Consider the following 144,179-nt stretch of genomic DNA (forward strand, 5'->3'; position numbering starts at 1 on the left):
AGTTCGCCACAGGATGTTTTTGTGCTGGTCGAGGGCAGTCAGGTCTGGAGTGAACCAAGGGCTATATCTGTTCTTGGTTCTGCATTTTTTGAACGGAGCATGCTTGTCTAATATGGTGAGGAAGTAACATTTAAAGAATGACCAGGCATCCTCAACTGACGGGATGAGGTCAATATCCTTCCAGGGTACCCGGGCCAGGTCGATTAGAAAGGCCTGCTCGCAGAAGTGTTTTAGGGAGCGTTTGACAGTGATGAGGGGTGGTCGTTTGACCGCGGACCCGTGGCGGATACAGGCAATGAGGCAGTGATCGCTGAGATCTTGATTGAAGACAGCAGAGGTGTATTTGGAGGGCAGGTTGGTCAGGATAATGTCTATTAGGGTGCCCATGTTTACGGATTTAGGGTTGTACCTGGTGGGTTCCTTGATGATTTGTGTGAGATTGAGGGCATCAAGCTTGGATTGTAGGACTGCCGGGGTGTTAAGCATATCCCAGTTTAGGTCACCTAACAGAACAAACTCTGAAGCTAGATGGGGAGCGATCAATTCACAGATGGTGTCCAGGGCACAGCTGGGAGCTGAGGGGGGTCGGTAGCAGGCGGCAACAGTGAGAGACTTATTTCTGGAGAGATTAATTTTTAAAATTAGAAGTTCGAACTGTTTGGGCATAGACCTGGAAAGTATGACAGAACTTTGCAGGCTATCTCTGCAGTAGATTGCAACTCCTCCCCCTTTGGCAGTTCTATCTTGACGGAAAGTGTTATAGTTGGGTATGGAAATCTCAGAATTTTTGGTGGCCTTCCTAAGCCAGGATTCGGACACGGCAAGGACATCAGGATTGGCAGAGTGTGCTAAAGCGGTGAGTAAGGCAAACTTAGGGAGGAGGCTTCTGATGTTGACATGCATGAGGCCAAGGCTTTTTCGATCGCAGAAGTCAACAAATGAGGGTGACTGGGGACATGCAGGGCCTGGGTTTACCTCCACATCACCCGAGGAACAGAGGAGTAGTAGGATGAGGGTGCGGCTAAAGGCTATCAAAACTGGTCGCCTAGAGCGTTGGGGACAAAGAATAAAAGGAGCAGATTTATGGGCGTGGTAGAATAGATTCTGGGCATAATGTGCAGACAGGGGTATGGAGGGGCGCGGGTACAGCGGAGGCAAGCCCAGGCACTGGGTGATGATAAGAGAGGTTGTATCTCTGGACATGCTGGTCTCAATGGGTGAGGTCACCGCATGTGTGGGGGGTGGGACAAAGGGGGTATCAGAGGTACGGAGAGTGGAGCTACAGGGTCCATTGCAAACCAAAACAATGATAATGAAAACTAGCCTGAACAACAGTATGCAAGGCATATTGATATTTGAGAGAGACATACAATAAGGCAAAGTGATTGCAGGTCTTGATTGGGAGAGCTAGCTAAAACAACAGGTAAGATAACAGCAGCAATAACAGGGTGTTAGTCTAACACAGCAACAACAGGTAAAAAATGGCGACGACTAGGCAGAGAGGGTCGGATTAACTACACACAGATCCTGAGTTAAAGCACAGAGCCGACAGGTAAAACACAAATAAACAGAATGGAGTACCGTGAATTAATGGACAGTCAAGCATGCATCAGCTATGTAGCCAAGTGATCATAGTGTCCAGGGGGCAGCCGTAGATGGAGCAGAGGAGGCCTCCACTAAGCTAGCACGCGGCGTATAAAGTTAGTAGCCCGGGGGGTGGTCTGCTCAGACGGAGGGGGTCTGCTCAGACGTGGTTGTGTCGACAGAGAATCCAAGCCAGATGGCGATGGCGAAAGAGAGGTTGTGAATTGTAGAATTGTGTTTGCTAACTGGTGCTAGCTTCGTGGCAGTGGCAGTGGTGCTAGCTCTTCAGCTAGCCGGCAGATGGGCCTAGCTCGAGGCTAGCTCAAGGCTAACTGGTGCTTGCTTCGGGACAGAGGTGTTAGCCAGTAGTAGCCACTCGGTTGCAGCTAGCTAGCTGTGATGATACGGTGTAATTGTCCAGAGCTTGCGTCAGGAATCCGGTGATGTGGTAGAGAAAAAGCAGTCCTATATGCTCTGGGTTGATATCGCGCTTGCAGCTAGCCGGCAGATGGGCCTAGCTCGAGGCTAGCTCAAGGCTAACTGGTGCTTGCTTCGGGACAGTGGTGTTAGCCAGTAGTAGCCACTCGGTTGCAGCTAGCTAGCTGTGATGATACGGTGTAATTGTCCAGAGCTTGCGTCAGGAATCCGGTGATGTGGTAGAGAGAAAGCAGTCCTATATGCTCTGGGTTGATATCGCGCTTGCAGCTAGCCGGCAGATGGGCCTAGCTCGAGGCTAGCTCAAGGCTAACTGGTGCTTGCTTCGGGACAGTGGTGTTAGCCAGTAGTAGCCACTCGGTTGCAGCTAGCTAGCTGTGATGATACGGTGTAATTGTCCAGAGCTTGCGTCAGGAATCCGGTGATGTGGTAGAGAGAAAGCAGTCCTATATGCTCTGGGTTGATATCGCGCTTGCAGCTAGCCGGCAGATGGGCCTAGCTCGAGGCTAGCTCAAGGCTAACTGGTGCTTGCTTCGGGACAGTGGTGTTAGCCAGTAGTAGCCACTCGGTTGCAGCTAGCTAGCTGTGATGATACGGTGTAATTGTCCAGAGCTTGCGTCAGGAATCCGGTGATGTGGTAGAGAAAAAGCAGTCCTATATGCTCTGGGTTGATATCGCGCTTGCAGACTGGCAGGTATTGGCCCGGTATTGAAGCTGGCTGTGTCCGAGTTGAGGGTGAAGACCGCAGCAGTGGCTAACTGACTACTAGCTAGTAGCTAGTTATCTGGCTAGCTTCTGCTTGGGGTTACGGTTCTAAAGTATAAAAAAATAGCAGGTCCGTACCACATTGGGTGAGGCGGAATGTAGGAATGTATATTCAGTTCCTAGATGGAAAGTGAAATTAAAATATATACGAAATGTATACGAAAAATACGAAGACTATTTACTATTTACTATTTACACGCTACAGGACAATACAAACACACGTCCGACTTCTACGCCATCTTGGATTATTACGATTATTAGTATGTCAAGAACAGCAACGAAGCTGAGTTTTTCCACAGTCAACAGTTTCCCATGTGTATCAAGGATGGTCCACCACCCAAAGGACATCAGGCCAACCTGACAACTGTGGGAAGAATTGGAGTCAACATTGGCCAGCATCCCTGTGGAACGCTTTCGACACCTTGTAGTCCACAAATTGACGCTGTTCTGAGGGCAAAATGAGGTGGCAACTCAATATTAGGAAGGTGTTCCTAATGTTTTGAGAAGTTTTTGGATTGCGTAAACCTCAACAGTAATTGTGTGATGTCGGGGATACAGGTCTGTGTTCCAAACAAAACAAATACAATTGTGCTTGCTCTAGTTCTTCAACGGCACAGCTGGAGACTTTTCTTTGGATCATAAAAGTACATTTAAATTACTTAGGAACTGTGCACATTTTGGAGAGTTGTGCGGCCACGTGGAGTTAGGACTAGTCCTCTCACTACCCCACATTTTCCAGGAATATTCTTATCACGTTACCGAATGTATACAGAGTATTTTCAGATATTGTTCTCAACAAATGCGTTGAAAAGTACAGGAAATGTAAAATGCACATAAAATCAACAGTAATATTTGGATTAAATCTGGTGTCAGATGAACTGTTGTGTCCTGACCTTTGGTCTAATAACTTTCCCATTATCTCCAAATTGTTCCCTTTCAGTTGCTACCACGGTTATGCATATGCTTTTCACATACTTCTGTAAGAAACATTTCAATTTAGCCCTATAAGGCCGATTCCTACGAGTGTAAAGTGTTTTAAAGGTGTCTTGCTCAAGTGTATCTTATTGCAGTTGTTAGTAAAGGGTATTTGATTCTACAACCATCTTGCAGGTGTAGGCCTGTACATTTTTAGGTAGGCCTATAGATTTTCTCAAGGAGATTATAATAACTGATCCCACAACAGTTAGACAACTACAGTATAGCTCATCTTGATGCAACAAAAACCTTGAGGATTATTTGTGACCCAATGAGTGGAAGAATGTTGTCCACTTAAATGACCTATTAGTCCCACATACAGTATTAAATAAATATAGGCACTCAAGTTCATATCAATAATTCTGACAGTTAGGCTTTTTGCCAACAATACAGGAAAACAAGGTTGACATTAGCTACAAACCATTATTTATTGAGCAGATTTGACAGAATGTAAGCACACATTTACAATGTTAATAGCACAATGGCTTTTTGAGTCAAAAATACACATGCGATACAAAAACAATTAAAGCACTTAAAAAGCTTTGGTAATTTATCAAATATAATATATTCACGTAAAAATAAAAAATAAATCCTGAACATTATCAATTTATTAACACGAAAGTCAAACTGTCGTCATTGTTGAGGCTTTAGTTCTGTAAATGAAACAAAAATAATTGCACTCAGCAGTAGGTACTTGGTTATCTATTATTGGTAGTTATGCAATACAATGATATAATTTTGAAATGGAGGGAGAAGTATTGGATGGAACAAATATTAACAATACAGTTCACAATACCGATTCTTACACAATCTATATTGTTGATTCATAAGACCATCTTTATTTACATTTTGCTATCTTACCTTAACATCTCACCCAAGCATGGATATGAGCATAACACCTCCCATGAACTGGGTAAACAGGAGGATGGGGGTGAGGAACGACCACACAGGCCACAGTGCTATATTTAAACTGGGGAGAAGAAATAAAAAAATGTGCTTGATCAAAATCATTCTGATCACCTTTAGAGATATTGTAAAATAGGCTAACAACTTACTAACCAAAAGCATTATGTAGCCAGCTAGCTATGCCATTTGTGTCCATTCACATACAGTGGCTTGCGAAATTATTCACCCCCCTTGGCATTTTTCCTATTTTACCTGTAATTAAAATAGATTTTGGGGGGGGATTGTTTCATTTTGATTTACACAACATGCCTACCTACCACTTTTGAAGAAGTATTTTTTTTGCATAACTATTCAACCCCTCCCCCCACCCCCAAAAGGCAATACTTTGTAAAGCCACCTTTTGTAGCAATTACAGCTCCACGTCTCTTGGGGTATGTCTCTAAAAGCTTGGCACATCTAGCATTGGGATTTTTGCCCAATCTTCAAGGCAAAACTGCTCCAGCTCCTTCCAGTTGGATGGGTTCCGATGGTGTACAGCAATCTTTAAGTCATACCACAGATTCTTAATTGCATTGAGGTCTGGGCTTTGACTAGGCCATTCCAAGACATTTAAATATTTCCACTTAAACCACTCGAGGGTTGCTTTAGCAGTATGCTTAGGGTCATTGTTCTGCTGGAAGGTGAACCTCCGTTCCAGTTTCAAATCACTGGAAGACAAACAGGTTTCCCTCAAGAATTTCCCAGTATTTAGCTCCATCCACCATTCCTTCAATTCTGACCAGTTTCCCAATCCCTGCCGATGAAAAACATCCCCACAGCATGATGCTGCCACCACCATGCTTCATTGTGGGGATGGTGTTCTTGGGGTGATGAGAGGTGTTGGGTTTGTGCCAGACATAGTGTTTTCCTTGATGTCCAAAAAGCTAAATTTTAGTCTCATATGACCAGACTACCTTCTTCCATATGTTTGGGGAGTCTCCCACATGCCTTTTGACAAACACCAAACGTGTTTGCTTATTTTCTTCTTTAAGCAATGTTTTTTTTCTGGCCACTCTTCCGTAAAGTCCAGCTCTGTGGAGTGTACGGCTTAAAGTGGTCCTATGGACAGATACTCCAATCTCCGCTGTGGAGCTTTGCAGCTCCTTCAGGGTTATCTTTGGTCTCTTTGACGCCTCTCTGATGAATGCCCTCCTTGCCTGGTCCGTGAGTTTTGGTGGGCAGCCCTCTCTTGGCAGGTTTGTTGTGGTGCCATATTCTTTCCATTTTTTTAATAATGGAGTTAATGGTGCTCCGTGGGATGTTCAAAGTTTCTGATATTTTTTTATAACCCAACCCTGATCTGTACTTCTCCACAACTTTGTCCCTGACCTGTTTGGGGAGCTCATTGGTCTTCATGGTGCCGCTTGCTTGGGTGGTGCCCTTTGTTTAGTGGTGTTGCAGACTCAGGGGCCTTTCAGAACAGCTGTATATATACTGATATCATGTGACACTTAGATTGCACACAGGAGGCCTAATTATGTGACTTTGGTTGCACCAGATCTTATTTAGGGGCTTCATAGCAAAAGGGGGTGAATACATAGGCACACACCACTTTTAAGTTTTTTATTTTTTGAAACAAGTTATTTTTTCCCTTTCACTTCACCAATTTGGACTATTTTGTGTATGTCCATTACATGAAATCCAAATAAAAATCAACTTAAATTACAGGTTGTAATGCAACAAAACAGGAAAAACGCCAAGGGGACTTTTGCAAGACACTGTAGATCAATAACAGGGTATGCTTTAATGAATATTCAGGTACTTTTTGCGAAGATTTCAGGAAGGCTGCCGTGCTACAGCAAACAAAGAAAACTAAGGAGGGGTGCTTGACAGCAATGACAAAAATCCAACAAAAAGGGTTTACCCAAGGAAAAACTTCCAAAAGGACTAATTCGAGGCAGAGACGAGTTGGAGAACTCAACAAAAAAGACAGATTAATTTCTTATTTTCTCACTTGAATCCACTGTTGAGGATGAACAATGGATTAAAGTAAGCAAATAAGAAATTAATCTGTCTTTTTTGTAAACCCCGGTTACTTTTTACAAAGTTAAGTGATGGGTTTCCTACAGCCTTCGTAGCTAAAGTAATGTTATTTCTCTGCAAAACCCAGCCACAAGAGAGTAACAATTATACAAATGTATGTTTGACACTTAATATTCTATGCTTGAACTAATGACATTTGTAACATAAAGCACCATGCACTTCTACAAGAGGCGTAAGTTAATGTCGGCAACAGGAAGAAAAAAAACATACTTTTTGTTAACACATCCCATGTCAGTTTTGAGGATGTACAATGTAGTTGAAAGAGTATTACCTGCATGATGCTGCAATGAAGGCTGCTGTGGTAATAGGAGCAATAGCAGGGTACTCCTGGTCGTAGTCCTTTATGCCCTTGAACCACTCCAGGTATACGATGCAAAATGTGGCCAAAGATAGGCATATTCCCAGCAGTATCACACCGAGATTGAACCACCAGCTGGAAAACAAAACCCCAAAGCAGCAAATACATGATAGGAACTTCGGTAAATGCAGTCATCATAATTGCGTTTTGCAAACATTGAGTATTCAGATAATCCTGCATGAATAAAATGTGCCTAACCAAAAAAGAACAAATAAGCACAATATTTGGGACTTTTCCAATTCCATTGACCAATTCTCAAGTCTGGATCCAGGCTAACAACCCATTTGATGAGCCTACTAATCATAGATGGCCTACAGCAAAGACCTATACACACAATTCCTCATCTTTTCAAACTAGCTGGATTGGTTTGCGGACAAAATATTTTTTCCTCAATACAACACCTTTTGATATCCTCATTCTCCATGAGGACCCGGAAGAAGTCGAAATAATACGTCAACCCAACAGATGACACAATCCAGAAGATGGAATGGCGGTTGATCCGAGAGAGTGGTTTGGCATCTTTCTCTTCTTGACCTGCAGGTTTGAGACAAAATGCCATGGTCACTGGTAATGAAGTAGGCCTAGATCATCACTTATTCATTTGATTTCTCAAAAGAAACCGCAAAGGCCTACAGTGATCATGTGTAATTGCGCTCACAGTTTAGTGTTTCGAGATTTGTTGAAGGGTGCTACACAATCTAGCTAGGCCTATGCATGATGATAGTAGGCTGTAGCCTAGGCTATTCAGCATCATTGAGTTTAATGCTGAATATTGTCAGTTTGCCAAGGGGTTACAAAAACAGATTGAATTTACAACAAAATATGAGAACAGAAGGTGCCCAATCCGCACCTTTTAAAGGTTCAAGACATTTCAAGATGAAACAGATAGCACGAGAGGCAGTAGGCGATAAGATCATTTTTTGGAAAGCCTATTAATCCCTATAATTTAGCAGTTGATTAAAAGTATCAGAGACAGGAGTTGGCTGGTGAAGTGGACAAGCTGCGAGGTCTGTCCTCAGGTATGAACCCAGCGCACTGGCGTTGGAACAAAAATCTCCTCTAGTTGAAAATCCGGGCCCACCAAGATGCTGCTGTCTCATACTAGACAGTTCAAATAGTAACTTCAAAGGTAATTTAATAGTATTAAAAATAAGGGAATATTTCACATGAATAATGTCAGTATGGCACAAAATATCGCCAGCGTAAAAGAATACCATATACTGGACCATCCAGCCAGCCAATGTTGGGTCTGCTGTTTCTTTTGATGCATATCAGCTTACGCAAGCACCGGGCTGAGTCTTGAGTACAGTCCAGAAGTATAGTCTGAAACTATCATGTTGCTGCAGTGCTGACACAGCATTTACACAGTCAAAACAATCAAGAATCACTGGCATGTTGCCCAGTTTGGTTCTGAAGATAAGACAATTGTTCTCTCTGTTGTCAAATCTGCCTACTGGACCTCCTGTGTGATGGCACAATGTTGGCTATATTTAAGTGATAATACCTAAAGCCGTGGTTTGGAGGATATATTGGGCCGTGTTAGGTTCGAGACTAGGGTTGCAAAATTCTGGGAACTTTCAATAAATTCCCTGGTTTCCAGAAATCCTGGGATCCTCCAACTAGGATTTTGGGAAACCAGGGAATTTATTGAAAGTTCCCGGAATTTTGCAAGCCTATTCGAGACAAATACAACGGTTAGAATCATTAAAAACATTATTTTTATGAATGAATTCATACGATTTCATCCTTCCACGAAGATATACAGTGGGGAGAACAAGTATTTGATACACTGCCGATTTTGCAGGTTTTCCTAATTACAAAGCATGTAGAGGTCTGTAATTTCTATCATGGGTACACTTCAACTATGAGAGACGGAATCTAAAACAAAAATCCAGAAAATCACATTGTATGATTTTTAAGTAATTAATTTGCATTTTATTGCATGACATAAGTATTTGATACATCAGAAAAGCAGATCTTAATATTTGGTACAGAAACCTTTGTTTGCAATTACAGAGATCATACGTTTCCTGTAGTTCTTGACCAGGTTTGCACACACTGCAGCAGGGATTTTGGCCCACTCCTCCATACAGATCTTCTCCAGATCCTTCAGGTTTCGGGGCTGTCGCTGGGCAATACGGACTTTCAGCTCCCTCCAAAGATTTTCTATTGGGTTCAGGTCTGGAGACTGGCTAGGCCACTCCAGGACCTTGAGATGCTTCTTACGGCGCCACTCCTTAGTTGCCCTGGCTGTGTGTTTCGGGTCGTTGTCATGCTGGAAGACCCAGCCACGACCCATCTTCAATGCTCTTACTGAGGGAAGGAGGTTGTTGGCCAAGATCTCGCGATACATGGCCCCATCCATCCTCCCCTCAATACGGTGCAGTCATCCTGTACCCTTTGCAGAAAAGCATCCCCAAAGAATGATGTTTCCACCTCCATGCTTCACGGTTGGGATGGTGTTCTTGGGGTTGTACTCATCCTTCTTCTTCCTCCAAACACGGCGAGTGGAGTTTAGACCAAAAAGCTCTATTTTTGTCTCATCAGACCACATGACCTTCTCCCATTCCTCCTCTGGATCATCCAGATGGTCATTGGCAAACTTCAGACGGGCCTGGACATGCGCTGGCTTGAGCATGTGGACCTTGCGTGCGCTGCAGGATTTTAATCCATGACGGTGTAGTGTGTTACTAATGGTTTTCTTTGAGACTGTGGTCCCAGCTCTCTCCAGGTCATTGACCAGGTCCTGCCGTGTAGTTCTGGGCTGATAACTCACCTTCCTCATGATCATTGATGCCCCACGAGGTGAGATCTTGCATGGAGCCCCAGACCGAGGGTGATTGACCGTCATCTTGAACTTCTTCCATTTTCTAATAATTGCGCCAACAGTTGTTGCCTTCTCACCAAGCTGCTTGCCTATTGTCCTGTAGCCCATCCCAGCCTGTTGCATGTCTACAATTTTATCCCTGATGTCCTTATACAGCTCTCTGGTCTTGGCCATTGTGGAGAGGTTGGAGTCTGTTTGATTGAGTGTGTGGACAGGTGTCTTTTATACAGGTAACGAGTTCAAACAGGTGCAGTTAATACAGGTAATGAGTGGAGAACAGGAGGGCTTCTTAAAGAAAAACTAACAGGTCTGTGAGAGCCGGAATTCTTACTGGTTGGTAGGTGATCAAATACTTATGTCATGCAATAAAATGCAAATTAATTACTTAAAAATCATACAATGTGATTTTCTGGATTTTTGTTTTAGATTCCGTCTCTCACAGTTGAAGTGTACCTATGATAAAAATTACAGACCTCTACATGCTTTGTAAGTAGGAAAACCTGCAAAATCGGCAGTGTATCAAATACTTGTTCTCCCCACTGTAGTCCCGAGGTTGCTACCCAAGCCGTCTGGTCGTTCGTTCGATTAGCATTGTTTCCAGCCAAGGTTTACAGGTTGTTCATTTGATTGGCAGGTTACTATGGAAAACAAAAATGGTTGCTATGGAGCAGGGGTTGGAACCAAAATTATTTTCCAATCGTTTCGAACCACTATCCGACCAGCATAATGAAGGTCTGAACTGGTTCGAACCAGAAAAGTACCAGTTTATATCGTTCCTTTCCATTCCTTTTTTAAACTTGTGAAATCGACAGTTTTTACATTTAACTCATTAATTTACTCCACCAATCAACCAATGCAGATAGAGCCGCTTTCTATGGACCAGGCAAACTAGATGTTTACATGCTTGATGAACAGACAAGTGTAGTGTGTGAGATGCAACTGTTATTTTGCAGGGTGGGGAGAGAGCAAGATAGGGGGTGGACATGGAGGAGGCTTGACATCATAATATGAGGTGCATTATGTGTTTACGATATTAGTAGGCCTATCATTACTTCAACGAATGACATAATTATATGCCAACTAGATTCCTAGCTAGCTACGGACAAGCGGTAAATATGGAAGAACTTTGAACATCCGAGAGTTGTCTCAACGCCAAGGCTAGCTCAACACCCCTGGACCAGAGCTAGCTAACAAGCTTGTGGGTGCAGCAGCACCAGAATTTAAAACACATCTTACCTTTTGGTTGTTAATAAATCCAATGTGAAACGTCATAACTTTAGCATCCTTAACTAGCATCGAAACTAGCTGGCAGGCAAAACAATAGAAGGATACGTTTCTGAGTGACAGAGTGAGTGTCACGCCCTGACCTTAGTTATCTTAATTATTTGGTTAGGTCAGGGTATGACGAGGGTGGTATGGGTGTTTTTGTCTTGTCTAGGGGTTTTTGTATATCTATGGGGTTTTGGTATTGTCTAGGTAAATGTAGGTCTATGGTGGCCTGAATTGGTTCCCAATCAGAGACAACTGTTTATCGTTGTCTCTGATTGGGGATCCTATTTAGGTTGCCATTTTCCATTTTGGTTTTGTGGGTTATTGTCTATGTGTAGTTGCATGTCAGCACTCGTGTTTATAGCGTCACGTTCGTTTTGTTAGTTTGTTTAGTGTTCTTCATTTAAATAAAGAAGAATGTATTCATCTCACGCTGCGCCTTGGTCTCCTCGTTATGACGAACGTGACAGTGAGTGCTTTGCATAGGCACTTTGATGGCATTTTTTTGTAGGGACTCAAAAAAATGCTAGGAATGTAAAATAACGTTATTAACCTATTATCATGCTTTTAAAAGAATGGTTCTGTTCCGGAACACTAGAGATCACTTTCGTTCCCAGTTCAGTTCCTCAAATTGTTATTTTCCGGTTTTCTGTTCTGTTCCCGTAGCTGGTTCCAACTCCCACTACGGAGGCTCTTCCCCCTTTGCTAGCTAGCCAACTACACAGCTAACAATCACTTCAAATTGAAGCTGGAAAGAACGCAACTACTGCATTTAGTTTAGTTTGACCTGTTTTTCTATTGCCATTTTTTAAATATATCCATACAAATTTCTGAATAACACAATTTCACAATGTTTTCTGAAAGATTTTTTTTTTTTTATCAATCACTTCTATAGTATAGTTCAAATTAAGTCATTTGGTGTGATGAACAAATAACAAAGGAAGAAATGCAGAGAACAGGGTAAAGCAATTTTACCAGTTGTATTTAGATTGTCATTTTGGAGACACCTATTGGATAAATGTGTCAACTGCTCTCAAAAAGGTTGGTCTAGTTTTTAGGCTTTGTGAGCGGGTTTTGAGTGGTCATTGGCCTGCAAATTTTAGGAATGTATGCAGGGTTGCCATGTTTGTGGTTTTCCTGAAATTGGGCTACTTTGAAAACGATTTAGCGGGTGGAAATGTATTGGTCGCAGGTGGCGTGTTTTTGGGCCACTTCTAAATTGGCCGGAGGCCACCATGGCATTTCTCTTAAAAAAGAAAAAAAAAATATATTTCACTGTTCTCTGCTGCTGCTATGAGTGAGTGAGAGAATTGTGGGGAGGGCCGGAGAGGTGTGTGAGCATTGAGAGCACTGGTTGAGAGAGTGCTGCAGCGGATGCAGCACACCCACACGTTTTACCAGTTGTAGGTAGGCTATTTAGATTGGTAATTATGGAGACATCCCTTTTCTATAAAACATATTAACGCACTAGAACTGCTATAATGGCGACAAAGCATGGAAAACGACTTTAGGTGCACTAGAGCTCTTTAGATAAATTCTCTCAAGAGGTGGTTTAAAGTAAATTGCATTCTGATGTCGACTTTTCTTACAGATAACAGTATCAAGCGAAGGGTTTTACTCGTGCTCAGTTCTAGGGTCTGGAGTGCTGCGTGAGTGGAAATTTTAAATGGAAGTTACGGAACTGCCTAGCATGCTTCTGTTATGGGGGAAAAGTCCACAATGAAAATTACATTAAATGTGGAGAATGATAGGGTACATTTGCATCTGTTTACCATCAAGTAGGCTATTAATTTATATACCATTGTAGTATACTGTAGCCTACCATTTGGTACAATAAATATATTGAAATGACGATATCACTGGAGCCTTTGCGAATCAATTTGTGCCACCTGTGTAGCCTACCTGGAGCTGGCAAATGGATTTTATTAAATAGCCTATTACTCAGTTTGTTGTTGTAGGCTTGTGTTATTATGCAATTATTAATGGCCATGTTTAATTCATTAAATTGAAAGTGATCAATTGTGATCATGTTCACAGCTCTATCGCAAAAGTATCATTGAGGATATTTCCCTGAAATTAGATGTTGGCCTACCAGGGGCTATAGGTTACCTGCATCTAGCTCAGCAAACCATGGCAAAGTTTAATTGCAATTATAAACACAGATTTTAGTAAGTAGCATATGCCTATTGCAATAAGTCAATCTCGCAAATAGGCCATTTATAACAGTAGTCTTAACATCTGGCCATTTATAACGGGTTGTAGTCTTAACATCTGGCGCATAACAGCAGCCCATGTACCACGGGAATGACTTATTTTTTTACTGTTTTAATTACGTTGTGAAGCAGTTTATAATTGCAATAAGGCAACTCGGGGGTTTGTGGTAACGTTATATGGTCATTATACTACGGCTAAGGCTTATGTCCTAAGAACAGCCATTGGCCGTGGTATTTTGGCCATATTACACACCTATAGGTGTAATAGCAATTGGAAATAGGGAAGTTGAATATGATAGGCAACGACACAGTCCAAGTAAGTTATTTACGACTCATTCATTGATTTGTTACTTCTTGAAACTGTCGTCTGTGCTAGCTGCTAACGTTAGCTACGAGGGTATTTTAATGGCTAACAGTTAACTTTACTTACTCTTTTCGTTGCCGTCACCTGCTGAAACCCCTTGCATAAGAAGTTCAGCATCTTTCTTGAATCTATTTCGCAGATTTACGAAATCACTACCAGCAAGCATATTTGATATCAGGCTGTTTATCTTGTCTGACTGGCTAGCTTTGGCTAACGCTTCCTGCTCACAGGTTTGCTGGTGACGTTTATTTAATGCGACAGTCGTAGCAGGGGGAATTCAAAGAATATAGGCGCGTTCCTTTTCCCAGGTTTTCCTGAAGCATGCAACATTTTACAATGCCTGGAAAGGTGTTTTAAGCAGTGGTGTAAAGTACTTATGTAAAAATAATTGAAAGTACTATTTACTACTATTTTTGGCTATCTGTACTTTACTATTTATATTTACTTTTACTTCACTACCTTCCTAAAGAGAATGATGTACTTTTTACCCCATACATTTTCCATGACACCAAGAGAACATCCATGGTCATCCCCACTGCCTCTGATCTGGCAGACTCACCAAACACATGCTTTGTTTGTAAAGGATGTCTGAGTGTTGGAGCATGCACCTGGTTATCCGTAAATTAAAAAAAAAAAAAAAAAAAAAATGGTGCCGTCTGGTTTGCTTAATATAAGGAATTTAAAATGATTTATAGTTTTACTTTTGATACTTAAGTATATTTTAGCAATTACATTTACTTTTGATACTTACGTATATGTAAAACCAAATACTTTTAGACTTATACTCAAGTAGGATTTTACTGGGTGACTTTTACTTGTCATTTTCTATTAAAGTATCATTACTTTAACTCAAGTTTTGGTACTTTTTCCACCACTGGTTTTAAGTATCAATCAACCACATCATAGTTATAGAAAGCAATAGTAACGGTGTCTTTTTGTAGGCACTGACAAAGGCTAACTGCCATGGATCCTTGGCCAAAGTCTAGGGGGAAATTAATGTTTCTTGGGGATTAACACCGAAATGAGGTCTGTGGTCAACACAGAGAGAGCTTATACATTTTGTTCTATATCTCATCAGCTAACGTTACTCTTTGTGACGTTTATGTAATCAAAACAAGTAAAACGTTAACAATGTGCTAACATCTAAAAAATAAAACTACACCTCAGGTCTCATGCCATTGATGTATAGCGGACATGCTGGACATCTGGACATCGTTCGTATAAAAAATAAATGAGCACCTTCCCGCTGAAGAGATATGGTTGCAGCCTGAAGCAAAACAATATAACATCCTTGCGTTTTCTTTAGAGCTGGTAAGCAGAAAGCTAACTAAGATAACTAGCTTTTTGGCGGACTGTAGCGCAGACTAGTTTGGCATGATGTGAAATGTTGTAGTTACATTTCTCTTTTTTAGTTTTGTTTATTAATTCGACCATTTAAAAAAACAAGCACACATAAAACTTTAAAAAGCCATACATGCACATGAATAAAATCATCGAGGATAACACAAAGTCTGGGACTTATTTCCATTGTGGTCCTCTTTTGACAATATGGCTAGACAAGCTCGAACACAGTATGGCAGTGAAATATAAAACAAAAACAGAGAAGAACATCTACAGTTGAAGTCAGAAGTTTACATACAGCTTAGCCAAATACATTTAAACTCAGTTTTTCACAATTCCTGACATTTAATCCTAGTAAAAATGCCCTGTTTTAGGTCAGTTAGGATCACCGGCCATTGAAAGAAGTGGACCAAGGTGAAGCATGGTGAGTGTACATTTCTCTTTTTATTTAAAATGTCGCCAACAAAACAACAAACGAAAAACAATCGTGAAGCTTACAGGGCAAGAGTGCCACAAACAAAGTTAACTACCCACACTGAAAGGAGAGAAAAAGGGCTACCTAAGTATGGTTCCCAATCAGAGACAACGATAGACAGCTGTCCCTGATTGAGAACCATACCTGGCCAAAACATAGAAATAAAGAAACATAGAAAATAAAACATAGAATGCCCACCCCAAATCCCACCATGACCAAACCAAATAGAGACATAAAAAGGCTCTCTAAGGTCAGGGCGTGACAGTGATGACACTGATGAAGTCAGTCAAGTAAAGTAGACATGAATCACTGGAGTATGTTTTTCTAAAACCCGACTGAAAATCATACATTAGACCCTGTTTGCTAACATATTCATAAATTTGCTCATGTACAACTCTCCCCAGGATCTTTGATGTTATACAGAGGATAGATACAGGCCTATAATTACCAGGGTCAGACTTTATCCCCTTCTTATACAGAGGTATAACTTTAGCTTATTTCATGTCCCTGGGAAATGTTCAAGAGAGAGATTAACGATATGCGTAATACAAGGGGCAATTTGCTCAGCAGAATCTATAAGAAACCTTGCAGAAATATTATCCAGGCCTGTGGCCTTTAAGCTCTGCCATCATACTGACTATTTTGGCTGTTTCTACCTTTGCAAAAGAAAAAGAGTTTGGCTGAACCCCTAACTTTACATAATACTTCTTGACTTGGTTGCTTCCATACAGACCAGAACTGGTGGGCAGCTTGCTAACCAGCTTGCTGGCAACAGAAGTAAAAAAAGAGCAACCAAGCAACCTCTGCTTTTTCATATACCATCTCCCCCTTGATGTTCAGTCCAATACTGTTTAGATTGTTTTTGGTAGTACTACTACAGCCTAGTTCCTTAAATGATTTCCAAAGCTTTTTAGGGTCATTTTTGTTCTCAGCAAAGTAACACCTCTTAGCTTCATCCATCCTGCTCTGTGCTTCATTTCTGTGATGTTTATATAGGACAAAATCATGCTGCTCTTGAGAGTTCTTCAATTTTTAAAGGCCTTATTCCTTGCTTGGATAGATTCTAAAATGTCATGATTAAACCAAGGGCTAGATCTCTGCTTTACCCTGAACCGTCTAACAGCAGCCATCACATTCACCACATCAAGGAATCTACATTTAAATACTTCCCAGGCACTGTCTACCCCTACACTATCTAGCACAGGTGACCAGTCAATTTTACCCACTTTCTCCCTAAACTTTTCAACACAGTATTTTTTGAGTCCTCTGATTCTAACGGAATCGTAACAGGCTAGAATAATTTACACAGCAGGTTAGGAGATTGAAAGTAGCGGGTTAGGAAAAGGGTTATCTAAAATGATTATTATTTTTTCTTTTACTTTTTACTTAAAAAATGCACAAATCACAGACCAACATGGTTCATCAAAAAATATATATATATCTTTATGTTTGCTTGCTGAGAGGGTACCTAAAGATCCAGTCTCAAATCCAAATTGGAATGATGTAAAAAAAAAATAAGCTTGGTATATTAAGGGCTAGTTTCCAAGCCAAAGCTGAAGCCTCGTCCTGGACTAAAAAGCTTTCAATGGAGATTCTACATTGAGCATGCTTTTTAGCCCAGCACTAACTTTAGGCTTAATCTGAATGGGTATGCCTATAGCCTACATTTCACAATATGACATTGAAAAGTATGTTAAGAAAAGTATTTAAAAGTCAGACTGCAGAAATGGCTACCTAAGGTGATGAATCCAAGTGTGGATAAAAACCTGCTCATCGCACACTTAATTGGGAAATACAGTACTATATTCTCAGTGGCAGGTATGGAAGCTTATCTGTTACATATTTTGGGGCGGCAGGTAGCCTAGTGGTTAGTGTTGGGCCAGTAACCGAAAGGTTGCTAGATTGAATCCCAGAGCTGACAAGGTAAAAATCTGTCATTCTGCCCCTGAACAAGACAGTTAAACCACTGTTCCTAGGCTGTTATTGTGAATAAGAATTTGTTCTTAACTGACTTGCCTAGTTTTAAAAAAGTATACTTTTACATACAGGCTACTTGGCCTGAATTCTACACTGCACAACAACTTAAGTCTTGTCCAATTCCCAGATGGGATTTGTATCTGTGAGTGCAGGGGAATCAATTATGCTTTTTGATGCCTTATCAAAAAATTGTTGAAACTTGCCTCAACTGATGTTGACATAAATTATATTTGACTATTTATAATGGCTTTCAGTTAAGTGCGTTTTTTCGTTTTGTTTACATTACTCCAATTTGGCATGTTTCCTTGACTGCAGTCAAATGCGAATGTTGACAGCAGCTAAAATATGGCAATTATGGCAAGATATTTTGTAACACTCATTTAGGTAAGCCCCTATTCTCTGGCTTGTTGTCTTTCTGTTTCTCCATGTCAGTTATGCAACTCATTTGTTACGCAGGCATTGCTTTTGTTTGCTTAGCCTTTCAAAATAACTTTACATTTGTCTCTCTTAGTAACATAGTGTGCTACTGGGTAAGTCCATCACTCATCGGCTTATGGGTAGTGACACACCCGAGTTGTTTTCAGGTTGTTTCCCCATAATGACACTACCACAGCGTAGCTTGTTAAACATGCACAGTAGATGCCAGCTGCCGTTCGAGGAAGTATGAGATTCAAGTGAACATCTGAAATTCATCCGAGCACCTCACACTGGTTTTGTACCTCCAGTGAAATCTATTCATGAATATTGTATGAATATGTTTGTATATTTAAAAAGGTTGAAGGTGCTGCCTCTGGTGGCCAGTTCACTAAATTGGATAGATAACCTGTGTCGCAATATCACATGCAAACCTATTTGTATGCCCTAACCCATCTGGACAAGAGGAATACCTATGTAAGAATGCTGTTCATCGATTACAGCTCAGCATTTAACGCCATAGTACCCTCCAAACTTGTCATTAAGCTCGAGACCCTGGGTCTCGACCCCGCTCTGAGCAACTGGGTCCTGGACTTCCTGACGGGCCTCCCCCAGGTGGTGAGGGTAGGTAACAACATCTCCACCCTGCTGATCCTCAACACTGGGGCCCCACAAGGGTGCGTTCTCAGCCCTCTCCTGTACTCCCTGTTCACCCACGCCTCCAACTCAATCATCAAGTTTGCAGACGACACTACAGTGGTAGGCTTGATTACCAACAACGACGAGACGGCCTTCAGGGAGGAGGTGAGGGCCCTCGGAGTGTGGTGTCAGGAAAATAACCTCACACTCAATGTCAACAAAACAAAGGAGATGATCATGGACTTCAGGAAACAGCAGAGGGAGCAGCCCCCTATCGACAATGACGGGACAGTAGTGGAGAGGGTGGAAAGTTTTACGTTTCTTGGCGTACACATCACGGACAAACTGAAATGGTCCACCCACACAGACAGCGTGGTGAAGAAGGCGCAGCAGCGCCTCTTCAACCTCAGGAGGCTGAAGAAATTTGGCTTGTCACCAAAAACACTCAAACTTTTACAGATGCACAATCGAGAGCATCATGTCGGGCTGTATCACCGCCTGGTACGGCAACTGCTCTGCCCATAACCGTAAGGCTCTCCAGAGGGTAGTGAGGTCTGCACAACGCATCACCGGGGGCAAACTACCTGCCCTCCAGGACACCTACACCACCCGATGTCACAGGAAGGCCAAAAAGATCATCAAGGACAACAACCACCCGAGCCACTGCCTGTTCACCCCGCTATGATCCAGAAGGCAAGGTCAGTACAGGTGCATCAAAGCGGGGACCGAGAGACTGAAAAACAGCTTCTATCTCAAGGCCATCAGACTGATAAACAGCCATCACTAACATTAAGTGGCTGCTGCCAACATACTGACTCAAATTTGTCCATTATTAAAGTGGCTAGAGTTATGTAATACATTTATCACTAGCCACTTTAAACAATGCCACTTTATATAATGTTTACATACCCTACATTACTCATGTAATAATGATACATATATCATATGTATATACTGTACTCTATACCATCTACTGCATCTTGCCTATGCCATTCGGCCATCACTCATTCATATATTTTTATGTACATATTATTCATTCCTTTACACTTGTGTGTAGAAGGTAGTTGTGAAATTGTTAGGTTAGATTACTTGTTAGATATTACTGCAAGGTCGGAACTAGAAGCACAAGCATTTCGCTACACTCGCATTAACATCTGCTAACCATGTATATGTGACAAATACAATTTGATTTGTAATCATGTTTCAGTACTATTACTTGGATCAATACTGACAGCTTGAGCAAGCAGTATTATTGAAATGTCCAAAGTCAATATCATGCAAGGTCTTATGGGTCGCTCCACAAATAGTGCCTTTTATGTCCTTTAGACAAATAAGTGTGTAAATTTGTCTTAAATTGTTTTAATTTAACAATTGGATAACCCATCTATGCTCTAACTAAACCATTTGTTTTATCTGAAGATCCCTGTTTTGGCATGTCTGGTCATATATAACTTCTAGGAATAATTTAACCCACTTAACACCAAGGTTCTCCCCAGTGTTCACCATCAGGGAAAACCCTAGTTATTTTGTTGCTTTGGGAATGTAATTTCTGAAGATTTTTACTTATTTAATGTGATTATTGATTCATTTACATCTGTCCCTCAGGTTTAATGTCAACCCTCTAACATGAACTGAAGTAAAACTATTCCTTAAATCGAAAAAAACAAAAAAAACATATTGAACATCTACTAGTCAAATTACAGTATAAAAAGCAGGTGAGCTGGTTCTACTCAATTGTCTGGTGGAAAACTGAGCTTAACACGTCAACTCTGTTACCCATATAGATGGCTAGAAATGTTTTAACAATTTTAAACCTCTTGAGATGGGAAACATATTTATTATGAAGTTAAACATGTGCTCTTTATGACCATGTTAAAATTTGGTGAAATAAAGAATATTCGTGTAATGACATTTATGCTTTGGAGCATTCTGTAGGGTCTGCACTGAATTTTTTTTTTTTTTTTTTAAAGTGAGCTTGAACTCTAATACAGGCCAGAAAACACAATTTTAATACTTGCAAACTTGAGTAACAGCTTTGCTAATACCCAAAGTATGCAATATATAATTACAGGTAAGCACAGCGATGAATGAGGATCAGTGTTAAACTCGGAAGGATTAGCAGGAGCTTCATAAAGCTGAGGATATTTCCTCCAGCATCTCCTAGTGACTGTGGCCGTGGGTGTTTGTGTGCAGTGAGTGTATGTGTGTGTATGCAGGTAACAGGCTGCTCATTTGAGTGGTGGAAATCAGACAGCATTAAAACTTCACCTGAGGCTGACACCAGTGTCTTGATTCTATGGCGCTTCTGTGTACCCGGCCAAATGAACCCCGTTCTGGGTGCCGAGGAATGTGCATTAGCCCCGTCCCGTGTGAGAGTCAAATTCACCTCAGGTGCACCCCTCCCCTTCCACATCCAATCCCAGAGATAAGGTACCGTTTCACAGCCGTACTGTGGGTTGGAATGTGAAAGAGCCTGTATCCTCCACAACCACTATTAACCCTAAGGCACATGAAAATAATTTTTGTAAATTCTTATTGCTCAATTAATAGGATGCAAACAATTAAACAAACAAAGCATGCAACAAGACAGTGTTTATCTTGCTGAACTAAAGCCTAAGTATTAGCCTGGGGTGAGTCCAGGTGGGCCTCCGCACTAAAGTAAACAGGAAAATAGGAGGGGTGTTCGACAACAATGACAAAAATCCATCGAATGGGCTTACCAAAAAAAACTTCCAAAAGGAATAATTAAACTAATTAATCTCTGCCTTTTTTGTTAAGTGCTCCAACTTCTTTGTCTTGAATAAGTCCTTTTGGAAGTTTCTTGGTAAGCCCTTATCACACAAGTGCTTCTAAACCACCTCCATTTGTCAGTCTTGCTTTTACAGAAGACTCATTAGGTCTGTTCACACCAATCATTAAACAAGTGTCTCTATACAAATTAACAAATTTGGCACATGTTGCAAACAGAGCGACTGCCTTTAAAAAGCAACAAATCCCCTTGAAAACAGCCTATTTGGCATTGATATGAGTCAGAAACAGTTATTATAGTATCAAAATTGACTACAGTGTAAGTAATCATATATTAAATGGTCAGTCATGTCCAAAAAAGTTTGGAACATCTGTACGTCAAAATGGGTGAATGAAGGTTGGGTGCTGATTTGACAAAGTCCATTTTCCCACTAACATGGTACAACCAGCTGCGGTGATTACGCTTTATCCAATAGCATAGACAGTGAGGCAGACCTGCCCAGCAGCTGACTTTCTTTACATAAGACATGTCGCATATTTTCTAACTATAGAAATACTGCACCAAACACCTTAGTTAAATGTAAAATTACTCAACTAAAACATCCTCGGCAAAAGCGTCAACATTTATTACAGAGTTCTTGAGTTATAGATTCTTTCTGGGGATTTTGAGGACATGAAATAGGCTAGTGTCTCATGGGGAACAAACATCATTAACCAAACGTGGAATCTTTCAGGAAACACACCTCCAAGACTGAAATTTTTCTAATGAGCAACAGAAAAACACATGCAAATTGGCATGTTCAGTGGCTCTTTACACTAAAGCCTGCATTGTTTCTAGTCTTAAAGACACAAGACAACATTGGTGTCCAATTAAAAGTCAGTAAAGGGTCATGACTTGGTGTTAAAGATGATTTAATCTTTCAGGTGACGTCTTTTAAAAAAATGACACGCATACCACGGAGAGTTGTTAAAACAGCCATGCTGGAATTCACGAGAGTGTGATGAGAGATTTACATCTACTTTACAAGTCTAACTTTGTCTTTTAATTCTCTAAACTTGGGGTTGCCTTTAATCTTCTTGTTGAAGAGTGCGAGCAGCTCCTCTTCTGATTTGAAATTTCCCTCTCCGCTGAATGAGTAGTAAGCTGACAAAACCTGGAAGGAAAAATGTATTGTGCCATTAGTGAAAACAGTGACAATTACAATCATGACCATGTCATATCACTATTCTAACCCTACGGGCATAATGTAAAATGGTTAAACATGCTGTTCCAGTAGTATGTATGAACTATATTTGATCAAATGTGCAAATAAAAGTGAGATGCCAGAAAAACTGATCTCTAACTATCTTGTGTGACGCACAATATTCCTAGATGTCTGATGAACATACCTTCTTCCTGAGTTTTTTAACCGCAAGTCCTTCTTCAGGAGATTGTTTTAAGACTGCCTTTATCGTTCCTTTCCAATTGAACTTTCCTGGAAGTCAAACAAGAGCATTAGTTGATCATGGCTAATCAAATTGTATTGGACACATGCGCCAACTAGAACAAGTGTCGACTTCACAGTGACATGCTGTTTTACGAGCCCATTCCCAACAGTGCAGTGTTAAAAAGTAAGACAAATATTTGCTAAATAAAAAAGGAAATAGTAGCACAAAAACAATAAAGACGCTATATACAAAGTGTACCATTACAGAGTCAATGTGTATGGGTACAAGGTAGTTGAGGTACAGTATTTACAGTGCATTCAGAAAGTATTCAGACCCCTTCTCTTTTTCCACATTTTGTTACGTTATAGCCTTATTCTAAAATTGATTAAAATTGTACTTTTTCCCTCATCAATCTACACACAATACCCAATAATGACAAAGTAAAAACAGTTTTTTAGAAGTTTTTGCAGAAAAAAAATGAAATCTCACATTACGTAAGTATTCAGACCCTTTACTCAGTACTTTGTTAAAGCACTTTTGGCAGCGAATACAGCCACACGTCTTCTTGGGTATGACGCTACAAGTTTGGCACACCTGTATTTGGGGAGTTTCTCCCATTCTTCTCTGCACATCCTATGAAGCTCTGTTAGGTTAGAGCGTCGCAGCACAGCTATTTCCAGGTCTCTCCAGAGATGTTTGATCAACTTCAAGTCTGGGCTCTGGCTGGGTCACTCAAGGACAATCAGAGACTTGTCCCGAAGCCACTCCTGTGTTGTCTTGACTGTGTGCTGAGGTTCGTTGTCCTGTTGGAAGGTGAACCTTCACCCCAGTCTGAGGTCCTGAGCTCTCTGGAGCATGTTTTTATCAAGGATCTCTGTACTTTGCTACGTTCATCTTTCCCTCGATCCTGACTAGTCTCCCAGTTGCTGCCGCTGAAAAACATCCCCACAGCATGATGCTGCCACCACCATGCTTCACCGTAGGGATGGTGCCAGGTTTCTTCCAGATGTGACGCTTGGCATTCAAGCCAAAGAGTTCAATCTTGGTATCATCTGACCAGAGAATCTTGTTTCTCATGGCCTGAGTAGGTGCCTTTTGGCAAACTCCAAGCTGGCTGTCATGTGCCTTTTACTGAGGATTGGCTTCCGTTTGGCCACTCTACCATAAAGGCCCGATTGGTGGAGTGCTGTAGAGATGGTTGTCTTTCTGGAAGGTTCTCCCATCTCAACAGAGGAACTCTGTCAGAGTGACCATGGGGTTCTTTGTCACCTCCCTGACCAAGGCCCCCCCCCCCCGATTGCTGAATTTGGCTGGGTGGCCAGCTCTAGGAAGAGTCTTGGTGGTTCCAAACTTCTTCCGTTTAGGAATGATGGAGGCTACCGTGTTCTTTGGGACCTTCAATGATGCCGACATTTTTTGGTACCCTTCCCCAGATCTGTGCCTCGACACAATCCTGTCTCGAAGCTCTAAAGACAATTCCTTCAACCTCATGGCTTGGTTTTTGCTCTGACATGCACTGTTAACTGTGGGACCTTATCTAGACATGTGTGTGCCTTTCCAAATCATGTCCAATCAATTGAATTCACCACAGGTGGACTCCAATCAAGTTGTAGAAATCAATGGAAACAGGATGCACCGGAGCTCAATTTCTTGTCTCATAGCGAAGGGTCTGAATATTTAAGTAAATACGGTATCCATTCCCCCCCCCCCACGCATTTGCAAAAAAAAAAATACACCTGTTCTCGCTTTGCCATTGGGTATTGTGTGTAGATTGATGAGGGATTTTTATTTTTGAATACTTTCCGAATGCACTGTACATGTGTGTAGGGGTAAAAGTGACTAGGATATATAATAAACAGAGTAGCAGCAGCGTATGTGAAGTGTGAAAGTGTATGTGTGCGTGTGGCGTCAATATGAGCGTGTCTTTTGTGTGTGTAAGCGTATGTAGTGTGTGTGTATGCATGTGTGTTGGAATGTCAATGAGTGTGTGTGTGTGTGTGTGTGTGTGTGTGTGTAGAGTCTAGTAAGTGTGCTTAGTGAGTGTGCATAGAGCCAGTGCAATGGAGTCAGTGCAAAGCAATTAAGAAATAAATAATAGGGGGGGGGGTTTCAATGTAAATTGTAGCCATTTGATGAACTGTTTAGCGGTCTTATTGCTTTGGAAGCTGTTCAGGTGCCTTTTGGTCACAGACTTGGCGCTCCGGTAGCGCTTGCTGTGCGGTAGTAGAGAGAACAGGCTATGACTTGGGTGGCTGGAGTCCGACTACATGCATGACAATTTAAAATTGAAGGTGCTTTTGTTGGATATCAAATAATCACTGTTTCCAACTATTCTTGAAAGAACATTCATGTAGGCCTACTCTGCAGCAAAGGGACGTGTCAACACTGTCCCCTGGTGGCTTCATTTTGAAAATGTAAAAAACTGAGGTAATGAACTAAGTCCAATGTACGTCCCAAATTCTCCACTTCTCTCGAAGTGTGCACCCTTCTCGGCATGGATTTAACAAAGTTGAAAACTCCCTCCAGCCAATGGTTTTCAATCCACGAAAGGGGCATGTGTGGTGTGCAAGTGCACACATCGGGGGGAAAAGTGTGGTGAATTGGGATGAATTGGGTCTTTTCACACTATGAAAACTGTGCAGGACAATGAGCACATTCTCAGAAGAACTGGTACCTTTGGAACCTGTTTGTCCTGCAGCACCCTCTGCCTCCTCCTCAGCCGCCTCTGTGTTTTGGTCATCTGGAAGGTAGAATAAAAAGAAACTGAATCAAAGACTAATGTGCATTTTCCAACCGCAAGTGTGAAGAAGAGAAGCAACGCAGTGTCACACTCACTTGAGAAAAGAACCCCTTGAAAATGTGTTAAATACCTCCGGAACTGTCCTTTTTACTTGTCTTCCGTTTCTTGGTGGTCACCTCTCCTCCAGCATCTTCCTCAGAACTCCTCTTCCTTTTTTTGTCCTTTCGTTTGCCTGCACTGGCTTCCTCCTCCTCCTCCTCGGTGTTACCGTTCTCCGGGGCTTTCTTTTCTTTCTTCCCGCTCTTCTTTTGTCTTGCCTCTTTGCGCTCACGCTTGTTCAACTTCTTCTTCTCTGGTGGTGGCTCCTCCGATGTGCCATTCTGATGGCCCCCATTAGTCTCGGTTTTGCTTTCAGCAACAGACTGCTTGGGTTCCTCTGTCTGAGTCGGGGCTTCGGGAGCCAGCTAAAATCAAAAGTTTATTCATATAACATTGTTTTGAATTATGAAAATTATATCAATTGCTTTAGTAAACGTCACCTGATTTGTAAAAATACACATTGATTCTGTTTTATATATCATATACACTGAGTATACAAAACATTAGGAACACCATAATATTGAGTTACACCCCCTTTTGCACTCAGATCAGCCTCAATTTGTCAGGGCATGGACTGTACAAGGTGTCGAAAGCGTTCTACAAGGATGCTGGCCCATGTTGACTCCAATGCTCCCCAAAGTTGTGTCAAGTTTGCTGGATGTTCTTTGGGTGGTGGACCACTCTTGATACACACAGGAAACTGTTGAGTGTGAAAAACCCACCAGCGTTGCAGTTCTTAACACATAAACCGGTGTTCCTGGCACCTACTACCATACTCCGTTCAAAGGCACTTAAATCCTTTGTCTTGCTCATTCACCCTCTGAATAGCGCACATACAGTCTGTGTCTCAAAGCTTAACTTTTTGGGGATAGGGGGCAGCATTTTCACTTTTGGATGAATAGCGTGCCCAGAGTGAACTGCCTCCTACTCTGTCCCAGATTATAATATATGCATATTATTGTTACTATTGGATAGAAAACACTCTGAAGTTTCTAAAAAAAAATTTGAATGATGTCTGTGAGTATAACAGAACTCCTATGGCAGGCAAAAACCTGAGAAAAAATCCAAACAGGAAGTGAGAATTTTGAAGCTGGCCGATTTTCAACTCATCGCCTATTCAAATCCCAGTAAGATATGGATCTGTTTGCACTTCCTACGCCTTCCACTAGATGCCAACAGTCTGTAGAACGTTGAATGAAGCTTATACTGTGATGTTGAGCCGGATGGGAGCTGTTTCAGTCAGTGGTCTGGCAGAGAGCCAAGTCCTGGTCACGCGCATTTCACATGGTAGCGACTTGCGTTCCATTACTTCTACAGACACAAAGGAATTCTCCGGTTGGAATGTTATTGAATATTTAGGATAACAACATCCAAAAGATTGATTCTCTACTTAGTTTGACAAGTTTATTCGACCTGTAATATAACTTTTTGAAGTTTTCGTCCGACGTTATGCGGGACCTGCACTAGCGTTTGGATATGTTTACTAAACGCGCTAACAAAAGTAGCTACTTGGACATAAATAACGGACATTATCGAACAAAACAACAATTTATTGTGGAACTAGGATTCCTGGGGGTGCATTCTGATGAAGATCATCAAAGGTAAGGAAATATTTATATTGTATTTTCTGATTTATGTTGACTCCAACATGGCAGATACATTTATTTATTTTCTGAGCGCCGTCTAAGATTATTGCATGGTTTGCTTTTTCCGTAATTTTTTTAAAAACTTTTTTTTTAATCTGATACAGCGGTTGCATTAAGAACAAGTATATCTTTAATTCTATGTAAAACATGTATCTTTCATCAAAGTTTATGATGAGTATTTATGTTATTTGATGTGGCTCTCTGCAATTTCTCCGGATATTTTGGAGGCATTTCTGAACATGGCGCCAATGTAAACTAAGATTTGTGGATATAAATATGCACATTATCGAACAAAACATACATGTATTGTGTAACATGATGATGAAGATCATCAAAGGTTAGTGATTAATTTTATCTCTATTTCTGCTTTTTGTGACTCCAATCTTTGGCTGGGAAAATGACTGTGTTTTTCTGTGGCTATGTACTGACCTAACAATCGTTTGGTGTGCTTTCGCGGGATAAATCCTTTTTGAAATCAGACATGTTGGCTGGATTCACAACAAGTGTAGCTTTAATTTGGTGTCTTTCATGTGTGATTTCATGAAAGTTTGATTTTTATAGTAATTTATTTGAATTTGGCGCTCTTTATTTTCACTGGCATTTGGCCAAGTGGGACGCTAGCGTCCCGCCTATCCCAGAGAAGTTAAAAATCCTTCTTTAACCTTTTGTCAATAGGGGGGTGCTATTTTCACTTTGTAAAAAATCGTGCCCAAATTAAACTGCCTCGTACTCTATTATTGCTCGTACAATATGCATATTATTATTACTATTGGATAGAAACGACTCTAGTTTCTAAAACCGTTTGAATTATATCTGTGAGTAAAACAGAACTCATTTTGCAGCAAACTTCCTGACAGGAAGTGAAAAATCTGAAATCGAGGCTCTGTTCCAGGGCCTTCCTATTAATTTGCCTGAAATCTATGGATCTACATGCACTGCATACGCCTTCCACTAGATGTCAACAGGCAGTGAGAGGTGGAATGGGGTGTCTAGCTTGATCTGAGGCCGAACAAGAGCTTTTGGAATGACGTGTCTGGAATTTATTGTCTTCGAAGGCGCGAGAAGGAACACCAGATTGTCTTCTGAAAAGCTTCCGGTATACACGTTAGATATCTCCGGCTCTGATTTTATTTGATATATGTGATAAAAACATCATAAAGTAGTTTTTTTAAACCGAGTTATATCAGTTTATTGAACGTTTATTGCGATTTTCGGAATTTTCTTTTCTTTGCGTCATGTGAAGTTGGGCACGTTTGCGCCACATGGCTAGCTATGTTTGCTAATTCGACAGGAGAAGAGGACATTCTAAAACCAAACAACGATTATTCTGGACAAAGGACTCCTTGTACAACATTCTGATGGAAGCTCAGCAAAAGTAGGAAACATTTATGATGTTATTTCGTATTTCTGTTGAAAATGTTTAGTCATATTTTCCGCCCTTATTTTGGGCGCTGTCTCGCTATAACGTAAGCTGTATGTCGTAATAAAGTTATTTTTAAAGATCTAACACAGCGGTTGCATTAAGAACTAGTGTATCTTTAATTTGCTGTACAACATGTATTTTTTAGTAAAGTTTATGATGAGTTATTTGATTAGATTAGGTGACTGTCCAAGATTTCTCCGGACAATTTTGTGCATTTTGACTACGTATTCACATTGTAAAACCACGAATTGTACCGCTAAATATGCACATTTTCGAACAAAACATATATGTATTGTGTAACATGATGTTATAGGACTGTCATCTGATGAAGTTTGTCAAGGTTAGTGAATAATTTTATATCTTTTGCTGTTTTTTTGCGATCGCTACCTTTGCGGTGAATGAATGCGGTTGTGTGGTTGGCTATTGTAGTAAGCTAATATAATGCTATATTGTGTTTCCGCTGTAAAACACTTAAAAAATCTGAAATATTGTCTGGATTCACAAGATGTTTGTCTTTCATTTGCTGTACACCATGTATTTTTCATAAATGTTTTATGATGAGTATTTAGGTATTTCACGGTCCTCTGTAATTATTCTAGCTGCTTTGGTGATATTTGTGATTGTAGCTGCAATGTAAAACTATGATTTATACCTCAAATATGCAAATTTTTCGAACAAAACAGATTTATTGTATAACATGTTATAAGACTGTCATCTGATGAAGTTGTTTCTTGGTTAGTGACTAATTCTCTCTCTATTTGGTCGGTTTTGTGATAGCTACCTATGCGGTAAAAAAAATGGTGAAAATATGCGGTTGAGTCTTTTGCTATTGTGGTTAGCTAATAGAAATACATATTGTGTTTTCGCTGTAAAACATTTTAAAAATCGGAAATGATGGCTGGATTCACAAGATGTGTATCTTTCATTTGGTGTCTTGGACTTGTGATTTCATGATATTTATATGCTAGTATTTACTTGTGGCGCTATGCTAGGCTATGCTAGTCAGCTTTTTTACTGATGAGGATGCTCCCGGATCCGGGATGGTGACTCGTGAGAAGTTAATGTGTCTCCTCCCCTTTATCTACACTGATTGAAGTGGATTTAACAAGTGACATCAATAAGTGATCATAGCTTTTACCTGGATTCACCTGGTCAGTCTGACATGGAAAGAGCAACTGTCCCTAATGTTTTGTACACTCAGTGTACAGTACTAACGTGACATCTGTCCAGTGGTGTCAAGTGTCAAAATTTAGATAAAAATAGGGATGCACGATATATCGGTAAGCATATTGGAATTGGACAATATTAGCTAAAAATGCCAACATCGGCCCGATGTCTAGTTTAACGTCGATGTGCAAAACCGACATCAAAGCTGATTAACCTCGCCCATGTCTGCTGTGTGGATCTATTTTTTTGAAGTTTCAAAGGAAGATAACGAAATGTCCATATGCAACGTCTGTGCTGCTATTATTTCCAGAGGGGAGAAAGTGAAATCTGTCAATACCAGAAACCTAATAACTCATTCGAAAGTGCATCCTCCCAGACGTTCAGCGGCTACTTAGAACAAAAGCAAAAAAGAAAAAAACACACACACGTCCAACAACTAAACAAGTTCAAGTTGAGCAGTCATTTGAAAGAGTAAGAATTTCAGCGAGACAATTCAAAGGCGAAATCCATTAACCTTTTCTCAATACAGGGGGTGCTGTTTCCACTTTGGAAAATATCGTCTCCAAATTAAACTGCCTCATACTCAATTCTTGCTCGTACAATATGCATATTATTATTACTATTGGATAGAAAACAATCTCTAGTTTCTAAAACCGTTTGAATTATGTCTGTGGGTGAACCAGAACTCTTTCTACAGCGAAAATCATGACAGGACATGCGAAGCTCTGAAAAATAGTCTCTGATCTCGGATCAGTTTTAAGCTCTGTGTGTGCCCTATGGATCGAAATGAACTGCACCCGCCTTCCCCTGGATGTCAGTAACCAATGAGAAGTGGAATGGCGTCTCTACGTGTTTCTCAGAGTTTATAAAAGGCAATGGAGTGAGATGTCCCTTCTTTTCGACGCTCGCCAGGACGCAAGGGAGGACATCAGAATGGCATGCTCAAAAGCTCTCGTTATTGACCAAAGATCTATCCGTCTGTGATTTAATTCGATATAGGTGTTAGAAACATCATAACGAAGTTATTTGAAACCGATTTATATCAGTTTATGCGAGTATATTGCTATTTTTCGGAATTTCCTTAGTATTGCGTTTGAGGATTTGGACATGTGTGTGCCGTGTAGCTATCGTTAGCTGCTAGTTCCGAAGTTGAAGAGGTCGTTTTACAACAAAGCAACGATTCTTTTGGACAAAGGACACATTGCCCAAGATACTGATGGAAGCTCGTCCAAAAGTAAGAGTTATTTATGATTTTATTCCGTATTTATGTGGAAAAATGTAAACGCAGTTGTCGGCCATTTTTTGCGGCACTAGTCTGGCTGTAACTCACAATGTATGTCTAGTAACGTTAATTTTAAAAATCTAAATCAGCGGTTGCATTAATAACCAATGCATCTTTCATTAGCTGTCCAACCTGTATTTTTTTTGTCAATCTAATCGATAAATAATCGTAAACATAGGTGCCTTTCCAAGATGGCGCCGGCCAGATTGCATGCCATGTTTTGACAGATTACATTGCATAACCACGATTTGTGATGCTAAATATGCACATTTTCGAACAAACTCTATATGCATTGTGTAATATGATGTTACAGGACTGTCATCTGAAGAATTCTGAGAAGGTTAGTGAAAAAATTAATATATTTTGGTGGCGATAACGTTATCGCCCCTTTTGCATTGATTCAATGCTGGGGTGATGTTAGCTCATGTGGTATGCTAATATAACGATATATTGTGTTTTCGCTGTAAAACACTTAGAAAATCTGAAATATTGTCTGGATTCACAAGATCTGTGTCTTTCGATTGCTGTATGCTGTGTATTTTTCAGAAATGTTTTAGGATGAGTATTTTGGTAATTGACGTCGGTCTCTGTAATTATTCCGGCTGCTTCCAACGCTATTTCAGATTGCAGCTGCAATGTAGAACTGTGATTTATACCTGAAATATGCACATTTTTCAAAAAAAACATATGCTATACCATAAATATGTTATCAGACTGTCATCTTATGAAGTTGTTTCTTGGTTAGTGGCTATATATATATCTTTATTTAGTCGAATTAGTGATAGCTACTGATGCAGGAAAAAAATGGTGGAGAAAAAAAGTTGTGTCTTTTGCTATCGTGGTTAGCTAATAGATTTACATATTGTGTCTTCCCTGTAAAACATTTTAAAAATCAGAAATGATGGCTGGATTCACAAGATCTGTGTCTTTCAATTGCTGTAGGCTGTGTATTTTTCAGAAATGTTTTAGGATGAGTATTTTGGTAATTGACGTCGGTCTCTGTAATTATTCCGGCTGCTTCCAACGCTATTTCAGATTGCAGCTGCAATGTAGAACTGTGATTTATACCTGAAATATGCAAATTTTTCAAAATAAATATGCTATACCATAAATATGTTATCAGACTGTCATCTTATGAAGTTGTTTCTTGGTTAGTGGCTATATATATCTTTATTTAGTCGAATTAGTGATAGCTACTGATGGAGTAAAAAAATAGTGGAGTAAAAAAAGTGGTGTCTTTTGCTAACGTGGTTAGCTAATAGATTTACATATTGTGTCTTCCCTGTAAAACATTTTAAAAATCAGAAATGATGGCTGGATTCACAAGATCTGTATCTTTCATCTGGTGTCTTGGACTTGTGATTTAATGATATTTAGATGCTTGTATTTACTTGTGACGCTATGCTAGGCTATGCTAGTCAGCTTTTTTACTGTGGGGGGTGCTCCCGGATCCGGGATGAGTACTAAGTAGAAGTTAACGCCAAGATAACGGAATTCATTGCCCTTGACAATCAACCACTATCTGTCGTGGATGATGTTGGCTTTCGCCGACCGGTTGAGCACCTTGAGCCCCGGTACACACATCTAAGTAGGTGCTATTTTTCAGATGTTGCCCTACCAGAGTTACACAGTATTGTTGAAACGCACATCCATGAGCTACTTGCTATGGGCGTCACTGCTATTAGCTTCACGACTGACATTTGGACCAGCGATGTCAGCCCCATGAGCATGCTAAGTCTGACAGCACAGTGGGCCGATGAGAATTTCGTACTGAGGAAAGCCGTATTGCATTCTCAAAAATGTGCTTGTTCTCATACCGCTGCTGCCATGAGAACATGTTTGAACCTTGGAAACATGAACACACTCCTAGCGCCACTGACTCGAGAAATAAGTTCATCAACTGCATCTGCAGCAGACGTGATACCCTCTGACATGGCATTAAAAAGCCCGCTCAACAAAACTGCAGACACAGAACGTGTGGTTAAAACCTGCAAAAGTCCTCTACTAGAGGCTGTGAACAAGCGATTCTGTGGCATTCTCTCTGAGGTCTCTTTACTGTGTCGCCACCATTCTCGATGCTAGGTACAAGGACCGCTACTTCGATGCAGACAAGAAACAGGGTTTACGTGAAATGTTACAGACAGTTGGAGAAGATGGAAACGGACAGAGTGACAGTGCACACCGAGGAAGAGGACCCACGACAGAAGAGGCCATGGACAGACAGAGCTGAAACGTGACCCTAATTATGTTAACACTCTTCCTTTAAGAGATACTCACGCTGCTGGTTGCTGCTGAAAAGATGTCCCACACCTGGTCATGCAGCGTGGAATTGTGGATCTTCAGACTGTTCTTCATCCAGTTCTGATGGAGTGAGCACCACGTGACAGCATTATTACAACAGAGTGATTTAACATTTCAGCAAGCCAAGCATAAAATAGCAGTAAACGGACACTGCGGGCCAGCACAAAGTCACGCACCACTGACAATAACGAACCATCATATCCTTAGCAACGATAGAAATAACCAACCTGGAACTTCGACTTCTTTCGTGGGACGTTATCATACGAACTGACTTGATTTAGAACATCTTTCAGCTTGGCACTGATTCCTGGTTTGTTCATGGCTTCTTGGATCCTCTATGGAAAAATCTCATCCATTAATCATCTACCCACAAAGTGCTGATAAACAAAAGAGGGAAATCAGATGAATGATCTATTTCTCACTTGAATCCATTGTTGCTGTTTGACATCCCCTTTTTTGGACTTAGCCTCATAGCCCTTGCCTCCATACTTTTGATCCTCACTGATGCATTTGATGTGGTCCTTGTAGTCATTTCCCCTGTTGGGGGAAGACATAGAATAGCTATGTACCCATCATAATCATTTACCTGTTCAACATGTGATGTTGGCTTGAACCAGTATATGTGTTTGAGACAAAGCACAGATTCAAACTCCCATTCACCAGCTCTGCAAGCGTTATATCAAAACACGTTTGTTGATCGCAAAATATGGAGTTTCGCTAAGCAGCCATCTTCATTTACTCCCGTTACGGCCGGTATCTATTCCAATACCTAATCAGTTTAGTCCTAGTTATACGGTGCCTACAGAAAGTATTCATACCCCTTGACTTATTCCACATTTATTTTGTTGTGTTATAGCCTGAATTAAAAATGGATTCAATAGATTTTTTCCATCACCCAACGACACACAATACCCCATAATGACAAAGTGAACCCGAGTTAATGCATGTTAGAATCACCTTTGGAAGCAATTACAGCTGTGAGTCTTTCTGGGTAAGTCTCAGAGCTTTGCACACCTGGATTGTACAATACTTGCCCATTATTCTTTTGAAAATTCTTCTGTCATATTTGTTGATCATTGATAGAAAACCATTCAACTCTTGCCATACATTTTCAAGCACATTTAGGTCAAAACTTTCACTCAAGTGTAGATTTGGTCTTCTGTTTTAGGTTATTTTCCTGCTGAATTAAATCTCCCAGTATCTGGTGTAGAGGTCGACCGATTAATCGGAATGGCCGATTAATTAGGTCCGATTTCAAGTTTTCATAACAATCGGTAATCTGCATTTTTGGACACTGATTATGGTGTACTCCACGAGGAGACTGCGTGGCAAGTTGACTACCTGTTATGCGAGTGCAGCAAGGAGCCACGGTAAGGTGCTAGCTAGCATTAAACGTATCTTATAAAAAACAATCAATCTTAACACAATCACTAGTTAACTACACATGGTTGAAGATATTACTAGTTTATCTAGCTTGTCCTGCGTTGCATATAATCAATGCGGTGCCTGAAATTGTGTCACTTCTCTTGCGTTCAGTGTAAGCAGAGTCAGGGTATATGCAGCAGTTTGGGCCACCTGGCTCGTTGCGAACTGTGTTAAGACCATTTCTTCCTAACAAAGACCGTAATTCATTTGCCAGAACTTTACATAATTATAACATAACATTGAAGGTTGTGCAATGTAACAGCAATATTTAGACTTGGGGTTGCCACCCGTTCCATAAAATACGGAACGGTTCCGTATTTCACTGAAATAATAAACTTTTTGTTTTTGAAATTATAGTTTCCGGATTTGACCATATTAATGACCTAAGGCTCGTATTTCTGTGTGATTATATATTATAATTAAGTCTATGATTTGATATTTGATAGAGCAGTCTGACTGAGCGGTGGTAGGCAGCAGCAGGCTCGTAAGCATTCATTCAAACCGAACTTTCCTCCGTTCGCCAGCAGTTTTACGCAATGCTTGAAGCACAGCGCTGTTTATGCAAGCCTATCAAGCCTAGCAAGCCTATCAACTCCCGAGATTAGGCTGGAAATACTATAGTGCCTATAAGAACATCCAATAGTCAAAGGTATTCGAAATACAAATGGCATAGAGAGAAATAGTCCTATAATAACTACAACCTAAAACTTCTTAACTGGGAATATTGAAGACTCATGTTAAATGGAACCACTAGCTTTCATGTTCTGAGCAAGGAACTTAAATGTTATCTTTTCACATGGCACATATTGCACTTTTACTTTCATCTCCAACACTGTGTTTTTGCATTATTTAAACCAAATGGAACATGTTTCATTATTTATTTGAGACTAAATAGATTTTATGGATTATATTAAGTTAAAATAAAAGTGTTCATTGTTCATTCAGTATTGTTGTAATTGTCATTATTACAAATATATATTTTAAAAAAAATTGTCCGATCAATCAGCATCTGCTTTTTTTGGTCCTCCAATAATCGGTATTGAAAAATCATAATCGGTCAACCTCTAACATATACACATATATACATATTTTTAAAAACACATATTTAACCCATTTTTTGGGTAGCATAACACTACCTTCATACTTTCATTTTTTTTAACCAGTACCGGTTACCTTCAGACTAGTCCCGTGACACACCATCGTGTTTGTGACAGTCTCCCATTTCCTTAGAGTGGACATAATAGTGTCCTGACCAAAACCAGACAGAGCACACATTACACCAGTTATAAGGTCTCTTCACTGGCTGCCTGTGAGTTTGAATTAATTGTAAGATTCTTCTATTAGTTTTTAAATCAAGTGACTATTGTGCAACCCAATACATGTCAGATATGCTTTTAAGTTATGCATCCAGTAGATCCCTCTGGCACTGGCCTTTTAACTATCCCAAAGCCTAGGACCAAAATGCATGACAAGGCAGCCTTTAGTTATTATGCCCTCAGCCTCTCGAATAACCTGCAAGAGAATCTAAGGGGGGACAACACTGGAAATATTTAAAAGAGATCTTAAAACTAATCTTTTTTAGCTTTGCTTTTCCACAGGTCACGTTTATTTTATCTTAAGTTTGTTGTGGAGTTAATATTAGAGCTTTGTTTCTCCTTCATTTCCCCCCCTGTGAAGCACATTGCGTTGCATTCCATGTCTGAAATGTGCTGTATAAATAAAGCTTGATTTGATACCTTGTGTATATTGCCAGTGATCGTTACTCATTGTGTATTTATTATTACATGTTATTAACTTTCTATTATTTCGTATACTTTCTTTCTCTGCATAGTTTGGAAGGGCCCGTAAGTAAGCATTTCACTGTTAGTCTACATCTGTGTTTTACGACGTATTTGATGAATGCAATTAGACTTTTATGTACTTCCAAATAAGGTCTAAATAAAAATGTACAAGCAATCGAAAAAGTGTCTCTTCGGCAGCCCCAATGCATACATTTCTATTTAGACCTTTTTTGAAAGTACATATCAGCCGTAACGGGAGTAAATTAAGATAGTTACTCAGCGAAACTCCATATGTAGTGATCAATGAACGTATTTTAACGTTATAACGCTATAGCACAGCTGGGGAATGAGAGCTTTGAGCGCTTGAATATGAGCCTTATGGGCGTTAGAGGTGTCTAACGCACAGACAGATACTGGTTCAATGTTGGCTATGCAAAGCAAGCAACCAAACTGCGATGTACCCAACATAACAAGAGAAAAAAACATTCACAAGCACTTACCAAAAGTCTTTTCCGCAGTCAATGCATGACAAAATTTCACATCCACGGCACATGTTCACATGTTTTTCGACTTGGGCTTTCTTTAGTGATTCACCACACGCATTGCACGTGAAGAAGACCATGTTGGACTAACGTTAGCTGACTACGTACTAGCTAACGTTAGCTGATACTACCGTTATTTTATGGCTCAATGAATACTACCAACTACCACAAGTCAATGAACTCAACAAAACAAATTCCTTTAGGACAACGTTGCCTTGCTTGCTATATACTATACCAAATTACGTTTAGATCGATACAGAGTGAGACACATGGCATGGGCCAACAATTCCTGAACTAACTTACCGGGCGGTAGCTAGCTTACGTTAGCCGGCTAGCTTACTCTAGTCATGCAAGGAACAAGCTTGTTACTTAGTAAGTTACAACGGTATTTGAAACAAACATTGTGTCATATGAATGATATGAAGCTACTACATAGGTCATTAGCTGTAGTAGCAATACAAAGACGTTGGGAAAAAAACACATGTAGGTTCGTCAGTGCAAAGTTTAAAAACACGCGACTTCTTTCAAGACAGGAAGTGTTACATTATTTCCCTTCCGGAAAGGCGGCAGATGGTTTTGAGGAGTTCCAGTTGATGACATGAATCTTAAATATTTTCTTATGGCCCTGGGCCCAGATTCACAAAACCTTCTTAATTAATCCTCCTGTTGTGTTCGTTTCATGTTAATTAATTCTGTGTTCCCGGTCCAAAATCCCCGCCCCATTATAGCTGATTATAAATCCATAATAATACATATATTATTACCTAATGTTGTGTTCGATCTTTTTTATCAACTTAAGTTCTTGTGAACATTACACGTTTTGAAATTCTATTTGCTATTTATGGCCTGCAGGCCTCATTGACCTGAGCTCATACAACTCGTTTTTGAGTAAAAAAAGCATAATGTATGGATTATTTTGACTATAAAAATACTCAGATGAAACATATTGTGCTATTTATCATAGACTACTTTGTGTCAAAGTTTAATAAGGACATTTGTTTTGAAACCATTTCAAATGTTTAAATAGTGGCACAAAATAACATCTGTTGTGTTCACGGTCAAAACTGACCGGTATGATTTTATTAGTAAAGAAAGGACATAGGCCCAAAACTACACATGAAAATTTTACCATATTACAAAATTAATGTCTGAACACATTAAAGAACAACAGTAACAATAACAGTATTACTAACAATAACAAAAACATTAAAATGTTCACAATCTGTCAATCAATGGTGGTTACATTTTGTGTGTTCTCATGCAAATGTTGGACAATACATGGTGGTTGTTGCATGTGCCTTCCAAATATATGCACTGTATATATGGCACATAATGCTCGTTTTGACATCTCTTTTGCACCTCTCCTTTTGTCTCTTCTGTCTCTGGCGGCCGTAGATCTTGCTTCTGGCCCTTGTATATCTCTCACCAATCCAGCCGAGGATGGTGTTCAAGGAAGATGTTGGCGCCTTTGAATGAGGGGTGCCACCATGGCTTTCTCCAACTCTTCAAGGAATAGTCTCCTCTTGAAGAATTTCCCCTGCTTCCAGCCTGGATTCACTTCCATCCACACCACAAACGTGTTGTAGGCCGACACATCTAGGATGTTGAAGAACACCACCATGGGCCAATGTGCCGTCATCCCCTTACAAGAGTATGTGCCAGTAACCTGCAAAAGTGGAAAAATCTGTAAATAAAATAATGAGTACATGCAATTGATACTTCATGTCTTGCATGATGACGTGAAAAATTGCATCAAGCGTTGTTTTAATTTATCACATCTAAAACATATTTACATATTCAAATGAATAGAATTGACTCCATATTGTTCACAAATTCAATGAGCATTTCACCAAACAACAACATCTCTTATTTTTATGGTGCAGATAAAACAATCTGGTAATAGGAAAAAAAGTACATGAGACTTGAAACATGAAAAGTAACATACCTTATCAAGGTTGTCAACTCCCCCTTTGTTCCTGTTCTAATCCAGGACAGCGTTGGACTTCTTGTCCTCCCTGGTACTCACAGCGACATCCCTGTGCAGAGTTGTCATCAGGAGCACATTCTTATTTTTCTTCGGGCAGTAGGACATGAGTGTGTGTATCGGTGAAGGTAAGTTTAGAGGGAAAACGATCCCTGTCCTTGGTAGTGAATAAGGCAGGAGGCAACTCAGGCTTGTTCCTCCTGACCGACCCCACCATGGTAATTATTTTTGGAGCAGCTCCAGACCATGAGCATATGACGTGAAGAAATTGTCACATGTTATGTTGTGCCCCTGGAGACCTGCAGTCATTTCCAGGACCACCCGCTTCCCCTGGTTCCTTTCGGGAACACCGTCAGCAGGTATCCCGGTGTGAACCTGTATGTTCCAGGCATAACTTGTCCTGGCGTCACATGCTGCCCATATCTTTATTCCATATTTTGACGGTTTGCTTGGCATGTACTGTTTGAATGGGCAGCGTCCCCTAAAAGCGACCAGACACTCATCCACTGTGATGTCTGGACTTGGGTTATAGATGAGTGGCAGGCACTCCATCCACTTGTGCTAAATCTCTCTGATCGCTGCCAGCTTGTCTTGTTGACGAAGCCTGGTCTTGTATCACGGTTGTCGAAGCAAATCACCCGTGACAACACGTGAAATGTCTGGAGTGACATAGTGGCACGAAAAATTGCCCGACCAGACTCTGCATCCCATAAACTGGTGGTAGATTAGTTTCTGGATCTGTACCAACCAGCCAAAATCAAGAGACCCACGTATGCTTGGACGTCTACCTCCTTCCAGTTGTCTTTGTAAACGCGTCTCCCCTCCAAGTTTGTCATGTTTATCACTATAGTTTCGATTGACTCTGTCAGGAATAGCCCGAAGCAGGATTTTATGTCATCAACCTGGGATATGGCGTATCTCGATGGCCCTGGGGTTATTCTGATAACATTTTCAGCCGACAGCCAACCTCTCAAGTGGGGATGAAGACCAGGACAAATTCCCATTCTTTAAAAGGAATGTAACAGCAACCTCAGCAGAGCCCTGTTCCTCATCACTGGATTGTTCCACATCGGTAGTCTCTTGGTCTTACATTTACATTTACATTTAAGTCATTTAGCAGACGCTCTTATCCAGAGCGACTTACAAATTGGTGCATTCACCTTATGATATCCAGTGGAACAACCACTTTACAATAGTGCATCTAACTCTTTTAAGGGGGGGGGGGTTAGAAGGATTACTTTATCCTATCCTAGGTATTCCTTAAAGAGGTGGGGTTTCAGGTGTCTCCGGAAGGTGGTGATTGACTCCGCTGACCTGGCGTCGTGAGGGAGTTTGTTCCACCATTGGGGTGCCAGAGCAGCGAACAGTTTTGACTGGGCTGAGCGGGAACTGTACTTCCTCAGAGGTAGGGAGGCGAGCAGGCCAGAGGTGGATGAACGCAGTGCCCTTGTTTGGGTGTAGGGCCTGATCAGAGCCTGAAGGTACGGAGGTGCCGTTCCCCTCACAGCTCCGTAGGCAAGCACCATGGTCTTGTAGCGGATGCGAGCTTCAACTGGAAGCCAGTGGAGAGAGCGGAGGAGCGGGGTGACGTGAGAGAACTTGGGAAAGTTGAACACCAGACGGGCTGCGGCGTTCTGGATGAGTTGTAGGGGTTTAATGGCACAGGCAGGGAGCCCAGCCAACAGCGAGTTGCAGTAATCCAGACGGGAGATGACAAGTGCCTGGATTAGGACCTGCGCCGCTTCCTGCGTGAGGCAGGGTCGTACTCTGCGAATGTTGTAGAGCATGAACCTACAGGAACGGGTCACCGTCTTGATCATATTCTGTATTGTCTTCAACTTCTGACACTTCCTCCTCTAATGCATCTTCACTGTCAGTTTCCTGGCTTATCTCCTCCTCTCCAGTGTCATGATCAAAGATATGACCAAGAGCCTCACATACCGTATATCGTTTGGTCATTGGGCTGCCACAGAATGAATTGTGAGCAAGACATCAAAAAAGCTTTATATACCAGAGCTGCGAGAAAAGTTCCATATATTATTGAAACAATATAGCGATTGTTTGTGAGAATGCCAACAGGTGTGGTTCTCGTGCGGGAAATATTATTTTGGGGAAAGGTCCCCTTGGGGGTTGCCATGGAAGCCAAGAAGGGGAGTGAGGTGTGTGTGTGTGTGTGCTCAAACACACATGCATGTGGGGGTCTGGGAGAGGAAGTGTGTTCATCTGATGAATGGGCATGTGCCTGAATTCAATTTTATACACTAATTGTAGTCTCACCAATTCCTTTCTAATGACCGGTCATTTTTGACCGGGAACACCACAGGTGTACAAAAGTTAAATAAAACACGCAAAATGTAATGAAAATCATCTAAATGTATTTGTGTGTTCAGATGCCCTGTGTGGACAACGTCATGGAACCTTATGACAATCAGATTAAATCAACTACATTCTTGGAAGAGTTCTAGTGTTGGATAGCCATAGTCAGCTAGTTAACATAGAATCCCTCTCTGTTTGAGCCCGGTGTTTGAGTAAGCTAAACTAGCTAGCTGCATTCTCTAGCTAAGTGAAAGTTAAAAAATAAAACCAAATATCTCTCTCCCTCGCTTCTTCTTAATTTTGGGAAGAAATGAATCTGTTCAAAATTGTTCAACTATTGTCTTTCTCTCTCTTTGAGTCAACTACTCATCACATTTTATGCACTGCAGTGGTATCTAGCTGTAGCTTATGCATTCAGTACTAGATTCCTTCTCTGATATTTTGATTGGGTGGACAACATGTTAGTTCATGCTGCAAGAGCTCTGATAGGTTGGAGGACGTCCTACAGAAGTTGTCGTAATTATTGTGTAAGTCTATGGAAGGGAGTGAGAGCCATGAGCCTCCTAGGTTTTTTATTAAAGTCAATGTACCCATAGTAGGACGGAAACTAGCTGTTCTCCGGCTACACCATGGTGCTAACCTACAGAATGCTGCTGAGGCTACTGTAGACCTTCATTGCCAAACAGTGTGTTTTAATAAATTATTTGGCGACATGTTAATATATTTATTATAGTTCAATCTAAAAAGGAAAACTTTTTTTGTTTCACTATTTTTATGAAATTCACTGAGGATGGTCCTCCTCTGAAGAGCCTCCACTGCCCTGTGCCCATCTCAGTGCAACATGATCAATCCAAGTGTCACGACTTCCGCCGAAGTCGGTCCCTCTCCTTGTTAGGCTGCGTTCGGCGGTCGACGTCACCGGCCTTCTAGCCATCGCCGATCCACTTTTAATTTTCCATTTGTTTTGTCTTTGTTTTTTCACACCTGGTTTCAATTCCCTAATTACATGTTCATTATTTAACCCTCTGTTTCCCCATGTTTTTTGTGCGTGTTTGTTTATTGTAAGTTCAGTCCGATGTTTGTGGGCTTGGTGTTACTTCATGTATTTTGTCATTTTGAGTAAAGTTCATTGTGTTACTCATCTCTGCTGTCCTGCGCCTGACTCCTCTGCACCAGCTACACCCAGACCTTTACACCAAGGCTTCAACTGGATGCCTAAAATGTGAGAAATGCTGGAGTTCCAAAAAAAGCCATGTGATGTGCACTTGTGTCAATTTTGAAATGCAATAAATGGAAGATGGCAAAGGAGATAGTGATGTGAGTGAGAACATATGAAAATAAAGTGTGGGGTGCCCTCTTGTCTCCTTTTTGTCATTGCTGATGAAAATGTATGTCAATAATGATAGGAATGTACTGTAATTTAAAAATAATAAATATGTACATTTTGGTAGATTTTTGTTTTGTACTGTTGAAAAACAGATGTGGGCAGTAGTACCCAAAATATGTATTTGTTTATTTCAGTTTTAGTATTTTTGCCCCCAAACACCGGTACAGTTATTTTCAAGACCTGGGGAATCACAATCTGGTGTTTAATATATATATATATTTTAATGGTTTGCTGTGCTTTTCACAATAAAAACCAAATAATTTCTACTTGCCTCAAAACGCTTGATTCTCCTAAACAGGAAGAGCACTCTAGAAACCAAAATTTTAAGGTAGTCAAAATCCCTCCAAAAATGCCTTACACTTTAGAATCACCTAGAGCTATATTATTCATCTTTAAGCTTCACAACTGCGGGAGGGTGAACTCACAATTTTAATTAGATTTTCTTTATTGTAGGTTCAAAAGAAGCACGCTTTCCTCTTACATGGTAGGATGTTACGCACGCCTCTGAGAAGAGGGAACGCAACTCCCTGCTACAGCTCAACTCTCTGTGAAGTGCAAGAGGTATGGACTGTAGGTGCGAGAAAGGACGACAAAGGCAGAATTTACCGTTTACTAGGATTTATTTCCTACACGGTAATATGGGGAAAAGGGGCTGGACGGAACCAAAGCAAAGAAAGTAAATATCAAAGCTTCCCCCTCTCCTATCTAACCTGCCTACCCACTTAACTTACCTAACTTAGCACCACCTGGTGCCCTAACCAAAATACAGGGGGTGGTCCGCCCAGGTCTTACCTAGTGTGCCTAGACAGTAAATATACTACGGGTATATGTATGCCCGCGGGCCTCTTGCCTAAGCACTCCCTAGGTGCCTTCCCCTTCCCCCCTGGGAACAAATGAAACAGAACAAACAATCCACAACAAAACTGAGAAAACTAACTCATGTCACTAAAGAACAACAAACACAGAACATAGCAAAACTGCTACCAACAACAACTAACATAGTACATACTCACGACCAATATGCTTTAACCCTCAGCAATGCTCTATATAACATTCAATGTCAACCTACAATGATCTCTCTCTAATCTTTTCTCCAAAACATTCAATCTCCCTCTAATCTTTCCTCTCTCTCTGCCTATCTCTCTTTCAATCAAACTCTCTGCATTCCTCAGCCTTCAATGATCTCTCCCTGCCTATCCTCTCTCTAATAATTTCTCTTCCTCTTAAACAGAACACTGGCTTTTATATCTTCAGGTGGCTATTAGCTGATTAGAGTCAGCTGCTTCTTGACGAGGGGGCGGGGTCAGCTCTCCAATCATCCATTGAATCGACCAATCAGCTGGTTGGGGAGGCTTCCAGGAAGCCATCTCCTGAAACACACACACTCAAATACAAAAGCTACAACACAGAAACTGGGGAACGTAACATAGGACTATTGCTTGTAACTGTTTTTTGTTGTTGACACTGTAGCATTTGATTTAAACATGTCAATTATGGATTCCAATAGTATACTCTTATAAAAATGGGTTCCAACAGGGTTCTTTGGCTATCATCAAAGGAGAACGCTTTTTGGAAACAGGTAGGCCTATAACTTTTTCTGGTTCCAGTAAGAACCCTTTTGGGTTGCATGTAGAACCCTCTGTGGAATGGAACCCAAAAGGGTTCTACCAGGATCCAAAAAGGGTTCTTCAAAGGGTTATCCTATGGGGACAGCAAAATAATCCTTTTATGTTCTAGTTAACACCTTTTTTTTCTAAGAGTGCAGGCCTATATTGCAGTGGTGGTTCCGTAGCTTTCTGTTAAAAAAAAAAAAAGTTAAATCATGGTGTGTTCAGATAATCAGAAATACTATGAAACATGTCCACTTTTAGCACATTTACAAGCAGCCTGCTTGCATGCGTGATCACTCAACATGGACAGAACCATCAAAAAATACATGCTCACGTGCAAAAAATAAAATAAGACATTTTACAAAAATCTTAAATGTTATGAAATAACATGTAGCAGCTTGAATGATTTAACATAAATTACAGTAAATCAACGCTGTAGATTATAAAAGACGGGAATTAAGTGAACATTTACTGGTGGTGATAGAGATACGGTGTGTGTGTGTGTGTGTGTGTGTGTATAACAGGGAATTTATCAACATTAACAAGCAAAGGGTAGCCTAAACAATTCACACAATGACACAATTGTAACGTCTGTCTTCGGGTGAAAGAGAGGAGGACCAAAATGCAGCGTGATGATAATCCATATTTTAATTAGGATATTTAAACGACGAACAAAAACAACAAACTGACAGAAGGAACCGAAAACGCTACAGTCGTGAACATGGGAACACAGAACAGATGAACACCCGAACAGGAACAATCACCCACAAACAAACAGTGAAAACAGGCTACCTTAATATGGTTCCCAATCAGAGACAATGACAAACACCTGCCTCTGATTGAGAACCATATTAGGCCAAACAACAAACCCAACATAGAAACACAAAACATAGAATGCCCACCCAGCTCACGTCCTGACCAACTAAACAAAGACTAAACAAAGGAAATAAGGTCAGGAACGTGACAACAATAAATGCTCACAATTTGTAAAGAGACAGAAACATGCCTTTAGTGCATCTTCGCCACATTCCCTTCTTGTCTAGACATTTGTTTTAATACTCAGTACACGTAGCCTAATCCTTACAAGGAATAGGCCTAGGTGTAACCTTCACATGGTCAGGTATAAAGCAGTAGTCATTTATGGAAAACCAACGAAAAATCAAAAGGGCCGATGTGGCACATCGAAAAACAATTATTATTTTTACCGATGCCTGTCTATTCATAAAAAGCAGAAGATAGTAAATATCATTAATAACAATGGTTAGCTTATGCAAAATAATAGGACAACATTAACCATATAAATTGATAGCCTAAGGAGTGCATGGTGACAGTGATTGTGTCTGTTAAACAGGTACATTTACGGTAAACTGGGAGCTCTGAGGGAAAAAACAAGGTCAAATCATGACATCAGGGATTTTCAGGTCAGAAAGTCGGAGAAAGATACCCGAGTTTCCGAATTGGAATTCCGAGTTGGATGATCATTCAAAACTATTTTTCCCAGTCGGAGCTCGTTTTTTTTTCTCCAGATTTTCCACAGTTGTCTTGAACGCACTGAAGTCGTCAGAGATTGCTGATTTCCGAGTTCCCTGTTGTTTTGAACTGTGCACTAGAGACCTATGCTATCTCTTATTTCTGAATAGGGCTCCAACAAAGAAGCCCTCGTATCCATATTGATTTGAGAAATAAGCATATCTACACAGTAATGGTGGTTGGCTGCAAATCAACTAGCCTAATAATTTTTTTATAAAGGTGATAAGAATTTGTCATTATAGTTAAAACTTGGTAGAGCTCCACCTGTCTAAATTGCCAATGTGTCGACATTGTAAAATAAACATTTTACCTTTGTCCTCGTCTTTGTTCCAAAAATTCTAATTCAAAAATCGTCATCACACTACCCTATTCCATCTGGACAAGAGGAATACCTATTAAAGAATGCTGTTCATTGACTATAGCTCAGCATTCAACACCATAGTACCCTCCAAGCTCATTATTAAGCTTGAGGCCCTGAGTCTCAACCCCGCCCTGTGCAATTGGGTCCTGGACTTCCTGACGGGCCACCCCCAGGTAATGAAGGTAGGAAACAACATCTCTACTTCGCTGAACCTCAACACAGGGGCCCCACAAGGGTGCGTGCTCAGCCCCCTCCTGTACTCCCTGTTTACCCATGACTGCGTGGCCATGCACACCTCCAACTCAATCATCAAGTTTGCAGACGACACAACAGTAGTAGGCTTGATTACCAACAATGACGAGACAGCCTACAGGAAGGAGGTGTGGGCTCTCGGAGTGTAGTGTCAGGAAAATAACCTCTCACTCAACATCAACAAAACAAATGATTGTGGTGTCGTGACTATCATTAATGCGATGACATGCTATTTATCGAATAATTAGTAACCTGGGGCACCACGGGAAAAGTTTAATGAGTAACCATTTTCCGAATTAACTCAAGAATATCAGAATCTCAATATCATAGCAGTCAACCATTCTCATATCAGTCTCATTCTGAACATTGCATAATCATTTAAATCTGCATGAACCCTAGTCTACATGATGACTCAGTGATACACAAATTGGCTAAATTATTTATTTACTAACTAAATTATCACACAGAATTACATAAACACACACACACGATAGATTATACTAACGATTACTAACATAATGCAATGAAAAGTTCCTAGTGGACTAAGCCGATATGACGTCTTGTTACACAATGAAAGGGGTGGGGAACGAAAGAGCGGGAGAAGGAGAGACAAAGGAATTCAACTATTGTACATACAGTTGAATAATACGCTCATCGTAAATATGGATATTTAGCACCCCAACAACCGCTCATTCGGATTGAGAAATGCAATGTACATATTTATGCTTATGTCTGTAGTGAATACTCGAGAAAAAGGTGTAGAGTCAAAACAAACAATACCTCAAAGGCACAAACACAATTAACTGAACTAAATAAGGAGCTGATACATGTGAGTAACTAACACAGGTGAAATCAATGATCAAAAAATTAAAGAGAGGGCTACGTTCAAGAACACAATGAAACAGAATAGAGTTGACTAAGACAATACAGAACCTTACAGTATCCCCCCCCAAGGGAGGCTCCTGATGACCCAACGGCACCGGAGGGAGGAGCAGACGTGGCCGCCTACCTCGGGGGCGAGATCCGGCAGGCTGTTTTGACAAGGTTGTGGACTGACCCAATGTTCTGCGTCGAGGCTGATGTCCAGTGGGTCTGTTCGGGGGTCGATCCCGAGGATGGGGATGGCCTGAATGGCATAGGAAGGCTCCCCTCCGACGTCCAATGGTGGGGCGCACTGTGGGTTGGACTGGAGGATGAAGAGGACTGTAGGTGACTGGTTTTAACACAGACACATTGAAGGATGAGGAGATTTTTGCTGGGGAGGCGGTAGAGAGCCACACACACTGTCCGGGGTGAAAGAGTGGCGTAGGTCAGTGGTGTCTGTTGTCAAAGCTTTTCTGGGTATTAGAGGCTTCCTGCAGATGCCGGTGAGCGGTCTCCCATACCCGCTCACTGCACCGAAACCAGTCGTCAACAGCTGGAACAGTACCAGGCTCTGCCTCCCAGGGAAACATGGGGGGTTGGTAACCAAGTACACACTGAAATGGAGTAAGGCGGAGGGATGAACGCATGAGTGAGATCTGAGCGTATTCAGCCCAGGCCATATACCGACTCCAGTCGTGTAGCGAGGCAGAACATTGTTGGCGGAGGTACTTTCCTATTTTTTGGTTCAGATGTTCCGTCTGCCCGTTGGTCTGGGGATGGTACCCGGAGGAGAGGCTGAGGGCGACCCCCAGTCAGTCACAGAAGGCTCGCCACACCCGGGACACAAACTGGGGCCCGACGTCAGAGACAATGTCCTCCGGAATACCATACAGACGGAACACCTGCTGGAACATACACTCAGCCAATTCCATGGTGTTAGGTAAATGAGGAAGAGGAACCAGACGACACATTTTAGAAAAACGGTCTACTATGACAAGGATGGTGGTGTTACCAGAGGATTCAGGAAGGTCTGTGATGAAGTCAACAGCTATGTGGGACCAGGGTCTGTGAGGGATTGGCAAAGGTTGAAGCTTACTGGAAGGGTGATGACGAGGGCTTTTGGTTTGGGCGCAGACTGGACAGGAGAGTACGTAATCCCTTACGTCGGATGCCAGTGAGGACCATCAGAATTTCCGGGCTAGAAGTTCGGTGGTTCATGTAATGCCCGGATGTCCTGACCCCAAGGACATGTGACACCATTGCATCAGTTGGGGTCTAACAGCTGCTGGTACGTAACTCCTCCCAGCTGGTGTCTCTGGAGGTCTGAGGTTAAGGCTTCTTGTATGGCAGAGTGAACCTCCCACTGTACCGGTCCCATAAAGCAAGAGGAAGGAAGAATGGGTGTAGGATCTGAGTTACTGGTCGGAAGGTCAAACTTGCGAGAGAGGGCATCAGCTTTTACGTTATTCTTTCCAGGGATGTAAGCAAAATGAAAATGGAAGCGTGTGAAGAAGCGCCCAGCGGACTTGTCTGGAGTTTAACCCCTTGGCCCCTCTGATATATTCCAGATTACAACGATCTGTTAGGACGAGAAAGGGATGTTGTGCGCCCTCCAACCAGTGGCGCCACTCCTCGAGGGCCAGCTTGATGGCGAGGAGTTCTGTTCCCCACATCATAATTCCTCTCAGCGGAGGATAACTTCCTGGAGAAGAAGGCACATGGATGTGATTTTGGAGGTGTTCCCACCCGCTGAGAGAGTATGGCTCCTACTCCTACTTCGGAGGCATCCACCTCCAGGGTGAAAGGAAGGGTCGGATCAGGTTGGCGAAGGACAGGAGCTGAGATGAAGAGACGTTTCAAGTTGTTGAAAGCAATCAGGGCGGTATCAGTCCATTGAAGGCTTTGGGTCTTTTGGCTGGTAGTGGCAGTGAGGGGGGCGGCAGTAGAACTGAAGTTCCGAATGAACCGGCGATATTAGTTGGAGAACCCAATGAAATGTTGGAGAACCTTAACGGTGGTGGGTTTGGGCCAGTTACTGACAGCGGTGACTTTGTTCTCATCCATGCTGACCCCTCCAGGTGTCAGTACGAAGCTGAGGAAGTTAACCGAGATTACATGGAAGGCGCTCTTTTCAGTCTTCACATAAAGGTTATGGTCAAGAAGCCGTTGAAGAACCTTTTTCACATGCTGTATGTGTTCTTTCAGGGAGTGGGAGTAAATCAGGATGTCATCAATGTAGATGGTGAGAAAGCGGTTGATCATAACCTGGAAAACCTCGTTCATAAAGGATTGGAAGACGGCGGGGGCATTAGTAAGGCCGTAGGGTATGACCAAGTATTCGTAGTGCCCTCGTGCGGGGATATAGGCCATCTTCCATTCGTCGCCTTCACTTTTACGGACAAGGTTATATGCACTTCGCAGGTCGAGTTTTGTACAGATGTTGGCGCGGCCCACTTGTTCAAGTGTCGCTGGAATCAGAGGAAGAGGGAAACGGTTCTTGACCATGACGTCATTCAGGGAACGGTAATCAACACATGGACAGAGACCACCGTCCTTTTTTCCAACGAAGAAGAAGCTGGACGCAGCCGGGGAAGAAGGACGAATGAAACCGTTTGAGTGTTTCATCAATGTAGTTCTCAATTGCCTCATTTTCCGGGATAGATAAAGGGTAAACATGGCCCTTCGGTGGGGACACTCCAGGAAGTAAGTCAATAGCACAGTCCCCTGGGCGATGTGGTGGCAGAGTGGAGGCCTTGATTTTGCTGAAGACATTGCTGTACTGGGCGTATTCAGATAGTATGGTGGGTGGCACTGCAGAGGCAGAGTCCTCAATGGTGGTGGCTCTGCAGGGTAGGCTGAGACAACTGATGAAGCAGGTAGAAGACCAGGACAGTAGTTCACCTTGTCGCCACGAGATGGCAGGGTCGTGACGACAAAGCCAGGGGTGTCCGAGGTTGAGTGGCTGTTTGGGGGATGAGAGTTCCATGAGTTGAATGGTTTTGGTGTGGAAGACTCCAATCTGGAGGGTGGCGCTCTGTGTCAGGTGCATAATGAAGCCCGTGCCCAATGGCTGCCCGTCCAGGGTGTTAATCCTTAAGGGAGGGGTGACAGGTGTTAGATCAATGTCAAGCTCTTGTACTAGCTGGTGATCGATAAAATTACCTGCAGCTCCCAAATCTATCAAGCCCTCTATGTACTTTACGTTCACGGTTATCAATACTGGGATGGAGAATTGCTTCTGGGAGATATTCAGAAATAAGGACATGCCTACCTGCATGGCAGCGGGGGGACCCTTCTCATCTCTCAGTGGGCGGCGAACATGGCAATGGCTGAGTAGATAATCTTACCTTCTAAAGTGTAGGCAGAGCCCTTCTTGGATCCGCCTTTGACGTTCGATACATGAGAGAGCAGCATGGCCCTGGTCGGGGACCCAGGACTGGTCTTCAGGCCCTGGTCGGGGACCCAGGACTGGTCTTCAGGCCCATGGGCTCTGGAAGACTCGGACGGGATGACGGAACTGCATGGGCTCTGAAAGACTCGGACGGGATGACGGAATCATGGAAAGAGAAGGTTTCAGGTTCCTGGGTGGCAGAGTTCTTCGGAGGTCGGCGATGAGGTGGTCGATGGAGATGGACATACATACTCGGCAGCTGAATTGTGTCCTTGTTGAAGTTCTATGAAGTCTCCTATAGGACCACCGGAAGGAGAGTGATCGAATACCTCTATGAAGACGATGTGGAAATGGGTCTCGGATCCGAGTTCTGTGCTGTTGGCAGTCCATATGGTGGAGGCCCAATCCAGGGCTTTGCCTGTGAGTAGAGACACAACAAAATCCACCCTGCTCTTGTCGGTGGCGAAGTTAGTGGGGATGTGCTCAATGTATTTGCTGCATTGCATCAGAAATCTGTGACATTTCCCAGGTGAACCGTCAAATTTTCCAGGCATGGGTATGAACGAAGGAGGGCTATGAGTTATGATACCTGGCATCGGAGGAGTAGGGATAGGCTTGCAGAGAAGATGGCAGATTTCCTCCATACGCTCCTCTTGCTGGGTTAGGCGCCGCTGTGGCTCTGCTGATTCCATTCCGTTTTTAGGTGAGGTATTCTGTAATGAATACTCGGGGAGAAAAGGTGTAGATTCAAAATGAACAATACCTCACAAAGGCACAAACAGAATGAACTGAACTAAATAAGGAGCTGATGAAACCAGGTAAGTAACTAACACAGGTTAAATCAATGAACAAATAATGAAAGACGGGGCTATGTTCAAAAACACAAAGAAACAGAACACAAGGTTGACTAAGAAAATAAATACAGAACCTTACAATGTCTTTGTCGTCTCTATTGAAATCGCCCGATCCATCTGTGAGGAATAGGTCGACAGAAAGTCTCTGGTTGTCCGCCAGAGGTCACCATGTCCTTAGTAGTTGTAGTAGTAGCTTTCTTTGTTCTGGAAGTGTTTGTTGGACTGGATACGTTTGATAAGATCTTCCTCGCATCTTTTGTAAAAGTTCTAGACTACTTTACATGCATGTCTTAGTCTTCTTCACTCGTCGAGTTTCAGAGGGTCTTGTAGTTTTAGACCATTTGTCACTTATCCAGCTCGCGCTGCACGTATACTGGTCTAGTAGTTTTACGCCAGTAGCAACCAGGTAATGTACTGGTTTGTATTTAAATTGCAACCATTTCAACGTGCATTCACCGCTCCACATTTTCTGGTCTCAATGGTTGATTATTCAGGGTACAGCTAAGACCACTTTCCACACCGGCAGCAACCCGGCATGTTTTGGTCTAATGTAAATTTCGTTAGCAGTCCTTTTATAACACTCTGGCAAAAGTGGCATTCCATCCCTTTGGCATAATGTCTGTGCTCACGTGGGCGTGGTTACTGACTGGGTAAAACTTTACATGAAAAACAATTCTCTCATTTAGAAGGCTAACATCACATTTCATCTTCTCACAAATAGTTTCATATTTAATCATATACGTTTTCCAACATTTAGATGTGACTCTGACATAAACATTGTGAAAGCTCTTAAAGTTACAATGTTTCCATTATACTGTCTTTAATGACATCACAAAATCACCGACCATTTCCCACATTCTTTATGTTTAGAAATATTGTTTCATTATCCACTTTTGGATGTTGAAGTTCTTTAGCCAAGAGTCTCTCTATACCACAAACATTCCATTCTTGGATACTGAGAGGCAGAACATTTGAAACCCTTTACGAAAGGTCGTTAATTTAAAAAAACTGACCCAGCAGTGGAGAAGGTGGAAAGTTTTAAGTTCCTTGGCGTACATATCACTGACAAACTGAAATGGTCGACCCAAACAGACAGTGTGGTGAAGAAGGCGCAACAGTGCCTCTTCAACCTCAGGAAGCTGAAGAAATTTGGTTTGTCACCGGAGGCAATCTACCCACCCTCCAGGACACCTACAGCACCCGATGTCACAGGAAGCCCAAAAAGATCATCAAGGACAGCAACCACTCAAGCCACTGCCTGTTCACACCGCTACCATCCAGAAGGCGAGTTCAGTACAGGTGCATCAAAGCTGGGACCGAGAGACTGAAAAACAGCTTCTATTTCAAGGCCATCGGTTAAACAGCTGTCACTAGCACAGTGAGGCTGACGCCTACATACAGACTTGAAATTACTGCCCACTTAATAAATGGAACACTAGTCACTTTAATAATGGCACTTTAATAATGTTTACATATCTTGCATTACTCATCTCATACTATGTGTATATACTGTATTCGATACTATCTATTGCATCTAGCCTATGCCGCTCTGACATTACTCATCCATATATTTGTATATGCTTATTCCATTCCTCACTTAGCTTTGTGTGTATTAGGTACTTGTTGTGGAATTGTTAGATATTACATGTCCTTTCCTAGGCCACGTACGTTTACAACTGATAACTCGACGTCTAGGATGTATCACTTCTTTAGTGAATAATCAGCTCGCGCTGTATTCTGGCTGGTCTAGTCAAAATTCCACATTCCAGCGTGGTGATCGTAACCTCCATGTTGAAATTCACCCTTTTAAACGTTAGCACAGCAGTCCTAACATTTCTGGAACTAAATCTTAATTTGTTAGGTTGTAGTTGAAATTAGCCCTTTTACAGGTATGGACACCAGTCCTCATGTCATCGGGAACTAAGGTTGACTTCCGTCAATGGGCTTTTGTACTGTGGAAGAGAAGGGCGTGTTTCATAGTTCTCAACCAATGTCTGTTCACTTGGGCGTGGCCACTAAGTGAGCGTCGTTTACTTATGAAAACAATTCTCTCATTTAGAAGCTAAAATTACATTTAATATTTTCACAAATAGTTTCATATTTAAACATTTAAATTGCACAACAATTCCATGTGAATCTGATAACTGGAATGTGTAGACTTTCCAAGATACAATTTACGTCGTCCTATCATCAGATATAATGTCCCAGACAACAACTGATCTGACATCATATTCTTTAAGTACCAACGGACACTTTCAACTGGTTGAGAACGAAATATTGTTCCATTCCACAACCTTTTGATGGGACCATACTTTCTCTGTGGTAACACAGCACTTTCCAAGAGTCCATTCTGTAGAGTGGAGAGAAAAAGGGGAAAGGTATTTATGGGAGGGTCATAAACCTCACCCAACAGGGCAACATTGTGACAACTGAGTGTACAAAACATTAGGAACACCTGCTATTTCCATGACATAGACTGACCAGGTGAATCCAGGTGAAAGCTATGATCCTTTATTGATGTCACCTATTAAATCCACTTTAATCAGTGTAGATGAAGGCGAGGAAACAGGTTAACCTTTTACTGCGTTGGGCAAAATCAGGGTCACACAGAGTGTTTCTTGGTAGTCTTAAACAAATCTACTTTGAAACAAAAGTATACACCTCACACACATGGTTATGGGCTTAAAAAAAGACACCTGTACCTATAAGGTTCTGCTTTTCTTTTCTTAGTCAACCTTGTGTGCCTTTTCTTTGTGTTCTTGAACACAGCCCTGTTTCTTTGTGTCCTGGAACGTAGCCCTGTCTTTCATTTTTGTTCATTGATTTCACCTGTGTTCGTTTCTCACCTGGTCTCATCAGCTCCCTATTTAGTTCAGTTCTTTCTGTTTGTATGGTTGTGAGGTATTGTTTGTTTTTGACTATTGCCTGCGACCACGATTCTTGCCTTCTGTGAAGGCTTAATAAACATCTGCTGCGCTCTGCATGTGAATCTACACCTTTTTCTCTCAGAGTATTCATTACAGTACCATGTCAGATATAGAGTTGAAATGTATACAATTTTGAATTTGCATCCCAATATTACACTTTATATACATCACAGAAGACAGAAATATAACAAAACCTTTTGACATAGAAACACTGGCTATGAGGCTGTTTAAAAAAAATCATGTTTATTAATTATGAAATTAACATTCCACGCATGAAGCCACGAGGTCAGGGTTTCTTGGAAAATATATGCAACTATACGTAAATATCGGTACATTTCATTGCCATTATGCCTAAAAAAAAATGCAATATAGACAAAAACAAATAATGAAATACCCATAAATATATTTTGTTTATTTTTCCCCCTTAAAAACACTCTTTACATATCTGTCTAGGTTGGAACTGTTGCGGTTAAAATAAATAAATAATACAATAAATAATTTCATTCTGAACTGGAATAAACGGATTGATCACATCACAGATGTATAACAGAACACACACACACACACACACACAGGCATTTTGATCGTGCAACCCTATGTATCAGGCCTACTGTACATCTTACTGTATAAATTCTTGTTGATAGAAAGTCTAGGTTGGAACTGTTGCTGTTAAAATACATGTTTTTTTATTCTGAACTGGAATAAACTAATTGATCACATCACACATGTAGACCAGAAAACACACACATACACACAGTCCTAATGAGAGGTGTGTGTGTGGCTGGTTGAAGTTTTCAACAAGCATGTCTATTCTGGGCTCAGTTTTTGACAGTGCAAAACAGGTCATGCTCAGCATTGATACTGTTTCTGTACTTGAGAACCCTGACTTGCATAGGTATGTGGTGCCAAACTGGATCAGAACATCTACTGCTTTCTCAGTCAGGCAGGAGACCGCTTCCTGCTACAGATGAGCAACCCAGAACTGTGTGAGTGTTTGCCTCAAAAAGCATCTAGCTTCAATCCGTTTATTCCAGTTCAGAATACAAATTATTACTTGCAAACAGCAACAGTTCCAACCTAGACTTGATTTCAACAATAATTTATGCAGTAAAATGTACAGTAGGCCTGATAATTTTTCATCTTCATCTGTACTGTTTCTTAGGGTTGCACTATCAGGAGCTAGTTAGCTTGCTTTGGCTAACGTTAGCTATTAACTGTGTAACGTTACAAGGCAAGGGGATTGTTTGAAAGAGAAACTCACATCTACTACTATGAGAGATAGTACTCCCTTATTTCTGCTTATCATCACTTGTTATAAAATGACAACAATACCTTGTTAGTTGACTTACTTTTCCACTTTCGAAGCACTGTTTCCTGAAGCATTCTGCCCTGTTCTGAAATAACTCCCTGGGTTTACCGTCATGTACAGTAGTGCCTGGATGTTTGGTCAGGACGTGTCGTTTTATTAATTTGTTCGTTTTGAGAGACTCATTACTAAGCACTTCCCCACACAAAACACATTGTGGGCGCTCCTCATTATTTTTCAAAGTTTGTATGAAAGACACAAACATTCATCACTGTATTTGCGTTTCATGCCGATTGAGCTCAGTCAGGACTCTTGGCTAGCATGAGTCCATTTCATGACAGTGGTGAGGAATAACAAGTCAGTGGCTTGAACGACAGCACTGCCGCGTGTGAGTCGCGGAGTGATCTTCAAGAAAACTGCAGAAAAAATATCCAGTAAACCGCGAAGCACACGGGCATCTCCCACTACCTCTCCCACTCGCGCAGCTGCAGAGACCGCTGCTAAGCAGAGAGCACACTGAGCCGAGAGCCAGTTGCACTTGGCCAAATCAATTCCAGTAATTAATGAAATAATTATACATTTACTTCGCGACCCACCATTAACAGGTCCGCGACCTTTGGGTCGTGACCCATACTTTAAGAAACGCTGCACTGGGTCATTTGACTGCAGGACATAGCTACAGAAGGATTTTTAAGCCTTGAGACAATTGAGACATGGATTGTGTATGTGTGCCATTCAGAGGGTGAATCGGCAAGGCAAAATATTTAAGTGCCTATTAATGGGGTATGGTATTAGGTGCACCGATTTGAGTGTGTCAAGAACTGCAATGCTACTGGGTTTTTCACGCTCAGCAGTTTCCCATGTGTATCAAGAATGGTCCACCACCCAAGTCCTCATTGAATGCATGCTGTGTCCTTCCTTGCTCAGGGTTCAGCAACCTGATGGAGTACAAGAAGACACACCACAGACAGAGTTCACCTGTGACCAGTGTGCCAACTCCTTCAACATGTATAGGAAACTGCTGCAAGAACATACACTCAGAGGAGAAACCGTACACCTGCCAGATCTGTGGTGCGTATCGACCTGTACCTGTGATTATGGTGTTCCTATTAGAACAGCCTCTGAGGGGACGGACTCTGAGGCTGTCCAAATATGGAAACCTTATTTTATCAATGCAGACATGAAGAACACAGGAACAGTTTGGGACTATTAGAAAACTGTAAATGTCACTGAATGTATTTTTCCACATCCAGGCAACAGTCTTTTTTGTTGTTGTAAAAGGGCAGTTATTGGAACACAATCATTTTTGTACAATGTCAATGGTTGATTGTCTTTACATGTGTATCTCATATCAATCCGTACCATTAGGAAAGACCTTTGAAGGGTCGGGCGACTGCGTCACCACGTGAGAACGCACACCGGCGAGAGACCCTACCTCTGTAACACATGCGGCAAGAGCTTCACCTGCTCAGCTGTCCTGAGGAGACACTGTAGCATGAATTGCAAGCCAACGCCCAACAACGCCAGCCCTGAAATAGAGGACTCAGAGCAGCCTAGCAGTAGCAGCACTGACGGAAGTGGAGGAGGTCCATTCCAAAAGCCTGTCAGCCACAAAATACCCTTTGTACCTAGGCAACCACCACCACCCTTCACTACCATGATGGGGCCTTTGGCGCCACCAGCACATGAAGAAGCTCTCGGCCCCAGACAGTTACAGTGGGGCCCTCCCAGGGGCCATCCTCACCAGTGGTGCCCCTTACAGGGCAAGCGAGGGGCCCTTCTTTTCCAGTGTAACAATATGGGGTCTGTCCATGAAAACACTGCAGAATGACAATGACATGGAGCAGTGAAAGTTGGAGCAAGTATTGTGTATCTAACGTGGCTTCATTTCTTTGTTTCCTCTCCTTCATCTGCACTGAGTTTGAAGACACTGTTGTAGGGAAAGCCGCATGAGGATACCTATTGGTATTCATCTTTCATCTGTTCAGTTATTTCACATCATTGTAGATGAAGGGAAGGGGATGAGAAAAGGAGGCCACTTTAGTCTATTCAGAACTGGCAATAGAATTCCCTTATGAAGGAAGACTGCTCAGCACTATGATATTATCTAACTTGAATCTATTCAGAACTGGTTATAGAATTCCCTTATGAAGGAAGACTGCTCAGCACTATGATATTATCTAACTTGAATCTATTCAGAACTGGCTATAGAATTACCTTATGAAGGAAGACTGTTCAGCACTATGATATTATCTAACTTAAAGAAATTTCAAAATCACTCTCAGTTATTTCTTACCTTTATTTAACTAGGCAAGTCAGTTAAGAACAAATTCTTATTTTCAATGATGATCTAGGAACAGTGGTAACTGCCTTGTTCAGGAGCAGAATGACAGATTTTTACCTTGTCAGCTCGGGGATTTGATCTTGCAACCTTTTTGGTTACAAGTCCAACACTCTAACCACTAGGCTACCTGCCGCCCCAGGCAGGTAGGATGTATTGTTTGTGTATATTCTTTATGAATAATGTAATAAAATAAAAGGTGCCAAAATATATGGCTTTTTTGGTTGTTTTAAAATACGTAGTAGGATATTGAATGTTCGTGCAGTAATGCTGCAATGGTGTACTTTGTAAGCCTGCTCTGTCCATAGCTTGTATGAGGTAATGAAGGAACTCTTACCACCCACCCAACCCCCCACATAGAGAAAATAAATTTCTAGTTCATTAGGGCTTAAATAAATGTCCCCTTTAGTGGCTCCAAGCGAGTGGCTACGTTATCTCTTCAGAAACAGGGATTTAGTCTTCAGTCTGAGTTCTCTGACCTCCCCATGACACTACTATCTCCAGCAAGATAATATTAGGTATGAACATGAAGTCATGAGAATGATCACAACTAAGGTCTATTGATTGAGAATAGGTGCAGACCATGTTGCGGAGCAGAGAAGATCTCAAAAAGCCTGAGACCAGTACTGCAATGGTGTTTTATTTATTGACTATAAGTTCACAATTTCAGGTGAATGGGAACAATAGCAAAAGCATGGCAAAATATCTATCAGCAGGTCTTCCCTCCCACAGCGCTACAACAGGTGCGCCAAATCTACAATGCCTTCAGAAAGTATTCATACCCCTGGACTTATTCCACATTTTGTTGTGTTACAGCCTGAATTCAAAATGTATTAATTCGATTTTGTTTTCACCCATCTACACACAGTACCCTATAATGACAAAGTGAAAACATGTTTTTAGAATGTTAGCAAATGTATTGAAAATGAAATACAGACAATATCTAATTTACATTAGTATTCACACCCCTGAGTCAATACTTTGTAGAAGCACCTTTGGAAGCGATTACAGCAGTGAGTCTTTCTGGGTAAGTCTCTAAGAGCTTCCAACACCTGGATTGTGCAACATTTGCCCAATCTTTTCAAAATTCTTCAAGCTCTGTCAAATTCGTTGTTGATCATTGGTAGACAACCATTTTCAGGTCTTGCCATAGATTTTAAAGTACATCTAAGTCAAAACTGTAACTCGGCTACTCTAGAACATTCACTGTAGTCTTGGTAAGCAGCTCCAGTGTAGATTTGGCCTTGTGTTTAAGGTCAATGTCCTGCTGAAAGGTGAATTGATTTTCCAGTGTATGGTGAAAAGCAGACTCAACCAGGTTTTCCTCTAGGACTTTGCCTGTGCTTAGCTCCATTCCATTTCTTTTTCTATCCTGAAAAACTCCCCAGACCTTAACGATTAAAAGCATACCCATAACCAGTGCTGATTTTAGCATGTAAATCTTGGTGGGGCCCAAACAAATTTAAAAAGTGATGCATGCCAGCAAAGCCACTACACAACACGACACTAAACAATACATTTGTTGCACTATAACGGTGACCAACGGTACGCACAAACTGTTAGGTCCCACATAAAGCTGTCCCAACAGCAGAGCTTTCTTTTCAGCACTATGGGGTGAATCCTTACCACAGCTACACCTGGCTATCAGCGGAGCCTTGACTGGCAGCGAAACAGTTCATTCAGCCTCATTTACTGCCTTTTAAAATAAACATGGCTGACTTGCTTAAACAAATGTGGTTTCTACTGACAATTGAGATACACAAACTATGGCATAAGGGAACGACGAGTGGATAAAAGGCAATCCTTTTGATTCAGAAATTAATGAGCGAGCTAGGATGGACGTAGTCAATACAACTATTTGTTCAGCACTTTTGAAATGTACAGCGACACACTTCAGAAGATGAGCCATTCTTACAGTATTCTTTCTGTACACCAAGTCAGAACCGTAGGATAAATAAAAGGGGCATATAAGCAGACAATGAAAGCTCTTTCAATATTCAATGATTACATTTCTCTAAAACAGGCTATAGGCTACATGTGCACGATCAAGTCAGAACAGTAGGCTAAGTTATGAGGGGGAATGGGACCAAATTATTAGGGTGAGAAACATGGGCTACTAACAGCTCACTACACAACATACACTTACTATTGCTTTCTTGGCTACAGTATACATATCTCCCTAGCATATTACATAAGCACAAAGACAGGTGAAATAGATCAAGGTGTGACATATTTTCCGCTGGCTGCCCCACCACCACAGAAAGCACAGAGCTAGGCTGAAACACCTGCATTTTGGAGCTGCCTTACTCAGTAAAACAAAAAAGAGACCATGTTTGTATTTTGCAAACTGATATGTGACACATTAATGCCAAAATAACATTCCCCACCTGCACTGAATAACGGGTCGCCACTGCCCATAACATAATGCATCCACCGCTATGCTTGAAAATATGGAGAGTGGTACTCAGTAATGTGTTGTATCGGATTTGCCCAAACATAACACTTTGTATTCAAGTGTCAATGGTGTATTGGAGGCGAAGTCAGGTGCAGGAGAGCAGAGTATAATGAACAGGCACACTTTTATTAAAGTTCCAAAAATGAGAGCACTACATAAATCAAACGCGCTCAAAAAACAGAACATAAACGTAAAGCGCGTAAACTAACACCACATAACATGAAACAATTACACACAAAACATTATGGGAAACAGAGGGTTAAATACAAGTAGATTGATTGGGGAAATGAAAACCAGCGCATAAACTAACACCACATAACATGAAACAATTACACACAAAACATTATGGGAAACAGAGGGTTAAATACAAGTAGATTGATTGGGGAAATGAAAACCAGGTGTGTATGGAAACAAGACAAGACAAATGGATATATGAAAAATGGAGCGGTGATGGCTAGAAAGACGGTGACGTCGATCGCCGAACGCCGCCCGAACAAGGAGAGGAGCCGACTTCAGTGGAAGTCGTGACATCAAGAGAAAAAGTGAATTGCTTTGTCTTTTTTTTTGCTGTATTACTTTAGTACCTTGATGCAAACACAATGCATATTTTGGAATATTCTTTATAGGCTTCCTTCTTTTCACTCTGTCAATTAGATTAGTATTGTAGAGTAACTACAATGTTATGATCCATCCTCAGTTTTCTCCTATCGCAGCCATTGAACTTTGTAACAGTTTTAAAGTCACCAAGGAAATCCCTGGGCGGTTTCCTTCCTCTCCGGCAATTGATATAGGAAGGACGCCTGTATATTTGTAGTGACTGGGTGTATTGATATACCATCCAAAGCTTGATTAATAATTTCACCATGCTCAAAGAGATATTCATTGTCAGGTAATTTTTTTTTTTACCCATCTACCAATAGATGACCTTTGCGAGGCATTGGATTATTTTTTTTAAATTAAATGTTCAGCTCATTATCAATGTTTCTTTCTTTTTGATTAGATTTAAAATAGTCTTTCAAGGTTTAGATGTAAAACCATTATCTCCCTAGACCTGCTCCTATGTGTTATCTCGTGTGTAGCCTATGCATGGAATGTAGGCTAATGTTGTTACATCACTTGGCTGCCAGCAGCAGCATCCGCTCGGAGGGACCGCCTTTGAGGAGCATCAACGAGAGCTTGACCATATTGTGTATCTACAACATCTTAAATCGGCTGAGTCACACATACACCGGCGGTCTCAGTTATAACAATAAAATAGGACAACAACACCAACAAGGATTAAAATAAAAAACGTTAGCAGGTAAGGGTTGATGTATTAGTCAATGTCATATACAGGTTTATCGTTCTTATTATCATAAATAGTGCTAATTGAAAGTAACATCCAAAGGATACTACAAAGGATGTTTTATTTGCGAGCGCTCCTTCTGGTATCCTATAATGAAATTAACAAAATAATCCACGTTCCATATCTATGTTATCAATTGCAGTGTGTTTGATATGCAGGTGTGTTTTTGTTTCAGCTCAGGAATGATTGGCTACGTTAAGATAAAACTAAAACAATCATATGCCATTCATAATTTAGACGACGCATAGGCCTACATGTATTCGTCATACAATCACTATTAAACGCCCTGTCCTTCTCCGAACAGGTTTTATACCCTATCGTCTCGAAAAATGGTTAAATTGGGGAATAATTTAAGTGACAAAAACAACGCCAAAACCAACGCCAAAACAGTCTCAGAAGATGGATTCGACACCATTCCCCTCATAACACCCTTAGATGCCAGTCAACTGCAGTTTCCTGTACTCGACAAGGTAATATTTATTCAAGTGAATTGAAAGCCTATTGGTGCAGTATATCTACTCTACCCATCGTCAATGTTTTTATGGAGTTGTTTTCTTTACAGGATGAAATAATATGAATGAGACCAACTAAGGATCCAATAGAAATAAACGTGTCCAATGTAACCACTATTTTGTCAATAGCCTCAATAGAAATCTATCAATCTATTCACCATTACACACATGAAGGAAATAGCCTAGTTACACCTTCATGCATGCCTATGATCAACATGATTTATTTACATCTTGGCATTTGCCATTGTGTTTCAGGTGGTGGTAAAGACCAAAACAGACTATGATGGGGAGCACAAGAAGAGCAAGCTGCACTCCCCCAAGATAGCAGCATTCTCAATAAGCGTCATCGAAGGGGTATCTGAGCGACTTAAAGTAAGATATGTTTTCTTGTTCTTGTTCTTGTTCTTGTTTTTCACCCAAACCCAAGCCCCCCTTGATTAATTCAACTGTTGCCATGGCAATGATCGTGTAATTGTCATGTCTCACTCAGTTTTTTTCTCTCCATTGTTTTATTTAACCTTTGTTTAACTAGGCAAGTCAGTTAAGAACAAATTCTTATTTACAATGACAGCCTACCAAAAGGCTTAAAGGCCTCCTGCGGGGACGGGGGCTGAGATTAAAAATAAATTAAATAAAAATATAGGACAAAACACACATCACGACAAGAGAGACAACACAACAGTACATAAAGAGAGGCCTAAGACGACAACATAGCATGGCAGCAACAGATGAGTTTGCATAGAGGTCTTTGAGAAGCAAATTGCTAGGCTACAGATCACCTGAAGAAGCCATACCTGCTCACTATCTAAGAGTGGTCCATCAAAAACATTGGTGCGAATGCATTCCATGACATCCCATAGCACAATTGATTTCTATATCTGTAGTGCTCAAATGCTCTTTGTGGTATTTTCCAGCTCGCTATGCTGATATCTTTGTATCTGAAGTCTTAAAGCATAATCCGTTATCAGATAGAGCAAGACATTTACTTTTCTGTAGGCAATATGCACACTGTAGTTGAAAGGAACATTCCCTACCTGGTTTCTTTCTTCTCTGGCTCCATGCTGGTTTTGCATAGCAGCCCTTGATATCAATTCTTTAATGATTTCCGCAAGATGTTTCTAACTCTAATAGAGAAATATGACATCATCTACATCCTGGAAAATCAGAAGGAACTCTTAGTAAACCTGTGTCAATAAAAATCGATGATATAATACACTAAGTTTGGGACCGTGATCAAGACAAAATCAGGTCCCATATTTATAAAGTGTTCCAGAGTAGGATTGCTGATCTAGGACCAGTTTTGCCTTTTTTATTATACTGGTCTTAGTACAGCACTCCTTCTCTGAGACGCTTTATGAATACGGGCCCTGGCCTCATAACTGAGGCTGGCATATTTGACAAAGTGATTTTCCCGTCAACTCTCTCCCACTCCCCGCCTCCTCAGTTCCTCGAAACGCCTGTAGCCATTGCATAATACCCTAGAGATGTCAGTGCAATGTACTTTTACTCTTTTAAAGACATCATGTGCCTCACTCTGTTCGGTCTAACGTCCAATACCTATTCCCTAATCAACCCCTTAGACATGTCTTGATGAGTCCTCGTAGAACTGAAGTAATAGGATAGGTGCAATCTGGCCCCGTATTCATAAAGTGATTCAGAGTAGGAGAGCTGATCTAGGATCAGATCGCCCCCAGTCAATGTAAACTTATTCATTATGATCTAAAAGGGAAAACTGTTCCTGGATCAGCATGCCTACTCCTTCTACTGAGACGCTTTATAAATACGGGCCATGAAATAATTGGATTGGTGGAGGCAAAATAGTAATAACTTCACCTATCCCTGTGGTTGGGCAAATGGAGATTCTGTCATATGTCTTACACCCATCTAGTTCAGTAATCTACCACAGAGTAGTTTCTAGTGGCTAGCCATCTAGGGATTGATTTGGGCTTGGGCATAGTGTGACCTATCAGTAACCCAGAGATGATGTTTGTGTCTCTCATCTTCCTAGGTCACTCTGCTGGTGACTTGTGCTTTGGCATTTCTGGTCTGCGTGATGTTTCTGGTGGTCTATAAAGTCTACCAGTATGAGCAGCCCTGTCCAGATGGCTTCATGTACACGGTAAGCAACTACAGTAAGCATCCCACTGGGCACACACTGGTTGAATCAACGTTGTTTAAATGTAATTTGTCAGCGTATTGTGACGTGGAATATATGTGGAAAATGCATTGGATTTGAAAAAAGTCATCAACCTCGGCTCGGTTTCCCGATAGAGATGGAATTTAGGCTTATGGACCTTAGGCTTAACTATGCATCATAGAAATAACATCGGAAGATGTCACACCCGTTTCCCAAAACACAACGCAGTGCACTCGTTACAAAGTTAAACTTAACTGAGTCGCTTCAGGAGCTGTCTCGTGCTGAAAATGACTCCAGAATATAGGCTAAAGAGCTCCCTGTTGCTCTTAAAATATTTAGGGTTCTTTTTTACACAATAGTTTCCCCATCATGAGAATACATGTTCTGTAGTCTATTATGTATGTAAGGGTTTGTATTATGTTTGTCATGTGTTATGTATTCTAAGTGTTTACTCGTACCATTTTTGTAAGCAATCTTTGATTAAGTAAAATCTGAATTTGTCAGTTTGTCTAAACTGTGAGCAAGAATGAATAAAAGTTGTTTGTTTGCTATAGACAATATCAGCTTGACCTAAAAATAGGATATGATGACAATGGTTTTCGTAATTGCTCAACAAATCATTGTAGCCTAATGGCAGGCAGGAATTGGGTTTCAAGTAGGCCTAACAGATATTCTACAATTAAATCATTAAACAATTAAAATAATTAAACATGAAGTAGCAAGTTAAGCGACTTTGCTATAGACCTAATATGTTGACCTTTAGGTTATTGGTTAGATTACAACGAAATGCGTCAGATTGTAGATAATAGTAGCCTATAGGCCTAATAGATACGAATATGGAATAGACTCAGATGTTGCCTAATGGCTTAATACTAGGTAGGTCTATCAATTGCACATGAAAGTGCTGTCAACATTTAACCTAATTATATAATAGCTAGATTATTATGCTATTTCAGTTTTCATAAAAAAATCAAATGTATCCTTGCTTTGCTTGTTTAAAACATTGCACACTTTTTAGTCAATTCAACTATGACGATTTCAGTGGTCACAGAGAGACAGATAAACATGTTATGTTATGATAAACATTCTATGTTTAGCTGGGATTTTCTGTGTGTAAAGTGGGTAAACGGTGATCTAATGATGCACTTTGCTGTTCTATGAGGGGTCTGAGGCAGGCGTTAGATTACGAGCAATTTCAAGTGCAACGTTAATAAAGACAGTTTTGGGAAACGGCTAACGATTCTAACGATTAACTTAGTCTTAAGATGCTTTTGGGAAACCGGGCCCAGTCATGTTTTCATCTCATTTCAACCAGCATTGTAAACATTGAAATTAGGGTAAAACTTCAACGTAAATGCATTTGACTTAACCTGATTAACAAGTTGTTACATCGATCTAATTTCAACATAATCATCAGAACTATGTATATGTTGAAATTGCATTGACAATTCCACGTAGAATTTTTTATCCTTCATCAATATATATTGGGTGGTTGAAATTCTGTAGAATTTCATATTTGATTAGACATTTGACCTTGTTTCACTGTTGATAGGAAAAGGATATTTGAATCAACGTCATTGTTTCAACATCATTCTATCAACCGAAATAGATATATTTAAATAAAATGTGATGCCAGTCCAATAATTGTGATGCCAGTCCACTCCTACTGGAATACGAGGAGTAATGCACTTCAGTGAGAATAAGTCTACCATCCAGATTCATACCTCTATGTATCCTGTTTAGCTTTGGAAACAAGCTGTGTTCGATTCAGCTGAGCTATACTGTTAACACATTTAGACATTGATCAGCTTCCATACTCTTTTGCGTAGGCTACCTAAATGACACTGCATAGCTGAAAGTAGAGCATGACCGATATGGAATTTTTGGATCCGATATTGATTCCAAATTTAGAGTGGAAATATTCGCCGACAACCCATATCTATTATTATAGCTAGAATAAAAATACAACCTTTTTCTGTATGGATTGTGCTTAAAACAGCCCTACGATACTCAGAAAGCTGATTTCTTAAATTTGAGGAAATTACATTAAAGTAAGTGCCACATAGAATTTAGGTGCACCAGAAAGCTGAGATTATTTAATGGAAAAACTGTGTTACTCTAGTGAAAGGAGGATAAACTGCACTGATTCCAGCAAAAATATTTTTCCCAAGGCTCTGAAAACTGAGCTGCCTCATGCTAGCCAGCTGGGAAACGACATAGGACACATTTTCAATGTATTGCTATTTAGCTATGTTTTCATCAATTGTAAGGCTATAGCCACTGAATTCTGGTAGTCGTCACTTGAAAGGAAAAATATAAATCACAAAATGCGCCGCTGAAACAGCGTTGCCTCAGTGAAAGGTCCTTGCTATCCGGACTCCTTGGGTTGTCCCTACTCCATTGAAGTTGACATTTAAAATGATTAAGGTTCGGGTTTAGCGTATGTATGTCCTAAGGATCCCAGATATCACTAAGCTCCATGAACGCCGTCAAAAACTCTCACACAGCTAGTTATCTGGCTAGTTAGTTAGCTAGCACGCGTCATGGAAATGGCGATTAGTGAAACGTGAATTTGAACCAGTGCCTATAAAGTGACAATGAATCCATACATCAAAACGTAGCTACGAAGCGCTACTTTGTAACCTGCTATGTTTTTTTAGTGTCTCTGAAAAAAATTGAATGACAGAGCTTGAGGAATACCATTTGAAAAGAGCAAATATAACACCAGATTTCGCTGGCTTCACTAAAGGGCTGTAACTTTGTGTAGGGTGGTAGTGTCCAGTCTTGCTGTAGCGCACCAAGGCAAGATAGGCTTATAGCCATGCAAAGAGTGCCCTCTTCAGGACAAATAATAAAATGCAACAACAACAAAAATGTCATTCTATTTAAAAAAAAAAAAAAAAGTTTTCTCCGCATTTTATATCGGTCATTCTCGGTGGATTAAACGGCGATACAAATACATCGGTAAAAGGTTCATATCGGCAGATATTATCGGTCACCGAGAATGACGTTTCTTACACAAGCTGTATGTGAAAGTAAATTCGGAGTGAGGTTGGGTTTATGTAGGCTACATTGACATCTGATTTGCCATAAGGACAATCATTGGTTCATGGCACACTCCGAATTTACTTTCACATACAGCTTGTGTAAGAAACGTTTGTCCATGGTTGATTGGATCGTTCCAAGTTTAGAAGTAGTTACCATTAGCCCTATAAATGGGATGCCAAATTCATGATATTAGTAGAACACTTTTACCTTTGGATATTATCTCTGCTATTCATTACAAGTGGCCCGATTAAGAAATCATAGGCTCTGGGGCTATTAAAACACTTTATGTTGGTGTTTCTTCTTTTTTTGGGCAGTTACCTGTATGCGCTTGTCCACAGTTCTTTTTTTATAAACTTTTAGAAACAAAATTATGCTCTCTGCTGTATTTTGAACATTGAAAGTGGGCTCCAGTCGTATTTTATTATTATTCTCTGCTTCGGGCCCACATACACTTGTGTAAGAAAAGTTAGTTACTTTGAACTATTCAATGTTATGTAGGTAGTCTATGCAAATGAGTATGGAAGCTGATCAATGTCTGAACATGTTGACATGATAGCTCAGCCGAAACGTACACAGCTTGTTTCCCAAGCCAAGCAGGGTACATACAGTGCATTCGGAAAGTATTGACTTTTTCAGACACCTTGACTTTTTCCAAATTGTGTTGCGTTACGGCCTTATTCTAAAATGTATTAAATCGTTTTTTTCCATCATCAATCTACACACAATACCCCATAATGACAGAGTAAAAGCAGGTTTTTAGACATTTTTGCAAACTTACACAAAAAAATTAACTGAAATATGACATTTACATAAGTATTCAGACCCTTTACTCAGCACTTTTTTAAAGCACCATTGGCAGCGATTACAGCCTCGAGTCTTCTTGGGTAGGACGCAACAAGCTTGGCACACCTGTATTTGGGGTGTTTCTCCCATTCTTCTCTGCAGATCCTCTCAAGCGCTGTCAGGTTGGATGGGGAGCGTTACTGAACAGGTATTTTCAGGTCTCTCCAGAGATGTTAGATCGGCTTCAAGTCCGGGCTCTGGCTTGTCGAAGAGTCCCGAAGAGAGTCCCGAAGCCACTCCTCCATTGTCTTGGCTGTGTGCTTAGGGTTGTTGTCCTGTTGGAAGGTGAACCTTCTTCCCAGTCTGAGATCCTGAGTGCTCTGGAGCAGGTTTTCATCAAGGATCTCTCTGTACTTTTCTCCGTTTATCTTTCCCTCGATCCTGACTAGTCTCCCAGTTCCTGCCGCTGAAAAACATCCTCACTGCATGATCCTGCCACCTGTCTCATAGCAAAAGGGTCTGAATACTTATGTAAATGAAGGTATTATTATTATTATTTTTGCAAACATTTCTAAAAACCTGTTTTCATTTAGTCATTATGGGGTATTGTGTTTAGATTGATGAGGATTTTTTAAAATTTAATATTTTACAATAAGGCTGTAACGTAACAACATTTGGAAAAAGGGAAGGGGTCTGAATACTTTCCGAATGCACTGTATAGTATGCATCTGGATGGTAGACTTGTTCTATCCCTCATATACCGGTACTCACTGTTCAGGCAGGAATTGTTGGACTGGCTTCACATTTTATGTCAATATACCTCTTTATTTAGGTTGATGGCATAACGTTGAAACAATGATGTTGATTAAAACATTCAATTTGACTCTCAACATTGAAACATGGTCAAATAAAATGTCTAATCAAATATAAAATGAAACAACTTAAAACCCAACGTTTCAATGTGTAATTTAACGCAATTTCAATGTATACATAGTTCTGAAGATTATGTTGAAATTAGATTGATGTAACAACCTGTTTGTCAGGTTTAGTCAATGTAATTAAGTTTTACTCTTATTTCAATGCTTACGACGCTGGTTGAAATAAGATGAAAACAGTGCTGGCAGATGATATATTTTTTTAATCTAATGTATTTTTCCACGTTGATTCCACATCACAATGTATTGATAAATTATGTTGAAACAACCAATGTTTGCCCAGTGGGATGCCTCTTCTAGGTACCAATGAAGACCGCCTTTCAAAAAAAATGCAGCATACAATTGCAAGACAGAACTTCAATCAATTCTCCTTTCTTTTTATTGGCACCTTGATGTTACCTTCTTTTCAGTAACGACAACAAGACATGTTTTCACAAGCACTTCCAGGTCTTATCTTGTCAACATTTTTAGATTCTGCCTCTTGTTCCTATGCTAAAATCGCTCTCTCCCTCTTGCAGCAAGGTCGGTGCATGCCGACGGGGATATACGGCTACTACCCCCCTGGTGGGCGCGGGCGTCTCTTCACCATCATCAACCACTACAACATGGCCAAGCAGACCATCACCCGGTCCGTGTCCCCGTGGATGACCGTCATGTCAGAGGAGAAGGTCACCCAGCAGGAGACCGAGACCCACCAGAAGCTGGCCTAATACACTGGGCTGTATTCAGAGAGGTGAAACGTTAAGAATGTTACAGATACAATTGCAATGAATAGAGCCGACCTGATGCCCAATTCTACATGAGCGCTAATCATATGTGTGCTACAAAATGTATTTCTATCTCAGCGTTTTGTAACGTTGCACCCTTCTGTACTAGGATCACCATCTAGCCCTGTGAAAAAAGGATACGCGGTGCCATTCAGGCAAACTCCAAATCTGGAAAAGCGTTGGAGCTAAAATGATTGTTCCTGAGCTGCACCAGTTTGAATTGTTATTGTAGAACTGCAATATATCAGAAAAAGTATTGTTTTCAATTAGTTCAATTATTTTACAGATGCCTTTGTGTAAGCAGACTGGAACAGGGGTTGGAGGGATATTGGTTTTGCTTGAATAGCGTCCGCGGTTAGTTAAAATAATTTGAGAGGCGAACACGCACACAAACGTGTGTTGCCACATACTCGTTGACAAAACATATTTTTACACAAATGTAAAATGGGGAATAAAATCTCAGTAACCCAAATATAAACTGACTGAACCATCTAGTGTCTGTGGAGCTGGTTTAACCACACATGCCTTTACAAGGCTTCTGCATTTCACACAAGCAGACTGTCTTTGTTACAAAAATACATATGAAGTACTGTCAGAGAATGTCCCGTTTAGCCCTTGAGATCCAGCTAAAATGACTGATAAAAAAATTAAGTTTTTCTCCTAGATGGTTTTGCCTCCTCTATTTGTGGATGAATGGGGTATGACTCACTTGAAGATGCATTTTGACGATCTAAAATCTTAATACAATGCAAAAGTCATGTCCTATTGATGTTTTGGAAGTCAAATGACTCCAATGTGTAGGGGCGTTTTAATTCTTGGTCTTGTTCAGTAAGCACGAAACAGGGGAACACATTTTGAAACAGGGAGATACTACCTAAACTTGTCCAATAAGAAATGCCCATTTTCTGTTTCAAAACACTTTGCAACGCTGTGCTATACTGAACACGGCCCTGGTATGACGCTCACTATATTTGTCTGTAGAGCTCACCTTTATTGTGGACACTGATCATGTCAAGGTCTTCAGAAAGCATGTGAATGCTTATTGATACTGCATAGCATATCCCATGTCTTGTTGATACTGAATGTTTTTGCCTTGCTCTTGAATGTAACGTGTAATGCCATTGATTAGGGTTCTGTAGTTGTCAGTCACCCTAAAAAGGCAGTCAAGTCATACAGATATACCAGACTGAGGGAAGGGTGCAATGCAACTCTAAAAATGACATCTTTGACAGGAGAAATAATTGCTTTAAAAAAAAAAAAGTGTCATTTTAGTTTTTTCAATGATACAATGACTTAAACAGAAGTAAATTTGATGCTGTTTTTTTGGGGACACTTGAGGTAAATGGATTGGCTTTGAACTGTAAACCAAATATCTATTAAAATGCACACATTTCACATCAACCTTAGAGTAATCCATCATATGTAAAACAAGAGATGAAGTTCCTTCATGTTCATTTCCAAAGCCAATTCTTTGGATCGTGGTTCATGCCATAGGCCCAGCTTTCTAGATCTGTATATAATCTGGATACTATTGTTTTGCCATGAACTAGACTAGAGAATGGCTGAAGTACAATCCATATAATATATCAACTAGTGAAAGTGTGTATTTCTTGCTGTAACTTGGGTAAATAAGAAAAAAAAAATGAAAATGTCATTCACAAGCAATGCTTCATTTTATTGGTGTTAGGACCAGGTTTTTACACAAGCAGTGTAAGTGCAAAGTGGAGTTATAACAACACATAAATACTCCCATTGATTGATCATAACCACTATCTTCACACAAACAAAAGGCTTACATGCTCGTTGTAACTCAATAACTATTCTTGAAAATATCCCATCTGCAAGAGCTTAGCCTTAACTCATGGTATATTAGTAATTATTAACCGGGTGGTTCGAGCCCTGAATGCTGATTGGCTGAAAGCTGTGGTATGACAAAAAAAATGTATACCACAGCTAAGGGCTGTTTCCAGGCACTCTGCGTTGCGTCGTGGTAAGAACAGCCATTAGCCGTGGTATATTGGCGATATCCCACACCCCATCTGGCATTATTGCTTAATTATCTAATATCTTCTAAATGTGTACATACCATTGAAATAAATATATATGAAAGACCACAAGGGTTTAAAAAAACATTTTCTTCATCTCAACAAAGCATAAGTACACAATATCAAGATCTCAATACAGATTTTGATAGACTAATAGTTCAGAAACCACTTACTTCCTTTGAGAATGACAGCAGAGGACAGTTGCTGTTGATGCAATAACAAGCATAGTGGTCAGTATGTATGCGATACCGACTGCCCATATATACACAGTGCAGGTGGATGACAGCACTTTGCATTCAGCCAATAGCGTGCTTGGCTGAACAGGAAGAGTTACCTAGTAACATGCGTTTACACTGACTTCTAGTGGCTCGAGTACGGTTGACATGTAGTGAAGTCGTCATCAAAGCACTGGTCTGGGGTCAGTTTTCTGGGGGGGGGGTTAGGAAAAGCTGGTCCTAGACCCAACACTGTCCATCCAACCATATACTTCAATGTGATAAGCACTTAGGGCTAGGCCCGGGCTGATGTCCCTTCCTGGTTCTGCCAGGTTCAGGGGGTTAGCTGTCGTACCAATCCAGGAAGAGCAGAGAGAAGGAGCACATGACAAGGAAGAAGAGGATCCAGACACGGAATCCAGCATTGTTTTTGATGGCCTGGAAACAAGTTAAGCGTACAATGAAACATACAGAGCTAAAACAGATCACTGGCTGTGTTGAGCAACCTCGAGTCAGTTCTAAATATTTGGTAAAAATGTTTTTTAAATAAAAGTTATATCCAATGGAAATCTATGGATATAGCCATAATCTAAAAATACAACAATATACAGTATAATGAGTAGGGGAAACTACTGGGGTTGTTTAGCATAACCTGCCATTACCTCTCGGATGTCCTCGTTTCCCTCTTTAACGTTTTCAGTGGCTCCCACAACTAGCTGATGGATACTGTCGATATCAGTTTCCTGTGAACAATGCATCGACAGGAAGTAAGTAACACACTAATAACACATCAATAACACCTTATTAAGTGGGATGGGCATTCTTTTCAATAGAGCCATTTTCCTTCAGGGATGGCCAAATGGAGGTCACTCACTTGCATTAGCACCTTCTCCGCAAAGATCTCCTGGAGTCGCGAGATCTCGACGACCTTGCCCTCGATTTGCCTGAAAGACATTAGGGAGGAGATTGTTTCATCTTTGCTTCACCTCAGTCATATCTAGAAATGTAGTGGTAAAAAAAATGGTCTGAAGGACTGATTAGACACTCACCTAACTTCATCAACTAGGTTGCTCATCTCACTCACCAGCCTCTGATTCTCTTGTTCAAACTAGACAGAGTGAAACATGTATTGTAAATGCTGTGTAGAATCAGACAACAACATAAAGGCAATAATAGCAGTAACACAATGCATTGGAGAGAGGGAGAGCACATAGAAGCATACACAACATCTCTGTTCCATAGTTCCATACCATCTGCATCTCCTCAGGCGAGAGCTCGTCCTCCACACGGCCCTGGCCCTCCTCCCACAGGCTCACGTTGTTCTCCGGCACCTCCGTCACGCTCCGCTCTTCAGGGAGAAAACAAAAAGGGAGAAATACATCCCGTCTTCACTTCAAGCTCACGCAAACATCAAATCACTCCTGTGACTGTCATAGCCATTTATTTTCCGCTCTATCCATTTCCCTTTATCACACAAAGTCACTCCTTTCATAACCATCCCTTTACCTCTATCCAATTTGCTTTATTTTAAATACAGAAGTTGACCATTTTCATTCAAACATTTGAGTTTTAGGCACTTGTAAGATTTCCACGTGCAAATAGCGCTAAATGTCAAATGATTATACCAGTAGTAGTAAATAAATGAAAATCCATGAGAGAATAACAAGTTACATGTAGAGATGTGTGGGGCTGTAATAAAGACAAACACCATATAAATAGTCGGCTGTAGTGACTCAAAATAGATGTTCTTTCCACCCAGAGTCTCTTTGGGAACTCGTCTTGGTCTCTGTACTCACCACCGCCGCCGCTGCTGCTGCTGCTCTCCTCCTTAGCCGTTTTCTCCTCGCTGTGCTGCTCCGCCGGTGAGCTTCTCTCTACCGCCGCCCTACTGTGGTGGTGCTCTGGCTCTAGTCTGGACCTGGAATAATATCAAAACACCAAAGGTCAGGCTTCCTAAAAGCCCCCCAAAAAACACAAGGCGAGGTCACAACATATATTATGGAGATAGCTTACTGCCAAAAATGTTGTCAATGAATGAAGAATCATTCACAAATAAATTATGTGTTATGAATATACATTTGTCAGAATTCAACTCAACGGTCCCTGAAATCAAGAATTCTGTCAATAAATGAATAACTCAAGTTATTTTTTTCCATAATAGATGCGATTACTTTTAACCTTCCATTGCAATTTGTTAAAAAATGTAAATATTATTATATATTTTTTTTTAATGATCTTTAAAACACTCACAGTCTCTTCTTGTCCACCACTCTCTTCACTCGTATAGCCCTCTGCTCGGAGTAAAGCTTGCATACTCCTGCAAACAGGAATGATCAACACAAATCCGATATTGTCGACATTATTACAAAGTACTTACAATATGCACCGACGTCAAATATATCGTGACGTCGCCAATGAGCCCACCTCTCAAATATTTCTCGATGAGGTCGAGGACCGCCACCCTGTGCTCTCTGATCTGTGTCGGTATGACCTGCTTCTCAGCTGGAAGGGCGACAACAAATGACAAAAGGGTTCTTATTATTGTGCATTATACAGTATGTCCAGTACATGCAAACCAATGGATTCACACACACACACACACACACACACACACACACACACACACACACACACACACACACACACACACACACACACACACACACCTTCAGAGCGGAGCTGCTTGATGGCCTCAGAGCAGGTTCTCATGAAGATCTGGGCATCCTGGTCGATCTGGTCTCGCTCATTGTCTGTCATCCGGGTTAGGTCTGACGAGATGAGACTACAAAACACACAAAGCAATTGAAAGGAAACAAATCATATTTGGACCCAGGTCTGCTGTAAACTAGGTCTGCAGATTCTGTGCAGTTAAATGAAAATGCTAAGCCTATGTTGCCCTCTAGTGGATTCCTACTGTATAGCTAATAGATCATTCCCTCAGAATGATAGTTCTGGGATGACTGACATGCTCATTTCTCATTTTCTGTCAAAGAAACATGAAAAAGGCACCCAGACCTTTCCTGTGTTTGCAGTGTTTAATAAAAAATAATACAAATAAATACTTAAGTCAATTCTATGGGAAGATCACAATGTACTTCTTCCCATGTAAACTAATAATATGTTTTTATTATCACATTTTTAATGCATGTGACAGGTTTTTAATCACATTCTTTTTGGGGGGGGGGGGGCTAATAGATCCAAATTGCTGCCTCTAAACTAAGGTAAGAAAATGTGATAACGTTTTTCAAGGCCAGCCCTGCGAGCGCGCACACACTGCCCTCGGGGCCTTGACCAGATGAAGCCTATGATTAGTCCCAGGGCGTGATTTGCTCTTCACTTGGTTGCAGCTCAATTATTCCACCCAATTAGACTGAGTCTCCAAAAGACCACCCCACTCGCTACTGACCCTGTGCCAGCGCCTGCCTTTCCCAACCACCCACCTCAATTAGACCAGTCAGACCTTAGAGCCTGCAACACAGCCTGCAGTCAACTCTGTAGACAGACAGACAGACAGAGACAGACAGAGACAGACAGACAGACACAGACAGAGAGTAGCTCCGGCCACTTTAGCCCCTAAGCCTATATAACTACTGCTTAGGCTTATGGTGATTAGTTAATGCCATCTACTTCTTTGACAATGAAGGCTCTCGGGTTGAGAAGGTTAAAACCTTTTTTGGATCCTTTATGAGACTGATGTTTCAAAGAGGAAAAGGCTCAATCAAGTTGGCAAAAGGTTAGATACATCCCAATCCACATGGAGGCCGAGCTGAACCCTTCCTGGAGGATTTTCTTTAGGCCAAACATGTGAAAAGGGATTAGCCCTACATCTTATAGCCACATGAAAGTCACTGTTGAAAACAGACAGTAAAAAGGACAGGGTTTGGTGACCTGAGACGAGGATTACCTTCCAGCATTCACATAGTCCTTCCTGTGCTGCAGCAGGAAGTCTTTCAGCTTGGTGATGTTGGAGATCTGTCAAAATGAAGAGAAAACACATTAGAGAAGTCTATCAATGTCTTCATGTTTCGCTCTCTATTTGTTGGCCACATCTTCTTTCATGATTTTGTCCCTGTCATGTCTTAAAGTAATGATGGACTGTCATTTCTCTTTGCTTATTTGAGCTGTTCTTGCCATAATATGGACTTGGTATTTTACTAAATAGGGCTATCTTCTGTATACCACAACACAACTGATTGACTTAAACGCATTAAGAAAGAAAGAAATTCCCCAAATTAACTTTTAACAAGGCACACCTGTTAATTGAAATGCATTCCAGGTGACGAACTCATAAAGTTGGTTGAGAGAATGCCAAGAGTGTGCAAAGCTGTCAAGGCAAAGGGTGGCTACTTTGAAGAATCTCAAATATAAAATATATTATTTTGATTTGTTTAATACTTTTTTTGGTTACTAAATGATTCCATATGTCTTATTTCATAGTTTTGATATCTTCACTTTTATTTTACAATGTAGAAAATAGTTTTAAAAAATAAAGAGAAACCCTTGACTCAGTAGGTGTCCAAACTTTTGACTGGTACTGTATGTATGTATGTATGTATGTATGTATGTATGTATGTATGTATGTATGTATGTATGTATGTATGTATGTATGCATGTATGTATGTATGTATGCATGTATGTATATCATAATTTTTTTTGACACATTTTCTCCGCTCCTGACTGCATGTGCTGCCATAGAAATAGAATGAATAGAATGGTTGTCCAACAAGTCAATAATGGCATAATGGGTGGACTGGAAGCCATTATGAGTGTATCCATAGGAACAACGTTAGGTTGAAGATGACAATATTAGATGTCTCGCACAGCCGAATGCTGCAAAGACGTCTGAGAGGTTGGTGGATTTCATTCATTCACTGGTAGACCAAAGAGTTAGTTTCAGGCCCTGCTTGCATGTCTCAAGTTAGGCCTTCCTTTAAAATGACCAAACCTAGCATTCATTGACTGTGACAGGCCACCTTGTCCATCTGTCTCGCTCTATCCATTCTGAATTTTACGAATTAATATTGGTTTATGGCAAGACATACCAAATTCAAACTGGCAATTTCCTCGTTAAAATAGCCTAGCTCTTGTAAATAAAATCATTCTCTTCTATACACTGTAGCTCCCTGACAGAAAACATTTAAATACGCCTGAAATGTATAATCTGTCGACTATGTATCATAGATAAAATGTCCGGGAAGATGTGTGCACAGGAAAACCAGAGGAAACTCGGTGGAATCCAATATTTGCTCCTATAATTCGGTTAACATCGAAAAACCCCTAATTGCTTCCCCATCCACAGAGCGGAGCGCAAGAAGGACAGACTACACACACAGCAGGCTCTGTTTGGGGAAAATATAAGAGAAAAAAAAAACCTATGAGAGAATCCAGACAAGCGCCATGTTGAAAATGACACAATGAGTTCGACTGTGACAGAGACCCAGGGCGAGCGGGATTATTTTTCTAAAGCCAAACTACGCCGTCTTCGGTCCAGTTTTTTCCCTTCTAATGACCGTAATTACCAAATTGCTGCAGTGGTAAAGCACGACCTGGGTCCTGGTCTCTAATGGCGACCCTAAAAAATATCAACGAGAAGAAAAACAACAGGACTTTGAAAAGAAAAGGTTAAAAATAAATAAAAATAAATAAATACAGAGCTACAATTTGCTTGAAACCCATCACCTCTCCTAGAAAGCAAATAAGCATAGATGACTCGAGGTGTGACATTGCTTCAGAGCAATTAGAACAGAGCAGGTTTAAGATAACCGAGTAAAGGGCTGTGGCGGTGAGTCGACCCTTGTAATAATACAATTATCAGGGGTCAAAAGTTAATCGGTGTTCAGAGCACTTGGGAAGGGGTTGAGTGAAGCACAACGTTCCCATGGTTGAAAGGCAGGAGTATGTTGTTGTCTGCTGTCTGTGTTGTTGTCTGCTGTCTTGCTAGATTCAAGACGAATGCCCTGTCTGGGATGGGCAACTCCAATCCTCGGGGGCCTGAGTGTCTTTATTTTCCTCTTCTCCCAGACACTCACTATATAATCGCAGCTATAAACCCATATCATGCTAATTTGGCCTACAACTCAGAGTCACTACATTCTTCTGCTTTTGTAACACACCTTCTCACCAGCAGGTAGCAATAGGCTGCCAGTTTGGAGCCCTACTGGCTTTCAGGAGAGAACAGAGGAGAAGAGAGAAGATGTCAAGAGTGCTGGTTTGGGGGGGGGGGGGGGGGTTTGATCTGTCTCCTGTGTGTATACATTTGGGCTCAGATTCCCACTGCAACCTCCAGGGTTTGCAGGGGGTCACCGGGATCAATTGCTCTTGTAACTTAAGACTCTAAAGAGCTAGTAATACCTAAACAATGAGGAAGGGGGTAGCCTTGTGCTTGCGGCTGGAGGAGAGTGCGTGTGTGTCCTTGCCAAAGTATGCGAATGTATATGAATGTGCTTGTGCGCGTATGTTGTGTTTGGAGCGAGGCAGCAGGAGGAGACAGTCTGCCGGGCTACATCTAATCTCATCATCATCAAGGACCCCCACTCTATCTTCTCACTCTCTCCTGCCCCTCAGCCTGTACGAAGCGCAAACAAACCATCACAGTGCATTATTATTAAAACACATTTTTAAAGGCTTAGTCAGCTGATTTGTTTCTTAAGTCAGTCGGGGCAGGCTCTTTATTTGACTAAAACCAGGTAACTGAGATAATTTGATAATGATCACCCAGACTCCATTGCTTGACCCCTAGATGCCCATTTTGAAGCCTGTCCAAATATGATTTGAGATCTATAGACTATAACTAGCCTAATTGTTCAAAGAAGACACTATGAGAAACACTTAAAGCTCTTTGCAGTGGAGGGGACGTCGCCACATAGATCTTTTCACTGCATTTACGTCTTACTCTTGTGTATTAGAAATTGAGATTTCTGGTCAGTCACAGCAACACAGTCAATAATCTACACTCGCATTCAAAGGCAATCTAGGAGCTTTAAAAAAAAAAAATTGTCAAAGAATGTGCATTTTGCAGGGTTATAATCTGGACTACAACAAACATATCTAAACATCTCAGATTTCAAAAGAAATAGAGAAACATTTATTAAAAGCAAAATAATTTTTCTGGTTTTAGTTAAAACTAGGCCTATGAAATACTGCGGTGTTCACATAGCAGACTCATGGCGGCAGGATGATACCGGATGTCACTGTTTTCAATGAGATGACGACAGCAAATTCTGCCACAAAATACCATCCACTGGGTCCACTTTGTGGTTCAAAGTGCTTTATTTATTCAGTTAAAAATCTTGGCCGTAAGTTAGCGTGTTCTTCTAACCAGCTAGCCAGGCCAACTGCCAAGCAACGTACGGTAGTCCACGAGGGGGGGGGGGGGGGCAAAAACAAGCAACGTGTCCAATTGATGAACAAAGGCTCTGAGGTTTATCCTGTTCAAAGCAGCGCTCTCTCCTGACTACAATGGACGTGAACAATGTCATATTCTAGCTTCATTGAGAAAGGAAGAAATTGGGAACACATCAGACTTCCCCTCAGCCCCTCGGAACCTCTACCGCCTTCACTTATTTTAGCCCAGTCTTTCATTTTAACTTTAATGGAAAACATGACTAACAAACCTGAATGTTGTGTTGTTTGTTGGGTAGTTGAGCAACACTAATGTTTGGTTTTGTTGCACTTCAGGGATTCATTAATGAAACACACAGATGGACACATTCTCCTCAAGGCCTGTGTATATGGTGCCCACAGTAGAACAGACTAGATTAAACTAAATGTAGGCTACCCAAATGTAAATGTTAACTGGTAATTAGGTTTGCCTAATTCTTTGACACGTTCAATGTTTATTGTGTCTTTGTGAAAAAGGCAGGTAGGCCTATCACAATTTTTTTTTAAAGGGGACCATCGCGCTTTCCCAGAAGCTTGGCTGGTGCGTAAAACCTGCGAATTCATTCAAACAAAAAGGTCTAATGGGTCCGCACTTAAAAAGATGTCGCATAAAGCTTACTTCATTTTTTAAAATTAGTATTTTCATTGCATCAGGGATAGCGTACGCAAATGTTTTGGCTTCGCAGCCTTCTGTGAGTAGGTACAATTTTCTTTTAATTCAAGACAGCATTTGTACGGAACAAATGATGCAGTGAAAATCATTTAAAAAATGAAGTAAGCTTTCATGCAACAACTTTTTGTTTGGCCTATTACAAAAGCCCCGAAACCTTTTACAGTTGTTTTGAGAAAAGTCACTTTCCCTCTAAGGTTTGTTCTGGTGGTCCCTGAGCCTGAGAGTGGATGTTCCCTAGTTTGTGATTGAGGACATTTTTCTGTGTATTTTAATACAGATACATTAAATAATATCCTAATTGAGAATGTTTGAGTAATCTATTATCCTATAGATTACTTATTGTCTTATGTGGCCTAGGCCTATTTGTCAAGGAATGAGTCTCATTGCTTAATTAAATAATGCCGTTATGGCTCATATCAATCTGAATTTTGCCTATAAAGCCTGTGTCTCTGAAGCAGTACAGTATTTTTGTTACAATTACACTGTTTAGTCTGCCAAGTATCTGGATTTCATCTCGCTGCCCCCTAAGTTTGACACTCGTCCACAGACCTGTGTTTGTGCATTTACGTCTCCATATGACACTTTATTTTATTTATTTTTTTGCTAAACTGGCAAAATCCCCTTTCTTGAAATGTCTGTGGGCAAATGCTAGATAAGATTATATTCCGCACTTGCATTTGATGCCTCAAAATTCTATTTTCCTGGCCTCCGTGCGAAAACAGAGCAGAGATTAAACCATCTGGTAAAGACAGTGTTTAGCAGGACATTCAGATCAGGTAAATCCCCTCAAATCCCAACCTGGTGGTGAGAGAATACATTTGCAGTTGAGTGAGGGAAATATAGATATTTAAAAAAAATACTTTGTGGAAGATAATGAAGACTAGTGAGACTACAAAACATAAACCACTGATCATGACAGCGGATGCAGGTTCATGGCAATTATTGTGGGGTGACATGCAAAAACTTGCTCTGTGTCAACAGGGAGAAGAGTAAGAAAATGTGGTGAAGAGATTTGTTCAAATTAGGCGTGTGATTCTCAGGTAATGGGGCCAACAAATATAACCTAGGCTTGTACCTTATCTCTTAGCCTAACAGTTAGACTATGGCTTTCTAATTTTAGAGCAGCTACATTCCATCAAAGCATCACATTTACTGCCCTGTGTAAGCACTTCAAAACTTTATATTTTGCCAGAAAGTGTTTTTCCCCCAATAGGAGAGACTGTTTTAGGGAATTTCTCAGACATTCACAGTTCACTTGCGAACAGAACAATTATGTCTGAAATGGACCCAGGTTATCAAAATGTAACTCAATGTTTTGAGAATATACCAGATTATCATTTCCATTTCAAAATACGCCATGAGAGGGCAACCGCTACCTCGCTCGAGTTAGGTAATAAACGCATATTTCTAAGTGCTGGCTGATCACCTCACTTTTCGGACATTCAAAGAAAACACAGTAAAAAGCGGTCCATTGTGGAACGGCGCTGTTGATTTGAACAATTTCGGGGTGACCTCCTGCATTTAAACACGAGAAGAGCAGCCTGCTGTGGAGATGAGGGGAGCGGTGAAACTGAGATCACAGTACCTCAAACCGACCCCTGAGGTAAAAGATTCCCTCCCGATCACCGCACCTCAGACACTTACTAGCCGCTCTTACTAGTCCATCAAGCATTTTGCTTCGCCATAAAAAATATATGTTCACCCTCTGCAACGGGTAAAGTTTTGAGGGTAAAAAAACAACCCATACATGCTACTTTATATTTGTTTACTTTGAAGTTTTCCTCCCTATCTGTTTTGTGAAGTGTCACTGGGAACTGAGAAGGCAGTGCATGTCTTGGAGGGCGCCCACATCTGTTCAGCATTAGGGGCCGGCCGTCAACATTGTTACTTGGGACCTAATTTAATGTTTTCTCTGCTTTGATCTTCCACCTTTAATCACTGGCTCTTGGGAGGATCGGCTTTCCTCAAGAAATTGTTAGAAAGCTGAAAGAAAATGTTATTGCAGCATGTTTATGGAATCAAACATGTAAAGAGAGGGCTCGCACACAGAAAAAAAATGGATCCTGTATCTGAAGTCTTACAGAGAAAAGGATGAGGGGGTGGGGGCAGATGAAAACCACCACATAACTGTATGCAGTGAGGACATTCCAAAATTTCAATTTCTCCAAACATTGGTTCACCAAGATCGTTTCAGATGATATCGGTAGCACAGGGGAGACAGCGGGAGGGTGGGGGCCCAGGGTCGGGGGGTGCACCACAGGCTAGGTTTGAGTTTCCTCAAATCAGCATCCCTGCTTTCATTAAACCATCATTTCCAATATCATTGCAACAGGGGTGCGAGAGGCATAACAAAGCATAGTTGTGTGGAGCTGAGTGACTGGGCTTGTTTCTCCTGGCTATGGTTGGTGGGGACATCAGGTATGGATCAAGAGCTGATGTCCCTGGGGAAATCCAGAGGAGTTCTTCAAGGTGCCTTTGATAGGGCTTGTATCCATGATACTCACTTCTGCATAGTGGTCACGCTGCATGTGGCGCACTTATTCTATTTGCCAGTCGCTTTCAATGAGCCCTCTTTATTTCTACACCAATGATGGGTCGCGACTATGTGGTGGGTGAGAGTCTGAAAGTCCAGGAAGACCACAGATCTAGGATCCACGGATCTATCCACAACCTACTGCATTTGAATGACATGTTAAAAAAAAAAAAAAAAAAGTTTTAAAAAAGAGGAAGATGTGGGGGTAAAGAACACAGCCTCTCATCAGGACTGTCCATCACTGGGTGTTTCATATTAGGCTATCCCCTAACATTGGAACAGGCTTTAATCAAGGAAGGCCCAAAACATTTTCAGACTCCAGCCGCCCAAGCCAGACTGTTCTCTCTGCTACCGCACAGCAAGCGGTACTAATGCACTAAGTACTAAGTCTGGAATCAACAGGACCCTGAACAGCTTCTACCCCAAGCCATAAGACTACCAAACGAGACAGGTAATAGCTAATTCAATGGCTACCCGGAGTATCTGCATTAGAGGTCGAACCGATTATGATTTTTCAACGCCGATGCCGATTATTGGAGGACTAAAAAAAAGCCGATACCGATTAATCGGCCGATATTTTTTGTTTATTTGTAATAATGACAATTACAACAATACTGAATGAACACTTATTTTAACTTAATATAATACATCAATAAAATCAATTTAGCCTCAAATAAATAATGAAACATGTTTAATTTGGTTTAAATAATGCAAAAACAAAGTGTTGGAGAAGTAAAAGTGCAACATGTGCCATGTAAGAAAGCTAACGTTTAAGTTCCTTGCTCAGAACATGAGAACATATGAAAGCTGGTGGTTCCTTTTAACATGAGTCTTCAATATTCCCAGGTAAGAAGTTTTAGGTTGTAGTTATTATAGGAATTATAGGACTATTGCTCTCTATACCATTTGTATTTCATTAACCTTTGACTATTGGATGTTCTTATAGGCACTTTAGTATTGCCAGTGTAACAGTATAGCTTCCATACTTCTCCTCGCTCCTACCTGGGCTCGAACCAGGAACACAACGACTACAGCCACCCTCGAAGCAGCATTACCCATGCAGAGCAAGGGGAATAACTACTCCAAGTCTCAGAGCGAGTGACGTTTGAAATGCTATTAGCGCGCACCCCGCTAACCATTTCACATCGGTTACACCAGCCTAATCTCGGGAGTTGATAGGCTTGAAGCACAGCGAAGAGCTTCTGGCAAAACGCAGGAAAGCGCTGTTTGAATGAATGCTTACGAGCCTGCTGCTGCCTACCACCGCTCAGTCAGACTGCTCTATCAAATCATAGACTTAGTTATAACATAATAACACACAGAAATACGAGCCTTAGGTCATTAATATGGTCGAATCCGGAAACTATCATCTCGAAAACAAGACGTTTATTCTTTCAGTGAAATACAGAACCGTTCCGTATTTTATCTAACGGGTGGCATCCATAAGTCTAAATATTCCTGTTACATTGCACAACCTTCAATGTTATGTCATAATTACGTAAAATTCTGGCAAATTAGGCAGCCAAAACTGTTGCTAATACACTGACTCTGCGTGCAATGAACGCAAGAGAAGTGACACAATTTCACCTGGTTAATATTGCCTGCTAACCTGGATTTCTTTTAGCTAAATATGCAGGTTTAAAAATGTATACTTCTGTGTATTGATTTTAAGAAAGGCATTGATGTTTATGGTTAGGTACACATTGGAGCAACGATACGCACCGCATCGATTATATACAACGCAGGACAACCTAGAAAAACTAGTAATATCATCAACCATGTGTAGTTATAACTAGTGATTATGATTGATTGTTTTTTATAAGATAACTTTAATGCTAGCTAGCAACTTACCTTGGCTTCTACTGCATTCGCGTAACAGGCAGGCTCCTCGTGGAGTGCAATGTAATCAGGTGGTTAGAACGTTGGACTAGTTAACTGTAAGGTTGCAAGATTGAATCCCCCGAGCTGACAAGGTAAAAATCCGTAGTTCTGCCCCTGAACGAGGCAGTTAACCCACCGTTCCTAGGCCGTCATTGAAAATAAGAATGTGTTCTTAACTGACTTGCCTAGTTAAATAAAGATTAAATAAAAGGTGTAAAAAAATAATAATTAAAAAAAAATTCGTCCAAATCGGTGTCCAAAAACACAGATTTCCGATTGTTATGAAAACTTGAAATCGGCCCTAATTAATCGGCCATTCCGATTAATCGGTCGACCTCTAATCTGCATTGACCCGATTTTTACACTAACTCTATGCACACACACTGGACTCTACCCACACATACTTACGCTGACAACCCAACACACACTACATACTGTGCATTCGGCAAAGTATTCAGACCTCTTCACATTTTGTTACGTTACAGCCTTATTCTAAAATTTATTTTAAAAAAGAATCCTCAGCAATTTATACACAATACCCCATAATGACAAAGTGAAACCAGGTTAAGAATTTTTTGCAAATCTATTAAATATAAAAAACAAATACCTTATTTACATAAGTATTCAGACCCTTTGCTATGAGACTCGAAATTGAGCTCAGATGCATCCTGTTATCATTGAACATCCTTGAGATGTTTCTACAACTTGGAGTTCACCTGCAGTAAATTCAATTGATTGGACATGATTTGGAAAGGCACACACCTGTCTATATAAAGGTCCCACAGTTGACAGTGCATGTCAGAGAAAAAACTAAGCTATGAGGTCGAAGGAATTGTCTGTAGAGCTCTGAGACAGGATTGTGTTGAGGCACATATCTGGGGAAGGGTACCAAAACATTTCTTTAGCATTGAAGATCCCCATCATTCTTAAATGGAAGAAGTTTAGAACCACCAAGACTCTTCCGAGAGCTGGCCGCCCGGCCAAACTGAGCAATCGGGAGAAGGGCCTTGGTCATGGACGGTGACCAAGAACCCGATGGTCACCCTGACAGAGCGCCAGAGTTCCTCTGTGGAGATGTGAGAACCTTCCAGAAGGACAACAATCTCTGTAACACCCCACATATCAGGTCTTTATGGTAGAGTGGCCAGACGGAAGCCACTCCTCAGTAAAAAGGCACATGACAGCCTGCTTGGAGTTTGCCAAAAGGCACCTAAAGACTCTCAGACCATGAGAAACAAGATTCTCTGGACTGATGAAACCAAGATTGAACTCTGGCCTGAATGCCAAGCGTCACATCTGGAGGAAACCAGGCACCGCTCATCATTTGCCCAATACCATCCCTACGGTGAAGCATGGTGGTGGCAGGATCAGCAGCAGGGACTGGGAGACTAGGCAGGATCGAGGAAAAGGAACAGCGCAAAGCATAGAGAGATTCTTGATGAAAACCCGCTCCAGAGCGCTTAGGACCTCAGACTGGGGCGAACGTTCACCTTCCAACAGGACAAAGACCCAAGCACACTGCCAAGACAATGCAGGAGTGGCATCGGGACAAGTCTCTGAATGTCCTTGAGTGACCCAGCCAGAGCCCGGACTTGAACCCGATTGCACATCTCCGGAGAGACCTGAAAATAGCTGTGCAGCAACGCTCCTCATCCAACTTGACAGAGCTTGAGAGGATCTGCAGAGAAGAATGCGAAAAACTCCCCAAATACAGGTGTGCCAAGCTTGTAGCGTCATACCCAAGAAGACTAGAGGCTGTAATCACTGCAAAATGTGCTTCAAAAAAGTATTGGGTAAAGGGTCTGAATACTTGTGTAAATGTGATATTTCCATTTTTAATACATTTGCCAAAATTTCTAAAAACCTGTTTTTGCTTTGTCATTATGGGATATTTTGTGTAGATTGATGAGGAAAAATACAACTTAATCCATTTTTGAACAAGGCTGTAACGTAACAAAATGTGGGAAAAAATAAAGGGGTCTGAATACTTTCCGAATGCACTGTATGCCCACACACTTTCCCACTCAGCACATACACTGGTATTGTCTATCCTGTTGCCCAGTCACTTTACCCCTACCTACAGTGCATTCAAAAAGTACTCATATACCCTCCACTTATTCCACATTTTGTTGTGTTACAGCCGAGCAGATGGGCTGAGAACAGAGAGGAGAAAAAAACGCAAGGAAATCAAAAGATAACTTATCTAAAGGGATTTGACTTCTCAAACACGGCAAAAAGACGACAATATCACCTTATTAATTCAGCCACTTACTTAGCTAAGTAGTAAGTAAAACATTTAGGGGTCATGTTAACGCAGAATTCTTCATTTTTCATGCAGGAAAAAATTATAACGCATAATAAATATCTTGCTGCGTTTTGTAAACGCATATCTAAAATGGTTGTTATTGTAATTTCTGCTCGGCATCAGACTAATTGTGTGCTTCAGTTGCACTTCTTCCACTTGGATGAGAATTCACAAATAGGCATTCTATCAGCAGACAGCGCTCTGACTGTAGCTACTTTTCTCGGTGTAGCCAGCCTACTTATCTCCGGGAAATACAATAAACTTTAAGAAAAACATTAGGAAATGTAGCTGGCTACACCGAGAAAATGTGTAGCTATCTAGCTAGTAGAATACACTGACTGTATGTAGGCGTTCCGGAACGCACCACTAACCTGTCAAATGCAAAAAGTAGTAGGTGACTAGCTAAGTTACATGCTAACTTAGCATGTAAGTGTTAACTTTCATGACTTCCAGATACGTTTGACTAATGTCGTTAGCACGCTAGCCTCTGACTCGGCTAACGTTAGCTAACTGACGAGCTAGCTAGCTACCATTAGCTATAACGGCACCGAACTCTATTAATTTCCATCTCTACACAACTGTTATTAAAATAAATTAGCTACATTAACGTTAGCTAACGTTAGCTAGCAAGGCAAACGTTAGCCTGTGCAGTGAATGTCACTCACCACTTCCTTCGCCTTGAGAGAAAATCCATGTTTGGGTCTGCTCTTCTTGAAGATTTCATCTTTCGGCAAATCAAACCCTACTCCGATAGCTTTATTTCGGGTTTTTACCGTTTTGACACTGGCTTTGAACAGTAAAGTTATATCAACAGCCATTTCTGTCAGTAGCACGGCAGTACACGCCACTGTCAACAGCGACACGTCACCACATTCAACGTCATATTTTTGCGACGCATGGGTGCGTTCCAAACATGCATGGTTGGCCACTTTAGTGACAATGCCGGTGTTTGGAGGATATATTGGCAGGATGTTGTTAGGCCCGAGACTAAGTCGATGGTCGGCAAACCGTGCAAATATATCCTCCAAACACCGGGTTCGAGGGCATTATCACTTTTATACAAAAGGTTACCAACCTATTCAAATAATGATTGACATATTTTCATAAAAAAGGTTATTTTGTTGAATTTATTCATAGTATTTTATCCTTCCACAAGATACAGTCCTGACACAAATTTAGGGTTGCTACCCAAGCCATTTGTTCTATCGATTCAGTTGCCAGAGCTGCGACCCAGTTGTTCAGTCTTTTTGTTCTGTGTCTATGGACGCGACCCAGACATTCGTTCTAAATGTTCCATTGCCATACTGGCTGCCAACGTTCTTATCCATTGCTTGCTAGCTAGCCAACTACAGTTCATTTACAGTCATGTCAAACAGTACTGTCAGAATAACACCAGTAGCTGCATTTGCATTTGTTTAACCTGTTTTCTAGTGAGATGTATTTCAACGCATCCATTACAATGAGCTAATGAGGCGCGATTTCGCCTGGTATAGAAAATGTGATCTTTCATCAGGACACTGTTTTTCAGAGGAGCTAGCCAACAACACAGCTAACACAATCACTTCAAACTGAAGCTGGAAAGAATGCAAACTAGCTGCACTTCATTTTGTTTTACCTTTTTTAAATTTACATTTCTTTGTATATATCCATAAAAATGCCTGTCTGTCTCATCCAGACTGCCGACACGTTCATTACTATGGGACAGTTGGAGATCGAATTTGAATATTGAAACAATGTTGCAAATGTCGGAGAGACAGATAGCAAGGTTTATACACTAATGTCCACTGTTGAAAACTAAATGTTAGTGTGCAATGTGAGATAATGTCTAGATGCTTTTTATAGTGGAGATCAAGTTTATAAATTGCCTGGCTGGGCTGATGAGACAGTGGATTGCGCAGTCAGATGGAACAGAGTAAATATGCTGGAATGTGGTTTTAACCAACCAATATTCAGGATTAGAACCACCCGATGTATAATTAAGCACAGATACTGTAGAACAATGAGTTATAAAAAATCTTTGACAAGTGTGCAGCATTCCAGTAAAATACTATCTAGGGATCAAAAGTGCAAAAGAAAAATAATAAAATGAATAGCATGTATTTCACCCCAATATTCTGTGGAAGAGTTGCTGATTATTATGCAAGGGTGGTCTTAATGTTTAGAATGTACATTAACCACATTTTAAAACGTATGAATACATTTTGCTAAAGCATAGACCAAGCTAACAATTCTAGGGAGATAATGTTTTTGTAATGTTATCCGTAATGTTCCCCTAATGTTTGAGTCTCCAGTTTTCTGTTAGTTAGGGGAACATTCTACTTATGATAGCAAAAACCTTCTGAGAACCTTTTTAGCAGGTTTTGGTGTTAAAGTTAGGAGAACATTGCCTTAATGTCAAGCCGAACTTATCTACAACGTGGTTACAATGTTCTGAGAATAGACACGTTTCGTGGGAATGTTGCAAGAACATTTCTGTGTATCAGTTGTCAGGACGTCGCCTGATGGTCCCAAAGAAACGTTCTCCCCCCAAAAAAACTTACTACACATCACGTATTGTTACTGTTGCCAAGCCCTGATTTGTGAACCACTGATCTATTCACAGCTCTTTTTGTCTGTTGGCAAGGGATACTCACACACACACACACACACACACATATTTGACACACGTGATTACATTGTGCATGTTCATTTATACAGTAATTATTATTCAACATCAATAAAATACAGAAGAAAAAAATATTGAATGTACTTTTAACAGAGCTGAGATTGAATTAAAAGTGCATTCATCTTGTTGCTTACACCTATCAAGTTGTTTCATATCTACACAAGTGCCCAAGGAGTAGAGGTTAGGGTTTATACTGGACAGGGCCTCACTATACTGGCCCAATAAACACATGCCCTGATGATATCCCTTATTGGCACAGTGGTTAGGGTGTTTGTCATGGGTGCTGTTGGCCTGGGTTTGAATCACCCTACTCTCACGTTCTTAGCATTCTTAGTATGTTCATGTCATTATTTCACAACAGTTACAACACACCTATCTGATATAATTCAAATTGTATCTCATTGAAAAAATGGGAATTGGTAGAATTCTAGATAGCTGAGCATCTCAGAGAACTCTCTATCGTCTTTTTCAAATCCACACCAAAATACCACGTAGAACAAACATGTGTCTCAAGGAATCATCAGCTCTCGTCATTGCATTTGTATCTGTAACATTCCTAATTTGTTGCCGAAACATGGCCCAAGTGGTAGTGTTGCTTCTGATAGAAACATACCCAGAACATGTTTGCCATATTCTCAGAATACCAGAAATGTGTACATTTACAGTAGCATATTTGTACTTTCTCACATTTGCCATTTAAACAATGATGATACCAGTTATACCAAAACAATACACAACACAGAGTTTCACAAAATTGCAACAGAATATATTACTGCAATATATTACTTTTATGAGTAACAGAGCAATATAACGAGTTACTGTCTTCAAATATTGTAATACTATTACAGTTACTTTTTCAAGTAACCTGTATATTACTTTCAGAAGCATATCTCTACCGGCGTGTTATATACATAAAAAAAGAGAAATCTATACACATTGTGCTAATAAACAAAGATGCATAAATAATATTTCCAAATAAACAATCAAAATGTGAGACTCCCCTAGCAGCTCTCGAACCAAGGCCACCAGAACCAACGACAAACACCCTAACCACTGTCCCAATAAGGGATACAGTATATCTAAACCCTGTGCTTATTGGGCCAGTATTTTCTTTTTTAATGTAACCTTTATTTAACTATATTTAACCAGAAGAAACCATAAACCATCCTCCTTAGGCACTTGTGTAGATCTGAAACAACGTGATAGGTGCAAGCAATAGGGAGAATGTACTTTGAAGTACTGTAAATCGTAGCTGTGTTAAAAGTACACTCCAGAAAAACATTTTATTGATCATACGGATTCAGGAGTATCATTAAAACAGGTTCATATCCCCCACCAACATTAGACAACTATACAGAAAGCACTTAATTTGCTGAAATAAGTAAATCAAATCAATGATGAGAATAGTCAGATTAACTGATACCTGACATGGACATGGTGGAAAAACAGGAAGCTTGAAATACTGTGAATCAAGAGGTTGTGAGTTCAAATCCCAGGAAAGGACACATTGAGAAATAATTACATACACAATGTAAGTAAAAAGCACTGTGGTTGAGTATTGACAAGGAGCTATGAATAGATCAGTGGATTACCAATCACAGTGTTGCTTTGCAACAGTAACAAGACCTGATGTGTAATAAACTTTTCTTTGGACAAATAAATGTTCTTGCAAAATGACCCATGAAGCATTTCTAGAACATTAATATCTTAAGTTCTGAGAACATGGTAACCAGTTTGTTGCTAGCTTGGCAACCAGGCTACCAGGCTAGGAATTCAGGGAATTGACAAAGAGTTTCAGTGCTGCTATAGGATTCTTACCTAAGTGCACTGTAGAATTTTGAATGCTGAAGTCATTTAATTGCTTAGGTATGTGATGTATACTTAAGTGCATTTTTGGACGTTGTAAATGTTTGACATACACCAATATAGATATTTATAAAAAATGACACTACAACGCTACCAAGTTAAGTAAAACTAAAAGAATGTCCTGTCTAGACGAATGTAGTAATTTGTATATAATATTTCTCACTTGGGTTGGCACCTAGATGTAAGTGTAGGGGCCCAACGTGTTGAATAAAATACTGTTATTTGCTGTGCGGTTTGCTCATTTCCTTTGTTAGTGTTGTGCCAAACTCTGTTACAGTAGAGTGGTGTGACTGTCTCCTCTTCTGCAGCTTCAGCACTCAGCTGCTTACATCTCAGACGTGTTTCCCCCTAAAGGAGTCTGCACTGTAAAAAACATTTAGCTAGTTTTACTTTTTTTTTTTTTATTAGGTAATGATTTGTATCAGCTTTTTGAGTATTTCCAACATAAGGTATTCTTATGTATAATACACATAGCTTTTGGTGTTTCACAAACACTAATATATTGAGTCCAGCATATTTGTTGTTGTTGCTGAGATCCAACTTAATTTGATCAATTCCAAAATTGTTATTATTCATAACATCTTCTTCATCTTTTTGATCAGTTACTTTCAGTGATCATGTTTTAATGTTTGTAAAAAAAAAATGTATGTCTTCAATTATTTGCCTTTGTTCCCCCCACTTAAGCAGGCAATGCTGAAGACAGCTCTCATTCCACTAGCAGTCAGTGGAAGTAGAACTGAAAGCATTTTAAGACGCAGCATGTGCCTTTAGCATTAAATGTCGCGTGCGATTGTGCACATGAGCTTGTTGTTGATGGTGGGATTGGGTGGTCTCATCTTTGAATGTCAATTTGCCAGATGGGTTTGATATCCGTTCATCATGACCCGGTACACCTCATAGCATTGTTGTAGTCGAGTCGTTAAACCTCCAGTCCAAGTCGAGTCCCAAGTCTCCTGTGCTCGAGTCGGGTCAAGAGTCCCTATGGCTAAGTCCGAGTTAAGTCTGAGTCCAATTTCGAGTCATCAATGATCGAGTCACGAGTCGAGTCATGAGTCCCTATGGCTGAAGTCCGAGTCCCAGTGGTCCAAGTGCTTAAGTCTGAGTCACTGGGTCTGTTTAATAAAAAATACCACATTAGCATTGGTTTATGTGCACATATATTTATTTTTTACTTTTGGAAGCAAAACAACTGATTCTGTGTACTTTAGACATATTTGGTAGTTTGGTTACTGCTGTTTTTTTGTTTGCTTATACTGCCGGCTTGCTGGTTCGATGCTTGTCTGTTTCTAGATTCACACTTTCATTGATTTGGCCTGGATTTGGTAGAGAAAATCTGCTTAGCAACAACTAGTGGCGGGCTAGCGGGAAGATTTTTATATGACCATTGAAGTCAAGCAAAGATTTTCCTCCTGTTGCCCAATGGTCATAATTGCCTGCAAACAAACAATAGCCTATGAAACAAAGAAGTCCTTCATACACAGGCTCACACACATTTTATTTTAATATAGTTACACTACCATTCAGAAGTTTGGGGTCACTGGGCTCACTGTCCATTAAAATAACATAAAATTGATCAAAAATAGACTGTAGACATTGTTAATGTTGTAAATGACTATTGTAGCTGGAAACGGCAGATTTTTAATGGAATATCTAAATGGGCGTACAGAGGCCCATTATCAGCAACCATCACTCCTGTGTTCCAATTTGTTAGCTAATCTAAGTTTATCATTTTATAAGGTTAATTGATCAATAGAAAACCCTTTTGTAATTATGTTAGCACAGCTGAAAACTGTTGTTGATAAACTTGGATTAGCTAACTCAACATGCCATTGGAATACAGGGGTGATGTTTGCTGATAATGGGCTTCTGTACGCCTACGTAGATATTCCATAAAAAATCTTCAGTTTCCAACTACAATAGTCATTTCCAACATTAACAATGTCTGCAGTCTATTTCTGATCAATTTGATGTTATTTTAATGGACAAAAAATGTGTTTTTCTTTCTTAAACAAGGACATTTCTAAGTGACCCCAAACTTTTGAACGGTAGTGTATTTCAAATCAGTAGCCTAATGATGTTTTGAAGGGATGAATGCAAGAGAACAGAACCCTTGTTGCTCTGCTGCACACCCCTCTGCTGCTAATATTCTGTTTATCATCGTAGCCTATCCAGTCCAAGTACAAATACAAGTCACGGGAAGGCGAGTGAGTCCGAGTCACCAAAGTCAAAAGTCATGAAAATCGGGACTTTAGACGGACTCGAGGCCTAGTCTAGGACTCAAGTAATACAACACTGCCTCATAGCACAACATTCTGCTTAATATTGATATAGAAGTATGCTTTTGTTTCTTCAAACGTGCACATAACGTTGTGTAAAAGTATAATAAAGTCCAAAAGTGTTGAATTACCCACAACCCTCTAAAAACGGAGCCACATGGAAAGTTGTTGCAAAAACATACAATTCTTAAGTTGAGAGTAAATATTACGAAAACGGAGTAAATGAAACCCAGTATATTAGATTGAATTTACATTTTTGAATGTCATGCTTTTGAACACATAAAAAAGGAAGTATTCAAATATTGAAATAATACCAGAGCTGTTAAAAGAGATAGTCCTTTAATGAACCGAGGCTATGTGGACACAAGACTCTGACAAGACTGGTGGTTTCACCCCCAATATGTTCATTGGAGGGGTATCCAAACATGGTATTCTAAATAGAGGAAACTCATGCATTCTTTAAGAGGCATGATAGTTCTTGCTAAGCCACCTTGACCATTCAGTGGTGTCAAGAATGGCCAGCGGAGAAATAACCATCCTGGAATATAAAGACAAAAATGAAAAGAAAACAATTTACATGATCACTCTAACTTCAAGGCTGCTTGACATTAGCATAGTAGATGTGGCAGTTATGTTTTCTGTCATGAGAGGCTATATGTCAGGGTGGGTGGTTAGCTTGGCAACAAATTAGCACTGGCAGCCTCACCTACTGGACCATTGTTAATTATCTGACTTGAATGCAGACAAATTATTTCTCATGACAACATACAACCTCCGCCTTGTCAAGTCTATGACTAAGTAAAGAAGGTTGATGAATTGCAGAGCAGGATATCAAGATATGCTATTACATTCAATATACAGGCTATCAACTGCAGATTCACTGAATAGAGAAAGTGATTCTATCAATTGCACCTTCTAGTATTTTCATATAAATCCCAAACAAAAATGGTCCTCTACAAGGTTTGAGGGGGATTGATTTACAGTACCATGTGACATGAAATCCACAAACCGCCAAAATGAAAAGTAGATGGTATGCTTGATAGAGAAATACCCTGATATATATCTTTATTTTGACAAGCGGGAGAAGCGTAGCTCGGTCATAGTATTCAGTCACTCTCTCTGTGACAGATGAGCCATGTTGTTGAGTGTCCTCTGGGCAGACCACTTAACTCACTGAAAAGGAGCCCTAACTCCTACCCTTAATCTTCACTTTCTCTTTGTCTGGACTATTATCTGGCCTGTCAGTCCTGGCCACTTTATCTTCAGAGGGCTCATCTATTGACTGTTTCAACGTGGCTAGATTATATCAAAGGCCCTTATCTTTGGTCCCTGCGGCTATATTCTCCTGTTTCTGACCAGTTGGAATGGTTTTAGGATTTGAACACAACGTTTTGGGACAGATATTGTTTGCTGGTTCATCTCATATTTTGGATATGCATCATATGTAATTGTGTGAAGAAATACTTCAGAACGTTAGCAGGTAGAGGTAGAGTTGGGAATAAGGTATGAATTCAACCAAAACACTATTGTCACCTTTCAATCCCTGATAATAGCTAAAACACTCGTAACTATCTAAACCCAAGATTAAGTCAAGTTAAGTTTCTTCTTCGTCCATAGACTGAAATGGATGTTCAAAGACCTTTACTGGAATGCAGACAATGATCCCTATAAACAACACCTTCCCTGGTTTGAGTTAACGGCCTCCTTAAGTTTCTGCAAGCTCCTGAAGAATTCCATGCGGTTAGATCTGATGGTAACCAATTACCTGGTAGGGCAACTGACGATGAGGTGGGTGCTTAGTCGCCACACCCCTCCAGTCTCAGAGACTGACGAATCAACTCTTGGTTTAGTCCCAATAGTCTTACAATGACCTCCTTTCTCCGTCTGCTTCCTTTCGTGGCCCATGGTCTGACAATGTTTGACAGGTGAGAGCGGGGGTGGCGACTCCGCCCTGCCTTCATGAGATTTAACCCATCTATAGTCCCCTCAGATCAACTGTCATGACAGCAAGGATATGAGGAAAGGAAGTCATGGAAGTCATTTCAGAGAGTTAGGTCATAGATGAACTGAGTTGGCACGAGCATAGCTGTCAGGTACCCAGACACCAATCCCTGCAAACTCCCAAACTGTTCATATTGACACATTGTTTTTAAAAATAGTAAACAAAGTGTATGACCAATTGCGAGTTGTTTTCCTACGCGTATGAATACATGTCTGTGTCTGTGGTTGCATGTCTACATGTATTTCAATGTAATATAATGCAACGCAATAATGTATAATACTGTATAATGTAATAATATAATGCGTAATGCCATAATAACTGGGACGTGTTTTGCATGTACAGCATGGCAAATCTCTGCGCGCAAGGTCAGATGTTGCAATCACAAATAGGATTTTCCATTGAAGGGTGGCTGTTACAAATGCTTAGCTTTACTTTGATTAAAAGGGCATTGCCTTTCACTAGACATTACCAATAGACTGCAGGCGCACTGCTGTCACTCTCTGGGTTAACTGTAATTTATATGTTTTTTTGTTTGTTGGCCCAGTGACAGCCAAGAATAGGAAGAAGAAAAAAAATCATGAAAGAAAACCTTCACGAGGTTATACAACAAAGTATGCCTATACTTGCTTGGTTGTGTCTTTATGCCTTACCACACGCACAAACAAAATGCTTAATATGAATACAAACTTTCCAATGGTTCCAAAGGCCCATGTTTCATTAAGAACCCTGAAGATCATTTCTTCATTGTCTCCAATACCATGAGTTTCTCCTCTGCTACACATCTTACTCTAGGAACTTTCGATAAATAAATCTACGAAAGGTCCTATGTGCAATATGTTGCCTATGTCATATATCACACATGTTCAAAAATAATACCATCAGATCAGCGGAGGCTCCTCAGAGAAGGAAGGGGAAAAACATCCTCCTCAGTGAATTTCATAAAAATAAAAATGGTACAACTATACATAATATATTCATGTCTCCAAATAATTGATTAAAAAACATTGTTTTACAATGAAGGTCTACAGTAGCCTCAACAGCACTCTGTAGCGTAGCACCATGGCGTAGCCGGAGAACAGGTAGCTTCCATCCTCCTCTAGGTACATTGACTTCAATTCAAAACCTAAGAGGCTCATGGTTCTCACAGCCTTCCATAGACTTACACAGTAATTATGACAACTTGCGGAGGACATCCTCCAACCTATCATAGCTCTTGCAGCATGAACTGACATGCTGTCCACCCAATTAAAGATTCTAGTACTGAATGCATAAGCTACAGCTAGCTAGCACTGTAGTACATACAATGTGGTGAGTAGTTGACTCAGAGAGAAAAAGACAATAGTTGAACAGTTTTGAACAAATTAATTTCTTCAAACATGAAGGGGGAGCAAGAGCGCGAGAGAGAGAGAGAGAGAGAGAGAGAGAGAATTTCGTAATTTCTCTTCACTTCACTTTCACTTATGAGTAGGTGTTCTAAAACTTTTGACCGCTAGTGTTCAATGCAATACATCAAGGCAGAGCAGATCAGTTGTGCCTTACTTGATCATTCATAGGAATATCCAGTCCTAAAAACAGCAATTAGCCCACCAATGAAAGGGGATCCTCTTTGTAATTAAACTAATAGATAATTGCCCCCTATATAATGTTAAAAAATAAAATTTATATAACAAATAAAAAGCATAATTTTTGCATGGTCTTTTTCACATTCCTAGGTAGTATGGCATTATGGGAATTTGAGTTCCCGTGGCAGTTCTAAATTATACCTTTCATCAAGCAATCATAAGAAAATGGTCTGACATCCTCGATAGCAACATGTTTTTGGTCCTGAATTCATGTCATTGACATGAGCCTTTGTATGAGAGCACTACCTTCATTCACAATGCAAACAACACTTACTTATTTCACCGACATGTGGTGTACTAATTCACACATTATAGTTGTTAATCACAAAATGTATTGAGTTTTATGTTTGTCTCATTCTTTCCTTCATTCCTTCATGTACCAATTTTAAATGCAGCCATTTCATGTATTGCAGCAAGTTTTTTTTTCTGCAGAATTCAACTAGAATGTAAATAAAACCTTAAACAAAACCTGTGTGCATTGATGACTTGCAAAAAATGTTTAAAAAAAAATGTAACTAGGCAAGTCAGTTAAGAACAAATTCTTATTTACAATGACAGCCTACCCAGGGAACAGTGGATTAACTGCTTTGTTCAGGGGCAGAACAAAGGATTTTTAACTTGTCAGCTCGGGGATTCAATCCAGCAACCTTTTGGTTACTGACCCAACGCTCTAACCACTAAGCTACCTGCCACCCCTCTTATGAGCTACTGTATGTTGACTCTTTGATCCATTAGAGCAGACGGGTCAAGTTAAGACATGTCAAGACATGACGCTGAACAGCACAGTCAATTCAGCACTTCAATCTACCACGACCACAACTGGCCCAGTTTGAGGTCAGTAAAAGTAGGACTCTTTTGTTTCCGCGAATGCACAGTAGGCTTCACTTAATGAAAAATGAAAAAATGACCTAAGTAACATTAAGAAAACAGTGACTGATATTAAAGTTACATGGACACTTTCGATTAAATTGCTTGCTGCAAAACCAAAGCCCTCTGCAGCACAGGGAAACTAAACTAGAACTAATTTGTGTTTACATGATTTCTCTCATTCTTAACCTCAGGCCCCCTCTGGCCAAGGCTAAATATTTGCTAGAGACTCAATGTATTTATAAATAGGCAGAGAGTGGAGAGGAACCCGAATATGTGACTAGAACCATATGGGTATTGGTAAGAAAGTAACTAATCTTGTGACAATATAGCGTGGCCGTCCCGCAGAGCTGAGCAATCTCCATTCTGTGTCATGTCAGATTCATTCATGAACAGACTGCAAGCGGAGAAGGTCAGTCCGTGGCTAGGCAAAGAACATAGTGATCATGATTTTAAAAGTACATGTGGGATCTGAGGAGGAAATGACTTTGCCACCTTCATCTGAATGGCACATTTCTGTCATTTTATCTCTTGATGACTTGTGTTTTGCCGTTTAAAGTTTGATATGTCTTCCCACACTCACTGTTGTGCCGTTCCTTTACCCGGTGATGACCTTTGGTGAAAAGACCTAGCACACTCAATCTCTAACCATAACAAATTAGCACTCCTTTGCCCTTTTTTCACTTCTACAAATATTACAGTGGCAATATTGAGCCTAGATTCAATCCGGACCACGGAAGATCGCGTTATAGCACGATTGACATTTCAAGGTAATTTTCCCGATTGAGCCAGAAAACATGAATTACCGTTTACCATGAATATGCATAGCAGACCAAATGTAATCGGATTGAATCTGGCTCAGTGGAGACTCCTCAGAGGAGGAAGGGGAGGACCATCCTCCTCGGTGAATTTCATAATAAATAATAATAATAAATAATAAAAAGAGTGAAGAGAGAGAAAGAGAGATATGTAGCTATATTTTGTATATTTCTTTCACTATTACTTACTTAGCTAGCAAATGCAGCTAGCTAGTTTAGCCTACTCAAACACCCGGCTCAAATAGAGGGATGCTATGCTAGCTAGCTGGCTATGACTATCCAACACTGGAACTCTTCCAAGTCAAGGTAAGCTTTTGGTTTTTCAAATGTATTGCCACCGGGACCCGTCGGTGTAACTGCTGAACTTCTTACTGACTGTACACTGTACTGCAAGATTGTAGCAGGTTAAATAACGTATTAGTTCAATTAGTTATGTTGACTATGATGTTACTTTAGTTAATATGGTGACAACTGTCACGTTCACTGTCTTCCAACTCCGTCATAGATGAGCCAAGGCACAGCGTGCATGTAATTCCACATTTCTTTTAATCATAGTGAAACCTACACAAAAAGAACAGGTAAACATAAACAAACGTGACGCAACCATGGCGCACACAAACACATTCAGAGTATCTCTACTGCTCCTGCAGTCTCTAGAGAGTTGAAAACAGCAGGTCTGGGACAGGTAGCACGTCCGGTGAACAGGTCAGGGTTCCATAGCCGCAGGCAGAGCAGTTGAAACTGGAGCAGCAGCACGGCCAGGTGGACTGGGAACAGCAATGTAGGCTGTCGGTAGCGGTTATGATTTGAAGGATTGGCTTGGAAAGGTTTTTTCACCTGGTCATAGACAGCTGATGTGTTGTGCATTGAAGTCCACAAGCGAAGGGAAAGGTGAGGAGAGAGAGCATGTATATTCGAGAAGGAAGACAACAAGCTGTTTGTATGTGGCTATGAAAGTGAACTGTTTGCGTGTATTCATTCCGCCGATTCTGTTGAAAAAGCTTTTCTTAAACAGAGGCAAATGGAACGAAACGGGGATGAACATACTTGAATTTGTCCAATAGAAACTCTTGTTTGCAACTGTTTGACTAATGGTTACACCCTAGATCATCTAGATGCAAGCAAGAGTGTGCAAGGCAGTATTGAATGTGATACTAACCCTAACCCTAAAATAAGGCCATGCTCATAAAAAAAAGAATTGTCCTACCTGATCTTAAACGGTACCGACTGCCACTGATCTGGCCCTAGGTCTGAATAGACAAAATTGATAGGGCATATTGTTTTGATTTTATCCTCTGAAATAAGCTCTATTTCACCCTTTATATATCACCCCTCTCACTAGTGAATATTTGAACTAGTAAATGTAACATGGTTGAATTTAAGCCTTTGTATGTATATATTATATAATTCTCTTGCAAACACGCACTCAGCAAATACCTGTATTAGTATATGTTAGACAGACTGTGGACTGAGGTATACACTGCACCGCAACTGAGTACAGTGGACCCTGTGTGATTGATAGTCACTTTTAATTTAATTTAGTCTCTCTGTGTGTTTCTCCATTGAATTATAGGCCCCTTAAACATACCAAATTGTAGATGAGGGTAGAGAGGGCCTTTGAAATGAAGCAACCTCTGAACCAGAAAATAATCAGGGGACTTAGACATGGCACTGTGGCCGGAAATTCGCTGTGAATACTGGTTTCAACCATGACCATTTTGGAACCCGCCTTTTTGGCTTTCGCATAGATTTCTTTTAACCCCCCCCCACCCCCCCATCTCTACCCCTCACTGTATGTCACACAGTCAGTTTGGGCTCTTTCTGACCTAGAATCTGATGAGTAGCTTCTCTGTTTTCCAGGGGCTTGCGTCAGCAAGAAAAATGAATTGATGCACGCCTCCATACCACCCCACCTCCCCAGTCTAGACCTGTGGCTTGCCTTCTCCATAAACATCACAAGAATGGCTACTTTTCTGCTCTTCCAGCATAATTCTTTACTATTTTCCAACTGTTTTCTTTCTACTATTTCTCCTCATCTTCCCACCCGGAGCCAGAAATTGTGGTTGGGCTTTTATGGATCTTGGCCAAGTCTTCGCACAGCTTGTCCTGATTACCAACTAGACTAGAGCCTAGTGGTTAGATGGAACCAGGTCCTCTGGCCGTTTGTTTCCCTTCCTTCATGTTTTGACGTGACAACCTCTAAGGGTTTCCTGAAGGACAGGGCATGTGACTACAAGGGACCCCTGAAAGTGTTGCAAAGGCAACACACAGAGAAAGAAAATATTATCATTCAGTCCTAATGTTATGAAGTATGAAGAATAATGATTCAGAAGGCAACTTATGGTTTTCTCACTGAATTACCCATTACAGAAACCAAGCACAGTCGTAAGGATAATATCACCTCTGACCTTCCCTCTGAGGACCTACTTACAGCATACATCTGCTTTGTCAGGCCAGTGTTCGAAAACGCAGACCCTGTTATGGCCACTGGGTCTCATAATCGCATGCATTGACGATCATCATAGGCATTATGTTGCACCTCCACGCTTCACCTCTGCATGCAATGAACTGGGGTTACACACCTTGGAGCCTGACGCATCTACCTTTGTATAAGAACTGTTTCTGGCTCTGTCTTCTGTATGGGTCACGCCTTATGCGGTTGCAAGTTTTCTGCATACATTCCCCCGTAAGCCTCCCTCTCCTCTCCTTCCTTCTGATTACTGCTTTCCAGGCAATTAGTACAGGCAAACAGAGCAGACAATCAGGCCTGAGCCTTAATGCACTGTACTGCTCTGGTAGTAAATACTGACTGATTCTTGAAAGCATTGTCATTTAAAACCCAGTAGCTCTGGTCTTTGTCTGAGCAGAGAGTTCCTTTGAATTGGCAGGCCATAGGAAAACACAACCCGAGGTGGATCACAATGGCTGATTTTGCCTGATAAAGGGAGATTACAGTTAACTGAGTCTTTCATTGTCCAAACAAGTTCTGTTTTATGGCGTAACAAGGGCAGGTCGCAACACAGAGACTCTTAACTGCCGAATACTCCCTGTTCAAAGGGGGATGACTTGCATCTTGCCACACAGTCCATGAAACCCTATTGTTGGGTTGTATCAAGTTAGAAAGCCGCGGTTGTACATGTATTGTATGTTTTGACTCTGTTGTCCTTTTGTAGGTCTAACGTTAGGAAAATGTAGATGTTAAACCTGTAGGATTTGTCATCTCACTAAATTGTATCTGTTGTGTGTTAGGATATGCTTTGGGAAGATTAGGAAGATTTATGTTGATAAACATAGTCTTTTATTGAGAGTTAAACCAAATCAGATGAAATTAGAAGATTAAAGGGTGGGCTAAATGAGAACAACAACAAGGTAAGAAGAGCAGACAAAGAGCTTGATAACGAAGTGTGAGGGAAAAAATGCGACATATGCAACTTCAGCAGTCCACAACTGCGAGGCTCCTGAACACCGTGCAAGACGGTGAAGAGAATGCCAGGCATGTATTTCTGATGGGAACTCCAGTCGCCAGACCTAGTGGCAGTGCTATTGTCACCCTTTCCTCTGAGGCTTTCACACAGAGAGCGGGAGGGCGGGAGGAAGAGGGTGGGACCGAATGAGAGAGAGAGGGAGAGAAAAGAGAGAGGAGCTGCTAACGATGGCAGGGAGGGGGGGGGGGGGTCAGGCGCCTGTGGGCCATGGCAGGAGACAGGGGCTGACAGGGGCCCGAAAGATGGATGGAGAGGGACCCCCGCTGGGAGTGCGTCTCAGGGCCCCGTCTTCGACTCCTCCGCGCTCCCATGAGCACAGAGAGGGGGCTGCAAGCAAGACAGTGTCCCTATACCGTTCCCTCTCCCTCCACGCCCCCTGCCTCCCCCCTCCTCCACTCCTTCACTTCATGATACTTGATACCCCCCTCTCTCCTTCCATCCCTCCCTCCTCTTCCCTTCTCCCTCTCCTCTCATTAGGGCCCATTTTCACTTCAAAGTAGGCATTATCAGCCATCTCTGAAGGCAATTAGGAATGGGTGGCTTTGAGCGGTGGACACGCCACGGCTTTAAGGGACTCATCCCCATTGTGGCCTTTGTGGGCCCGCCGACATTGATAGAAGGAATGCCACGCAGGCCCCATGCAGCCCCCGCCAGCCTTACCTTTGACTGGTAAACAGCAGAGTAAAACGGTGTGTAATTAACTGACAGTCAAAGCAGGTCCTGTTCAGTGCTTGACAGACTCATGGGGGTAGTGGGGGGGACTTCAGGACTTTAAAGGGCTGGGGGGTGGGACAAAGTCATAAGGGGTCCTTTGGAATGAATGAGAAAGGAAGGGGCAGTGGGGGCACTATGACGAGGCTATGAAACAGAGAGGCGAATTACTCTGGGCCAATGAAATAGAGTCAATGTTTACTCACGCACACCTAGGGACGGTTTCAATGTGTAAGAGAAGGGGGAGGGGCTGGCGTTGTCAAAGCACTGCCTGACCGCATCGTATATGACGGCGATAACGATCAACTGTATACAGAACAACAACAACACAACCTGATAGCCATTTCAGTGTCCCAGATGTGATAAATCTTAAAATGTATCTGTCCACACCACAGCAGATCAAGTCGAGGTCATTTCTGAGATGTTTTTGAGGCATAATAATACAGTTTCTTGGCTGAGAATTGTGGAACGTCTGGCAGTAGAACATCTCTTTCGGTGTCTATTTTTCACAACTTTCATCTGACCATTTATTAAGTCACTTTTTGAATTGTGGGGAATACAGACAGAGAGAAAGACACTGTCACCAAATAAATACATATTTTTTCGCGTCTACAGCGACTTTCGCTGTGCAACTCAAAAGGGGTGAGAGTCCATGGAGCCCTCGGTTTTTGCGCTGAGTGTTATATATGATTTTGAGAATGGCGGTTTGTGTAAAGTCAGCCTGATGGCTATTAGTGTACTATGGCTGCCAGGCCAATGAAAAGGGTACACAATAAAGTGCAAAGTGAAGACAGCTGTAGTGCTGGAGACCATTGGTAAGGGAGCAATGATATATGTGTCTACACTGCAAGCAATGAGTGCAGGATAGAAGAACTGGATTGAAGGGTGTGTGAACAAAAATGTTTGTAGTCAAATGCAAGTCATATCTCACGAGGTGTTGGGCCACAAAATCTCTGGAACAGAATACTGACACACACTTGAATGGACAAGCACTCCACTCATCTTTGTCTCTTTCTCTCTCTCTATCTCTCTCTCCCCCTCACTCCTTTTTACAAATACTTTTGAAATTCACAGGTAAAAACAGGTGGACAAGCTAAATTAGACTTGTGATTCCACAATCATCTGTTAACAACTGTCTAGTGTGAACTGAAAATGTATGCACATCTATCATATCCTTTACAGCTGTTTCAGACACTTCCAGAAGTGATGAGCAATACATCTGTAAGAAATTACACGTTTATATCCTATATGACATAATGTAGAAAGGACCTCAGATTGAAATTGTGATACTAGGTAGCAAAGATAATGTGGACAGAGAACTAATAATAGACATGCCGTACATACCCAGGCTATCATATTCAGAGCCTACTCAGTGGGATGTTCTGGCTTACAGAGGTTCAAATAAGTAGGATTTCAAAGGCAGTTTTCCTGACTCAACGCTGCACTTCGCAAAGGCGTAAATTTCTATTGGATATTGAGGTTCAGGGTCATTGGGTTTCGGTGTCAATCTCTCGGGGGGTTCCTGAATAATAAAAAAAATTGCTGTGAAATTGTTGTTTCTGGTGAATTTTGCAAGGAAAATACTACAAACACGTCCTCATAATTTGGTCAATATACCCCAATCACAGCTGAAACACTAATATTTTTATATTACTTTAACCTATAAAGGGGGTGGGGGGTTCTACTAAGCTAACATATGGAATTGTTTTAAGATGATCATTCCATGGATAATTAAGCTATTTGATTTTGAATTTTAGGAATAAAAAAAGGTGTCAAAAAAATATGAAAATATTGCATTTGGCTTTTACTACTATATCCATAGAAGCGCATTGAAAAACACATTAATAAACTGCAAAAAAAGACATCATAAAGTTTTCTATCACGACTCAGGATAAGACCCAGATGCAGACAGTTCAAATCACAGATGTTTATTGACCAAAACGGGGCAGGCAAAAGACAGGTCAAGGGCAGGCAGAGGTCCATAATCCAGGGCAGAGTCAGAAAGGTACAGAACGGCAGGCAGGCTCGGGGTCAGGGCAGGCAGAGGTCAGTAATCCAGGGCAGAGTCATAAAGGTACAGAATGGCAGGCAGGCTCAGGGTCAGGGCAGGCAGAATGGTCAAAACAGGAAGAACTAGAAAACAGGGACTAGAGAGAACAGGAGTAAGGGGAAAAAACACGCTGGTAGGCTCTGACGAGACAAGACGAACTGGCAAACGACAAACAGAAAGCACAGCTGTAAATGCACATGGGATAATGTGGAAAATGGGAGACACCTGGAGGGGGGTGGAGACAAGCACAAGACAGGTGAAACAGATCAGGGTGTGACAGTTTTGAAAGCTCCGCTTTTTTTGGACACATTTAACCCCTTACTTTTGTTGGCACAAAACTACCTCAGTTGTATGGGTTACCTTGGCACACTTGGGGGGGGGGGGGGGGGGGGGGGGGGTTGCCCAAGCAGTTCGGGCACCTCAGCCAGAAGTTGGCACATTAGTTTTTACCAACTTCAGACGAGTCCCGTGGGGCTTCTGCCAAACCGTTGGGACGCTACAGACATTTTCGGGAGAAGACTGATTTTCGGGATGCCTCATGGTCCGACAAACACCGCTGTAGCTCGAACACCTTACACCGCAGATGGATTGAGGTGCAGCCCATGCATAACCCCAAATATCTCTATCTTAAACTGATGGATGATGCGTCAATTGACTCGTAGCCCTTTCCTACAGTCAATGACCAAAAGCACGCTCTTTGGCCTCATGGATGGAATGTTATTACAAATGTTCATCTTTTTTTTTTTTATTGACAAAAATCTGGTGTTTCTACATCAAACACTTTTGTTATATTTCAGTCTTCTGTGATAAATAAAAAGTGTAACATTGGGATACAAACTCAAAATGTAACACATTTAAACACTATATCTGACATGGTACAGGTATCTTCTTTTTTGAGGTGTATGCTTTTGTTTCAAAGAAGATTTGTTTAAGAATACCAAGAATCACTCTTTGTGTCCCTCATTTAGGCCACTGCAGTTAAAGGTTAAGGATTCAACTGTGTTCTTACTCTTAACAGTTTAAAAAAATCACCACCACACCCCTTCTTTAACTACATTTAAATGTAAAACTCATTATTCTATTTGTGTACACTTCACTATGCTTGGCTAGTACATGGTCTTGAATAACTCATTTCTTAGTTATCACTCTGCCATAATTATATGACCAAATTCCATTATCATATTACAAAAATGGCTGGCCTTAACAATAAATTAGATTCTGCTCATCTGAAACTGCAGTTGAAAAGGAAAAGGGGAAGATTCAGACACTGTGCTAGCTTTGGTGCCAACTTAGCTACCTAGCTAGCTAAGGTTAGCCTAGCTAAAATAGCCAACCTAGCATTGAGTCACTCAGTATAAAACAATTTTTACACAATATTGTCTCATTACCAATAGTTCACTACTTACACAACAACATTGGAAAACATTTATGAAATGTGCAATTTCAACCGTCCCAAACTGAAGAGGAAACGTCCCAAATTAAAACACTTTGTTTATTTTTATGTTTTGATATGGGTCAACATGGGTCTACTCTACTCTCCACTGTGATTTAGAAGGCTAAAAATAGTAGGCCTACTGCTGAAATAGATTAATGGGGCTGTCAACTGAGTCAGAAATTCACATTAAAAAAATCCTCTAATAAGGACAACATTGAAATAATATTCGCATCATTTTGCATAATAATATAAAGTAAACGCTTGAGTAAATGAGGGATACAACGCATATTGAAAGCGGGTGCTTCCACACTGGTGTGGTTCCTGAGTTAATTAAGCAATTAACATCCTATCATGCTTAGGGTGAGTTGCCTATTATTTTGGCTAACATGGCTAGAAGAGATCTCTTTGACTTTGAAAGAGGGGTCTCAAAGGAGCAAAGTTGGTTTAAAGGGTGTGTGTGTTTGTGTGAGTGTGTCTCAGTCACCAGATCTCAACCAAATTGAACACTTATGGGAGATTCTGGAGAGGCCCCTGAGACAGCGTTTTCCACCATCATCAACAAAACACCAAATTATGGAATTTCTCATGGAAGAATCAAATCACACCATTCCAATAGAGTACCAGACACTTGTAGAATCTATGCCAAGGCACATTGAAGCTGTCCTGGCGGCTTGTGGTGGCCCAACACCCTATTAAGACACTTTATGTTGGTGTTTCCATTATTTTGTCAGTTACCTTACATAAATAATTTGTAGCCTAGGTGATATGTCGACTGTCACGACTTTCGCCAAAGTCGGTCCCTCTCCTTGTTCGTGCGGTGTTCGACGGTCGACGTCACCGGCCTTCTAGCCACCGCCGATCCACTTTTCATTTTCCATTTGTATTGTCTTTGTCTTACACACCTGGTTTCACGCACCCAATTACTTGTTTATTATTTAACCCTCTGTTCCCCATGTTTGTTTGTGAGTGATTGTTCGTTCGTTGTACATCGGTCCGTTATTGTGGGCTCGCTATATTGCTTTGTATTTTGTATATTTTGAGTAAAGTACGTTGATTGCTCATATCTGCTGTTCTGAACCTGACTCTCTACACCAGCTACACACAGGACCATAACATCGACACCGATGCTGACATGAGGGAGGTGCCATGTTGTCCAAAAAGTTAGACTTTTGAATCGTCTGTCCATAGAACATTCTTCCAAGAGTTCTGATGATCATCCAGGTGCTTCCAGGTGCTGTTTGGCAAACTTGAGTAGACTTTTTGGATGACATGGGTCCCGTTATGCCTGGTGAAAACCAAACACTGCATTGCACAGTAAGAACCTCATACCGACGGTCAAGCATGGTGGTGGTAGTGTTGTGGTTTGGAGATGCTTTGCTGCCTCAGGACCTAGACGACTTGCCGTAATAGAAGGAACCATTAATTCTGCTCTGTATCAGAGAATTCTACAGGGGAATGTCAGGCCATCCGTCTGTTAGCTGAAGCTGAAGCGCAGCTGGGTCATGCAGCAAGACAATGATCCAAAGCACACAATCAAGTCTACCTGAAAATGGTTAAAAAGCAACACATTTGAAGTTTTGGAATGCCCTAGTCGAAGGTCAGACCTAATCCCAATTGAGATATTGTGGCAGGACTTGAAATGAGCAGTTCATGCTTGAAAACCCACAAATGTCGCTGAGTTACAGCAGTTCTGCATGGAAGAGTGGGCCAAAATTCCTCCACAGCGACGTGAGAGACTGATCAACAACTACACGAAGCGTTTGGTTAGAGTCATTGCAGCTAAAGGTGGCACAACCAGTTATTGAGTGTAAGGGGGCAATTACTTTTTCACACAGTGGCATTTGGTGTTTTATAATTATGTTTATAAAATAAATTAAGTAAGTACGTAATTGTTGTGTTATTTGTTCACTCAGGTTCCCTTTATCCAATATCAGGTTTTGGCAAAAGATCTGATAACATTCAGTATAAAAAATATGGTAAAGTAGATTTTTTTTTGAAAGGGGGCAAGTAGTTTTTCACGGCGCTGTATATGGCTGGCTAGTGGTTTCTGTGGATATTTTAGTATATGCTAGTTAGCCAGAGACTAGACTACCTGTGTTGCTGCTGCCAAAATGAGGAAGGAATTGAGTGGGATCAGAGCGAGGGTTGTTGAGGCAGCTGCTCCTATCAATGTCTTTCTGCCTCTCTCTGCTGCCTGTATCAGCCAACCGGACCGAACATTGATGATGATATAAATCAAGTGTTATCAAGTGTTAATCAAGTGTTATGCTGCTGTGATAGTACTGTTGATGTTTACACTAGGTAGCTTGCTACACACACTTGACAGGTGGGATGGCATCTCAAGCCATGCATGTTTGGATACCGAGCAGACTGGCAAAAAGGAACAACATGGAACATGAGCTCTGTATGAACAGACTAACGGTCAGGGTAAGGGTGGGGGGTGGATAATGTGACGATATCGCGACGACTTGGGGGCAGTGGGCTCAAAACAACAACAAAAATCTATAATAATATATCACCCAAAAGGGCACTTGGTGAGTGGGAGAGCCAAGGGACAGGTGCTCGGGCACAGGTAGGCTAGACCCTTATCTGTCCACGTGCCTGAAGCTAGTAGCTGCTTGGCACTTTACAGTAGGGAAATGTTTTCAAATAATTCAAACTCATCATGGTATATTATTGGGGGTGTCAAATTCACCTGTCATCTCCGTAATTGTCAAGTTATGCAGTAATGAGCAATAACATCAAGCAGAACAGACAACTAAGAGAAAGACTTGTCTAAGGCTAAGTATTTCAAAATGTCCTACATATTTTCACTACCAAGTCAGAGAAAACAATGTTCCTACATGTCACCACAAGTGACATCTAACTAGTATGTTTAAATGTCAACAATCTGACATATTTCTAATGAAATCTAAGTCAGGTCAGAGACAACATTGTTCCTACATATTTTAGATGTTAAATTTAGAGGAATGTAATTACTTCTAAGCAAATCATCAGAATGAAATGATTTAGTCGTTCTTTGATGTTCTCCCTTGCTAGTCACCTCCCACTGAGCACTGACATCCTGTCTGATTGAGCCTGTCGGCAGGAAGCCTCTTCTCAACCCCCTGGTAAGTCAAAACATGAACACAAGATAGCCAGAGAGGAGATGGGGTAGAGACATTTTTTTAAATAATTTAACTAGGCAAGAACAAATTCTTATTTACAATGACGGCCTACTAGGGAAAAATGGGTTAACTGCCTTGTTCAGGGGCAGAACGACAGAGTTTTACCTTGTCAGCTCAGGGATTTGATCCAGCAACCTTTTGGTTACCGGCAACCTTTCAGTTATCAGTCCAACGCTCTAACCACTAGGATACCTGCCACCCCTGAACAGATGATACAGATCAGAGAGAGAGAAAGAAAGAGAGAAAGAAAGAGAAAGAGATGAGAGAGAAAAGTAGAGAGAGAGAGGTGGGGGGGGGGGCAACGGGAGAGGGAGAAGCAAGTTGAAAGATGACTAGCTTTTAGAAGAGGAGCAGGAAGAGGGTTGAATAAGAGAGGGGGGGGGGGGGTTGGGGTGTGGTGGCTAAAAAGAGAGAAGACATCAGGGTAGAGGAAAATTACCCAACATGACCATCAGAGTAAGAGTTACTTTTTAGTGTACTTTAGCATACTTTTTAGGCCAGTAGTAGGCTTCACTAGGGCACGTGGTGACACAGAGCTTCTCTCCTTGCACAGCTTCTTACTAGGATTAAATGTCAGGAGTTGTGAAAAACTGAGTTTAAATGTATTTGGCTAAGGTGTATGTACACTTCCGACTTCAACTGTATACGTAACCTGGGAGATTCTTAGGAGTGGGTGGAATTAGTGGTAATTACTATAGGTAATTACTAATGCTAAACTATCCCAATAAACCCATTCACACGGCCTCCGAGGGGTTCTTACACTGTCATTTAAATGTAGCATGGGAATCAAGATCTAACGAAACTTGGGTGTCACGCCACCTTAATTGTATAGTGAAAAGGGCCTGCAGGTGGTTGGAGTTTCATATTGATGTAATTGCAGAGGAGAAAGAGGCACTACACAGATAACACCATTTAGGATATGTGAATGTGTAGTTGAATGTTGGATTCATTCCCAGTCACACAAACAAAAATGGTGAGGTCATGTACACTATAGCTATAAGCACAATGTAATGGGTACTCAAAGACCATGCCTTTTACCTAGAGCTAAAAACTATTACCATTTAAATGCAAAGCAGTTACTATGTAACTACATGTTACATGTATGTTTTTTACTACAGTTATTACTGTGTAGTTACATATTGTGCATGATTACAGATGCAGTATTCCAATGAGACACATTGTTGCATGCCAGTATACAAAAGAAGAGCTCTCATGTTCATCAGCTCCATCAGTATGTGTACTGTATGTGTGAGCGTGTCTGTCTGTCTGTCTGTCTGTCTGTCTGTCTGTCTGTCTGTCTGTCTGTCTGTCTGTCTGTCTGTCTGTCTGTCTGTCTGTCTGTCTGTCTGTCTGTCTGTCTGTCTGTCGGCAGAGGCATAATGCCCATAGGGGACACAGGAGCACGTGCCACCTCAGGTTTGTGCTGTCTAAATGTTTTAAATGTAATACTACTTGCCACAATTTTATGAAGTTGGCTTTATCTAGCCCAGATAGATTCCCAATCTCCCAACCTCATAACTATCTACCAAGAAGCCATTTCAGGCTATCAATCAAGTTAGAGTAGCTAGCTTGTCTAACTATATTAACTGGTATGCCTTCTGGAAAGGCTGGTAGACTTTAGAAAAGCAAGCAATTACTAAATGTACTGAATAAGACTCACATTCCATTCAATCTTTTACCCAGATTTTAGCAGAGATGCGGAGAAGCATATTTAGTTTCTTTAAAAAATTACCACCAGTCAGGATACAGACAGCTAAGAGGTATGCTAAGATATGCAGAAAAATATACATATTTTTGATATAGAATCAAGCATAATGATTATGGCTCTAAATTACAGGAAAAAGCTGTTTCAGGTGTTTTAAAAATGCAAAATTCTCCACCCCCAGCGATCCTGACTCTCTCTGTGTGTGTGTGTGTGTGTGTGTGTGTGTGTGTGTGTGTGTGTGTGTGTGTGTGTGTGTGTGTGTGTGTGTGTGTGTGTGTGTGTGTGTGTGTGTGTGTGTGTGTGTTTGAGTGTGTGTTTGTGTGTGTGTGTGTGTTGTTTGTTTGCGCGTGTGTGTGTGTGTGTTGGGGGGTAGGGGGGAGTGCCAGCCTTTTGACGCCAGCCCCCTAGTCACCCAACACAAAACTGTGAAGTCCTAATGAGAAATAATCCCCCTTAGTCGCTAGAAGAGTCAAACGGGCGTAATTGACCCGGTACTCGACAGCATGTTCCCAAAGATTAAGCAAACACTGGTAATTGCCCTGGCTGAGATGGAGTTCTGTTTTGACTGTTTGTCGTTCTGTCGGCTGACTCGCCACCACATCCACTGACTGATGTGAGTTTGATCTCTTGGCCCTCCTACCGCAGTACTACGACAGCTGCGGTATGCATTCACTCCTCACTTCTCAACTCTCTCCCGAGAACAGAGGGCTTAGGCAAACATAGCTAACTAGCTGACATGCTAACTGGGTGGTAGGTAGACCTAATGTTGTGTTTGGCGCAATATGACACTGTGAAAATGCCTATTAGAAGGAGCTTAGTAATTGCTTGGTGATGTATGAGCAGTTGTGCATGCAATTTGGCAAGTTTAGTCTACAATGGACTTTTAACGTTAGTAGTATTCTTAAGGGTAACCTTTATCTTTCCATATAATAAATATGTTTTCAAGACAATTAACGTCATTTCATATTATTTCAGGATGAGTTTAGGAAATTTGAATTTCTTCAGTGTGTTGTTTGGTGTGTGTTCGAAATATCTCAAAAATAGTAACACTGAACCATTGTAGTAACACTGTAGTTATATTTGTATCTTTATTAAAAAACATAAAACATGGAACATGAAACACTTTGCTTTGCTGTAGCAATCTACTTTAATATCATTCAAATCCAATTCGTTCCCTTATCTCGCTGTAAAGTGATTTGAAAGGCAACGTGGGGGAAAAATACAGAAAATGTCATACCTACATGGGGGTTAGTGACGTTATTAGAAACAAACATTTCCAGTGGCCTTTTATTATAACAAACAAATCTAGTCCAAGTAACTACAATAAGTTATACAATCACTTTAACTCTTTCACATTTGATGTTTGATTGTCCAGTAAATTGTAAGCAGTTAGGAGGGCCTCCAAGTCAAGTCAGATGGTACATATTAGGACCCTGGCGGGTCCGGTTGTTTGAATCTCAGAAGCGAGTCATCCACCAAAATGTAAGTGTTGCGATTTCAAATTCATTAATGTTTGGACTATTACCCTTCATGGGCTAAATTGAGGGGCTCTCAAGTTGGAGCTTTTTGCTGACTTTGCTAACAGGATTTGGGTCAATCTCGCAGAAAGAACTTATCCCAGCGATGAAAGCTGCCAGAGAGCGTGGGGACATTGCTTACTTCCGCTACGACAAGCTCATTGTCCACCCTCCCTCCCAAAAGCCTGGGAGGAGTGAGAGAGCCAATCTCCTGGGTCAGTAGCTTCGGAGCAACATCACATATGCACGCACACGCACACGCACACGCACACGCACACGCACACACACACACACACACACACACACACACACACACACACACACACACACACACACACACACACACACACACACACACACACACACAAACACACACACACAAACACACACACAAGCACCTGATTGACTGACTGTTATCTAAACAATGTTTTTCTCCATAATGTTAATATGGGCTATTCTTGACATTTGCTGGGTAGCTTATTGGAGATAGACCTAATTTTACGTCTATCTCCAATAAGCTACCCAGGAAATGGCAAGAATAGCCCATATTAACACATGTAGTCTTAGAAATAAGGATCATGAAATCAATGACTTGCTAACAGCAGATAACATTAATTTATTGGCCATCTCTGAAACTCACTTAGACAATTCCTTTGATGATACAGCAGTAGCAATATAAGGATATAACATCTACAGAAAAGACAGGAATGCCTATGGAGGAGGTGTTGCGGTATATGTTCAGAGCCATATTCCTGTAAAGCTTAGAGAGGATCTCATGTCAAATAATGTTGTGGTTGGGGCTGTTATGGTACAGAAGTCTAGAGAGGACATATGAATAAAAATAACATTTCCCTTGTTATGTCATGATCACTTCATAACAAAAGTTGTTTTGTCGTGATCACAAAATAATCAAAAGTACCACCTTTCAGATGCACGATAATCACTTCATCAAGGAGCCCTGTGGCAACGCAGCTAATTTGGCTATTCTTGTGAGCTAGCTAGTTAGCTAGGTAGTCTTGTTAGCTAGCTAGCTAGTTATGAGCTGACAGCTGGTTTGCACTGTCTTGCTATGGTTTTAGTCATCAAGCAAAAGGGCAATATTTTATTAAAGTAGTAGTGTAGCAGCCTTACCTATGTAGCCTTACCCATGAAACAGCCTACAAGGCAGCATCCTATTGAATCTGATCAGCCTACCAGGAATAGAGCTCACTCATTCTGGATCATATACATAATGCACTGACTGCTAACCTGCCTGCAAGGAGCTTTACCTATGAAACAGCCTACGAAGCAGAATCCCAACTTATCATCCTCTGAGTCTGCTATTAAATCTGATCAACCTCTGAGGCTGATATTGAATCTGATCAGCCTGTCAGGAATGGAGCTCACCCACTGTACATGTTAATATTATCCACAAAACATGAAGTGTCCCTTACAATTACTCTGAGTGTACAAAACATTAGGAACACCTGCTCTTTCCATAGAAAGACATAGACATAAACTGACCAGGTGAATCCAGGTGAAAGCTATGATCCATTATTGGTGTCACTTGTTAAATCCACTTCAATCAGTGTAGATGAAGGGGAGGAGACAGATTAAATAGTGATTTTTAAGCCTTGAGACAATTGAGACATGGATTGTGAATATGTGCGATTCAGAGGGTGAATGGGCAAGACCAAAGATTTAAGTGCCTTTGAACGGGGTATAGTAGGTGCTAGGCGCATTGGTTTGAGTGTGACAAGAACTGCAACACTGCTGGGTTTTTCACGCTCAACAGTTTCCCATGTATCAGGAATAGTCCACCACCCAAAGGACATACAGCAAACTTGACACAACTGTGGGAAGCATTGGAGGCAACATGGGCCAGCATCCCTGTGGCATGGACATGCCCCCACAAATTGTCAGGGCATGTTTTGTACACTCAATGTATACACATCAGCGATGCAAGCTAACAACCAGCATAGACAACAAACTAGCTAGCTAGCTAACAAGACTACTGAGCTAACTAGCTAGCTAGCTCGCTCGCTCATAAAACTAGCCAAGTTAACTACGTTGTTGCTTACATGCGATTGGCTGTGGTCTTGGGGTGGCACACAGCCTGGCAGGCATTGTTCAGGGCTTAAATGTCCCACGAAGGCTTACAGTTGAAGTTGGAAGTTTACAAACACTTAGGTTGGACTCATTAAAACTCGTTTTTCAACCACTCCACAAATTTCTTGTTAACAAACTATAGTTTTGGCAAGTCGGTTAGGACATCTACTTTGTGCATGACACAAGTAATTTTCCCAACAATTGCTTACAGACAGTTATTTCACTTATAATTCACTGTATCATAGTTCCAGTGGGTCAGAAGTTTATATACACTAAGTTGACTGTGCCTTTGAACAGCTTGGAAAATTCCAGAAAATGATGTCATGGCTTTAGAAGCTTCTGATAGGCTAATTGACATACTTTGAGTCAATTGGAGGTGTACCTGTGGATGTATTTCAAGGCCTACCTTCAAACTCAGTCCCTTTTTGCTTCAAATCATGGAAAATCAAAAGAAATCAGCCAAGACCTCAGAAAGAAAATTGTAGACCTCAACAAGTCTGTTTCCTCCTTGGCAGCAATTTCCAAACGCCTGAAGATTCCACGTTCATCTGTACAAACAATAGTACCCAAGTATAAACACCATGGGACCACGCAGCCGTCATACCGCTCAGGAAGGAGACGCGTTCTGTCTCCTAGAGATGAACATACTTTGGTGCGAAAAGTGCAAATCAATCCCCGAACAACAGCAAAGGACTTTGTGAAGATGCTGGAGGAACCAGGTACAAAAGTATCTATATCCACAGTAAAACGAGTCCTATATCGACATAACCTGAAAGGCCGCTCACAAGGAAGAAGCCACTGCTCCAAAACCACCATAAAAAAGCCAGACTACGGTTTTCAACTGCACATGGGGACAAAGATTGTGCTTTTTGGAGAAATGTCCTCTGGTCTGATGAAACAAAAATATAACTGTTTGGCCATAATGACCATCGTTATTTTGGAGGGAAAAGGGGGAGGCTTGCAAGCCGAAGAACACCATCCCAACTGTGAAGCACGGGGGTGGCAGCATCATGTTGTGGGGGTGCATTGCTGCAGGAGGGGTGCACTTCACAAAATAGATGGCATCATGAGGTAGGAAAGTTATTTGGATATATTGAAGCAACATCTCAAGACATCAGTCAGGAAGTTAAAGTTTGGTCGCAAATGGGTCTTCCAAATGGACAATGACCCCAAGCATACTTCCAAAGTTGTGACAAAGGACAACAAAGTCAAGGTATTGGAGTGGCCATCACAAAGCCCTGACCTCAATCCTATAGAAAATGTGTGGGCAGAACTGAAAAAGCGTGTGCGAGCAAAGAGGCCTACAAACCTGACTCAGTGACACCAGCTCTGTCAGGAGGAATGGGCCAAAATTCACCCAACTTATTGTGGGAAGCTTGTGGAAGGCTACCCAAACGTGTGACCCGGGTTAAACAATGTAAAGGCAATGCTACCAAGTACTAATTGAGTGTATGTAAACTTCTGACCCACTGGGAACGTGATGAAAGAAAAAAAAGCTGAAATAAATCATTATGTCTACTATTGTTCCCAGTGACATTTCACCTTCTTAAAATAAAGTGGGGATCCTAACTGACCTAAGACAGGGAATTTTTACTAGGATTAAATGTCAGTAATTGTATTAAATGTATTTGGCTAAGGTATATGTAAACTTCCGACTTCAACTGTAGATGCCCCACCAGATCTCAGATCAACACAAGGGACATTTAGCTTGCTTACATTCTAACTAAAAAACTGCTAATGAGCTCCAGCCACAAATGAAAGCATGATGTTTGCAAGAAATGTAGCTTCCCTTAGTGTAGCAATCATTAAAAATGTTTGTGCTGATACACTTACTTTCAATCTACCATCAATACGTCCACTCCTATTTATAGAGTTTATCTCATGATTTGACAAAACAACTTTTGATATTTCGTGATCATGAGATACGTTTGTGATCTCGACATAATGTGGGAATCATTTTTTAAATCTGGATTTCCATAGTTACTGTGACCCTGTTACCACCACACCGGCCGTCACCAGTCATGACTGCTGTCAAATTCTAAGACTGCTGATAAATGCTGTCAAATTCTAAAACTATTCATCCCCTTGGCATTTTTCGTATTTTGTTGCATTCTAACCTGTAATTGAAATAGATTTTTATTTGGATTTCATGTAATGGACATACACAAATAGTCCAAATTGGTGACGTGAAATTAAAAACATAACTCTTTTCAAAAAATTCTACAAAATAAAAAACTGAGAAGTGGTGTGTGCATATGTATTCACCCTCTGTGCTATGAAGCCCCTAAATAAGATCTGGTGCAACCAATTACCTTCAGAAGTCACATAATTAGTTAAATAAAGTCCACCTATGTGCAATCTAAGTGTCACATGATCTGTCACATGATCTCAGTATATATACACCTGTTCTGAAAGGCCCCAGAGTCTGCAACACCACTAAACAAGGGGCACCACCAAGCAAGCGGCACTATGAAGACCAAGGAGCTCTCCAAACAGGTCAGGGACAAAGTTGTGGAGAAGTACAGATCAGGGTTGGGCTGTAAAAAAATATCAGAAACTTTGAACATCCCACGGAGCAACATTAAATCCATTATTAAAAAATTGAAAGAATATAGCACCACAGCAAACCTGCCAAGAGAGGGCCGCCCACCAAAACTCACGGACCAGGCAAGGAGGGCATTAATCAGGGAGGCAACAAAGAGACCAAAGATAACCCTGAAGGAGCTGCAAAGCTCCACAGGCGAGATTGGAGTATCTGTCCATAGGACCACTTTAAGCCGTACACTCAACAGAGCTGGGCTTTATGGAAGAGTGGGCAGAAAAAAGCCATTGCTTAAAGAAAAAAATAAGCAAACACGTTTGGTGTTTGCCAAAAGGCATGTGGGAGACTCCCCAAACATATGGAAGAAGGTACTCTGGTCAGATGAGACTAAAATTGAGCTTTTTGGCCATCAAGGAAAACTATGTCTGGCGCAAACCCATCACCTCTCATCACCCCGAGAATACCATCCCCACAGTGAAGCATGGTGGTGGCAGTATCATGCTGTGGGGATGTTTTTCATCGGCAGGGACTGGGAAACTGGTCAGAATTAAATGAATGATGGATGGCGCTAAATACTGGGAAATTCTTGATTCAGTCTTCCAGAGATTTGAGACTGGGACGGAGATTCACATTCCAGCAGGATAATGACCCTAAGCATACTGCTAAAGCAACACTTGAGTGGTTTAAGGGGAAACATTTAAATGTCTTGGAATGGCCTAGTCAAAGCCCAGACCTCAATCCAATTGAGAATCTGTGGAATGACTTAAAGATTGCTGTACACCAGCGGAACCCATTCAACTTGAAGGAGCTGGAGCAGTTTTGCATTGAAGAATGGGCAAAAATCCCAGTGGCTAGATGTGCCAAGCTTATAGAGACATACCCCAAGAGACTTGCAGCTGTAATTGCTGAAAAAGGTGGCTCTACAAAGTATTGACTTTGGGGGGGTAAATAGTTATGCACGCTCAAGTTTTCTGTTTTTTTGTCTTATTTCTTGTTTGTTTCACCCCAAAAAATATTTTGCATCTTCAAAGTGGTAGACATGTTGTGTAAATGAAATGATACAAACCACCCCAAAAAATCTATTTTATTTCCAGGTTGTAAGGCAACCAAATAGAAAAAATGCCAAGGGGGGTGAATACTTTCGCAAGCCACTGTATAACATTGGATGGTGATTTATCATGGTCAAGTCATATTGACAAAGTTGTTGTGAAGATGGCGAGGGGTATATCTGTTATAAAAAGATGTTCTGTTTTTTTGACACAACAATCCACTGTACTAGCTGTTCAGGCTCTGGTCTTGTCCCATCTTGATTACTGTCCGGTAATATGGTCAAGTGCAGCAAAGAAAGACCTAGCAAAGCTGCGGCTGGCTCAAAACAGATCAGCACCTGTTGCCCTTAACTGCACATACAGAACTAACATGAACAAAATGCATGCCAGTCTTTCCTGGCTAAGGGTTAACGAGAGATTAACTGCTTCTCTTGTAGTTTTTATGAGAAATATTACTGTAATGACAATTCAGGATTGTCTGCATAATCAAATAACATTCAGCTCAGACACCCATACATACCCCGTAACACATGCCACCAGGGGTCTCTTCACAGTCTCCAAGTCCAAAACAAATTAATGGCCATGCACAATGAGTATCTCTTACCTAAACCTTGAGGCAGAGATTGTTTTGTCTCACTAGCACTGAACTTTGATTGATAACATGTGCCGTGATTGACATTAAAACAAGGCGGTACCTGATAGGAGAAACAAACGCTGACTTTCCCCTTTCATCTCATGTACTATCTCTAAAGTAATTAAGGAGAGAGATTCAACATACAGTATCTGTCGGAAATGTCAAGCTGTTATCTAAGACTTTCAAAACCTCTTGCTCTTACTTAGTGGTGAACGCTCTGGAGTAATGCCATCCTCAAAATGGAAGAAACTGGTTGCTAATACAAATATTTAAAGTTGACATCAATAAAGGGTTTGGTAATGCTATCAGGACGTTCACATTTTGAAACCAATCAGAATGTTCATAGTTAGAGCTCTAACTTATAGATCCCACCTAATAGGTCCAGTGATGGCTTGTTTGGCACGAGTCTTGATTGGTTGGCTTCTGAAAAAAGCTTCTGAAGTTTAGAATTTCCACTTTGAAATTTCAGACTTGATTTTCCCTTGTGAAAAATGTATCAACCCCTACAAAAATGTCCATTAATTATAATACACATAATAATTCACTTTTCCTGTTGCTGCAGGATTATTTTCCTGCTGTAGCAAACTGGCTCAATTTATATATATATATTTATTTTATATTTTTTATTGAACCTTTATTTAACTAGGCAAGTCAGTTAAGAACAATTTCTTATTTGCAATGACAGCCTACACCGGCCAAACCCAGATGACGCTGGGCAGATTGTGCGGTGCACTATGGGACTCCCAATCACAGCCGGTTATGATACAGCCTGGATTTGAACCAGGGTGTCTGTAGTGATGCCTCAAGCACTGAGATGCAGTGCCTTAGACCGCTGCACCACTCGGGAGCCCCAAATTAAGATCCTACATCTGTATAATGAGCGGACAGGAACAGGAAGGGTTGAGTGAAAGAGGTAATGACAGGGCCCGAAGCTGCTCTAATGCTAATAAAACTGTGTGACAACTCTACAGAAATGTTGCTGCAATTAATGAACCTCCCGGACGTCTTGCTGTCTGGTGCCAAGGCACATGTGGAACCTCTAAAAGGCTGTATTTCTGGGGGAGCAGATTATCCCCTCGAACCAGTCACACCAGGATATCAGGATGCAGCTCTCTGACTGAAGTTAAAGGGCCGTTCAGGACTCCTGATCCCCTCAAAGCACAACATCCACACGCACACTCACATGGAGGACGGCATGGTGGCGCAGAAACACACACACACACACACACACACACATTCACGAACACACACACAAACACAAACACATCACGTACACTCAGCAACAGTTTAGACAGTAAAATACATAAAAAGACAAACTCAAATTCCACATAATGGTAGAGAGAGAGACAGAAAGAGGTACAGAGAGAGAGAGAGAGAGAGATAGGGAGAGAGAGAAACAAAAAGGAGAGATGCAGGGAGAGGTGCATGCTATCCAGCAGGAAAGGCAGGCTACACAACAAAAAGTGCAGGAGGGAGGGGATATTCCAGACAGTAATTGCTGGAACTGCATGAGGGCAGATCCAAGGCCTTGGGCTGATATTAAAGTGACCTTTGAGGAGCAGACACAGACAGACAGGACAGGCCTCTAAACAAGACTGTCTCCATTGAGGAATGGGCCTGAATTCCCTCCCATTCCGGTAGCCCACGGTAACTCACCCTCAAACACAGTGTGCCTGCTGGCTGGGTTGCCAGGTTGGAAAAAAAGATATACAGATAATCATAAACAGTAGAGGGTAATACAAAAATAAATATGCCTGCTGGGTTGCCAGGTAGGGAAGAGTGTTGCACAATATATGATTGTTCTAGAGATGTTAATCTAACTGTTGAGAGGGATAAAAGAGAAATACATCAACTGGGTTGCCAGGGTGAGGGAGAATTAAAAAAGTTATAGAGATGCTCAAACTGTTGGCGCGAGGTAAACAGAGAGTTAAAATCTCTACCGCCACTGTGAAGTTAAATCGGGACAATGTCTGTGAGTTGACTACTGGTAGACTGAGCTACGGTCTACTGACTAGATACAGTATATTACTCTTATGCTCAGAGTACGTTTCTTGAAATCTGTGTTGTGTTTTCTCTTTGTGAGAGAGGAAATTCAAGTTGAGAAAAGAAGAATGATCTCCTTTAGTACAGTACAGTATCTTTGTACAGCAGTTCCAAAAATGTCTCTCATATTGCTGATATTTACTTCATCAAAAGTCTTGCAGACTCGTAAAAACAATCCCGTGTCTCTATACGGGTAGCCAAGGCAGGTGGTCCGACCTCTACTATATAAAAACCCACACAGTGAGTGTGTGATTGCACCAAACTCCATGTAATGATAAGGAATCAGCTTGAGTGCCCGGTTATTGTGACGAGCAAAAATAATCACAATGCGCATAATTGGGCTGAGACGATGTCATTAAGTCAAATTGTAATTAAACATAATTGCCAGTTTGGATGTAAACAGGTTCAATTACCCCTGTTCTTAGTTTGTGGAAGACCAGATTAGTATTCCACTACCATAGTAAAAATGGCATAGCCTGAGGTTATGGTACTGAAAGTCAATTGAGATTTACAGCAGACCTGGATTCAAATACTATTTGAAATCATTTAAAATACTTTAGTTGGGCTTGATTGAGTTGGCCTGGCACAATGCGACCAATAGTATAATCACAAAACTGCAAACTCTGCCCAACTGGTACTTCAGGCAGGCTAAAGTAAATGTTGAAAGATTTCACAAAGTATTTGAACCCAGGTCTGATTTACAGTCTCCTAAACACATCACTAAAATAGCTGTACAAATTCAATACTGTAAACAAAATACATAGCGTGGATAATCTGTGATGATTCTATACAAAATTCATAGGATGTAGAATATCCCATAGCAGTTCATGCAACTCAACCCGTGCAAGGGGAACAGAAAGATATGATTGCATTTCCTATACAATAACAAGCATTGTTCATGTAAACATACCAAACAAGAGACATATTCAGATACATAAACATATCTAACCTGCATCCCCCATTATTGTCTCTGTTCTACACACACGCAAGCTCACACACAAACGCATGCGCACACGTACACACACACACTTTCGAAGCGTTCACATGTTGCAGTGAGCCTACGCAATACCTTCGTGACAGAACAGTTACCAGACGCATGGTCCTGTAAGGTCAGAATTTGGGTAGAGAAAGACGATCCGAGAGCGATGCTGGCCTATCTAAAATGTTTGAGACATACTCCTGTGTGTGTGTGTGTGTGTGTGTGTGTGTGTGTGTGTGTGTGTGTGTGTGTGTGTGTGTGTGTGTGTGTGTGTGTGTGTGTGTGTGTGTGTGTGTGTGTGTGTGTGTGTGTGTGTGTGCGTGCATTCGTGCATCAGGGTTGGGCTCAATTCGAATTGAAGGCAGTCAATTCAGGAAGTGATTTGAATTTAAAATTCAGACAATTTTTTTACTTTTGAAATAAATAGCTTCGGCCCTGGTGTGCATGTGTGCAAGTGTGTTTGTGTGAGACAGAGAGCAAGCGTGACTGTGTGTTTGTGTGCGCGTGTGTGCATGTGTACGTGTACGTGAGTGCATGTGTGCTAGTGTTGTTTGCGAGCCTGTGCGGGAGTGTGTGTATCCCAGTATCCGTGTCTTGCCTGAGTGTGTTTATTTGGTCAATGGGGCCTTGATGCCTTCAGTTGCCTGGTCTCACACAGTCGCACTGGCTCCATAGTAGGTGGGGTCGGTAGACAACATTACCTAGCCCCAGCAGCCACTATAATTACACTTATTGGACCTGTCACTCAATGACCCACCCAGTCCAGTCCTAGAACACGGGATGGCTGACTTCAGTCTGACTTCAAGGGGAGTTGCTACAAGCAGCTTCTGTAATGGTTAGCCTTGAAATGCCAAAGGGCAGAACGAGGTATCTTTTACTCTTTCAATAATGCCATTTGTCACATACCTCTGACAGTACTCCGTTCTCAACTTTTTTAGCTTATTTTGTCGTTTTTTTTGTCGTTTTTCAGTCGTTTTCGTGCTCTTTCTACTTCTTTGGCATGACGTGATGTAACGAGGCACTGACAAAGAGTAGGAAAAGGAAAGTGAAATACGGTCTTTAATACAGAGGAAAATCCAATTTCAGGACCCAAAAGTAGAACAAAATTTGACTTCATAATCTCACAGTATTTACCTTTATGATGAGGTTTTTCAGGAGCCCAAATTATACGCTCAAATAACTAGTGTGTTTTTGACAGAAGCCAAGTGTATTGGCGTTAAGAACGTAACGTACCGTAAGCTCACTCCAAAGCTAGCTTGAAATGTTGACGATGGAGTCATCCATGAGGTACCTTTTGTGTGGCTCAATCGTTTGGCACGTTGTCAAGGAGGGCGCTCACGTGTGTTGCGAAGCAAAGGATCACTGAATGCTGATTGGCTGAAAGCCGTGGTATATCAGACTATATATTACAGGCATGACAAAACATTTATTTTTACTATTCTAATTACATTGGTAACTGGTTTATAATAGCAATAAGGCACCTCAAATGTTTGTGGTGTACGGCTAATACGCCACGGCTAAGGGCTGTATCCAGACAATCCACGTTGCGTCGTGCCTAAGAACAGCCCTTAGCCGTGGTTTATTGGCCATATACCACACCCCCTCGGGCCGTATTGCTTAATTATATCATTCCTACTGTGTCTCAATTTGTCTCAGTACTTTATAAAGTACAGTAGATTCATGGAACTTCACATACAGTGATGCTTTGGAGTTTGACTAATGTACACATAGCCTAGTAGGTGACAATATATAACTTCTTACACACACACACATGGTAGTTGAATAAACCTGCACTAGAAAATAAGACGTGAACATCGGGACAAAGAAAAATGTAACTACTACATAAACATGAGTACTGCACGAAAAGGGAGATAGAGAAAGGGCGAGTGAGAAGGGAGGAGTTGATGTTTAGAGGAGTCAGGGTGAGATAGAGAGCGAGGAGACAAGGGGCGGATGTGCTACATGGATGACATTGACATTTATTGACCTTGTTATACTCCAAAGAGACAAAATATCTGTGTTGTACATTGGAAGAATTCTGAAGTCTGTTACTCAGACACACTACAATTCTGTAACGAGTTGTATACCAAATTTCCAATTCATTACAGGACAGAGAAGGTTCCTTCAGTTAAAAATACCTCAACATTGGTCAATTTAATAAGATAGCAAACATTTCTGTTCTGCTTAAATTATTTCAGAGTCAGTTAAGCGAGCTCTTGATTTCAAGGATTTAAGAAGGTAGAGTACATACACGCTGGTGAGGCTGTAAAAGTCTGTTACGAAAGTTTGATATATTTGTGGTCTTAATTACATTCATTTCACTCCCGGCGTTTTTACGGTAAAACACATAGCTCTGGTATTTTCATTCCCTTTGTACACCATTGTTATGAACACAAACCCATAATTGTTTCTCACCCATGGGCACCAGATTTTCCAAGTTTCCATTGCGCGCTGGGCTGCCGTGCCAAGTTCTCCTCAGGTAACGCAGGGACCGGAGGAGACTGAGAAAGAGTAGAGAACGGGCGCCAAGAATGCCTTTAATGGAGCCAAAAATACAGGGCCTTCGGAAAGTATTCAGACCCCTTGACTTTTTCCACATTTTGTTATGTTACAGCCTTATTCTAAAATAGATTTTTTTTAAACATCCTCAGCAATCTACACACAATATCCCATAATGACAAAGTGAAAACAGTTCTTTTTTTTTTTTTTTTTACATTTTAGCAAATGTATAAACAATTATAAACAGAAATACCTTATTTACATACGTTTTCAGACACTTTGCTTTGTGCGCTGTGCTCGAAACTGAGCTCAGGTGCATCCTGTTTCCAATGATCATCCTTGAAATGTTTCTACAACTTGATTGGAGTCCACCTGTTGTAAATTCATTTGATTGGATATGATTTGGAAAGGGACACACCTATCTGCATAAGGTCCCACAGTTGACAATGCAAGTCGGAGCAAAAATCAAGCCATGAGGTCGAAGGAATTGTGTTGAGGCACAGATCTGGGGAAGGGTACCAACATTTCTGCAGCATTGAACGTCCCCAAGAACACAGTGGCCTCCAAAAGTTTGGAACCATCAAGGCTCTTCCTAGAGCTGGCCACCCGGCCAAACTGAGCAATAGTGAGGGAGGGAGGTGACCAAGAACCCGATGGTCACTCTGACAGAGCTCTAGAGTTCCTCTGTGGAGATGGAACAATCTCTGCAGCACTCCACCAATTAGGCCTTTATGGTAGAGTGGCTAGACTGAAGCCACTCCTCACTAAAAGGCACATGACAGCCCGCTTGGAGTTTGCCAAAAGGTACCTAAAGATTCTTAGACCATGAGAAACAAGATTCTCTGGTCTGATGAAACCAAAATTGAACTCTTTGGCCTCAATGCCAAGCGTCACGTCTGGCACCATCCCTATGGTGGTGGCAGCATCATGTTGTGGTGATGTTTTTCAGTGGCAGGGACTATGAGACTAGTCAGGATCAAGGCAAAGATGAACAGAGCAAAGTACAGAGAGATCCTTGATGAAAACCTGCTCCAGAGCGCTCAGGACCTTAGACTGGGGCAAAGGTTCACCTTCCAACAGGACAATGACACTAAGCACACAGCCAAGACAACGCAGGAGTGGCTTCGGAATAAGTCTCTAAGTCTCTGAATGTCCTTGAGTGGCCCAGCCAGAGCCCGGACTTGAACCTGATCGAACATCTCTGGAGAGACCTGAAAATAGCTGTGCAGCAATGCTCCCCATCCAATCTGACAGAGCTTGAGAGGATCTGCAGAGAAGAATGGGAGAAACTCCCTAAATACAGCTGTGCCAAGCTTGTAGCGTCATACCCAAGAAGACTCAATGCTGTAATCGCTGCCAAAGGTGCTTCAACAAAGTACTGAGTAAAGGATCTGAATACTTATGTAAATGTGATATTTCCGTTTTTTTTATTTGTAATACATTTGCAAACATTTCTAAAAACCTATTTTTGCTTTGTCATTAGATTGATTTTTAGAATAAGGCTTTAACGTAACAAAATGTGGAAAAGGTCAAGGGGTCTGAATACTTTCCTAAGGCACTGTATATATTCATAAATGCCTTGTTGTGCTTTGCTGGTGCTTCCTGTACTGTACCTGTAGAGTATCACTCACAAGATCTATGTTTTTCTCAGAGCTGGGATAGGGGCACGTCTCATTGAAACAGTGATTTATTTTTACACTATTATTTGTAGATGTACACTACAGTTCAAAAGTTTTTAACAATGTCCTTGTTTTTGAAAGAAAAGCACATTTTTTTGTCCATTAAATAACATAAAATTGATCAGAAATACAGTATAGACATTGTTAATGTTTTTGTACTGTTTTTGTATTGTTCACCGAGGCCTCCTACTCCTCTTTCTATTCTGGTTAGGGCCAGTTTGCGCTGTTCTATTTTAAATGGACAAAAAATGTGCTTTTCTTTACAAAACAAGGACATTTCTAAGTGACCCCAAACGTTTGAACTGTAGTGTATACTTGCTAAATAATAGTGTAGTGGAATTAGTAGCCTAGTGGATGTTGGCTTGACACTTTTCTGACACGAAAAGCGCTCACCCGTGACTGTTTCTCGTCCTTGACTCATGCTCGGAAGTAGAAGGTGGATGTCATTCACTCCCAGAATCTGGTGTGCTACAATTGGACATTGGATGCATATAAACCTATCTTCTTCAATTGATAGGGAAGCTCTCAGAACACAAATAATTGATGACATTAATTTATCAAACTAAATTGTTATATTTTAGAGATTAACCCTTAAATGCATATATCTATTTCAGCTAGATAGAAAAAAAAAGCAGCTTTGCACTATATAAACGGTGCATTTCAACACACTCAAATTGGAGAGGAAATTCATTCCAAATGGTGAAATCTGAACACCACAGTCTTCAAGTAGAGCACCAGCCCCCTGGGTATTATAGCCCAAGGGAATGGGAAGTCGTCACTTTTATGAGACATACTTATCAAGCACCTTTTACAACCTCTTAAGCAAGCTATTACTCAGAGTGTGGCGCATTTGCAAACTATTTCCACGCTTCGCGGCAGCTAGCATAAGATGTTTGTTTCCACGCTTCGGAACATTTATTCCTAGCTCCTTCAGATATTCTTTGGTGGAAATTAGTCTACTCTTAAATGTGAATGTTGCCTCTAGATCGAGTGTCGAGACAATATTTGACAAATAAACGTATTCATTTGAATATGAATTGTCCAAAAATACACCTGCATTGAATGAATGATAAAGTAGTGACACAAAGAAGGAGAAATGTGGACCGTAAATGACAGACAGGACAAAATGAAGTTGCGTGTGTGAATGCTTAGAGGTTGAGGTGCAGCTCTCCTCACTAACACAGGAGGGTGCTAGCCTAGTTTACCTTTCTTGCTACTCTATGGCATTGTTTTGATCTGAAAAGTGACATCATATAAATAAATGATCATATAAACAAACATCATACTGTCTGTCTACTCTAAACTCTGTAAAGAGTCTCAATAGCCCCTCATTGAAGAGAACACACACACACACACACACGCACGCACGCGCGCACGCACGCACGCATGCACGCACGCACGCACGCACGCACGCACGCACACACACACACACACACACACACACACACACACACACACACACACACACACACACACACACACACACACACACACACACACAGCTGACAAATCCTTTAGGATTCATTTGATGTGCAGCTTGTTTTCCCAACACAATGATTACATAGACCATTCTGAATGATCTTGTTCTCGCATTTAGTTGCAAGGTAGTTGCCCTTAGCCGTTCAGCGCTGATCTGGGATCAGCCTATACTCCCCATATCTAAAGCTTAACCATTGGTGGAGAAAATGAAAGACCGACCTTAGATCAGTGTCTAGGGGCAACTTCACCCTTTACTGTATCACATATCCTTAGAGGAGGGGGATAGTCCTGTCTGATTGGATGGTTCTGTGAAAAATAAGTGTGTGTGTGTGTCACTCTATGGGTGGTCTAGCCTTCACGTTCGCTTTTTGAGGTGTATAATTATGAGAAACATTGGAAAATGTCATCAAGATTCAAAGATAATGACGTACTACGTACATAAACACATGTTCGTACTGTATGCGTGTTTCCTAAACAGATTTCAAGATGTGGGCTTGTCTTTAAATGTATCTTTTTATGACCCTGTGGGATGTACCATCAACAAAGCTCAGCGTCCTGATTTTACATGGTTGATGAATGACTGTGGCATGACACGTAGGTTGTATGTTGGTGTTCCTGCGCTGACAAACACAGATATACTGTATGGATAACACAGGTGTGTGCATATACACACATGCACACATATATGCATATGTGTGACAGGGTCGCGAGGGCAACTGTTCTCCATAGACATTTAAATGTCACACTTACTGTTTGCAGGCGCACGCACACACAGACACACCGACACACCGACACACACACACACACACACACACACACACACACACACACACACACACACACACACACACACACACACACACACACACACACACACACACACACACACACACACACACACACACACACACACACACACACACACACACACACACACACACACACACACACACAGCGCACGTTCCAAAATAAACTGTAAGTGTGACAGGGTCATCAGAGGGACGGGTACGGGAACACTGTGAGAGATAGAGTGAGCATTACAGCTCAAGCTGTAATGGGTGTTTAATGAGTCATTAGCTTACATTCTGGGTGGTACGGTCCCTTCACTGAGTGTGCCCTGTCCAAAAACTCAAATGTTTATGTGATTACAACATAATGTGTTGCTCTTTCTTTTCTCTGCATTTCTCTGTACATTGTTTTCCTTTGAGAAATCAAACATTACACATTTTCTATCATTCGACATATCCAATGCTTCCCAAAATGTCACCATAATCAGAATCATGTTTTACAAAGCAGTCCAATATAGCAATGTGTACTCAGTGGTGTGAAGATATACTGTACTGCAAGTGCCTGGAATGAGACAATTGGGTTGTGAGAAAGTATGTATACATTGTATGTGTTCAGAAATGGTGGCATGTGTGTGAGAACTGCTAGTGACTGTATGCATGAGAGTGAACAAGCCCTCGGTGGAAGAAATTCCTGTGGTATGTATGTATCTGCCTGTTCCCAGGCTAACCTGCTTAGGTGAGACTTTCTGGCACCAGCCTGCTAGTGCAGCCCGAGGGGGAGCCTGCCTCGCCGCCCTAGCAGCAGCATACACTGACACATAACTCTCTCTACAGGCCAGAGACGCCAAGCAGCTCAGGCAGTGCCTCCCTTGAAGGAGATATCGTCTGCTGTTTCAGTCAGACAAAGAGAGGAGGAGAGTCACACAGTCTGTCTGTCTGTCTGTCAACGCTACTGACAAACGTGTCAGATTGGTCTGACGGACAGAATAATAGGTACTGTATGATAATAGCAAGATCAAAGTTGCAAGGTAACTGGGAAGTGCATAACTATCATCAAATGCCAAGTCATTTCCTTTGTTGAATCCTGTCAAATCTAACATCTCCAGTTAAACATATCATTTGTATTGGAGAATATCCCATGAACACATCTTGTACATATTGTTGCATAGTACTTACATTTGTGAGACCTGTTTGGAACTTTATTAAGGTATTTCAAATATTAGATTCAATAACCCTGAAGCAACCTTACTGTACACTAAATGTATTTAAAGCAATTGTTCTATTGTACAATGTAGAATATGATGTTTTTTTAATTACCCAATTGAATCTGGCAATCAGTTTTTTAGTCTGGCAAATAAAATGTTATAACGCACGTCTACGAACTTAGTGGAAATGCATGAACCTATCTGTTATCTCTAGTTGAGCGATTACAAGATCTCTTGACTTTACCAAAATGTTTCAGAGTAAAAATGAAATGGAAAACATAATGAGATGAGGAAACAATTCCATACCATTTAGGACATTTCTATAAGTTAAGTACGTTCATAAATAATTCAATGAGAGCCCTAATGTACAGAAATATTTGTTTTTGCTTGAACTTGGCTTAATCTCTGAAATAGTTTTTAATGTACAGAATGGCCCAGAATTAATTTCAACTCCATTTTCAGTATTGAGCATCTGATTACCCAACAATTGAGCTCTGAGGTTGAGGAGAAAATCCTGGCGCCCTAACCAAACTGACATTTAAATCATAAAACAAAACAAATAAATATAGTACTCTTAAAGAAATGTAATAATGACCAGCTCTGAAAAGCGGAAAATAAGTGAATGAGTAGAATGAAATAACTTCAAATACATTTTTATCTTATCTTAATATGTTATCTTATCTCTCTTTATTTGATCATATTTTTATATAATGTCGTAAAGACATTAAGACCTATTTTCTTGTTACCGTACGCACTTGTAAGTTGAATCATATAACAGCTACCTATGGTTTCTCAGGCTAAACAACAAGCTTCGGTTTCAGTTAGTGGGGACATGTGGTCTGAGATGTGGCTAGGAAGGTGGCTGGACTGTGGCTAGCGTTTATCTGCTGAGTGCAATGTTAGGATTAGCACAGGGCTAGTTTAATGCTAACCTACTGTACCATAACAGACCTCCCTGACAGAATTGTCATATGATGCAAAGATAAAACATGGGGTTTGGTTTACCTTTGTTTGCTTTGGGACACACTTCCTAAGCCATGGGAATGTAATGTGATGGGAGAAATGACTGGGTAATTGTTTTCCCGAAACCCAAGAACATATTTTCTACCTTAGCCTGCGTATGTATGGGAATTCTTTCCAAAGTATGAAATGGCGGTTGCAAAAACAAGATGCTGTGCTATACTCGGGGGTACTTAAGAAACCTGGGACTGCAGCTATGTTCGGATTACAAATTGCCATCCAAAACATTTCCACGCAGACAAAATATTTTGAATGGAGTAAACTGAAACGCCAGACTTACAAACCTGTAAACTGAAATGAATAAGTGCGCCCACAGGCCGCAAACTCTTTGTGTTTTGTACAAGCAAATAATAATACGCTCATTATTGCCCAGCTCATGCGCAAAATTCAATTTGAGAATCAATTCTCAAGCTGCGACACACACAAAGCATTCGCAGTTGTTTTCAAGTAAGCTTAAATCAAACCGTCAGTTGGAATATGACGGAGAAAGGTGAAGAGGCACTATATAACAAAGACTGATTACTGCATTTGGAGTCCGCTCTATTCATATGTTTAACAATATTATGAGAGCTGCCATGTAATTCAGAGTAAATCCTCTGTCCAGTCTGACTTTATTGGGGATAAAGGGTGACGGTTATTGGAGCTATTAGAGAATAATGGCATAACCTCCCCTGATGTATCAGCTAGGTCCCAACAGTCTTCAAATCAAATCAAATCCAACTTTATTTGTCACATGCGCCGAATACAACAAGTGTAGACCTTACTGTGAAATGCTTACTTACAAGCCCTTAACCAACTGTGCAGTTCAAGTTGAGTTAAGAAAATATTTACCAAATAAACTAAAGTAAAAAATAATAAAAAGTAACACAAATAAATAACAATAACGAGGCTCTATACAGGGGGTATCGGTACCGAGTCAGTGTGCGGGGGTACAGGTTAGTTGAGGTAATTTGTACATGTAGGTAAGGGTGAAGTAACTATGCATAGATAATAAACAGTGAGTAGCAGAAGTGTACAAAACAAATTGGGGGGGGGGGGGGGGGGAGTCAATGTAAATAGTCCGGTGGCCATTTCATTAATTGTGCAGTAGTCTTATGGCTTGGGGGTATCAGCTGTTAAGGAGAATTTTGGTCCTAGACTTGGCGCTCCGGTACCGCTTGCCGTGCGGTAGCAGAGAAAACAGTCTATGACTTGGGTGACTGGAGTTTCTGACAATTTTATGGGCTTTCCTCTGACACTTCCTATTATATAGGTCCTGGATGGCAGGAAGCTTGGCCCCAGTGATGTACTGGGCCGTACGCACTACCCTCTGTAGCGCCTTACGGTCAGATGCCGAGCAGTTGCCATACCAGGCTGGTGATGCAACCAGTCAGGATGCTCTCGATGGTGCAGCTGTAGAACTTTTTGAGGATCTGGGGACCCATGCCAAATCTTTCCAGTCTCCTGAGGGGGAAAAGGTTTTGTCATGCCCTCTTCACGACTGTCTTGGTGTGTTTGGACCATGATAGTTCATTGGTGATGTGGATACCAAGGAACTTGAAACTCTCGACACGCTCCACTACAGCCCCATCGATATTAATGGGGGCCTGTTTGGCCCACCTTTTCCTGTAGTCTACGATCAGCTCCTTCGTCTTGCTCACATTGAGGGAGAGGTTGTTGTCCTGGCACCACACTGCCAGTTCTCTGTCCTCCTCCCTATATGCTGTCTCATCGTTGCCGGTGATCAGGCCTAAGTGGCCATGGGCCACCCCCAGGTAGTACTGTTGTGTCGTCAGCAAACTTAATGATGGTGTTGGAGTCGTGATCGGCCATGCAGTTGTGGGTGAACAGGGAGTACAGGAGGCGGCTAAGTACACACCCCTGAGGGGCCCCAGTGTTGAGGATCTGCGTGGCAGATGTGTTGTTGCCTACCCTTGCCACCTGGGGGTTGCCCATCAGGAAGTCCAGGATCCAGTTGCAGAGGGAGGTGTTTAGTCCCAGGGTCCTTAGCTTAGTGATGAGCTTCGTGGGCACTATGGTGTTGAACGTTGAGCTGTAGTCAATGAACAGCATTCTCACATAGGTGTTCCTTTTGTACAGGTGGGAAAGGGCAGTGTGGAGTGCGATTGAGATAGCATCATCTGTGGATCTGTTGGGGTGTTATGCAAATTGGAGTGGGTCTAGGGTATCCGGGAGGATGCTGTTGATGTAAGCCATGACCAGCCTTTCAAAGCACTTTATGGCCACTTCATGGCTAATCATTTAGGCAGGTTACCTTTGGTTCCTTGGGCGCAGGGACTATGGTGGTCTGCTTGAAGCACGTAGGTATTACACACTCAGTCAGGGAGAGGTTGAAAATGTCAGTGAAGACACTTTCCAGTTGGTCCACGCATGCTTTGAGTACACTTCCTGGTAATCTGTCTGGCGTCGTGGCTTTGTGAACCTCGACCTGTTTAAAGGTCTTGCTCACCTCGGCTACCGAGAGTGTTATCGCACAGTCATCCAGAACATCTGGTGCTCTCGTGCATGCTTCAGTGTTGCTTGCCTCGAAGCGAGCATAAAAGGCATTTAGCTCATCTGGTAGGCTCACGTCACTTGGCAGCTCGCGTCTGGGTTTCCCTTTGTAGTCCGTAATAGTTTTCAAGCTTCACTTTGCCTATTTGATGGGTCGTCTGAGGGCATAGTGGGATTTCTTATAAGCGTCCAGATTAGTGTCCCGCTCCTTGAAAGCGGCAGCTCTAGCCTTTAGCTCAATGCTGATGTTGCCTGTAATCCTTGGCTTCTTGTTGGGATATGTACATACGGTCACTGTGGGGATGACGTCGTCAATGCACTTATTGATGAAGCCGATGACTGAGGTGGTATACTCCTCAATGCCATTGGATGAATCCCGAAACAGATTCCAGTCTGTGCTAGCAAAACAGTCCCGTAGCGTAGCATCCACGTCATCTGACCACTTCACTGGTACTTCCTGCTTTAGTTTTTGCTTGTAAGCAGGAATCGGGAGGATAGATCAGGATCTTGTGTTTTCACAGAAGTTTCTGATCTGCAAGGTAGAATGTTTGCATAGATGACCCTGAAAATGTGAGCGAAATCTTAAATGGTCCAGGAAGCTCTGATCTGAAGTCTGATCTAATAAAGATAATCCCCTGCCGAATCTATTGTTCATAATGTGGGAATAATGTGGTAATCATGCAAGAGGTTTCCCAGGGTGTGACTAAATCCTTGTTCACAGACACCAGTGAGATAAGATCAAAGTAAACGACTAATAACGGACATGGATTATTTTCCCGCTCTGGATATGGCAAGTATCTTTATGAGGTTTTCGCAAAGATTTGATGAATTGCTTTTTAAAACTTTCATAAGAGTTTCGTAACAAGACACATCTTCTATAACAGGATAATGTCTTTAGTCAAAATTTCTATTGGTCAGGAGACTCACAGACAGACATACATACTGTACATGTCTTTCTCTTTCTCTATTCTCTTTTCCTACTCTTCCCGTCACTCTTTTCTCTTTTTCCTTCACTCATTTACTTGTCTTTGTCTTCCTCTGTCTCTATCTGTCTACCTCCTCTTTATCCCCCCTATCTCCCTCCTCTCTCAACAAAAAAGACAGGCAGGCAAGCAGGCAGACACAGACAGGCAGACACAGACAGGCAGACACAGACAGACAGACAGACAGACAGACAGACAGACAGACAGACAGACAGACAGACAGACAGACAGACAGACAGACAGACAGACAGACAGACACACACACACACACAGACAGACAGACAGACAGACAGACAGACAGACAGACAGACAGACAGACAGACAGACAGACAGACAGACAGACAGACAGACAGACAGACAGACAGACAGACAGACAGACAGACAGACAGACAGACAGGCAGACAGACAGACAGGCAGACAGGCAGGCGGACACAGACATGTCAATCAACAAAAAAAGACCAATATCCTCTTCAGAATTCATGGTAACAAGGCTCTTAGGGCCCGATTCAGACTCATGAAATGTACGCCGTTCCTACACATGCCTTTTCCATGCACTTCTCATTAGTTGGTATTCAGACTTACCTTATGCAGGTGTGTAACGGGCTTTGCAGAAGTGGTTCCCTTGCGTGCCTTGAATACATTTAATTCAACCACTGATAATGCTCCCACTTGCTGGCCAACATATATTCTCTCTGAGTTTTCATTCAATAGGGGTTTCAGTACATTTATCTAAAGCAATCCCTTTAAATGTGGTGTACCTTTAATTAGAATTTTCTCGACAGACTCACTAGAATATATGGAGAGAACAGTTTAGAATATTAGGGATCAATGAAAGAAAGCCATCTAAACACACGCATATTCTTCTACTTTTCAGCACCAATTGGTAGATTTAAACATATTCTGATCTTGTATATTATTTAGGGTTAGGAAAGTATTTTAATGAATAATCAAAAAAACTGCTTCGGAGAGCCTTTACGCACTAAAATATTGGTGAATAAAACATAGAGAGTTTTGATTAATGAAATTATTGAAATATTGAAAGCTGAGAAAAATGTACAATAGGGGTTGAACAGTAGTCCTATAAATCTACCCTAATAATCCTCACTAATGATGGAACTGTATGACAACCGTCCAGTCGTCGTGAACCGTGTGCCAGGTTCCAGGTTTAAAGTGCTACATTTGGTCTGTGTTCCATAATGATTCTGTCACGCCCTGACCTGAGATATCTCTGTTTTCTTTATATTTTGGTTAGGTCAGGGTGTGACTAGGGTGGGTACGTTAGTTTTTGTATTGTCTAGGGTTTTTTGTATGTCTAGGGTTTTTGTAGGTCTAGGTGATTTGTATGTCTATGGTGGCCTGATATGGTTCCCAATCAGAGGCAGCTGTTTATCGTTGTCTCTGATTGGGGATCATATTTAGATAGCCATTTTCCCTTTGGTGTTTGTGGGTTCTTGTTCTATGTTTAGTTGCCTGTCTGCACTACTCATTTTAGCTTCACGGTTCGTTTTGTTATTTTGTTCGTTTGTTCAGTGTTCGTTCTTAAATAAAGAAGAATGTACGCTTACCACGCTGCGCCTTGGTCTCCTCCTTACAACGGCCGTGACAGATTCAAATAGGCTACATTCCCATATGAATGCACAACTTGTAATACGATAGCCTAATATGATCCACTATTGCCAGCAATCCTCAGGAACAACCACACGAACGTGACAGAGGAAAGGTGAACTAACGATGTAATGGAATGATGCAACATTTACAGAAACTAACACTAAAGTCAGTGACAGCTATAAATGTATGTGGGTATAACTGACAGTGGCCACTGATCATCATAAATCATAAACCAACTCGGTAGGTTTGGCTCTATACTGTAATTTGCGGATGGCTACAGAAGCTTATAGCTTGGGTCTCCACATTTCATCCCAAGTAACAAGGCCAGCATTTCAAAAACTTCACTGTGGAAAAGATGATATGTCGATATGCTTCAGTTTACTGCCATATGACTGGTTTCACATTTGTCTCCAGCGATCATAAGGTAAAGCATTGCGCTACACCCGCAATAACATCTGCTAAACATGTGTATGTGGCCAATAACATTTGATTTGAGTTGAAATAGATCTAAAACAATTGTCATTTATATTTCAAATCCGGGTCACGACGGTCCAAACCGCTTACTCATTTACCCAGTTCTTATCAATAGCTCTTCTCAATTTGTAAATTACTGCATGGAGAATGCTGTTATTGTTATCGGGAATAAATATAGTAGATGTTGTTCCACTTGGAACCGAAAGGTTGCTCGATCTTATTCATTGTTTCATCGCACATAAAGGTGGTGGAATTATGAGGGAATTAAGTTCAGAACACGGCGTATCTGTAGACACACGCCCGCCACACCTTCATTTCTTTGATCGCCCACCCCAAAACGAATAGGGGGTGAATACCATGCTATTCTCATACTTCAAGTTCAAGGCCAGAATACCCATAGAGAGAACAGTGCATAAAAAGGGTATTACGTTCCATTTACGAGCGCTTCACTCGCGGCAGAATTCCCCCTTTAGTTTCTAGAACTGCAAGACCATTGTGTCCAATGGAGGTCAAAAATGCCTTTGGGTTGATTGACTTCAAATGTTGTATGCCGGGTCATGATGGTCCCCTGGTCACAAATATGTACAATTTGGGAAGATTCAACCTTTGAAACCGCCCCTATGACCCCCAATTAAGTCACTTCCTGAAATTGCAAATCAACGTACAGCCTCCTGGGGACACTCTTTAGCAATGCCCTGAGTTTCAAGTCCTTACGTTAAGAATTGACCGATCTACAGAGGATGGAAGCCAGTGTTTTTGTGTAACTGCAGGGAGAGAATGAAGCACTATGTTGAGGATGAATTAAGCTATTTCCTGTTGCCACAGTAAGCTGAACCTCCACACAGGGCATCCGTATAAGGTCACGATGGGTTGTGTGCAAGGACAGTTAGCTAGCTCAATTGCAGTCCACGGGTGCGTCCTGGTTATGTGAGGGCTGTAGATAGTGCTTTTCTATGGAAGAAAGACCTTGTTCTCTGTGGGAAAGTTTTCACTATGAAGAGTTCATTTCACATGGCCGGGTGTAGGCTGGCGTTCAGTTCATCGGGAGCATCTGTTGAACAATCCCATAATTTTGTTTCTAGCCTCAACCATTCTGTTGATGTCACTCAAAAGCACACTAACTCTAGGTCAGGCTTCAAGTAAGAGCGGTGGGGCAAATTAATTCATTGTTAATTTGGGTTATTTCTAGGGTTGTTAGAAATAAGGGTTTTGGCTAGGGTTGGGGTTGAGCCAAGATGTAGAGATGAAGCGAGGGTTAGGGTTAGGGTTGAGGCTATGTTCAGGGTTGAACTGGGATGTGGACATTAATCTGGGTGAGAATTAGGTTTAGGGTCAGGGTTCGGGTTCGGGATGCTGGGATGTGGACATGAAGCTAGAGCTAGAATTAGTGTCAGGGTTAGCATTAGGGTACTTTTGAGTGACATCGGCAAAATGGTTGAGGCTGGAAACAAAATTCACCCAACCATCATGACCTTATATGGATGCCCTGTGTTGAGGTACAGTTTACTGTGGCAACAGGAAATGGCTTTATTCATCCACAACTTGGTTCTTCATTCTCCCCCTGCAGTTAAACAAAAAGGGTTCGAAGGGTTAAACATTTTGAATCTTCCAAAATGTTACATATTTGTTTACCAGGGGACCGTCAGGACCCGGCATATTACATTTTAAGTCAATCAACCCCAAAACATTTTTGACCTACATTGGACACAATGGTCTTGTAGTTCTAGAAACTAAGAACCTTGTTAGAATGAATTCTGAAGAGGATATTGGTATAAAAAAAAGATTGACTTGAAACTGTCTGTCTGTCTGCGTCTGCGTCTGCGCCTGCCTGTCAGTCTGTCTGTGTCAATATGCTGTCTGTGAAGATGGTAGCAGAGATGAGGGAGAGAGAGGAGGGATAGAGCGAGATGAGAAGACAGGGAGGGAGGGAAAGAAGGAAGGAGAGAGACTAGAGGGAGGAGGAAGGGGAGAGAGAAGGGGTAGAATGAGGGGTGGAGAGAAGGGGGAGGGTAAAGGAGGGAGGGGAGAGAGAGGAGGCAGTGGAGAGAAATAGTCAACAGACAGACAGCTGTGGGGGAGGGGAAGGAGGGAGAAAGAATGGAGGGGGAGAGAGGGGAGAGAGAAGGAGGAAGAGAGATGGGGAGAGGGTGGAGGAGGTGCAAGAAGGGGGGGGTGGAGAGAGAAGAGGGGGCATAAAGAGGATGTAGAGAGAAAGAGACAGAGGGAAGAAAAGAGAAGGGGAGAGGAGGGAGAGAGAGTAAGAGAGAAGGGAGAGACGGTGAGATTAGAGAATGAGAGAGAGAGAGAAAGAGTGTGTGAGAGAGAAAGAGAGATGTCTGTCACTTTGTCTGTCTGTGTCATCTTTTCATCTTTTCCCATTGACTGGAAATATATTGACATAAGCATCAACCCTGGGACACTCATATTTTCCCATTGAATGGAATGTATTGACATAAGCATCAAACATGTGACGCTTCTCTTTTCAATTGTTTGACGCTCGTCTTTTCCCATTGACACCGCAAGCTTGTTGGGAGCATGACCAGTTGACATAAGCATCAATCCGTTGAAGCGAACCGTTTTGCAAAAACGTGACAGGATGACATTTTGAGGCTGATAATGGACTGCACAAATTTTGTCTTGGAGATGAACATCGCTTTAATAATACAGGAATCACATTTCAACTAAACACCCTGTCGAGTTCAAAGAATATAAACACATTGTGCAGACTGTTCATAAATGACTACTATGATGTGTTCAATGCTTTTTCTCTCTTCCTCTCTTTTTTCTCTCTCGCTCTCTCCTTTCCAGTGCCATTATCCACCATTAGTGTCCAGGCACAGCAATGCTGTGCTAAGCATCATATTTGAAGAAGTCTTAATTACGGAAGAGGTCGGAGAAAAAGGCTCGAAACGTCTTTGGCAATATTGTCTGATGAAGACAAATTCTCCACAGGTTGCCTCCACTTCTCCTATCCTGTCGCACATTAGTGTGAAACGGAAGCCATCTTGAAATACATGTAGGCCTACAGTACACACTGGAAGACTTGGTCATTGCCCCGATTTCTTAGTTTTTCTGTACTTTCTAAACAGACATTTTGTAATAGTGTCAAAGATTATTTTCTTCAGTTAAAAGTCTACCGACGGACATGTCTTCAGAATGATAAAAAAGTTAAATAGTTTGGAATACTTGTAGGTTATAGGACATGGTTTTATTTGATGATCAAGGAAGTCCATGTTTTGGATTATTAAAGTACATTTTCTCAAAAACTATTGGCTGACTATTGGAACATGATATTGATAATAGGTCAATGAGGGGATTTTGGTCAATGACTCGCGACATTTATAGTGCCATAGTCTGGTTTTTACCACAAAGAGCAATTTGTGTGGCGATTTTGATAAGGAATCATTGTGCCTATGTAACAATCAAATACCTTTGAGGATTAAATTATGTAATTATTTGAACAATCTCCGGATGATGATAATAATTGAACTAATCAATGACAGGAAGACAGCAAATTATTTGAATATTTGGCAAAGTTAAAAATGTTGCTATAAAACTCCAAAATGTCTATTGAATCTGTGAATCTATCTACAGTATCTAAAAATGCATATTATGTGACATATACTGTGACTATAATAGTTAAATGCCACTATTTCATGTCACCATATTGACATACATGCATAAGTAATATGTCAGCTTACTATTTTTTTTGTTTAATTTAGTTTATAAATTTGACCATTTAAAAAAATAAGCACACATAAAACTTTAAAAAGCCATAGATGCACATGAGTAAAATCATTGAGGATAACACACAATAAAGTCTGGGACTTATTTCCATTGTGATCCTCTTTGACAGAATTCTAATGAGACCATGTTGCTATCTAACCATCCATCCATCATGGATAGGAGAGAAAGAAGGAGAGAGACCTCAGGATAACCTGCGCAGGCCCCAGTGAAGAACAAGGGACTGCGGTGGGGCGTCTGCTGTGCTGTGAGAACGTGCCGCGGAGGCTAAGCCCCTGTTCCTGTGAGCCCTGTCTCTGTTTTCCTTTCTCAACGTGTTTGTACACACAGCAGACAAGTGGAGGTTAGGACAACACTCCGCTAGGAGCCAAAGACTTAGACTACAAGTCATTAGGACCGGGGTCAAGTTGAGAGAACTAAACCCCTATAATTCCCCCAAATGCCCTTCCCTGAGAAGTTACTCCGGGCTCTAGTAGTGCACTGAGAGAGTGACAGTCAGAGTGGGACGGATGAGAGAGAAATGGAGGGATTGTGACCGAAAAATACAAATAATTGTTATTTGACAATGACTGGTGAAAGTAAATGAATAAAATCAGTCTACATATTTGTAGTTGTTCTCCATTTTGAATAGTGTATCATTGTAAAATTCAACTTTTACTACCGCGTCGATAGATTAGCTCTCTCTATCGATTCATCTGTAAATCTGTCTACCTTTCAAACACTCAGACAATCATTTGAATCTATTGAATGGGTCATTAACTTTAGATTTATGAATTTTAGTGCTCACCTTTTCAAACCTTTACATACTGTAGCAACTCCGACAATCAGTAGAGATCCGTCTCTTAGATTAGACATTTTTGGTTCTACCTCAGGCACTACCTTAACTTTTGTAATTCAATCGTTGTCTACTAAATAAGTAATGAAGATGCCTAGACACCAAGCTCCTTTAAATAACAAGCAGACACAGACTTCAATAGCTGACGTTTATTTGAAGAAATTTACTTCAATTGCCCAATCACCTTTCAACGTACGAGGCATAAACCTGGAAAACATGTTCATGTTTGTGGTCACATTCTCCCAAAATGGCCCTCTTTAGAATTGCCTTTATTTCAAAGTTTGATAACTTCTACCTTTGATTGACTCAGAGAGTATACGGTCAAATATGTTACTGGTATGACAATGTATGATACTTACATGTTATTGTTAATGCCAGTTCCGGGGAAATAGCTGTGCATTTCTTTGAATGTGTTAATATCCAAATCCAAGTAGATAAGGTTAGAGTTCGTCTGGTTCTGTCTTGGGTTTAGTGTCTAGCTTTTGAAGAACAGAAGATGCACATCACTGGCGTGTTTTTTTTAAGGTTATTGTAATACCGTTATGCGGGGCCTCTTACTTCCTTATGGTGGTCAACTTAATTTTTGCGTTTGAAAGCAGGCAAACAAAAAAAAAAAGCAGTAAACCATAGACGCATTTCCCAAAGGCCACCTCAGACATGCACTTTGAGAGTCAGACAGACAGCCCTCTGGTCAGGAAACACAAATGCACTTTTCTTTGGGACGCATATAAAATTACCTGATGACGAAAAAAATCGAATTTACGTTTTGGGTTGGACTTTCCCTTTGATCATGGTACGGTAAAATGTGATCCCTGCCTTTGAGTCCAGCGTATTCGTGTGAGCCGTAGTGGATAAACACAGATAATATTTTCATAGCCACAGCAGGGCATATGCTATTGACCTCCACCTCGGCTTTCATGTGGCCAAATCTAAAAGCAAACCTCGGGAAACCACAACATGTTAATAAATCAGTGGAGCCAGACGTGAGCACAGAAGCGATGATGCTGTCTGTAACCCACTTCACATGGTGGAGTCACACATATAGGAAAAACACAACTATATTCAAACTTTCCCTATTTGCTGCCTTCATTATCAAGTTGTTTGGGTTTCTGTTTGTCTTCATAAAAATGTATTTTTGTTTGTGACTTATTTTACTGTATTGATATGTTTAAATTAGCTTTAAATAAAGTAAGATTTGGATTTCATTAGGAATTCCTGTTGTGAGTTGTCTTTATGGCCTGTGCGCCTATCTGAAGTCAGTAAACACAGTGGGGAAAAAGGGCCTGTGTATTTGTAGATGTCTCTAAACTAAATTAACTGGCCAATTTTGAGAAGTAATCGTGAAGCACTTACGGGCCGGTTTACAGTACCCAGTCCTGGACTAAAAATCTGTTTCAATTTATATTCTTTATTGATTATGCATTAGTCCAGAAGTACGCTTCATCTGGGCCGGAAAAGGACAAACACTGTACTGATTATCATAAACAAAAAATTGGTAAAGTACAGTATGAAAAAAAATCGGCCTTGTCTGTCTCACACCTTGTGAAACACACAGCTTGTATCACTGAATATGACACCTGACTATTGACAGTCAGAGCTCATCTTTAATGAGTTACAAGGCATCCTTATGAGAAAGTCGTCCGACGACACTGACGTACACGCGGAAAAAATATGATGCAATGAAGAGCCAGTGTCGATATTTGCCACAGTGCATCAATGAGTGTTCTTCACTAACCCACCTCTTGATAATACAACGAGGAAGGATGTCTTACAGCTACGGTTCTAGTCCTAGCCATGAGGCCTGATGCTGAGGGTGTCCTACAATGGACACTGTACAAATCATCCCAATATAGGCTTACTCAGGAATACATGTTTTCTCACCTACACAAAGAGATCCTCAAACCCATAGACGAACAACAGGCAAACACATCTTAGTAACATATCAACATATAACCAAGGTCTGTGTCTCCGCTACTCTCTCCCACTTATTTCGGTTCACCTCCCATCTGTTCTGAGGAAGGGACAATATAGCCATGTTAGCGAACGGCGGCCTCTGTGTTTGGACATGTTTGCATGTTGTTTGTTGTTGGTTTGTCCAGGGCTGGTTGAGACTTATGTTATGGGGGGGATGGATCAGGCATCACTGTCTGGGATTAAAAGAGACTCGGAGGGGTCTGGGAATGGGCCCTTCATTAGAAACACTGGGAATAGACCTCTGTTTTATAAAGAGCTATTAGCTTTTATTGATGAGACTAATGTGTGTGTTTAAAGTCAATTATAAGAGGAGAGGCGGTGCTTCAGGGGAAGGGGTGATGAAAGGCTTGCATTAATGTACACGGCGGCGGACTGCTGTTTTTCATTTGCACTAACTGCTTCCTGCTTTCGCTCTCCTCAATACACACACACACGCACAATTCCCTCCCTTTCTCCTGTCGTACACATGTAAGTCATATACAAACCAGAAAGGGGCTTGGTGCCCAGGGAGAGTGGCCTGGAAGTGCCCCCAAG

The 144,179-nt window shown here is 41.2% G+C and overlaps 4 protein-coding genes and 1 long non-coding RNA gene across 6 annotated transcripts; 1 reads left to right on the top strand and 4 right to left on the bottom strand.

Annotated features, from left to right (window-relative positions):
* Positions 1 to 4,162: 4,162 nt before the first annotated feature.
* On the bottom strand, positions 4,163 to 14,085 carry LOC139564567 (transmembrane protein 128-like). The gene is made up of 5 exons (XM_071384191.1): positions 13,845 to 14,085; positions 7,507 to 7,639; positions 7,019 to 7,180; positions 4,621 to 4,729; positions 4,163 to 4,412 (listed from the first exon to the last, which is right to left on the bottom strand). The coding sequence occupies exons 1-4, from the start codon at positions 13,942 to 13,944 to the stop codon at positions 4,630 to 4,632; spliced, it is 495 nt and encodes a 164-aa protein (XP_071240292.1). The 5' UTR covers positions 13,945 to 14,085; the 3' UTR covers positions 4,163 to 4,412; positions 4,621 to 4,629.
* An 8,182-nt stretch (positions 14,086 to 22,267) lies between these two features.
* Positions 22,268 to 37,858, bottom strand: lyar (Ly1 antibody reactive homolog (mouse)). The gene is made up of 8 exons (XM_071384203.1): positions 37,165 to 37,858; positions 33,881 to 33,995; positions 33,686 to 33,793; positions 33,435 to 33,518; positions 25,671 to 26,004; positions 25,475 to 25,540; positions 22,762 to 22,847; positions 22,268 to 22,526 (listed from the first exon to the last, which is right to left on the bottom strand). The coding sequence occupies exons 1-8, from the start codon at positions 37,284 to 37,286 to the stop codon at positions 22,389 to 22,391; spliced, it is 1,053 nt and encodes a 350-aa protein (XP_071240304.1). The 5' UTR covers positions 37,287 to 37,858; the 3' UTR covers positions 22,268 to 22,388.
* Positions 37,859 to 38,252: 394 nt separating this feature from the next.
* LOC139564579 (uncharacterized) lies at positions 38,253 to 39,691 on the bottom strand. The gene is made up of 2 exons (XR_011672785.1): positions 39,152 to 39,691; positions 38,253 to 38,872 (listed from the first exon to the last, which is right to left on the bottom strand). It is a non-coding gene; the product is annotated as an uncharacterized lncRNA (long non-coding RNA).
* Positions 39,692 to 61,911: 22,220 nt separating this feature from the next.
* Positions 61,912 to 70,974, top strand: LOC139564597 (neuronal vesicle trafficking-associated protein 1-like). Its single transcript, XM_071384243.1, has 5 exons — positions 61,912 to 62,084; positions 62,434 to 62,599; positions 62,897 to 63,013; positions 64,650 to 64,760; positions 70,063 to 70,974. Exons 2-5 carry the CDS (start codon positions 62,459 to 62,461, stop codon positions 70,252 to 70,254), a joined length of 561 nt encoding a protein of 186 aa, XP_071240344.1. The 5' UTR covers positions 61,912 to 62,084; positions 62,434 to 62,458; the 3' UTR covers positions 70,255 to 70,974.
* A 986-nt stretch (positions 70,975 to 71,960) lies between these two features.
* LOC139564585 (syntaxin-18-like) lies at positions 71,961 to 88,322 on the bottom strand. 2 transcript variants are annotated; one of them, XM_071384229.1, is made up of 11 exons: positions 88,009 to 88,322; positions 76,476 to 76,543; positions 75,238 to 75,353; positions 74,996 to 75,073; positions 74,822 to 74,888; positions 74,371 to 74,489; positions 73,822 to 73,919; positions 73,621 to 73,679; positions 73,446 to 73,515; positions 73,234 to 73,314; positions 71,961 to 73,009 (listed from the first exon to the last, which is right to left on the bottom strand). In XM_071384229.1, the coding sequence occupies exons 1-11, from the start codon at positions 88,159 to 88,161 to the stop codon at positions 72,914 to 72,916; spliced, it is 1,005 nt and encodes a 334-aa protein (XP_071240330.1). In that variant the 5' UTR covers positions 88,162 to 88,322; the 3' UTR covers positions 71,961 to 72,913. The 2 variants fall into 2 exon arrangements, with proteins under 2 accessions (XP_071240330.1, XP_071240321.1); XM_071384220.1 differs by having other exon boundaries at positions 74,368 to 74,489.
* Positions 88,323 to 144,179: the final 55,857 nt, after the last annotated feature.

This window comes from Salvelinus alpinus, chromosome 2, assembly GCF_045679555.1.
Source record: "Salvelinus alpinus chromosome 2, SLU_Salpinus.1, whole genome shotgun sequence".
In the NCBI taxonomy this organism is placed as follows: domain Eukaryota; kingdom Metazoa; phylum Chordata; class Actinopteri; order Salmoniformes; family Salmonidae; genus Salvelinus; species Salvelinus alpinus.

What these genes read in the sequence shown, in the direction of transcription:
- lyar (XM_071384203.1), bottom strand. Translation starts at nt 37,286, where the DNA reads ATGGTCTTCTTCACGTGCAATGCGTGTGGTGAATCACTAAAGAAAGCC. An exon ending in GACTGCGGAAAAGACTTTTG is followed by an intron (nt 33,996 to 37,164) that starts GTAAGTGCTTGT and finishes TTCCCCCAACAG; the next exon opens with GGGAAATGACTACAAGGACC. An exon ending in TTAAAAAACTCAGGAAGAAG is followed by an intron (nt 22,527 to 22,761) that starts GTATGTTCATCA and finishes TTTTCCTTCCAG; the next exon opens with GTTTTGTCAGCTTACTACTC.
- LOC139564567 (XM_071384191.1), bottom strand. Translation starts at nt 13,944, where the DNA reads ATGCTTGCTGGTAGTGATTTCGTAAATCTGCGAAATAGATTCAAGAAA. An exon ending in AGGTGACGGCAACGAAAAGA is followed by an intron (nt 7,640 to 13,844) that starts GTAAGTAAAGTT and finishes TCAAACCTGCAG; the next exon opens with GTCAAGAAGAGAAAGATGCC. An exon ending in GAGAATGAGGATATCAAAAG is followed by an intron (nt 7,181 to 7,506) that starts GTGTTGTATTGA and finishes TTTGTTTTCCAG; the next exon opens with CTGGTGGTTCAATCTCGGTG.
- LOC139564597 (XM_071384243.1), top strand. Translation starts at nt 62,459, where the DNA reads ATGGTTAAATTGGGGAATAATTTAAGTGACAAAAACAACGCCAAAACC. An exon ending in AGTTTCCTGTACTCGACAAG is followed by an intron (nt 62,600 to 62,896) that starts GTAATATTTATT and finishes ATTGTGTTTCAG; the next exon opens with GTGGTGGTAAAGACCAAAAC. An exon ending in GGGTATCTGAGCGACTTAAA is followed by an intron (nt 63,014 to 64,649) that starts GTAAGATATGTT and finishes TCATCTTCCTAG; the next exon opens with GTCACTCTGCTGGTGACTTG.
- LOC139564585 (XM_071384220.1), bottom strand. Translation starts at nt 88,161, where the DNA reads ATGGCTGTTGATATAACTTTACTGTTCAAAGCCAGTGTCAAAACGGTA. An exon ending in CAAGCAGCTCCGCTCTGAAG is followed by an intron (nt 75,074 to 75,237) that starts GTGTGTGTGTGT and finishes TCGCCCTTCCAG; the next exon opens with CTGAGAAGCAGGTCATACCG. An exon ending in CATCGAGAAATATTTGAGAG is followed by an intron (nt 74,889 to 74,995) that starts GTGGGCTCATTG and finishes TCCTGTTTGCAG; the next exon opens with GAGTATGCAAGCTTTACTCC.